Below are 144,179 nucleotides of genomic sequence, written 5' to 3' on the forward strand. Positions count from 1 at the left end.
TTATAATTTTATAATTTGATTTATCCCGTATGTGACACGGGCTCTAAAACTAGTTATTCTAATAAAATAAAATAACTAGGATACATGTCACTTGGAGATTAATTCTTAACAAAATTTTCCACTCAAACTATTTTTTTATTATAAGTGAAACTTATTTATGTGATCAGTGTAATTAAAACATATCAATTCATCATTTAATCAAATAACTAATTTCCTAAATTATAAATATTAAAAATATGCGGGTATTTATGTCAATATAATAAAAATATTTATATCTTTAATAAAATCATATCTTCCTTTTTTATTTATTAAATCAATTTATAAACAATTTTTAGTGTAGGGGATGAATATGATAAAAATTAATGAATGAAATTTATAGGTCTAAGAAGATAAAAACCAGAAAAAATTATGAATTAATAGTGATTAAATTTTCACGTATTCGTTCAACCTTAATGGATCCATGGAGTTCCCATCCATCTTTTTCAAATCTGTAACACAAAAGACAATATGGTTTTTGAATATGTTTTTTGAGATGGCAAAATGATTTATAATTGCAATTCATATTCACACGAAAAGAAGTACTGAAAAACATAAACTTACAAAAAATGAGGCTACATTACTAGTGCTATAAAAATACCAATTTGAATTGGCTCACATCATATGTGGTTCCTTAAAACCCATTCATGCATGTTTAATCAAATGCTTGAGTAGCGGCCAACACATATAAAAGTCACATCTTTTATAACGACCTGAAGTTATAGTAAATGAACATTATAATTCTTTAAAACTAAATTCCCAATTACATATTAAATCCCCTAAATTCCTTCATTTGCATGTATGATTTATGCATGTATGATTTCTTAGAAGGCATACCAATACGTTGGTTGTCGTTATTCAAGTAAAACTAAAAAAACAATGAAAACGTTTGTTGTCATTATTCAAGTAAAACTAAAAAAGCAATTGCATATTGGTCAGCATTTTCGCATTGCGGCGATATATTCTTTTGGTTCCATTTTGCAGATTACACTGAAGAGACGTTACAAAGTAGTTATTTGTAGCATAGCCAGTCATAGCTTGCACCTGGAAAACAGATACATAGTAGTATGATATCACTAGTAAATTTCATATCCGGAAACAAACCTAATAGATCATGATCGAACCTCTGGACATAATCAAAGACGATGTATCTAGAATACCTTTGTTACATTGTGAGAAATCATCTTATTTAGTCCTAATTCCACCTACAAATTAAATGCATCAAAATCAATCAACTAACACACATTCGTGCGCGCGCACACACACACAATTAAACCCATATTTGAAATTTGATCAACTACTGTTAGGAGAAACAGAGAAATCAATGTAGGATGCTCAGATTCGGGTGCAAAATACGTGCAAACTGAACTGTGTGTAAGAGTTGTCATAAATATTACATTTAAGTCAAATAAACAATAAATTGACAACATATATAAACTATAGTATGCTGGAACATGGATGTAAATGGATTTTAAAACATAAACCCATTAACATGTCGCATTCGTTAATTTCCGCACCTGAAACCCGACCCATTTAAGTTTTCGTCTCATATATTATATATATTTATTACGATTTTCGTTGCGTGCCATTCAATTTTATTTTATTCGTTAATAATTTTTCTTAATAACTATCAATTAGGTGCAATTTTAACCCCCATAACTAAATTTCAGCAACTAGTGTGCCCATCTCTTAAGACCAAGGACCAAGTTGTAATTAAACCAAAGTTTTTCCCTCTTTCTCCACCTCCATCGTCATCAACAATGACCCCATCACCATACCATATTTCAATCCGTAAAATCCGGCCTAAATCAACAAAATTGACATTACCAAATCATTCCTTCAGAAAAATCGCATCTTCATTGGCACCTTGCAGATTGAAGTTCTGAGAATACGGGTGAGACGGTTGATATGTGTTGGTGCGTCTTCATCTTCATGGCCATGAAACTGATTGTGTTGGGTGAGAGCGGCCATGATGTATGTAACACCCCGGCTAAAGCGGAAACACCTGAGTGTGACATACAGATTGCTCAAACACACGTGACACTATTAGGTGACCGTAGTAACATTATTTCATTTAAATCTTCATGTAACACAAGTTTATCAAATAATACAAGTTGTAACAAATAAATAAACAAATGATAAGTTATTCTTTGAATATCCTATAGACATGCTATGTGTCTTCTAACTTTCATCCTCGTATCTTTATACCTGTAACATATGTATAAAATAAAGTCAGCTACAAAAATATAGCTGGTGAGCTTCCACAGTTTAAATACGTACGTAAAAACCATACAACTCATGGACAAGTGATAAACGAGCAAGTAAGTCCTTTCCAATTGGCAACAACCAACGTACTCGGGAAATCGCGCAAGTAAGGTCCTTTCCAGTTGATAGCAATCAACGTACTCGGATAATGAGGCCCTTTTCCACTCGATACAAATGGACAGGAGTGCAAAGGGCGTATGATCATACTTAATGAGGCTTCCCAATCGTGCAAGTAATATTCGTGCAAGTAATACAAGTAACACACAAGTCCATATACGAATTGTAGTTTTGTAATAGAAGTGACAATACTTGAATTTTAATATGGATACATATGCTACCCCAAAACAATAAAAAATATTAAAAAGGGGTGGTGAAAAACTCACCTTGAAATTGAAGATAAACGTTGCAATGAAAACCGAAAGCACGATAACGAAACCGAAGCGGTCGAATATGCGTTAAAGAAATCCGAAACGATTGAACTTCTCGAACTATAATTAAAACAAAAGCAAAGTCTAACTATCGGGATTGAAAAGGTTAAAATTATTTTGTTAACGGAGTTAAGCATTATTTAATGTAACTTTTATTATTTTATTGCATTTTTATATTTTAATAATATTGTTTAAGCTTTAACGGGTTTTAACGATTTAAATTAATATTTTATTAACTTAAAGCTAATACGAGAATTATGATATTTGAGAATCACGGATTTTAACTATAGTTTTATCTCAAAAAAAACTGATTATGTTTACAATTTATAAAAGGTAACGAGCTATAGTCAACGAAACGGAAAAATAAAATAATTTTATCGGGTTTAATGAAGGTGAACGTTAGTTTTTAGGTGAAAAATGTTAAACTTAGATTTATACATAATTTATTTATGTTAAAATGATTTTATTTGATTTAAAATAATTTTTAATAATCTATTTGGTTTATTTAATAATAAAGACGACTTAAAAGAATTCGGTTCATTTCCGGTCGGACCCGGACTCAACTTTAGGTTGGGTTCGTTTCCGACATGGTAAAAAGTATTATATTTTAGAGAGTGAGATGAAAAGAATTAGTTTTAGATGTTGGATAAATAAAATAACTAAACCGAACCGAATAAATACATAAGCAAGTCAAGATCGTTTTTGATGAACTACACTAATGTTAAATAAATAATATAACATTAAGTTTTAAACGACACAAACAAGCAGAAACTAAAAACATACCCGGAACAAGAACTTAGATAATAAAAGAAGAAATCTTGAACTTCACGGTTTGACTTCATAAATCAAAGTAGGTGAAAATCAACAAAATGAGAAAATAACAAGAATCTTTTGTAAATTGAGTTGTGAGGAAATGGGAATGAATGGAGCTCTATTTATAAGTGAAGTGAGCTAGAGTTGTTTCAATTGTATTAAATTGGTCAAAATACTTAATGGGTGATGAATGTCATTTAAAACTTGTAATTGGTCATAAAAATTAAATTGTAACCTACAATTTATATTCAAACACATTTATTATCATCATAAGGAATTTTGACCAAGATTTAAATGTAGTAGGAATGTATTTTTCTTCATCTTTTAAAACCAACTAAGTAAAAAAAATGTGACATAATTAAATAATAATAAAAAAATGTACTTTGGTTATACGTAAGTAATGTTATCTATGCGATATTTGAATAAAGTGTATATAAATATATAAATATATATATATATATATTAGTAATGGTTAATATGTTTAAATAACTTTAGGAAAAACTATTACATATGAAATATGTAACATATGATTGTATTTATAACTAAATGGATCACCTCGACTAATAAAACGGATTAGTTTTCAAAATATATTTACTCTTTAGTCCTTGAACTTTGAGGTACAATCTACATGAAATAGAATTTATATAACTTGGATATTTTTATATTTTACCCGCACAGTTTGCAAATTGTTTTATCTTTAAAACATTAACTTTCGTTAATTGCGCAAAATGAATTGAAAGCGACAAATGATAACCGTAAATCCTCGGAATTCAATACGAATAGAAAATGAAGGTATGATAAACGACGAACAAGAGTACATTAAAATGAAAAACCGGGTCGGTTTAACGAACACAATACTAACTCAAAAATGACGAATCACTTGAAGTGAAACTTAAGAATCTTTTAATAATATATATATTTTTATATATTTATAAACAAAAACCAAAAATTTGAAATGGGTCGGGTTTTCAGATTTGAAAAGTAACGAATGTTACAATGTATGAAGGGATCTACCATGAATTAGGGTTATCGATTTCGGGAATAACAATGGGCGAGTGATCTCCGGTGAAATCCTTGAAGGCTTGCTGGTGGACGGTTCGGTTGTTGTTGGCCATTTGATTATCGGGAATGTTTGTGGGACTTGATGGTGGTGAAGTTTCTTGTGATGATTATGTTGATCGATGAACTGGTCTCGGACTGCAACACAGGTGGTCCTTGCGAACGAAGATGTGGCATAAACCTGAAAAACACACAAGACCAAATGAGTAGACTCAATGAAACACTAAAATAAAACTAAAAAATATAAACTAAATAAGCTAAACTTAAAATTAGACTAAAATTAATTAGACTCCTACGACTCAAAATGAAACAAAACAAAACAGTATGCAGCAAGTAAGTCCAATCAAAGCTAATAACACAATCGCCAAGAGTCTCCGGCAACGGCGCCAAAAACTTGATTTGTTAAAATTAGTTATATAATTATTAACTAAAATTACACTAATCTAGATACTAAGTAATAATTCAAAACTCTTAACTTAACTAAAACTACTAACCGATAAGTGAACCGGTCGACTCTAGTAAAGCTAAGTAAGTCTGGATATCGAACCCACGAGACTCTTTAAATTACGTTAACTAGCTAATTAGACTTAACTAAAATGGCACGACATTTTGTTTATTTGTTTAAAGGGGAGTTTTTAATTAAAATATTAAGATCATACTATTTTTTTATAAACAAATTAAGAAAAACAAGTAAATTAAACGAAAGACAATTTTGTTGATTTTAAATCAGATGATAATGAAAAACTACCTATGCTAGAATCACTTAAGTTTCAGTTTTTAGTTAACCGAGAAAATATGTTGTTATGGAACTGGGATCATAAAATGGATACTTAAAAGAAAACCGGAACATGACCTCTGACCCTTCTCAAGAAGACACATATGGGTTTCTAACAAGTTTTAACGCACATCAGTTTTAAAAATCAAGTTAACTAATGGTCACCTAATTAATTATGAACTAGTTCCTTTATACGAAATCCTACCTTACAGCACAGAAATCAAAGGCTGTCTAATATATTTAAGTGACTCGATAGACAAAATTAACCAATCAATCATACAGACTCCTTACGAGAACTAAATCTAGCAAGCTTGATCAACAAAGAACTATCAATAACCTAGCACCTTACAGCTATTTAGGTTAGCAACACAGTTAGGTTTATTGATTAAATAATATTATTCCTATAATCTTATTGCAAATCAATCATAAAATAATCAAAAACACAAAGTAGATGACCTAATAGCAACTTATCGTATGACAAACAATAACCAAGGCAACTATGGAATAATAAAACTCATCAAACAATCCTAAGTATTCATATGTATCAACTCAATATAATTAAACCTTTTACTAGTTCATAAGACCATAACGCCAAATAAATCCCAAGGCAAAATCAAACTTCAACAAAGGTTCATCACATTTAGATTGTCTATGAATTTTAGTCAGACATCATAAATTAAACACAATAATCTCAAAGGAATTCATGGTGAAAATAAATGAAAACAGAAGAAAATAGATGATAAAACCCGTGATTTTCGTCTTAGATCGATATGTACTTCGCCGACTAATTCCTAGCCTTCAAACTCGTCAAAACACGCAATCCTAAGCTCCAAGAAACTCTAAATTCGGTTCTGGTTCACAAGGTCTCTTTAAGGTTAAGTATAGAGGTAGTTATATAGGTTTCTAGGCCCAAAACTGATCAAAAACGAGGAAGGTTCTGGAATCTAGAGGTGTAGGCGCCGCGCGGCCACCACACAGGCATGTGGTCGCGCGGCGCAGCATGTTCAGGGGGAGGAGGCCTGACCGGCCCGGTCCGGTTCAATCCTTATGCGTTCCGGTTCGTTCCTGATCCTTCCGGTTCTCCATTATGGCTTGTTTTAGCTCGTTTTTCGCCCTTTTTAGCCACGATCAAGTCTCGAAACCTACATTATACAAATATGTTAGTAGTATACAAATTCTACATAAAACCGATCAGAAACTAATAAAATATTATATAAAATACACACGGGATTTATATATGTTTAGCATTCTATCAAGGACCTAGGAAGGCTTAAGTACTTTCTTGGAATTGAAGTACTAAGATCTAAAAGGGGTATTTTCATATGTCAAAAAATATATATTCTTGACCTTTTAGCAGAGCAGGAATGATCGACCGCAAACCGGCTGACACACCAATTATGGTTAATCATAAACTCCATATGGAAGAAGGGGGGAAACTGGCAGACAAAGAAAGATACCAACGCTTGGTAGAAAAATTAATATACCTCTCACATACTCGTCCATACATCGCATATGCAGTGGGGATAGTTAGAAAATTTATGCATCAACCTCAAGATACTCACATGGAAGCAATATACAGAATTATCAGATATCTGAAAGGGGCAAGAGGCCACGGGGTTCTCTTCCAACAAAATAATCACCTAAAAGTTCAAGTGTATACTGATGCGAACTGGGTAGGGGACAAAGATGATGGAAGATCAACATCGGGGTACTTCACTCTTGTTGGTGGAATTTAGTCACATGGAAAAGAAAAAACAAAAGGTTGTAGCATTATCGAGTGCCGAAGCAGAATTATGAGGAATTGCACGAGGCGTGATAGAGATCCTATGGATATGTAAACTTATGACAGAAATTTGTTTTCTTCAAACCAAAGCTAGTAAAATCATGAGTGACAACAAGGTCACAATACAAATTTCGAAAAATCTTGTCCAACACAATTATACAAAGCATGTAGAGGTCGATAGGAACATCATCAAAGAAAAACTCGAAGCAGAGATTATAGAACTTCCATTCGTCTGATCAGAAGACCAATTAGCGGATATATTAATAAAGGCCGTCAACGGGAAAACATTCAAAAATTGTATCAGCAAGTTGAGTATCGGAAATCCTACTACTTAACTGGAGGAGAAGTGTTAGAAATAAAAAATAAATATAAATTCAAGGAGTAGCTTTTAACAGCATTTACTTATTACCTTTCTTGAAAGATTTGGCAACCAAATGACAGCACCCTCATATGACCATTTGCTTCATCAATCAAGGGATTCATTTTTATTTTTTTAATGTATTTTCTATGTTTAGAGATAAGGCCCCCTTATGTATATTAGTTTGTTTTCTTTCTCTGTAATTGACACAAGTAACACACAATACAGGAACATTTTCAAGCATTTTCTTTATTCTCAAAATTACAAAACAACACCACTCCATTATTGCTCCTCCTAGCAGCATGCCTACCACCGATGCAGCCCTGGACACCACCTCATAGTCGTCTCCATCATACACTGCAACCACCTCCGTCGTCGCCACTAGCCACAGAAAAAATACAGAGCGTGAACCTATTTTGATACTTTTTTCTAAAACGACTCGTTTCAACCCGATTTTACTTTGACCACAACCAATTTTAACCCTAATCACATTTACTTTTTTCATTATTTTATATTTGAGATATGATTTTTTAATTATTTTTTTGAGGGGTTCTTTATTTTGCCACAATTTTTCTCATCATTCTCATTTTTGTCCCCGTTTGTAGAATAATTTTCCTGAAAAAAAGACCAGATGACAAGTTAGGAAAATTAGTAAAAGAGGATTATAAAATTGTAACGTAGTTTTTTAACATATATATATATACATATAATATTCCAGATAATTAAGTGAAAGCAAATTAAATGGCAAACTAACTAGGTCAAGACGTGGAGACAAAAGATATTTCAAAAAGAATATCCCAATCAAATAATCATTGACATATGAACGCCGAAGAACCTATATGATAATGACAACAAGGAAGAAAAAACAAATCAAGCTTCAGCTTTTTGGGAAGGAAATTGCATTGACACGCCAACCACGTAGTGATCTACTTAATTAATCAAGCCTCAACATTTTCTACACATTCATGCTCTATATATAGACTGCATTTCTAAATTCGAGAGTACCTCAACATCTACCAACTTATTAAGAATCATTATACTCTTCTAAGGAGAAAAAAACATGGGGTTTTCGCACAATGCATTAATCATAGTAGCAGCATTGTTTGTATTTTGTATGTGGGGAGGGCAAGTCACATCTCGAACACTAAACGAAGAGAATATGAGACAAAGGCATGAACAGTGGATGGCTCGTTATGGGCGTGTCTATAAAGATGATTTGGAGAAAGAAACACGTTTCAAGATATTCAAGAACAATGTGGCATACATAGAAGCGGTCAACATTGCTGGCAACCGTGCGTACAAGCTGAGTGTCAATCAATTTGCAGACCAAACAAATCAAGAGTTTAAGGCTACTCGTAACGGGTTCAAGTTTCCATCTACACCAAGATCGGGTCAAACCACCCCGTTCAGATATGGAAACGTGACCGCGGTTCCATCTAGCATTGACTGGAGAAAGAAAGGAGCCGTTACCCCGGTCAAAGATCAAGGTCAATGCGGTAAGCCATTAACAAATTCCAAATTTGAAACATTTTCTTTGTTATACTGTCTTTTTATATATATATATTATTATTATTTGCTTTAAAATTAACAGGTAGTTGTTGGGCATTTTCAACAATCGCCGCTACCGAAGGAATTACAGGAATAACCACGGGTAAACTGATTTCACTATCTGAGCAAGAACTTATGGATTGTGACAGGAGTGGTGAAGACCAAGGGTGTGAAGGCGGATACATGGATGACGGGTTTGATTTTATTGTTAAAAACAATGGGATCAACACGGAGGCTGCGTATCCTTACAAAGCAGTAGATGCCACTTGCAATACAAAGAAAGAAGGGGTTGCTGCTGCCAAGATCACCGGACATGAGGATGTGCCCGTCAACAGTGAGTCGGCACTCCTGAAGGCTGTGGCTATGCAGCCTGTTTCGGTTGCCATTGATGCCGGGGAGTCTGACTTCCAGTTTTACTCAAGTGGTGTTTTTACCGGAAGTTGCGGTACTGAATTGGACCATGGGGTCACAGCTGTTGGGTATGGAACCACTGATGAGGGCATCAAATACTGGCTGGTGAAGAACTCATGGGGTACGGTTTGGGGTGAAGAAGGTTACATTAGGATGCAGAGAGATGTTGAAGCTAAGGAAGGGCTGTGTGGTATTGCTATGATGGCTTCTTATCCAACGGCTTGATACTTGTAAATATAATCACACATGTACACAAGATGTTGAATTCATGTAACTTGTCCATTTTCATCGTCATATACATATGTTTTCAGCTGTGAAATATTGGGTATGTTTGTAAAAAGTGATCATATTGTGCGTTTTTTATGTTTTTAGGTACCTACGATAGCTCATATGGAGTAGTTTCTGCAACATCATTAGTTACAGGTACTAATGATACATTGCATAACTGAAATGGTCTACATTTGAATAAGTGACATCAATACTAAAACCATATTAAAAATGTTGCATATGCAGGTTTATTCTCAAAACATTGACTTATTTGCACATCTCTTAATACCAGACCTTCATATTCCCCTATGGTTCCATTTGAGAGGTCTAAGGGTAAAATGGTATTATAACAATTTGCTTATTATCATAAATGGGATTGCTACATCCGAATTAGACATAACAGTTTCAACCAAAACATTCCAAACTCCAAAATATAGTTTAAAGGGCTTCATGGCAAGAAAAATATAATCTAAAAATTGAACCTGATCACTATTTTTGTTCGTTTGCCCGTCGCTTTATTATAGTTAAACATCATAGGTTCAGGGAAAGAAAAGATGTTAAACTTTTGAATAATAAACTCATTAGTCATTAGTCCTTACATCATGCTTTAATGTTCTCTGATAAACATATTTAGTCAAAATACAATTTACAGATGCAAATTAAATACTTGGAATTGGAGCAACATGAGTAAAACAATTGTACAACAAATTAACAGTTTAACATCACCAATTGTCTAACTCAATTTCAGCATAATCATTCATTCATTCTAGTTTCGACTAATAAACAAACATATTCGATCAGAATATCAAATTTAAATGAAAACTAAGCTTATTGGGTCGGGTTAATGGATTACAGAGTTATAAAGTAGCCAAATAGGCTGTGGCTGGAAACGGAGGAAAGCCACGCAGAGGAGGAAAACGGCAGCCGACGGGGGAGGGAGGCAGCCGGCAGGGGCTGCGTTCGGGCGGTGGGTCAAAGCAGATAGAATTAAAAAGTTTGTTAACATAAAAAAATGGTCCAAATTTACAACACATTCTTAAACTCGGAAAAGCCAACCGTATAGCAACAAGATTTATAACAGCAACCAAAATATAGAAGTCAATGATATAGTAACAACATTTATAACAGCAAGCAAGCATGCAACCAAAACGTAAAAGTCAACGTACTGAATCAGTGATAATCCACAAAACTATAGTAAGGAAAACTTTTGCAGTAAAAGGGACTTCAGTTCATCAATCAATAACAGGCTAACAGCAACATCTCTTCTTAATCAATCAAGCTGATCAACAGAAGGAGCTTCTTCTTTAACATCCTTTTCTCCTTCTGATTCCTCTTTATCTTTAACATCCACCTCATTTTTCTCCTTTTGGTCTTCTGTTTGACCTGAGCCCGACGCGGATCCTGAACCAGAAGTCGAACCAGCTGACAAGAAGCCAACTAGCTCAGTAGTTCGAGATTTCATGCCCTCCATCATCTCAGTGAAACTCAGTTCTTTAAACAACAAATCCATATCCTCTTCTGCTTCAGGAGATTCCCCGGGCTGAAACAATATAACATAACAATAATAATCAACATCTCCAACCAATCGAGTTTTTAAACAGATTAAAGCTATTACCACAAACACTTGCGAGTAAATCAATGAAGCAGCCTTGACAACATGTGTCTTGGGACCATATATGTACATTATTCTCTCATCTTGTGGACCACCAGGAGGAGTTTGATCAGTCATCTAAACATTCACACACGCACATTTTAATAAGCGTTTTTGGACTTGTTTAATTGTAAGTCAATATCTGCAAATAGCATAGCAGACCTGCAACCAAGCACCGGACACTACCTCCAGCGCCAGGGCCTTTTGGCCATTTACCCCAACGAGACGTTCAACCTATATACATAAAAGGAACTCAATTAAATAACAGACCATGTTAATTTCTTGACTGATAAGAGTGTAGATTTGTCACCTGGTCCATGCTGAGTCTAATTTCATGCTTATGGACAGTTGGTGGCATCAGAATAACTGGAAAAATCGGGCCTTGATATGTCTGCATACAACTTTACAACGTGTGAGCATGAGTCCGTGGTCAACAAATACGTAAACTTGACATATAGAATGGTTAACCGGCCTTTAGGATTTTGTCTAGAATGAGTTCTTCAGCCATTTTAACTTGTTCCTCGATACCCATTAAGTCAAGAAACGATTGATAATGACTATTAGATTCAGAATTAGCTACTAGCCCAATTGTGGATTTTGTCGCTTTGTGAATTTGATGCAAAACTGCACAATCTTTTCCAGCAGCTTTGGAAAGCTGTGAACAGATAATATTATCAATAAACAAGGAAAACGGGTATCTTATCAGTAAATTTGTGATCTAACATACTTCTGCGTTACGAATCCGGTATACTCTCCTCTCTAGTTTTGCTCCTGCAGCCATTGCCTCGGCTACATGCTCAACTTTCTTAGTGTCATCTTCTGATCATGGGAAAACAAACTGTTATAATGTGCTCATGTTGCAATTAAACCTTATATGTTTTCATGATCATAACTAGCATTCTTGAGGTTACTACTTGCACTGATCTTATATGAACAACTTTGAGCAGCATATATTACTACTTTTATGGTCAAGATTGAATAAAAGAAGGAACAAAATGAGATTACTGTTGCAAAAAATCTCAGCAACATCCATACAGATTTGAAAGTTAACTTTGAGATTTAATGTATACAAGATAATCTTATTTGTAAATAGGAGAAATATCCGTGAAATCTCACCAGGAAAAAGCATCAATCAAAAACTTACAATAATATATATTCCGTTGACATCCATACATGCAACATCAAAGAGTTGTAGCAAGTTAATAATTAACAATAGATGATGCAAAAGCTAACATGTACTTCAGTATTCCAACAAAAAAGAAAGACAGACTCCTACACGTTAGAAGTCCCTAGGGTTGTTCAAGACACTTTTTGTAACATCAATCACAAGTGTATGTAGAGATGTTATATTACTACTTTTTGGTCAAAAACAAAAGAACAGTGAGATTATTAATGTGTACAACTGAAACTTTGTTTGAAAATATATAGAACGAGTCCCTAGGGTTTGTTCTTCATCAACAATTAACCTATCTGAAACATCACGAGTGTACATAGAACCGTTGATTACAACTTTTTCGGTGACAAATAGCTAACATAAAGCAGATTACTAATACAAATAACCAGCAATATCTGCATATAGCATAAACGTAACATCAATCTCTTAAAATTAAAATTTAATTAAAACTTTATGGTTACAAAATCAATCAATCAGTCAATCGATAGGTATAAGATCTGTACGCAGGATAATTTAAGTAATAAAAACAGAGCACAACAGAAATAAGCAAGCATCGATCAATGTTAACTTTCAGTAAAGCAAAAATGGCGGATGAATTATGTGAAACGTCATACCGAAGATTTTGTAGTAGTAGAGTTGACCAGTGGAGCGATCAATATTAAACTTGAGTATCTCTTTAGGCAATCGCAGATCCTTCGGTCCTTCGATTTTAGCCTTTGCGTATTTGTCAAACGGTGGATTCGGATCCATCTACTTCAGAGAGAGTTGCAGACGAAATGGTTTTCAAAATGGTGAATTGTGTTTCAGGTGTTCAAAAATGGGGGGGAATTGATCTGTTATAACTACCTACCTAACTAACTGACAGCATAATTTACACTTAAGTCCTGCAAGATATAACTTGTTTTAAGTTTAGTCCCTGTGTGCTGTATTGAAAGTAACGGAGGTGCTGACTTGCTGTTAAGTTGTGGAGGTTAAGTTTCAATCTTCCGTTTTCGTAATGGGATGTCATCTTATTAAACCGTTTAAATGCCGGAATATTCTGTTTCATCCTTAACGCCTAAAATGGATGTCCGTTGTGTTAAGTGTTAACCACGTTAACAATTCACTTTGTTTTTTTTTTTCATAAATTATTTTATTTGTGACACTCAAAATAAGAATATAATTCATAAATTATTTTTATAACGCCAAAATTTCTGCATATGTAATCGTAGAAAGATGTTCGGTGAACTTTGTATATTTCACGAACAAATGTAAAAGAGAGGGGACGAGTGGTGGTCAGTGGTGGTGATGTGACGCAGTGTTGCAAGGTTTTGATCGAACGTGATATGTGATAGTTATTAGTTGGGTCCAACCGTCTGCATACTAGGTTAACCTTAGGGTCTGATTAATACTTATATTATTGGGATGGTAACGCGAAACGGCTGGTTTGTATTCTCGAGTATGCATATTATTTTAGTCATGTGGTTTTATAGTGGGTTATGGTTGAAACCAGATGATGAGACACGAAAGTTATTGAATATTCAAATGTCTATAAAAAAATATGTATAATTACGATGTCTAATGGGAATGTTTTGGTTTGAATAAAAACTTAACTATAAACGAAAACCATACGGTTAAGAGAAGTATGTTAGTAAGTGAAAGTAAAATGATTAGCAAAGTCATGGTTACGTGACGTTGAAAGAACGAGAGTTGAGACAAGATAATGAGTGCCGATACTAAGGAAAGGTTAAGGTGAGGGTCTTGAGCTAAAACGCATCTGCATGAAAGTATGTTTGCCCTTAATCGTTATGTTTGCACAAATGAGATATTTTTGTATAAAATGTTATTTAATGGTAAAAAAATATATATTTTGCAAATGAAGGAAAGGTTTTGTTTAAAATGATGTTTTAACGAATAAAGAAAATGTGTTTAAATATTGTAGACAAATTTCTCACGCACTTTTTTTTTTTAGATTGAACATGACAAATAGAAACTGAAAGCTCGTGTGTACTTTGCTGATGTCACTTGACAAAACATTCTAACCGTTATGTGTTTGTGACTTCATTGATAACGCCATCGTCTAAAAGAATTGATCTTTAGCTATAACTAAATCAACTTCACCCGATGCTTTGAAACCTAGCCCAAACCAACTTGTTCGACTGGGACCAGACATAGACCAGTTCGGTTCGATATCATGTTTAAACCATTTTTAGTTAAGACAAGTTGGTTCCTGAAGTCTAATAGATTTAAAACTTTTAAGTCATATATTTAATCTTTATGTAATTTTTGAATATTCTTAAATAAATTATGATGTCACCTGGTTTTTAAATTCGGTCCGACCTATCGAACGTTTTGCATGTGACACGATAATGTGTCTGCTTCACTGTTCGGACCCGGACCGGATGAAAATATAGGCTTCATCTGATCAGTCACAACAACTTGATCTTGTAAGCTACAGTGGCAACTAATCGATTGCAAGATGGTGGTAGTTTCCAGTGTCAACTGTCAACAACTATGATTAGTGACAACATTTTTATATTCTTCAGTGGCAACTTATCAACTGATAAGATCAATTAGTTCCTGTTTTTCTAATAGCCTAAAGTAAATAATTTAACTACTATTGAGGACGTTCGAGACATCTTCTAGTAAAGAATATTTATTTAATCATCGTAGTGGACGGGGCAACTTCTAAGTAATAAAGAATAAGTGTCATATTGTGTTAGCCCATCAAATTTTGGTTCAGATTCGAGTCTCATAAAGAGGACAAGACGGATTTTAGTAGTGGATTTTTGAAGGAGTATGTATTTATAACCATTAAAAAAAGGACATAATAAGTTTAGTTACTTTTTAGGACCTTCGGGAGATGCTTTGAGTTAAAAGTAGAGGACGGACATGTACGTTGTACCAATGAATGCGTCGAAGCATTAGAAAGTGAGGCCATTGCGAGGACTTGGCGCGCAGTAGCAGACATTCTATAGATAGTTGTCATGATATTGAAAAAGAAAGAAAGTGTTTTAACAAACTTATTTATGAGAGAATGAATGTTGTTGACTTGTTGTGGGTGAATAAACAGCATAACTAATGTTGTAAAAGAAATGTTTTTTAAAGAACTCAATAACGTAAGCTAACTTGTTTTAGCACGTATTTCAGTTGTTTTAGCACGTATTTCAGAAAATAACGTAATCTAACTTGTTTTAGCAGCATTTCAGAAAATAACATAGCGTCTTATCATAAGGAAAAAGTTTGAGTAGATGCCGTACTCTGGACTTTTGACAAGGATGAAGACTAGCCATAAATGGAATTCTAGCGTTAAAACATTTAGTATGTGAACAAATGTAAACACAAGACTTGATGTAAGATTCGTTGTTTTAACTTTATTACATGATTTAGAAAATTATGTGTAAACCGAACTCACGTCACATTTTGAGGTGACAAATCATGACATTATTAAATAATAATATAGCTTTTTTATTAAGTGATTTAAAGAGAGAATGCAATGGAGACATAAACCACATTTGACACATTTTATTTAACTAGATTTATTTAGTTAAATAACAGCATGATGCATGGCGTTTTTTAAGGGTTTCACCGCTTTAGGGTATTCCTATGTGGTCGGCCTTATTACTAGTCTGTCTTGATGAAATTTCTCAATACCTAAATCACCAGAATCATAAACTCCAGATTCTTTGGCTGTTAGGCTATCCGCTATGATGGGGGCATCGAAGCCCCTCCACCGTGCCACGTCAACACTACGTCATCGCCTCATAGAAAAAGGGGCATCGAAGCTCGCCTCGCTATGGTTAATGCCCCTTGGACGCCCCCAATATATATATATATGTGTGTGTGTGAGAGAGAGAGAGGAGAGAGAGAGAGCCCACCGCGCCCATCATCACCTCCATCGCTCCCCCTTCCGCGCCCCCTCCAACGGCGCCCCGCAGTGGTGTTCCGCGCCCTCGGCCCCCCGTTTCTCCCCGTTCCGCGCCCCATAGCGAGGAGCCTTATAGGAGCTGCAGAAAGGGATGCTGAGGAGCAAGGCTCGTTTGCTACATTAACTATGAAGAAGGGAATAGTTGAAATTGAGCGCAAGTGAATTCTTTGCTTTTTTATCATTTAATGATCAAACTTTATTAAATAACTAGCTTGAGCCTCCGTGTTACGGTGGCTTATTTAGGTTTTTATTTTAATTATTTTGTTATTTTATATTTTGTAATGATTTATTTAATTTTAAAGTAGTTTCGTTATGATTTAATACGTAAATATTAGTTTGTTACGTTTACTATATTTGTTTACGTTTGGGATAATTCAACTAAGATGCGTAGGTTTTTTTTAGATTTTTAACGAACGAGCACAAACATATTGATTTTTTTAAACAAAAAAATATGAAGACAAATATGTGTGTTATGCAAAATGGGCGATTGATGCAGGTGACAATGGTGATTGATGTATGAGAGGGAAGCGAGGTTGACGATGATGGGTGGTAATCGAAAGTTAACCGGTGATGGAAAGGATAAACCAACGATAGAGAATATGTATAGAAGATAAATTAAATTAGGATTTGATGATTAAAGAGTTTTAAACATAATTTTTTTTTTAATTTCGTATGATTTAGTGGTTAGATGGAAAGGAGAAGGCCAATTTGACTTTTCATTGGAAAGATTAAAATTCCATTGCATGTAGAAAAGGAATGCTAAATTCCTATAAGTGAAGTAATTTGGTAGAATATTTTCCACTTTCAATTTCTCGAAAAACCAACAAAAAAAACTGACATTTGAAAGAAAGTTTGTCAATTCCGATTCCATTTGAGTTCCACAAGCCAAACATGTATATTCCGATGAAATGATTTTAAATTCGTAATACAAGTTGCTTATCATATATTAGTTACAAGATCATATACTCCGTTGATCTCAAAACCGCATGGTGACAAAACTGAAATTTTTTTCAATTCAGTTTTCGACCTGATTAACCGATTCATTCCTGTTGATTGCAAATCTAAATCAATTCACTTTTATGAATCGCCAACCAAATTCAGATATCAATTCCAAAATTGCCGACCAAGTAATTAAAATCAAAGTAAAAATGAAAATCGTGAATCAATTTAGAGATTGAACCTGTTAAACCATGATGAGGATGAAGAAGAATAATAATTTTGTTTTGAACCTTTAAGTGATTTTGTTTTGAGCATTTAATTGATTTTGTTTTGAACTCGTAATTGATTTTGTTATGAATGTTCAATTGATTTTGTTTTGAACGTAATTGATTTTGTTTAGCACGTTCAAGTTCAACACCCAAATTTTGTTCTAGTTTGTCACACCCCCCCCCCCCCCGGCCGAAGGCGGAAACGCCGGGGCGTGCGTAGATTGAAATCATGCACATGGCATTAAACGTAAAACTCCTATTAAAAGAAACCAACGAATTATTCAAATATAATCCAAATAGAAAATATGACATAGCACTTTATTCATTCAACTTCTAAGTCTGACTCATGCCCTATATGAAACTTCAAGAATCTTCATAACTTAATTTCCATCACTTGAAAAACATGCGAGAGTGTCAACTAAAAATAGTTGGTGAGAACATAGGTTTTGAAAAAAATAAGTTTTATGTTGAAAATATTCCATATGTGTTAAGTTACTTTGTATACTTTAGTGATTACAACCAAACCTCTGACACGTTTAGCGAGTCTTCTAATCCACGATTAGACTATTATGTTTAATGTTTAACGATCGTCGGATTCTGAACACACAGGCCTCTACCCGAGGCCTGAGTGGGCGGGTCGGACCAATAGATCTATCATCATACTACCACGGGCTTAACAAGTTAATAGTTGTACATGCGATTAAGTATACACTTGTAATGATTACACATAACGAATATAATGAAATAAATCTTGAATCAAATAGCATGTATAAAACATAGAGTAAATAAGTTGCATGTTTCCACCCCGAAGTATAAAACGTTTAAAAGCATGAAAAGGGGCTATGAACTCACCTTGCTTGACGGATGAACACGAACACGAGCAAGAGTTTGTTGAACCGGTTACGGGATGCCCTAGATTAAGTTTGATTTTTAAATTAGTTAGAGTGTCGCATACTAGAATGTTCTAAACCAAGAGCATGACCTCCAGCAAGTTGATTCCCAGGTAAGAGCCAAGGGTCCAATGGGATTATTTACGCCACTCTTGCCTTAGACAGAACCGTTTGCTTGTCAGATACATACATAACCGGTTTATACTCTATTTGTATACTAACTCAAAATGTTTTTGAATGGTTTTCATAAATAATAAAGTACGAGGTTAAAAGTGTAATATCATATAGTTTGGGTGTTTATTGGCATTTAAGAAAGTGTAGGATTCAAAGTGTAAATATTATAGTTTAGGATATTTATTAACATTTATGAAAGTATAAGGACCAATTATGTAAATATAATTTTAAGTTATGATAACTTTATGAGTTTTTTGGAAGATCATAAGAATATTCATAGTTGTTCATGGAAAAATTATAATTTGATCCAAGATTATGAGAAAACAATTATGATTTCTTGGAATAACATGATCATCATAATCTTTTAGAGCAAAAAGTAAGGGTTTTATTAACAATTTATGATGATCATGGTGAGAGTATATGAACAATTATGAAGATTCAAAAGAAAACTCAAGAACATAGGAACAAACTAAAAGAAATTCAAAAGAACAAGATCAAAATCAAAAATATATAAAGAACAACTAAGAAAACATGTAAAACTTACTTGATTATGCTTAGAGAGAATGAGATTTGGTGAAAAAAAATATGAGAATGAGGGGAACGTTGAGGTTTGAATATGATTTAGATAGAGATAAAACTGATTAATTTAAATGCTTAGGATAAAATTAATAATAACAAAACATTTTGTTACATGTTATAAAATATTAATCTAGGCATTCCGGTTCAATGTGTTATATTAATGATTAAACACGGTTATGATGAAATGAACATAAGATCATATAATTACGCATATAAAGATAATGTTATTCAATAAATGACACATAATTCAATACTAATAAATGTAGACGATAAAATTAATACGAGAACTTTAGTAAATACGAGCACAAAAAAAAAGCGTTTTTGCAAGAAAAATCCATAGATGTTACATAGTTGTTCAAGTTCAACACCCAAATTTTGTTTTGAACGTTTAATTGATTATGTTTTGAACCCGTAATTGATTTCGATTTGAACATTCAAGCTGATCAACAACCAAATTTTGTTTTGTGCGTAACTGATTTTGTTTTGAACGTTTAATTGATTTTGTTTTTTTTAACATAGTATGAATTCCAATTGTTCAAGTTCAACACCCAAAATAACATCTACTCAAATCAAGCGCCTGACTTCTGTCGGCATCTACTTCAACAATTGATTAAAACGAGTAAAATTAGAGCCTAAGATTAACATGATAAGGCGAATTAAAGAACAAACTGAAATTGTGTGTTTAATTGTAAAATTTTTGACCGATTGTGTTTGATGTTAGTTTGCAGGTGAACATTTTAGGGATAGATTTCGAAACATTTTGCTTAATACTCATATCTCATATTTGTTCTTTCGATTGCTTGATTGTAATTGACGAGTTAGATTGGAAATTAGATTTAAGTTATTGACGTTTATGCAACCATGTGATTGATTTAAATAGAAGTCAACGCTCTAAAAACTTGTGTATCTATCATTCGATAAAGTATTATTATACAATGGCTCACCCCATAAAAATATGTATATTTTTTTAACAATAAAATTTCCCACAAGAGTAATAGATCACGGCTAAAAAAAGTAAATTAAAATACTCTAGTTATAATATAGTATATTTAATTGTAATAAATAAAAACACTAACTTAATACCTTAAAATAATTTAATATATGCATGTCCTAACAAAAAATTGTATTCTTTATCATTCAAATCACTTCATATCTTTATAGCATTCAGTAGATTCTTTCTCTCTATATTTATATAATCATATTAAAAATTACTATTTCTCCTTTTTTTAATAAAATAATATTTTTTACACATTTGATTTTCTTTTTTCTCTCACTCATTTACAACTACTTTAAAAAAAGTATTAAATAACTATAAAATATAAAAGTGTTTCTCCAATCTACATATTCTAATAAAGTAAAATAACTGTGAACACGTGTCAGTTTGTGGTTAAGCCTCATAATTTTTTTCCCTCCAAACTAATAATTATGTCATAAATCAATAATTATTCACTTTCCTTTTGCACTCCATTTATTTTATATATATATATATATAACATTATTAAATTATTTACTTTCCTTTGACTCTATTTTATTATATATAATATACATTTATATAAAAATAAATATTCTTATAATTTATAAACATATGCTTTAAATCTATCTATTTATTTTTTAGTTAATTTTACTAAACTATATATATGTTAAAATATAATAATATATACCATTTACTTTCATATATAATAAAGTTTATCATAGTCGGTTTCTCAGTCTTTTTTATCAATGATTGTTCAGGTTTTTTGTGAGACTTAAATTTGATTGTTACGGGTCAAAAGTTGGTAAATAAATTGTGTGGTACAAGTTAATTACATTTAACTCAAAATTTGTTGCAGGTCAAAAATGGGTCATATGAATATTTTTAAAAGTCGAGAATGCAAGTAGATTTATCATCAAATTTGTTACGGGTTCAAAGTTTTGACTTGAAAATGTCAAAAAAATGAAAGTTAGAATTTTTAAACGTGATTTAGGTTTCGAATTTTTTTAAATGATATTTTTCGAAATAATGAAAAGATTCGAGATTTGGCTGATTGACTATTTTTCCCACAACTATTAAAATTTAAGAAAAGACGGAGAACACTTGCGACATGCTACCTCCAGATCTATCAATGCTTCTAACTTTTATCAAATTTGAAACATTTGCGTCAACATTGACTTTTCCTTTAATGGTAATTAAAATGTACTGTGTGAAACATGTTATACAAAATTATGCTCAAGTGAAACACAACATTCACAAAATTGAACAAGTTAACAAGTTATTTTTATGTGTTATCATTATGGCAAAGTCGAGAAGCCCCCTCAAAATTATAAAAATCATTTTCATGTTGTAGCTTAGAACTATTATTGTATGAAAAGTCTTTTTTTAAATTGGTTCATAATCAAAATTCTCTCAATTATATATATATATATATATGATACTGAGAATCAAATTTTCAATAGATGGACCGTTCTCAGGTATGTTTTTGCACCTGCTTTATTATTATTATTATTATTAAGTTTATTTAAAAAAAATTTCTAATATAAATAAAATCAATTTTTGTACACATAATATAGATATAAGTATAGATGTAATCATTTTTTCATATACAATATGTGCTTATTTGTTTTATTTATAACTTTATTATTTGGATGATCTCGTGTGTTACACGGGATCTAAAACTAGTTTTTCCCAAAAACAGTAATTTTTTCCCTCTCATCTGCTCAATAGTCAATAAAATATAGAGAAAACACTAATTTATTTATAAAAGAGCTATTGGGAATGCTCTATTTTATTGCCAAAAAAAAAAGAAGGTGATTTCATATATATTAAGTTAAGTGTAAAACAAATTAAATGAAAATTGTAGCTATAAATCAGGATGTAAAGACAAAAGATACTTCAAAAACAATATAACAATCAAATAATTATCGTCATAAGAACATTGAGAAAACTATATGATAATGACAACAAAAAGGAAGAAAAAACAAATCAGGCTTCAGCTTTTTTGAAAGAAATTGTCTTGCCATGCCAACCACGTAGTGATCTACTTAATTAATCAAGCCTCAACATTTTCTACATATTCATTCTCTATAAATAGAACACATTCCTAATTTGGAGAGTACCTCCACATATACCAAGTTATTAAGAATCACTGTACTCTTCTCAGCGGGAAAAAAACATGGGTTTGTCGTACAATACATTAATCATAGTAGCAGCACTGTTTGTTTTTAGTATGTGGGGAGGGCAGGTCACATCTCGAACACTAAACGATGAGAATATGATACAAAGGCATGAACAATGGATGGCTCATTCTGGGCGTGTCTATAAAGATGATTTGGAGAAAGAAACACGTTTCAAGATATTCAAGAACAATGTAGCGTACATTGAAGCGTTCAACATTGCTGGCAACCGTGCGTACAAGCTGAGTGTTAATGAATTTGCAGACCAAACAAGTCAGGAGTTTAAGGCTACTCGTAACGGGTTCAAGTTTCCATCTACACCAAGATCGGGTCAAACCACCCCGTTCAGATATGGAAACGTGACCGCGGTTCCATCTAGCATTGACTGGAGAAAGAAAGGAGCCGTTACCCCGGTCAAAGATCAAGGTCAATGCGGTAAGCCATTAACAAATTCCAAATTTGAAGCATTTTCTTTGTTATACTGTCTTTTTATATATATATTATTATTATTTGCTTTAAAATTAACAGGTAGTTGTTGGGCATTTTCAACAATCGCCGCTACCGAAGGAATTACAGGAATAACCACGGGTAAACTGATTTCACTATCTGAGCAAGAACTTATGGATTGTGACAGGAGTGGTGAAGACCAAGGGTGTGAAGGCGGATACATGGATGACGGGTTTGATTTTATTGTTAAAAACAATGGGATCAACACGGAGGCTGCGTATCCTTACAAAGCACTAGATGCCACTTGCAATACAAAGAAAGAAGGGGTTGCTGCTGCCAAGATCACCGGACATGAGGATGTGCCCGTCAACAGTGAGTCGGCACTCCTGAAGGCTGTGGCTATGCAGCCTGTTTCGGTTGCCATTGATGCCGGGGAGTCTGACTTCCAGTTTTACTCAAGTGGTGTTTTTACCGGAAGTTGCGGTACTGAATTGGACCATGGGGTCACAGCTGTTGGGTATGGAACCACTGATGAGGGCATCAAATACTGGCTGGTGAAGAACTCATGGGGTACGGTTTGGGGTGAAGAAGGTTACATTAGGATGCAGAGAGATGTTGAAGCTAAGGAAGGGCTGTGTGGTATTGCTATGATGGCTTCTTATCCAACGGCTTGATACTTGTAAATATAATCACACATGTACACAAGATGTTGAATTCATGTAACTTGTCCATTTTCATCATCATATACATATGTTTTCAGTTGTGAAATATTATCAACTGTGGTATTACTATGATGGCTTTTTATCCAACTGTGTCATGAATTATACGATCAAAACTAGGACATATATATTATTTGATATTTAATATATGTAAATTGTTTCTTTTTATCATCATGTTTATGTTTCCAATTATGTCAGAGTATTTAGATTGTTATTAAAACTTGGTGTACTTGTATGTAAATCATATTAAGGATAAGTCGCCTCTATAGTTAATATTCAAATCTCATTTATAGGTAAGTTCAGGGGTTTGTGGTAATTATTCATGTATTCTCTCATTTCTATGTACTTTGAAGTGGCTTCATAAAGGGTTACAAACTTACAATTCATCGAAGATAATCAATTAGACTATTTACTTTATCCCATTATATAGTATCAGAGCTCGTTGCTCCACAAGCCCGATCCTTCCGGTTACACTTGGACAAAAACGTTGCCCATCTCCAACATGGCAACCTCAAATACCATTATCCAAATCGTGGCCGATACTCCCCATTAAACTCACCGTGTCCCATTACAAGCTACATGACTGGTGCTTATATGTCACGGTTCGTTTTCCTCAAATCCAAACTCACTAAACAGTCTAGGTTGGTTGATGATTTTCCCTATTTTGTGGCCATAAAACCAAAAATCACCTTATCACGTGATTAAATAAATGAAAAAATATAAATTTTGAAAAATACGTGAGAACTTCTATGGTCTGCCTTCAACGCATAATAATGTAATGTTGATCATACCAAAAATATTTGATGCCATATGTTTTCAACTGGGCTCATGTTCCGGTCCAATGAGCCTAGTTCAACGCATATTTATTTCGGTGAAAATGACTAAAATGGTCCGTTTGACCAAATGAATTCCTCGACGAGCCCCAAACTAAAAAAAATGACTCAAAATGGTCATTTTCTAAATGCTAACATCCATCATAATAGACCAGTTACCCACAGATATATCTGACACCTTTTAACCAATCACATCTTGACACGTATACACTTAAACACGGGGTCCAATTATTTTAAAAAAAATCGATCGTTTAGTTTTGGCGCCGATCATTTATTAAGCAGTCGGTCTGACTATTTAAAAACCTTTAAACGGCCGGCCAATGGATCTATTCCGTCGCCCCTTCATATCTATTTCGCCGGGCCTCTATTTTAGATTTCTAATTTCCACCCTTTTAGAATTGTCGGCCAACAGATCTACTCCGTCGGCAAACAAATCTATTTCGTCAGCCTCATATTTAATCCGCCGGCTACAGCTAATATGAGTGATCTCCTAATTTACCTTTACCTAGTCACTATAAGTGGAGTATCTTGTTATACAAAAAAAAATCCTTACCTTTCAATCTACTTGTTATACAAAGACATGGTTAAGCCACATATTTTCATGATTCATACACGATTTTTTGAAGGAAGGCCTCCTGATTTGGCAACGAGAATAGGTAAACTCGGAATGGGGGTTTAATCACCCCCCCCCCCCCCCGCGGCGGTTTACAAGGAGCAAGATTGCCCTCAATGTGGAGAGGGGTCAGACGAGATGGGATCCTTGTGCATTCTCACTTCTACCACCCACTTCAACCATCGATTACCCTACTTTTTTCAGTTAGATTAGAAATAGATTTGATGTAAGGTTGTTTGTAACATTGTTATGTAATATTATTTCAATTTACGTTAATGTTGACATTTTATAATATGTGAATTACGTGGCTTAATATAAGTTTGAAAATATTCGTCACAACTATTTCAATTTATGTTAATAATAAAGGTTTACAACAACCACCAACAACGACAATTAATTGTTTAATAATCAATAACGTTTGGGACTAGGTTACCTCTCGGTTTCATTTGCTTCTTCAACAGCATGGTGTCAACTTTCCTCGAAGTAGCGTGAATTAGGAACAAAAACGTAGACATATTTAGGTATTTACAACAACATTCTCACAAACGTCTACACGATATGGAATGAAGCAGAAATCAAGACAATGGCGGAAAACAAATACTGTCAAACAATAGGCGTGAATGTACCCATGTTGAGGTTTTGCGTATAGTTACAAACCACCCAAATATATACCTTTTTTAATTTTACGATCCACCAAATTTATGGGTTATTACTTATTACCCTTAACCATTAAAATTTTCACTAAACATAAATTAATGTTTCGATTATTTGGATTCTTTGTTTTTATATTATTAATTATATAACAAATTTAAACATAAAGATATGAATACCCCGAATAAATAGAAATCAAGGCCTGTTGGTTGACTGAATAGATATGAAGGTCCGTCAGAATAGATATGAATGCCCGACGGAATAGATGTGAAGGCCGTCAAAATAGAAATGTTGGTCGACGGAGTAGATATGAAGGCCCGACATAATAGATATGAAGGGCCGACGAAATAATCCGTTGGCCGACCGCCTATTAAACCGTCGGATGGACTATTTAATAAAGGGTCGTTTTTTAAATATGGTCGGGCCGACTATTTAAGTGTGTACGTGTCAAGATGTGATTGGTTCAAAAACGAAAGGGTGTTAGATAGATTTGTCTGGTGTTAGTTCTATTGTGATGGACCCTATTGTTTAGATTTTAGAAAAGGGCTATTCTGTGTATTTTTAGTTTGGGGGGTAGTCAATGAATTGGTTTTGTCAAATGGGCCATTTTAATCATTTTATACATTATACCACTAGGTTTGAAACCTGTGTATTATACGAACTGATTTCATAAAAATATAACATTGATAGTTTTATAGCCATTCGTAGGTCGGGTAGTTTCATATTATTATGTCATAACTATCTTTTATTATTATTATTATAAACAAAAACAGTAGTTGTTTATATAGGAAGAGAATAATTTTCTACATTCATTTTATTGTTATTTCCATATTATTGTAATTTCTGTTTTTGTCATTTTCATTATTCTCCTAGATCATGATTTCATATAAAAACATAAATGTATTGTATCTTCAGAATATCATTATTAAAAGTTCTGTTCAAAACTTTTATGGTATCAGAGTGGTCTCGAACCGCTTGACCAAAAACCACAAAACCCTAATCTGCCTACAGTTGTTTTACCTTGGCTGGTGACAAGAACAACTCTTTATCTAAAACCAGTAACGAAACCTCCGACCTCACATCTCCATACCCAGGTCCTATCCATGAAACCGACTCCTGTCTCGGTTGAGGCGTATCACCTTATGGCAAAAGATGAGCAACAAAGGGGTGTGTTTACAGGAAAGAATAATACAAAAACCGCTGCGTTTCAAGCCTTCATAAGGCATGATGGAACTATTGGTGCACAGTATAAGACCATCCCAAAGAAAAGCCTAACGACCAGCAAGCATATTGAAAGCGAGCAAAGCCCGTTGAATAACCAATACAATCAGTTCCTAAACATGTTTACTGTGAATAACTCACCAAATTTAGAAGTTACTCAACCAATGGCAAACATGGCATTTAGATTTGATGAAGGTAATCAATGGGTTGTAGACTCGGGTTGCACCGAACATATAACGCACAATGTCAATTTATTTCATGGCAACATCGAATCATCACAAGAGTTACAGGTGACGATACCAAACGGTGACTCTATACCGGTCAAGGGAAATGGAGCGTGCACCTTGCCTGATGGAACCAAAATCCGAGACGTTTTATATGTTCCTGATTTTACTTCTAATATCTTGTCTGTTGGTCGATTAACGAACGACCTTCAATGTGCCGTAACATTCTTCCCGGATTTTTTTGTTATGCATGACTTGAATTCGAGGAATTTGATTGGGACGGGTAAACGCCAACAAGGTCTATATCGGATGAAGACGGTGATGGGAAAAAGAACGGCTATGGCAGTTACGGGTGAAGTATGGCACAAGCGTTTGGGGCACGCCTCACATAGTAAGCTTTCAAGTTTTGACTTCTTTTCTTTTAAGACCAACGGTGATACTTGTGATTCTTGTGTGAAAGCAAAATTTACCAGGTTGTCTTTTCTTGATAGTCACATTAAAACAACAGAATGCTTTGAACTTTTACATTGTGACATATGGGGGAGATATCGAACACCTTCGCTAACACGAGCAAACTATTTTTTGACTATAGTTGATGATTTTAGTCGATCGGTTTGGGTTTTTCTCTTAAAACATAAATCAGAGGCGAGTGATCGTTTAATTGGCTTTCACAAAATGATCGAAACTTAGTTTGATAAAAATATAAAAAGGGTCCGATGTGACAATGGAGGGGAGTTCACCTCGAATCGAATGATGGATTTCTACACCGAACAGGGAATATTGCTTGAAACCACATGTCCACACACTCCGCAACAAAACGGAGTGGTTGAGCAAAAACATCGACATTTGCTCGAAACAGCAAGGGCAATTGAAGAAACACTAAGTGAACCCACAGGCAGATTATAGATAATCTGGGGGTTAAGTAATGTTTCCCACAAATGAGGTCCAGCAGAGAAGGTTGTTCTTCAGGGGACCTGCAAAACAGACACCGTAAGCTCGTCACTGAGAAGGGGGGGGGTTCCTCCTTGTGACCACCCTCCGGCGTGAGAATCAGACTAGATTGCTCTGAATATAAGTGTATATTAAGAGATTGCTAGATAAGATTGAGATAACAGATGATGTCCTTACCATTCCAAGGTGTTGGAGTATTTATAGCCGAAGGTAGGTTTCCAAGCAGGTACAGCCGGCTGAATAGTATTCCTGTTCTACCAACAGTGGATTACGCACAGGCCATGCTGGTTGGTGGATAGGTTACGGCCAATAGTAATAAGGTCGGCTGTATACTGTTCCTTTTACTGCCGGCTACGCACTGTTCCACCAACTGTAGGCTGCGTACGTCCCATCGTAAGGGTTGGTGAGTAGGCAGCGGCTAATAGTGACAAACAGTACTAGAGGGTGCTCCTCCTCGTATTGTTGTCGGTGAGCTGTCACCCTGTGATTAGTTCATGGGCTGCTCTGGTCAAACTGTCTGTTCCGCCCATACCTTAGTAGGTATAGTACGAAAGACCTTCCAGAAGCATACGGACTGGCTCATTTAGGCGGGAGTGTTCCCGCCTTGCTCATTCCTTCATGTGACTACTGAAGTAACGAATGCCTTGTGCGTGTAACCTTGCTGTTAGTGCGGGTAGCCTTCCCTGATGGCTTGTATCCGCAGCTGCGGGAACAGGCGGGGTACTTCACCATTGGGAGGCTTTCCCTGCGGGTACAGCTGGCGTACTGCGCGTAAGGTTCTTTGAGCATGGTGTGTCCTCCTGGAGCAGTTGGTCATTGCGCAGACGTCCCTGTTCAAGGTGAGTCTTGCGGGTCCAACTGGGCTCTGCTGGGACCTACCTATTCAAGTCCCCCCAGTCCAATGTTCTTCTCATGAATGTTTAATAAAGTGAGGTGAACTTTTGGACTTAGCAAGGGGTTTTGAAAAGGGTATAGTTTTTCGGTTTTCCGTGGTGATTAATCCCGCGGTTTTCCTGATGTCACGCAGAAATTCCCGACTTTTCTGCTTGATCTTTGGGTGTGAAGCGGGTAGGTTTGTAACCTCCTCGCGCGTCGGGAGCGTTGAGTCTCAATTGTGTGGATTCTCCATGGGGTTTTGGTGGTTTTCGACATAGTGATCATTTATGCTAAAACCACCAATTCCATCTTGGAGTTTCAAACAATATAGTTCTCGACGTTCCCGTCGTGTGGGAATGTTATTCACGTTTCCGCAAGCATGGCCCAGAAGATCCTTCTTGGTTTGAATTCCCTGCAGAGTGCTAAGTACGTGAAGGGTTTTGCCTTGACACTGTACCCGCACTCGTCTTACGGTTACTTTACTTCCAAGGTATTCTTGGCTTCAATTCCCTGCGGGTGCTCGGTATGTGAAGGGTTTTGCCTTGACACTGTACCCGCATCCGTCTGACGGTTACTTGGTTGCCAAGTTTATTCTTGGCTTCAATTCCCTGCGGGTGCTAGGTATGTGAAGGGTTTTGCCTTAACACTGTACCCGCGTCCGTCTTACGGTTACTTGGTTGCCAAGGTAAGGGGTATTTTCTCGCTCACTTGAATCTTTTTGAATTTTGAATTTTGAAATTCGAAGAGTTGGTGGAAAGATAGGAACAGTCCAAACATCTGAAACGTCGTGCGACGGTTTCTTCTGACTGTGTCAGGACGTGCAGGAAGTTATGGTGACGTGACAGTACATGGTCATTCCAGACGCTTTTTCAGGCGCGTGGGCGCGATTTTTCGGGCGCGTGGCCGCGAAATTAATGGTATGCGTCCTGTCAACAGCTGTTGCCAGCTTGCTTTTTGCCACGTGTCGTGGTTTCATTGCACCTTCGTTTTCTCTCTCTTCCGCATTAATTTCATCGCATTAATTGCGATTAGTATATAAAGGGGGAGAGGGTTATTTGTAATCCACACTTTCACTCTTCTCTTCATCTTCTTTGCGATTTCCGGCGAATACTTATCCTTTTCAGGCAAGCATTCTCCTGAAATCGTTTTCTTCTTTTACAAGATGTCTCGTGATATCGATTCTACAGCTGACGACAAGAGTACTGCTGGCGAGTGCCAGTGTGCTCTGCCTGGCGATCTGTACCGGTATGTTGTCAGGAAGTTCATGCTCGAGTCTCTCGAGCCTGAGTTTCCTGAACCCCATCAGACCGTGTACGATGCCCCCCGAGGCAAGATCGGGGTTTATGCAGCATTCTTTGTCTATGGGAATCTTAGGTTCCCATTGACAAAGTTTGTTTACCGTGTCCTTGAGAGGCATGGTGTTCATTTGACCGAGTTGCACCCCATGGCGATCGCCAAGATTCGCCATTTTGAGTGGGTGTGCCGGATACTGGGCGTTGAGCCCTATGTTGACCGCCTGATGACCTTCTACACTTGGAGGTGCATCCAGGGGTGGTACACGTTGACAACCCGGATTAAGGGTTTAAAGATCTGTGCGACCGAGCGCAGTCTTCGCGCGTGGAAGAGGGAGTTTTTCTTCATATCCGCCCGCGCCATCCCCATTGCCATGAAATTCAAGAACGGGCAGGCACTTCCCAGCCTTCACGCCTCCAGCTACCAGGAGGCGGAATGGTTTGCCAAGATATCTCGGGTCCAATCTCCGGTTTACCGGTTTGCGGAGTCCGGGATGGTGATGCTGGGGATGAGCCGGGTGTGGAAGGAGGCTGATGCGCGCAAGATTCCGATCGTCCTCGAATACGGTTCGAACTCTGTTCCTTACGGTATGTCTTTTTCCCTTTTGTTGATTTTGAATTTCGTCTAACTTTTTCTTGTTTATTTCAGAGGGGAACGACTTGTAGTCGCTCCTGAACCCGCGGGAGGCTGATGGTCCCGCACGGATGGGTACTCGCGCTCTAGATGAGAACGAGTTGCCCATCCTAGATCAAACGGCGGATCGGTTCGTGGAGGTCTATCCGCTAGGCCATGAGATCCTTAGCGCCCGTCGGCCAGGTAAGGCGCTCTTCGCCCCTCGACCCCTCAATGCTGAAACCTCTGCTGGAATTCCTCTAATCGTATGTTCTGATGAGGAATCCGCAGATGGTCCTCCGTTGGTGCGGAAGAAGAAGGCTGCCGGCGGGAAGGGGAAGGAGAAGGCCTCCACTGCCGATCCAGCGCCTCGGTCTGAGTCGGAGACCGAGAGCGAAGAGGTGGCGGGGAATCCCGGTGGTGGTAAGACCACAGCTCCGGAGGTTGCGACTGTCACCTCCGGAGAGCCAAAGAAGACGACGGTGACCGGCGCAAAGAGGCCGGCTCCATCGGGTCCGTCCCCGCCTCTCCGTACCTTTAGGCTCAAGAAAACCCGTAAGTACAACTTTCTTTTAGCTTTTATCTTCATAGCTTAATCCTTAGTCTTTTAACACTTTTCTTCTTTACGCAGGCGTGGATGTTGGCGCATTCCAGGGTGAAGGGCCGAGTAGTACCTCTCCGCCAATGACGGTAGGCTTGGTCAGCCTACCTGAGGCGTCGACCCAGGCGCCTGCGCCTGCTTCCGCTGGATCAGTTGCTCACTCCTTTGAGCCGACTGTTCCAGCCGAGATGACGTCACCGCCGGCTGTGAGTGCGATTTTTACAGCATCATTCACCGAGCCGGCGGTTACCATTGCTGCGGATTCCGCGGCAGCGACCACGGCGGCTGCTACCATGCCCTCGCCATCGGCAACGACGGCCGGTCCCTCAGGTACGCATGGGGCTTTCCGCCAATCTTTGCCACCTTCCAATCTGCCTGACCTCTTGGATGGATTTCCTTTGGGTTCAGGTGATGGGTTCGGCGGCTATCGGCCTGTTATTGACCCTACAGGTGCGTAGGGTTCTTCTGGCCCATTTTATACATATATATTTTATCATCTTTTCCTAACTGCTTTGTGTTTTTTGCAGTGTCGGATTCCAATGAAGTGTATGTTCCACGATGGAACATTCGCCGAGGAACAACCCTTCGCACCCCTGTGGAGTGCGTGGAATGGGCTCGTCACGCTGCTCCCAGTGGTGCGTTGGGGGAAGCCATGGCTAGCTTCCAGGAGGGTAGACTAACCAATGAGCTTCGGGTTCTCCTGGCCCGGATGCAGCCGCGCGTCGAGCTGCTTTGTCGTGAAAACGACAAGTTAAAAGCAGCTCGCCTCAAGGAAGTAGCTCAGGCGCGGGCTGTCCGGGAGGAGAACCAAAAACTTGCCGCAGTGGCTGCGGAGAAGGAGAAGGCCTTCAAGGCCCTCGAGGTTGAAGTTCAGGCTCGACTCGAGGCCCGTTCCAAGGCTGCCCAAGCTGTTAATGAACAGCTTCGGGTGGCTAAGGAAACTGCGAGGAACGCAACCGAGAGGGCCACCAAGGCTGAAGCTGTTGCTGAGCCTCTGCGCGTGGAGAATGAAGAACTTAAAGCCAAATTAGAGGCTCTCCAGCAGGCTCATGATGCCTTGGCGATGGAAGACGCCAAAAAGCTCCAGGAGATCTTGGACCAGAGGGGGGTGCTTGACCATACTGAGCGGAAGCTAAAGGGCGTCGAAGAGGCTGCGGCTAAAGAAGTGTTGCTTGCCAACCTTAACAAGAGTGAAGCCGAACGCGCCCGTAACGAAGCTCAAGCTGCCCTCCAAGAAGCTCTGGCTGCCAAGGAATGGCTTCTTCGAGAAGCGTTGTCTCAGGTAAACTTTCCTGTCTTTACGCTCTTCTTTGTAAATAGAAGGGGTGTTGACACTTGTATATTTTCTTATGTAGGTTGTGCATCGGGTCTTCTCAGAGACATCTTACAACGATGCTATGAGCGCAGCCCTCAACGCTTCTCACGAGGATGGGGAACGGGCCGGCTTCCTGCTTGGTCTAGGGTTCGTTGAGAAAGGCGTCCCGCCTTCCAACTTCCCTTTGTATAATGTGGATACTGAAGCTGCTTATGACCAAGCAGTGAACCAGTATGCTGCCTTCCCGCATCCGGTGGTGGAGAAGGTGAATGAAGTTGCTGTGACATCTGCCCCGATCCGACCCGACCCAGGTACCCGTTTCTCTGACCCGATCTCTCTTTTATTATTTAATATTTATACTTATATTTTACTTTTAATAATAATATATATTTTCCTTCCCGCCTCTTTCTCTCTCTTTCTTTCCGCCGTCCCGTCCCTCTTCCTTCTCTCTTTCCGCCTTCTTTTCCCTCTTGTCGCCGTCCCACCCTTACGCCTTGTTTCCCTCCTCTTTGCTTGTCCTTTGGTTCTTCCCGCCTAAGGATGTCTGCAGCTCCACGCGCCAGACTCCTTACATGGAAGCCTGCGTGAAGACATCTTGTTCCTGCGATGCGTGAAGAGAACTCTTCTCGCAGCGCGCTAAGAATGCATGTTCTTCCCGCAATGCGCTAAGAATGTATGTTCTTCCCGCGATGCGCTTAGAATTCTTGTTCTTCACGCAGCACGCTAAGGATTTGTGATTCTTCCCGCAGTGCGCTAAGGAATGTTGTGCCAGCCTTCGCGCTCGCGCACTCAGCCTTCCCGCGCTTAACCCTTGTATCTTCTGTTTATTCCAGCCTGTATGCTTTGTGTTGTCTTATCCTCTGTGCTGTTGACCTAACCTATCTAATGTCTGAATAGTTACTTTCGGCGCAGCATGCGTACCAACCCCCATTGGTTGGTAGAAAAAGTGACTGACATTATCTTTTGAGATCTGCTTTTTCCATGCTTGACCAGTACCTTTATCTGAACCGCCCATGCCTGTTACTGTTCCCTGTCAGCTTTATCTTGCCCCCTGCAGCTGCCATATCTTTTGATATCTTTTGCTTTTGGATTCTTATGCTTTTTGATATCTTTTGCTTTTTGAGATCTTTTCCCCTTTTCTAGGGATTATGTCTCCTAGGGTTTCTCTATAAATAATAGTATTATTTTTCCTAACACATCACACACAAAACACTTAATCTCTCCTGTTCTCTTGCCCCTTGCTCTCTCTGCCGTCTTCCTCTCTGCCTCCGTCTTCCTCCTTGTTCTTCCTGCTTTTCCGGTAATATATATTATAATTTACTTATTAATTATGCTAACTTATAATCAAGACTTAAAACAAATCATTAAAACAATAATCTTTAATTATAGGTTAACCTTGCTTGTTTAAAAGTTGGTTCTTGCTTTATCTATCACCGCATCGTTTATCATGTGAGTTATCTCGTATCTAATCCCTTTTTATTTTAAATGCTTTGGGATGTTCATGTGTTCATACAAAACTTGAGTCTTAAACTTGTTTATGAACTTTAGTCGCGCAGTATCCCATGTGTTGAGGACGTTTACTTGGCTGTTTATTTGTATGTGTGTATCATTAACCGCTTTGTTCGGCCTATTCCGCAGTTCCGTTGGTACCATTATGTAACATCCTAAAATTTTTATAATGATAAATAAAAGAAAGTTATGTTTAGTGATTTCACGTTTTAGTTATTTAATGTCGAGTAAGGAACGGGTCATGGGCTTAGATTACGTAAGATGGGTTAAATGAGAATGGGCCTTGGGTCCGTGGGCTTGAGAGATATAAATACCCATCCCAAGCCCAAAATATCATTTTATTTCCATCTTTCTCTTTTACACACTCAAGAACACACACATAACCGACCGAGATCCGAAGTCGAGACCCGAGATTTTGCTGGTAGATCTGAGTTGGAAAGGTAAGAACTAATCCCGCAAAGCTAATATTACTGAAAATGGTTAGGATTTGACGGGTTAATCGGACCCGAAACCCAACTGCCCAAATCGGACCCCTAAAACGTCGATTTTAGGCCGATTTGATGGTTGGGATTCGTAGGCGCCGATCATACGATTCCGTGGGTACCAAAATCGAGTTATTTGGCTAAGAAACGAAGGAGTTATGGGCAAACAGATCTGCAGCGCGACAACTTCGCCTTCATCTGGGCAACTTCGCCTTCAAGCGATGAACTTCGCCTGCAAGCTAAGTTCGCCTGATGAACTTCGCCTGCAAGCCAAGTTCGCCTGATGATAAGTTCGCCAGATGGCAACTTCGCTGAAAAGCTAAGTTCGCCTAATGGTAACTTCGCTGAAAAGCTAAGTTCGCCTAATGGTAACTTCGCTGAAAAGCTAAGTTCGCCTGATGGCAACTTCGCTGAAAAGCTAAGTTCGCCTAAATGGTAACTTCGCCTAAAAGCCAAGTTCGCCTGAGGTTTAACTTCGCCTAAAAGCCAAGTTCGCCTGAGGTTTAACTTCGCCTAAAAGCCAAGTTCGCCTAAGGTTTAACTTCGCCTAAAAGCCAAGTTCGCCTAAGGTTTAACTTCGCCTGAAGCCAAGTTCGCCTAAGGTTTAACTTCGCCTAAAGTGAAGTTCGCTTAGAAAATAAATTAAAAACCTAATGGAAAATGTGTTAAGGCAGTTATCGAAAATAAAATTTTTCCAAGCTGACCTGGCAGCTTAACCCCAGCCAGGGGCTCTGCCCCTTGGACCCCGCTAGGGGCTGCCGCCCCTAGAACCCCGCTGCCAGGGGCGCTGCCCCCGGACCCCCGTTCGTTGTGGGTCATATAAAGATAGAAATACAAAACGAGTAGTAGTAGTTAATTGATATGTGTAAATATTATACAGTTAGCCGAGCCCAGTTAAAGAAAGGAATTACGATCAACGGCGAGCGTAACAGGATCCAGGTGAGTTTCTAGCCCCATTTATGTGTTACGTTTTCGGGGCTGTGTGCATACTCAATATGTTTGTTAATACGCTTATCCTAAGAGATAAGTGTATGCCTTATGTGAATAATGTGAAATGTATGAATGATGGCTTGACGGTACGTGAACGATCTTCGGATATTGCACGTACTGTCAGGTTGTAACGCTAAGTTAAGGTAAGTATGATATGTATGCTTATGTGTATGAACGTGATAAAGTTAATAAAAGAAGGAAATGATGGTTGTATGGTTACGAAAAGGGTACCGAGCCCTAATAATACTCGAGGTATGATGTATGGTTGTATGGTAACGAAGAGGGAATCGAACCCTACTAATATTCGAGAACTAGGGAACCGAACCCTACTAATATTCGAGGAAAGAGGGAAACCGAGCCCTAATAATACTCGTGGAAAGAGGGCACCGAGCCCTAATAATACTCGAGGAAGGAGGGTACCGAGCCCTAATAATACTCGAGGAAGGAGGGTACCGAGCCCTAATAATACTCGAGGAATGTAGGGCGTAATGCTCTTTATAACGTAAGATATGAAAGTAAGTTAATACAAAAGAAAGTAAGAAAGTAAGAAAGTATGTAAGTAAGAAAGAAAGTATGTAGTAAGAATGAAGGTATGAGTACTTATGTGTGTATGAAAGAAAGTTATGAGGTTAAGTACGTATGTAGGTAATAAGGTATTGCATGGTGTTGTATGATTAACTAGAACTCACTCAGCGTAGCTGACTTTTAGTATGCACGCAGGTGAGTAGGATGAGACAGCTGGCTTGAGTGGAGGACACATGGCAGAAGACTAAAGCCTGGCATCTGAAGATCTGATATGTTTTATAAGTTATGTTTTGATTTTGAAAGACAAGAGGAATGTTTTAAGACATGATTATGAATTGATATGTAATGTTTTATGAAAGTTTTATATTCCGCGTAAAGTTTTTAATTAACTCTGATATTTAGAACTGTGTTCATGAGTAAATCCAACACGAAAGTAGGGTTACCGGTAACGGGGCCTTACAAGTTGGTATCAGAGCAAAGTTCGAGAGATTTAAGCATCCTACATGCTTAGACTCGAACAGAGAATGAGATTTAAGTAAGAAAGGAAAGAAGATGCCAGTCCAAGAATGCCATGTGTCGCTCAAGCAAGATCAGTAAAGGTAAATTGTATGATTAAATGATATATGTTAATGAGAAAGGAAAGATATGTGAACGGCAGGGATAGGAATAATTGATTGTTTAATTTGACAAACTGCTTAAGTAGAACCAGCACAAATAGACTCATAAAGGGAAGTGTATAGGACACGGAAAGTAACGTGATCAGCTAATCACAACTGGCCACTGTTATTACCTGTTAGCCTTACTATCCTTGTACTAGATAGTTCCTTGAGTGATGATGTTTGTGTTTTCCCCTTTAGAATACTGATGGCTGGAGCTGGAGAATTTGTTGAAGCTGGGGGTCGCACTGGACGTCGTGGCAGGCCTCGTCTTGTCCGGCAACCCTCGGTAGAAGAAGCTTCCCACACCGAAGATGAAGGAAGCGCAGCTGGAGGAGACCAGAACAACAACGAGGAAGTTCAACTTAGCCCTGCAGTTCAAGCAGCCATTGTTCAGGCTGTGGTTGCTGCTGTGAAGAACCTGAATCCCGAAGGATCTGCTGGAAGCCGTGAACGAACTGCTGAAGGGGCGGGTGGTGATGGTAGGAAGGATGGGGAAGGTGAAAGAGGGGCCTCGAGTGGGGATAAGTCTGTGAAAGTCGATGATAGGAGAAGGGGACAAGGTGGGTGCAGCTATAAGTCCTTCAAAGGGTGCGACCCGCCAAAGCTGACCGGGTTGGGAGACGCAATCGCTACTCTCCAATGGATAACCGCTATGGACAAGGTTATCCGCATTAGCGAATGCCGTCCCGACCAAGCTGTGGGTTATGCTACTCAGTCATTCGTAGATGAGGCTATGTATTGGTGGGAGAGTGTGGAGCAGAGGAAGACCCGTGAAGAGATCAAAGAGATGAAGTGGGATGATCTGAAGGAGTTAGTGATGATGAAGTTCTGTGCTGACGCCGAGGTTGAAAGGGCGGAGATGAAATTCTTAAACTTGAAAGCTGGGACAATGACACATCGTGAGTACACCACCGAGTTCAATCGAATGTCTAGGTTGGTGCCCGATATGGTCAACACTGAGGCAAAAAGGATCAAGTGTTATGTGAGGGGATTACCACAGAGAGTTCGCATGTTAGTCAGAACAAGTAAACCTACTACCTTCGATTCTGCTGTCGAACTCGCAGAAATGGTTTATGCAGACTTGGTTGCGGATGATGTGGTGGTGGGAGATGAGAAGAAAGAGAAGAAATGGGTCGCTCCTGCTAAACGACCCGGTACCCAGCTGTGGAACCCTAAGAACAAGCAGCCGAGAGTTTGGGAGAACAGGTCATGCAAGACCTGTGGCAAGGCACACAATGGTGAGTGTAGGTGGGGAAAGGGTTCGGATACATGTCATAAGTGTGGAAAGATTCATGCCGGAGAATGTAGATTTGGGTCGAATGTTTGCTACAAGTGTGGGAAGGCAGGTCATTATGCTCATGAGTGCAGTTCTAAGCCTGCATGCTACAAGTGTGGTAAGACAGGTCACTTTTCTAGGGAGTGTACCGAGATTGAAGCTGGAGGTAGTGGAAGGAAAAATGCCGATCAAGCTAGGCCAAGAACTAGGGCCTACATGCTGACCCAAGAACAAGCCAAGCAGATTCCGGATGTTGTCACAGGTACGTTCCTAGTAAACGGCATTTCTGCTTTAGTATTATTTGATTCTGGTGCGAATAGAAGTTTTGTAGCTACGACATTTAGTAAACTCGCTAAAATGAAAGGCTGCCGAGTGTCTGAAACTTTTGTAGTAGAAACCGCTAGTGACACTTCGGTTAAAATAACAAAGATGGTTAAGAACTGTAAGATAGAATTGGAAGGACGTGAGTTCCCGGTTACCTTGTACGTTATGACCTTGGGAGGGTTCGATGTGGTTTTGGGTATGGATTGGTTGTCCGAGTTTGAGGCTCAGATAGTATGTAAGAGTAGGATGATAAGGTTAAAGTCGTTAGATGGTAGTGCGGTGACAGTTTATGGTGATAAGGAAAGTTCTGGGCTTAATGTCATTTCGATGATTAAAGCTGAGGGTTTGCTAGGGCGAGGGTGTGGTGCCTACCTGGCGTATGTTGTCAACGCTACGGCCAAGACGAAAGAAATGAAAGATGTCCCTATTGTGCGCGACTACCCAGAAGTATTCCCTGAGGATCTTCCGGGGTTGCCACCGGAGCGAGAGATAGAATTTCAGATAGATTTAATACCGGGAGCCCAACCTGTCGCGAAAGCGCCTTACCGTCTAGCACCGTCTGAGATGAGAGAATTGATGTCCCAACTGCAAGAACTCCTAGACAAGGGTTTTATCAGACCGAGTGTTTCTCCGTGGGGCGCACCGGTTTTGTTTGTCAAAAAGAAGGATGGAAGTATGAGGATGTGCATAGACTATCGTGAGTTGAATAAGCTTACGGTAAAGAATAGATATCCTTTGCCAAGGATCGATGATCTATTTGACCAACTGCAAGGTTCAAGCTGGTTCTCACGAATAGATCTCAGATCAGGCTACCATCAGCTGAAGGTGAAGGAGGCAGACATCCCTAAGACAGCGTTCCGAACGCGGTATGGACACTACGAGTTCCTCGTAATGTCATTCGGTCTAACAAATGCTCCTGCAGCATTTATGGACATGATGAATAGGGTGTGTCGGCCGATGTTGGATAAGTCGGTTATCGTCTTCATTGACGATATATTGATTTATTCAAAGAACGAGTCTGACCATGCTGAGCATCTGAGAGAGGTATTGGAGACTCTGAAGAAAGAGAAGTTGTACGCCAAGTTTACGAAGTGCGCGTTTTGGTTAAGAGAAGTGCAATTTTTAGGTCACGTGATTAATCCGGAAGGGATAACCGTGGACCCAGCTAAGATTGAAGCAATAACGAATTGGAAGACTCCGCAGAATCCGACTGATATACGAAGCTTCCTAGGGTTAGCTGGCTACTATAGGAGATTCATCGAAGGTTTCTCTAAGATAGCCGCACCGCTGACCGGTATGACCCGAAAGTCGATAGTATTCAGTTGGGGAAAGTTTCAAGAAGAAGCCTTTGAAGAATTAAAGAAGAGACTCACGCAAGCTCCAATCCTTGCTCTACCCGATGGTGACGAGGATTTCGTCGTTTGTGCTGATGCCTCGCATCAAGGGTTAGGTTGCGTGTTGATGCAACGAGGAAAGGTGATAGCTTACGCGTCTAGACAGTTGAAAGTCCATGAGAATACTTATCCGACGCATGATTTGGAGTTAGCAGCTGTAGTGCATGCTCTTAAGATATGGAGGCATTATCTGTACGGTACTAAGTGTACTATCTATACAGATCATAAGAGTTTAAAGTACTTCTTCGAGCAGAAAGAATTGAACATGAGGCAGAGGAGATGGTTAGAACTGATAAAGGATTACGACTGTGAGATTAAGTATTACCCCGGTAAAGCTAACGTGGTCGCTGATGCACTAAGTCGTAAGAATGAGGAAGTCCTTGCAACAGTGAAGTCGTACAAGTTGATCATGAACCCGAGTCTCTTTGAAGAAATCATCAAGGTACAGTCAGAGGTGTTAGTAGATGAAAGGTTAGTAAAGAAAGAAAGGATTTATGGCCAGCAAGACGAGTTGATGGAAAACACTCATGGAGTTAAAACTAGGTTCGACCGTATGTGGATCCCACGCCATGGTGATCTTAGAAGTCGAATCTTAGATGAAGCTCATAAGTCAAGGTACTCAATCCATCCTGGAGCTACAAAGATGTACCAAGACTTGAAAAGAGATTACTGGTGGCCGGGAATGAAGAACGATGTAGTGGATTATGTTGGTAAGTGCTTAACTTGCTTACAAGTCAAAGCCGAACACCAAAAGCCTTATGGGAAGATGCAACCGCTAGAGATACCTGAGTGGAAATGGGAACACATCACCATGGATTTCATAACTAAGCTACCTCGTACAGCTAAGCAACATGATACCATTTGGGTGATTGTGGACCGTTTGACCAAGAGTGCTCACTTTCTGCCCATACGAGAGGCCATCTCGTCAGAAACGTTAGCAAGCTTGTTCATCAAGGAAGTTGTAACCAAGCATGGAGTACCGTTATCGATCGTGTCCGATAGAGATACACGGTTTACTTCGAGGTTTTGGAAGAAATTCCATGAAGCTATGGGGACGAGGTTGAACATCGGTACGGCGTATCATCCTCAAACTGATGGACAGTCTGAAAGGACGATCCAAACCCTTGAGGATATGCTACGTGCTTGTGTTTTAGATTTTGGTGGAAGTTGGGGTGATCATCTGCACCTGGCAGAGTTCTCCTATAACAACAGTTACCATTCAAGTATTGGTATGCCACCGTTTGAGATGCTTTATGGTAGACGATGTAGAACCCCGGTGTGTTGGGGTGAGATTGGTCAGAAAGAAATGGGAAGCCTAGAAGTGGTTCAAGAAACGTCTTCAAAGTTCGATCAGATCAAAGCAAGAATGAAAGCCGCTCAAGACAGACAAAAGTCTTATGCAGATAAGCGGCGACGACCAATTGAGTTTAACGTTGGTGACAATGTGATGCTTAAGGTCTCGCCTTGGAAGGGGATTATCCGTTTTAGGAAAAGAGGAAAGTTGAGTCCGAGGTACATTGGACCGTTCAAGATTGTAAAACGTGTGGGTGAAGTAGCTTACAAACTGGATTTACCCGATGAGTTAGAAGGAATTCATTCAACCTTCCATGTTTCTCATCTGAGGAAGTGTCTAGCTGATGACACGTCTCACGTGCCATTAATGGACATCGAGGTTGATGAACAATTGAACTACATCGAGCAACCGATAAAGATCGTTGATCGCAAAGAGAAGCAGCTTCGTCACAAGATTATACCCTTGGTAAAAGTGATATGGAAACACCGCAAGGGATCAGATGCTACTTGGGAAGTCGAGGATGAGATGCGCAAGTTTTACCCTAGTTTGTTTATGTAATAGTTAGGTTTCGGGGACGAAACCTCTTTAAGGGAGGAAGACTTGTAACATCCTAAAATTTTTATAATGATAAATAAAAGAAAGTTATGTTTAGTGATTTCACGTTTTAGTTATTTAATGTCGAGTAAGGAACGGGTCATGGGCTTAGATTACGTAAGATGGGTTAAATGAGAATGGGCCTTGGGTCCGTGGGCTTGAGAGATATAAATACCCATCCCAAGCCCAAAATATCATTTTATTTCCATCTTTCTCTTTTACACACTCAAGAACACACACATAACCGACCGAGATCCGAAGTCGAGACCCGAGATTTTGCTGGTAGATCTGAGTTGGAAAGGTAAGAACTAATCCCGCAAAGCTAATATTACTGAAAATGGTTAGGATTTGACGGGTTAATCGGACCCGAAACCCAACTGCCCAAATCGGACCCCTAAAACGTCGATTTTAGGCCGATTTGATGGTTGGGATTCGTAGGCGCCGATCATACGATTCCGTGGGTACCAAAATCGAGTTATTTGGCTAAGAAACGAAGGAGTTATGGGCAAACAGATCTGCAGCGCGACAACTTCGCCTTCATCTGGGCAACTTCGCCTTCAAGCGATGAACTTCGCCTGCAAGCTAAGTTCGCCTGATGAACTTCGCCTGCAAGCCAAGTTCGCCTGATGATAAGTTCGCCAGATGGCAACTTCGCTGAAAAGCTAAGTTCGCCTAATGGTAACTTCGCTGAAAAGCTAAGTTCGCCTAATGGTAACTTCGCTGAAAAGCTAAGTTCGCCTGATGGCAACTTCGCTGAAAAGCTAAGTTCGCCTAAATGGTAACTTCGCCTAAAAGCCAAGTTCGCCTGAGGTTTAACTTCGCCTAAAAGCCAAGTTCGCCTGAGGTTTAACTTCGCCTAAAAGCCAAGTTCGCCTAAGGTTTAACTTCGCCTAAAAGCCAAGTTCGCCTAAGGTTTAACTTCGCCTGAAGCCAAGTTCGCCTAAGGTTTAACTTCGCCTAAAGTGAAGTTCGCTTAGAAAATAAATTAAAAACCTAATGGAAAATGTGTTAAGGCAGTTATCGAAAATAAAATTTTTCCAAGCTGACCTGGCAGCTTAACCCCAGCCAGGGGCTCTGCCCCTTGGACCCCGCTAGGGGCTGCCGCCCCTAGAACCCCGCTGCCAGGGGCGCTGCCCCCGGACCCCCGTTCGTTGTGGGTCATATAAAGATAGAAATACAAAACGAGTAGTAGTAGTTAATTGATATGTGTAAATATTATACAGTTAGCCGAGCCCAGTTAAAGAAAGGAATTACGATCAACGGCGAGCGTAACAGGATCCAGGTGAGTTTCTAGCCCCATTTATGTGTTACGTTTTCGGGGCTGTGTGCATACTCAATATGTTTGTTAATACGCTTATCCTAAGAGATAAGTGTATGCCTTATGTGAATAATGTGAAATGTATGAATGATGGCTTGACGGTACGTGAACGATCTTCGGATATTGCACGTACTGTCAGGTTGTAACGCTAAGTTAAGGTAAGTATGATATGTATGCTTATGTGTATGAACGTGATAAAGTTAATAAAAGAAGGAAATGATGGTTGTATGGTTACGAAAAGGGTACCGAGCCCTAATAATACTCGAGGTATGATGTATGGTTGTATGGTAACGAAGAGGGAATCGAACCCTACTAATATTCGAGAACTAGGGAACCGAACCCTACTAATATTCGAGGAAAGAGGGAAACCGAGCCCTAATAATACTCGTGGAAAGAGGGCACCGAGCCCTAATAATACTCGAGGAAGGAGGGTACCGAGCCCTAATAATACTCGAGGAAGGAGGGTACCGAGCCCTAATAATACTCGAGGAATGTAGGGCGTAATGCTCTTTATAACGTAAGATATGAAAGTAAGTTAATACAAAAGAAAGTAAGAAAGTAAGAAAGTATGTAAGTAAGAAAGAAAGTATGTAGTAAGAATGAAGGTATGAGTACTTATGTGTGTATGAAAGAAAGTTATGAGGTTAAGTACGTATGTAGGTAATAAGGTATTGCATGGTGTTGTATGATTAACTAGAACTCACTCAGCGTAGCTGACTTTTAGTATGCACGCAGGTGAGTAGGATGAGACAGCTGGCTTGAGTGGAGGACACATGGCAGAAGACTAAAGCCTGGCATCTGAAGATCTGATATGTTTTATAAGTTATGTTTTGATTTTGAAAGACAAGAGGAATGTTTTAAGACATGATTATGAATTGATATGTAATGTTTTATGAAAGTTTTATATTCCGCGTAAAGTTTTTAATTAACTCTGATATTTAGAACTGTGTTCATGAGTAAATCCAACACGAAAGTAGGGTTACCGGTAACGGGGCCTTACACATTAGTTGAACACGGGAGACCTATCGTTTACGGTTTTCTTTGTTTACACTTGCACAGATGTTTTCTCGTTTTTATGCTCAATTGGGAGCATGGATTGAACTATGATCTATGAACTATCTTAGGCTTGATCACAATCTGATTACACCCTTGTTAAACTCTAGACATACACGTGTTGCGCGCAGATTTATGATTATCTATGTATTGTATTAAACTTGATTTCTCACCAACACGCAAGTGTTTGACGTTTATTTTAACACATGTTCAGGTTTGCAGTAGCTGTTTTGGAGCTTGTGGACACGTAGGACGTTTTTACTTTTGGACCTAGAATTAAAATGTATCAAGACAAGTTAATGTTGTTTGAATGTTATAATTTATAATATATTGATTTATGTTTGATTTATGTTCTTTATTTTCCCCGCTGCGCGTGCGCGATAAAATGTGTATTAATAAATATTGACACCAATAGTGTCGCGAGTAATGAAGCAATATGTGGCGCCCCGATGTATAATCCGCCTTTGGTCGGGGTGTTACAGATTGGTATCAGAGCTCGTTGACTTAGGATAGGTGGTTAGACGTAACGGCCTAGAATACCTAAGAGTCCCTTCTCGCGCATGAGAGAAATCTCATATTTGCGCGCTTATTGTTAATTACTCGTTATTTATGAATATGCTCGCACTTGCGCAGTATATGATTTTATGTTTTATTTCGCGATGTTTCGATTTTTGTTGAATTTCGATTTTATTGATTTTTCTTACATATTCGTTTGTTGGGTTTGAAAATCCGAAAAGTCATGGTGATACATGAATAGTTGATTTTCAATTTCCATTTACGATTATGTTCTGAGGTTGGAGACTTGAAAAGTCATGGTGATACATGAATTGTCAACCTCCAATACTCATTTTCTTGTATGTTTTATATTGAAGATTGAAAAGTCATGGTGATACATGAATCGTCAATCTCCAATACTCGTTTACTAGTCATTTTAAATTGGGAATTCGGAAAGTCATGGTGATACATGAATTGCCGATTCTTGATTTGAATTTGTTACCTTTATTAAAGTCTGCATTTAGGATCATTTATTTTACTTTAACTTTTGATAGTATCTAACTCTGCGAAACCAAGCTTTATAAGATTAAAACTTTGCGCTAAAACCAAGATATTAACTAAAATTAAAATTTTTATAGAATGCCTCCGCTATCTCGCCGATTTCAGAGAAGAGAAGCCTCGCGCATGCGTAGACAGCAACGTTCCCAGGAAATGGCCGCCGCAATAGCCCAAGCTTTGAGCCAAAACAATGCTAATACCTCCAGTTATAACATTAAGTCCTTTAATGCGGGTAACCCTCCGAAGTTCACAGGTCTTGAAGGAGCCACCGTGATGCTCCAATGGCTTGAGAAGATTGAAAACACTTTCCTCCATACCCAATGCCCCTCAGAAAGACGAACCCTATATGCTTCCAGTGTCCTGGAATCCAGAGCGCTTACATGGTGGAATGGAGTAGCTCATGCGCGTGGCGCAGAGGCTGCTTCTAGCATGACATGGGAGGAATTCAAGGAAACTCTTACGCGAGAATTCTGCCCTCCCAACGAAGTTAAGCGCCTGGAGGAAGAATTCTGGAACTTGAAGCAATACAGCGGTGAAGCGCGCGAGTACGCGACGCGCTTCCACGAGCTAAGCTTACTGGTCCCTCACCTTGTTACCCCTTCACGCCGAGCAATCGAGAAATTCCTTGGGGGTCTCCCCATGGAAATTCAAGATTCTGTATGGGCCAGAAACCCAGTTACCCTCTCTGACGCCATCGAGTTGGCCGCTGTGCTTAGCGACAACCATGTCAGAGCAGGAACCCTGTTCCTGCGGGGAACTGAGAAGACCAAAACCACCAAGACTGTCCCTGAACCAACAGAAACCAAACCAGAACCCTCAAACCATAACCAGAAACGTAGGCGCAGACAAGCCTATGCGCTTACCAACCCGCCCATTGTCCAGCAACCCGCTTACCAACCTCCAGTTTACGCGCCTAACCCACTGTCAACCTACCCAGCACCTCCTGTAGTCCACAACTATGCCTTAACCAATCCAGCACTTCCTGCCCCGCCAACTAAGAAGCCTTACACAGGAAACCAACCCTTTTGCCCAACCTGTAGACTTCATCACCCCCCTCAAGTCCCGTGTCGACAATGTAACCGATGTGGCCGCGTAGGTCACTCCGTTGAGTACTGTAGAACCCCTCCCTCCAATCCGATTGCGCCAACACCACCAGCCTACCCGCAGAACCCACAGCCAACTTACCAAAACCCACGACCCAGATCATGCTTTAACTGCGGTGATCCAAGTCATTTCCGGAACGCGTGCCCGAGACTACAAGTGCAGATCACACAAGCGAATCCGGTGAACCAGATTTCAAACCAAGTAACGCGTGGACGAGCTTTTAACATAACCGCGCACCAAGCGCAAGCGAATAATGACGTAGTTAATGGTACATTTTTACTTAACGGATTTTATGCTTCTGTACTTTTTGATACTGGCGCCGATCGAAGCTTTATCTCTCGCGCCTTCGAGCAGAAACTTGCGCGACCGCGCAACGATTTAAAAGAAGATTTTTCAGTTGAATTGGCTAATGGTGAAATTATTTTAATTAACTCAGTGATTAAAGATTGTACGCTTAATCTTAACGAAAACGATTTTCTGATCGACCTCATCCCTATGCCTCTTGGAAGCTTTGATGTTATTATTGGTATGGACTGGCTCTCGCATAATCGCGCCGAAGTTATTTGCGCCAAGAAGTTGATTCGCATTCCTCGAGAAAATGGTGATCTTCACATCTACGGCGAAAAACCCTCCAGTGGTCTTAAGCTTATGTCTTGCGCCGAAGCCCAAAGACTCATGCGGAAGAAGTGTGTTGCATTTCTAGCCCATGTGGTTAAACCCGATGAAGGAAAGAAGCTTCGCGATATCCCTGTTGTGCGTGATTTTCCTGAAGTTTTTCCTGATGATCTTCCTGGTATCCCTCCCGCTCGTGAAGTCGAGTTTCGTGTTGATCTTGTCCCTGGTGCTTCCCCCGTTGCTAAATCTCCTTACCGTCTTGCACCCGCTGAGATGCAAGAATTGGCCAGCCAACTCCAAGAGTTGACTGCTAAAGGATTCATTCGCCCTAGCTCTTCGCCCTGGGGTGCTCCGGTGTTGTTCGTTAAAAAGAAAGATGGATCGTTTCGCATGTGTATTGATTACCGCGAGTTGAACAAACTCACCATTAAAAACCGGTATCCCTTACCGCGTATTGACGACCTCTTTGATCAACTCCAAGGTGCCTCCTGTTTCTCGAAGATCGATCTCCGTTCTGGTTATCATCAGTTGCGTATCCGCGATGAAGATGTTCCGAAGACTGCTTTTCGTACTCGTTATGGCCATTTTGAATTCTTGGTCATGTCCTTCGGTTTAACCAACGCACCCGCCGTTTTCATGGATCTTATGAATCGGGTGTGTAGGCCTTTCTTGGATAAATTCGTGATCGTGTTTATCGATGATGTTCTGGTGTATTCTAAGACCAAGGCCGAGCATGAGCAACATCTCCGATTGGTATTGCAGAAGCTTCAAACCGAGCAACTCTATGCTAAGCTTTCCAAGTGTGAATTTTGGTCTGATGAAGTACAGTTTCTTGGTCATGTTGTAAACAAGATGGGTATTCATGTCGACCCATCCAAGATTGAAGCAATCAAGAACTGGATTACGCCATCCTCTCCTTCTGAGATCCGTTCCTTTCTGGGCTTAGCTGGTTATTACCGGCGTTTCATTTCGAACTTCTCAAAGATCGCTTTGCCTTTAACAGCTCTTACGCACAAAGGTAAACCATATATTTGGGGCTCGAAGCAAGAAGAAGCCTTTCTAACGCTCAAGCGTTTGTTGTGTGAAGCTCCTGTTCTTGCGCTACCTGAGGGTAATGATGATTTTGTCGTGTATTGCGATGCATCCAACCAAGGTCTCGGTTGTGTTCTTATGCAACGAGGCAAGGTTATCGCTTACGCATCAAGGCAACTTAAGGTTCATGAAAAGAATTATACAACTCACGACCTCGAGCTTGGTGCAGTTGTTTTTGCCTTGAAGATCTGGAGACACTACCTTTATGGTACTAAGTGTATCCTCTACACTGACCATAAAAGCCTTCAGCATATCTTTGATCAAAAGGAACTTAACATGAGGCAACGCCGATGGAACGAACTCATCAGCGATTACGATTGTGAGATCCGGTATCATCCTGGTAAGGCTAATGTGGTAGCCGACGCGCTCAGCCGAAAACCCTGCCAACTTAACTGTATCTTGCCGCGCACCCAGCTTCACTTCGCGCCGATTCAAAGCAACCTTGAATCGCGTATTCGTGACGCGCAGCGCGCATCCATCAGTAATGGTAACCTTCGCGCCGAGTTAGCGTGTGGCGCGGAAGCACTCTTTGTCCCTAATCTGAGTGGAATTCTCTGCTATCTCAATCGCATCTGGATCCCTTGTGATGAGAATCTTCGCGCTGATATCCTGAGTGAAGCGCACAAATCTCGGTATTCTATTCATCCCGGCGCTGATAAGATGTACAAGGATTTGCGCATAACTTATTGGTGGCCCGGTATGAAAAAGGATATTGCTGTGTTCGTAGCTAAGTGCCTGACTTGTTCTAAAGTTAAAGCTGAACACCAACGCCCATCTGGTTTGCTCGAACAACCAGAAATTCCTACGTGGAAATGGGAAGGTATAGCGATGGACTTCATTACCAAGTTACCTTTGACAGCAAGCAAACATGATAGCATTTGGGTAATAGTGGATCGATTGACTAAATCTGCTCACTTTCTGCCCATTCGTGAAAACTACCGTGTTGAGCATCTCGCGCAGCTTTATGTCAAGGAAATCGTCTGTCGCCATGGTACTCCTTTGAGCATCATATCCGATCGCGATGGCCGTTTTATATCTCGCTTTTGGAAATCTCTCCAATCTGCGCTAGGAACTCGCTTGGACATGAGTACGGCATATCATCCTCAGACTGACGGTCAGTCTGAGCGAACTATTCAAACTCTTGAGGATATGCTCCGATCTTGTGATCTTGATTTTGGAGGTAATTGGGATTCACACCTGCCTTTGATCGAGTTTTCTTATAACAACAGCTATCATTCCAGTATCGGTATGGCCCCATTTGAAGCACTTTACGGTCGTAAATGCCGCTCCCCAATTTGTTGGAGCGAAGTGGGTGAAACTCAAATCACAGGACCCGAACTTGTTCAAGAGACAACCGATAAAATCGCCAAGATCCGTGATCATTTGCTGACTGCCAGAAGCCGACAGAAGAGTTACGCAGATCGTAGGCGAAAGCCTCTCGAATTTCAAGTTGGTGATCTTGTTCTCCTCAAAGTGTCGCCTTGGAAAGGTGTTGTCCGCTTTGGGAAGAAGGGTAAGCTTGCTCCTCGTTATGTTGGTCCATTCAAGATTCTCGCGCGTGTGGGAAAAGTTGCCTACAGACTTGACCTGCCGCCCGCGCTCAGTAATGTGCATCCAACGTTCCATGTTTCCAATCTCAAGAAGTGTTTAGCTGACGAGAACCTTCACATTCCACTTGATGAAGTTCAAGTTGATGAATCCATGCATTTCATTGAGAAGCCTGTTGAGATTATGGATCGCGAGGTTAAGCAAACCAAGCGCAGTCGTATCCCTATCGTGAAAGTTCGCTGGGAGTCCAAGCGCGGAGCCGAGTTTACATGGGAAAGGGAAGATCAAATGAAGATCAAGTACCCGCACCTGTTCTCTGCGCAACCTACTTCGAGATAAATTTCGGGACGAAATTTCTTAAAGTAGGGGAGACTGTGACATCTGCCCCGATCCGACCCGACCCAGGTACCCGTTTCTCTGACCCGATCTCTCTTTTATTATTTAATATTTATACTTATATTTTACTTTTAATAATAATATATATTTTCCTTCCCGCCTCTTTCTCTCTCTTTCTTTCCGCCGTCCCGTCCCTCTTCCTTCTCTCTTTCCGCCTTCTTTTCCCTCTTGTCGCCGTCCCACCCTTACGCCTTGTTTCCCTCCTCTTTGCTTGTCCTTTGGTTCTTCCCGCCTAAGGATGTCTGCAGCTCCACGCGCCAGACTCCTTACATGGAAGCCTGCGTGAAGACATCTTGTTCCTGCGATGCGTGAAGAGAACTCTTCTCGCAGCGCGCTAAGAATGCATGTTCTTCCCGCAATGCGCTAAGAATGTATGTTCTTCCCGCGATGCGCTTAGAATTCTTGTTCTTCACGCAGCACGCTAAGGATTTGTGATTCTTCCCGCAGTGCGCTAAGGAATGTTGTGCCAGCCTTCGCGCTCGCGCACTCAGCCTTCCCGCGCTTAACCCTTGTATCTTCTGTTTATTCCAGCCTGTATGCTTTGTGTTGTCTTATCCTCTGTGCTGTTGACCTAACCTATCTAATGTCTGAATAGTTACTTTCGGCGCAGCATGCGTACCAACCCCCATTGGTTGGTAGAAAAAGTGACTGACATTATCTTTTGAGATCTGCTTTTTCCATGCTTGACCAGTACCTTTATCTGAACCGCCCATGCCTGTTACTGTTCCCTGTCAGCTTTATCTTGCCCCCTGCAGCTGCCATATCTTTTGATATCTTTTGCTTTTGGATTCTTATGCTTTTTGATATCTTTTGCTTTTTGAGATCTTTTCCCCTTTTCTAGGGATTATGTCTCCTAGGGTTTCTCTATAAATAATAGTATTATTTTTCCTAACACATCACACACAAAACACTTAATCTCTCCTGTTCTCTTGCCCCTTGCTCTCTCTGCCGTCTTCCTCTCTGCCTCCGTCTTCCTCCTTGTTCTTCCTGCTTTTCCGGTAATATATATTATAATTTACTTATTAATTATGCTAACTTATAATCAAGACTTAAAACAAATCATTAAAACAATAATCTTTAATTATAGGTTAACCTTGCTTGTTTAAAAGTTGGTTCTTGCTTTATCTATCACCGCATCGTTTATCATGTGAGTTATCTCGTATCTAATCCCTTTTTATTTTAAATGCTTTGGGATGTTCATGTGTTCATACAAAACTTGAGTCTTAAACTTGTTTATGAACTTTAGTCGCGCAGTATCCCATGTGTTGAGGACGTTTACTTGGCTGTTTATTTGTATGTGTGTATCATTAACCGCTTTGTTCGGCCTATTCCGCAGTTCCGTTGGTACCATTAGTTGAACACGGGAGACCTATCGTTTACGGTTTTCTTTGTTTACACTTGCACAGATGTTTTCTCGTTTTTATGCTCAATTGGGAGCATGGATTGAACTATGATCTATGAACTATCTTAGGCTTGATCACAATCTGATTACACCCTTGTTAAACTCTAGACATACACGTGTTGCGCGCAGATTTATGATTATCTATGTATTGTATTAAACTTGATTTCTCACCAACACGCAAGTGTTTGACGTTTATTTTAACACATGTTCAGGTTTGCAGTAGCTGTTTTGGAGCTTGTGGACACGTAGGACGTTTTTACTTTTGGACCTAGAATTAAAATGTATCAAGACAAGTTAATGTTGTTTGAATGTTATAATTTATAATATATTGATTTATGTTTGATTTATGTTCTTTATTTTCCCCGCTGCGCGTGCGCGATAAAATGTGTATTAATAAATATTGACACCAATAGTGTCGCGAGTAATGAAGCAATATGTGGCGCCCCGATGTATAATCCGCCTTTGGTCGGGGTGTTACAGTTGCTGCTGCTGATGATGGGCTAGCTATCCTTAAGGCTTTCCTTGAACAACCACGCTCTACTGACGGCGCTGGTCCAAGTGGAAGTGGCCCTGAAGCCTGATCTTGAAGATCCCTTCCCGCTGCTAGGATAGATTTAGTTTGTATAGATTTACTTTCTTGTAGGCGGGTAGTTACCCGGCCATTCTTGTAACGAATATTTATGAAATACAAATCTTTGTGCGGCTAAGACCGCTTCTTTCATTGGATTCCTTGCTTTATAAACGTTATGACTTGCATACTTTAGTTTAAATTAGCAATTTTCCAAGTGTTTAGAATAAGTTAACCTTTGAACGTGGTAGATAGGTGTGAAGTTTTGCTTCCTCTTCCGTGATTGTGCGGGTAGGACCGTCACTTGCACGTAGTAGGATGGCTAAACTTTACCATCTGAGCTGCGTGTAGGTTTTCCTCATCTTTTGAGGATAAGTTAACCTTTGAACGTGGTAGATAATAGGTGTGAAGTTTTGCTTCCTCTTTCGTGATTGTGCGGGTATGACCGTCACTTGCACTTAGTAGGATGGCTAAACTTTACCCATATGTGACCTGCGTGTAGGTTTTCCTTATCCTTTTTAGGATAACCTTTGAACGTGGTAGATGATAGGTTGAAGTTTTGCTTCCTTGTTCGTGATTGTGCGGGTAAGACCGTCACTTGCACTTACAAGGATGGCTAAACTTTACTTACATCTGACCTGCGTGTAGGTTTTCCTCATCTTTTGAGGATAAGTTAACCTTTGAACGTGGTAGATAATAGGTGTGAAGTTTTGCTTCCTCTTTCGTGATTGTGCGGGTATGACCGTCACTTGCACTTAGTAGGATGGCTAAACTTTACCCATATCTGACCTGCACTTAGTAGGATGGCTAAAGTTTGAGGCAAAGTTGCCATCCACCTTTTAGGGTGAATGCGTTCCAATCGTAGCCCACATTATAAATAGACTCCCATCAAAAATGATTGGTAACAAAGTGGTTTACAATCAGAAACCGGATTATAGTCATATGAAGGTTTTGGATGTCTCGCATACTATCGTAGTATTGAAACGGGAGGCGACAAGTTTGAAGAAAGGGGGAGACTGGGAATATTTTTGGGTTATCCCCAAGGGACAAAGGGGTATAAAATTTTTGACGCCAAAAATAATAAGATAGTTGTGTCGAGAGATGTAAGATTTGTTGAAAGCATCTTCCCATATGACAACACAAAAATTCCTATCGATGAGGAGGAGCCAGAGATTTTTGAGCTACCACCATAGTACCATGAAGACCATGAAATCCAAGTTAACATAGAATCAATCGCCACTGAAGGAAACAACCAAAAAGAAACAACTACTGTTGAACCTAGCAATGTAAATGTAAACATGTATGTGGATGAAATGCACATGCAAGGTGGTGAAAATAGTAAGGATGGAGAAATAAATGAAATGCCTGCACATGAAGAAGAAGAAGAAGAAGAAACAGAAGGTGTGATCGTTGAAAACCAAGAACCGGTTAGAGAAAAGAGAAACCGGTCCCGTCCAGCCCACTTTAACGATTACATCGTCAATCTCCCACCATCTATAGACCAAGCAATACCTGTCACCAACCAAGATTCCTCGACGGTACACCCGATAGCTAATTTTCTATCTTGGCCTAACCCCGTTCTAACCCGTGACCCTAACCAGCCCAACCCACCAAGTTTACAACATATTCTTAAACACAGAAAAATCAACCACATAGCAACAAGATTTATAACAGCAAGCATGCAACAAAAACATAAAAGTCAACGTACTGAATCAGTGATATTCCACAAAACTATAGTAAGCAAAACTATTGCAGTCAAAGGGTGTTCAACTCATCAATCAGTAATGGAAGAGTAACAGCAACATCTCCTTGTTCTTAATCAATCAAGCTGATCAACAGAAGGAGCTTCTTCTTTAACATCCTTTTCTCCTTTTGATTCCTCTTTAACTTCAGCATCCTCCTCATTTTTCTCCTTTTGCTCTTCTGTTTGACCCGACCCCGATGCGGATCCTGAACCAGAAGCCGAACCAGCTGACAAGAAGTCAACTATTTCAGTAGTGCGAGATCTCATGCCCTCCATCACCTCAGTAAAAGTCAATTCTTTGAACAACTTTTCCAGTTCCTCTTCGGCTTCAAGATCTCCAGTCTGTAACAACAGAAAATAATAATCAGCTAAACGAGCCAACCAATCGAAACAAGTTAAACTAAAACATCACCTCGAAGACTTGTGAGTGAATTAACGAAACAGCCCTGACAACATTTGTCCTGGGACCATATATGTACACTATTCTCTCATTATTTGGGCCACCAGGAGGAGGTTGATCAGTCATCTTAACAGTCACACATGCATGTAATAACCAATTTTGGACTTTAATTGTTATAAGTCAATAAGTTCAAATAACTTAACAGACCTGCAACCAAGCACCAGATACTACCTCCAGTGCCAGGGCATTTTGTCCATTTACCCCAACAAGACGCGCAACCTATGTACATAAAAGCAACTTAATTAAATAACAGACCATGTTGAATTTCTTGCCTAATAGAGTGTAGATTTGTCACCTGGCCCACGGTGAGTCTAATTGTATGCCCATAGACAGTTGGTGGCATCAGAATAACTGGAAAAACTGGGCCTTGATATGTCTGCATACAAGTTTACAATGTGTGAGCGTGAGTCATTGGTCAACAAATATGTAAACTTCACATATAGAATGGTTAACTGGCCTTTAGGACTATGTCTAGAATGAGTTCCTCAGCCATTTTAACTTGTTCCTCGGTACCCAATATGTCAACAAACGAATGAAAATTACGCTCAGATTCAGGATCAGCTATTAGCCCAATTGTGGCTTTTGAGGCTTTGTGGATTTGCTGCATATCTGCACATTCAACTCCAGCAGCTTTGGCAAGCTGTGAATAGATGATATTATCAGTAAAACAAGGAAAACAGGGTATCTTATTAAGAAACTTTTGTTATAACATACTTCCGAATTACGAATGCGGTATACTTTCCTATCTACTTTTGCTCCTGCAGCCACTGCCTCAGCTATATGCTTAGCTTTCTTAGTATCATCTTCTGATCATTTAGAAAAGACAATTGTTATAATATGCTCATATTGTGATTAAACGTTATATGTTTTCAATTTCACAACCAACATATAAAGCCATCATTACAACGAACATTCTTCATGTTACTGCTTGCAATGATCTTATATGAGTAACTTTGAGCACCAAATATTACTACATTTTAGGTAAAAACTAAAAGAAACAGTTGACAACAATGGCATTATTGATGCAAAAATCTCAGCAACATATACCTCAGAAAGATAATTGGGAGACATATCTGAGAAACCTCACTATGAAAAAGTATCAATCAAGAACTTACAATAATATATTTCTTTGGCATCTATACACACGACATCAAAGAAGTGTAGCAATTTAGAAGATGCAAAAGCTAACATGTACTTGAAACACAAAAGATACACAAACTTCTACTTCTACACATTAGAATCACCTAGGGTTTGTCTGAAACTTCACGACTACGAGTGTATATAGAACCGTTGATTACAACCTTTTCTGTGAGAAAATCATTCAAGTAGATCTAATCAATCAAATTACTGATAAGAAACGATAATTACAACATTTCGGTGACAAACTAAATCAATCATTCAGATACAAATACGGCCTAAGATCTATACGCAGTATAATTTCAGGTAAAACAGACAGCAATATCTCTTGAAGGGAAACGTTATAGTACAACTTTTTAGTGACTTAATCAATCACGTAGCTCTAATCAATCAATATTAATTTACAGTAAATCCGTGTGCAGGATGAGTGTATGCAGAACCGTTGCTTACAACTATTAACGTAAAAAATATATAAATCAGATCACTGAACCTAAACGTAACAGAAATCTCATGAAATGAAACGTTAATAATCAATCAGATAGATAGTTACAAATAAGGTATATGCATAACGCAACAGAAATAAGCAAGCATCGATCGTCAACTTCCAGTAAGCACAAAAAAAACAGAGCACAATATCTATCTGCATATAACCTAAACGTAACAGCAATTATCACTTGAAACAAACCGTTAATTACAGCTTTTTGGTGACGTAATCAATCACGTAGATCTAATCAGTTAGATACAAATAAGGAATAAGATCTATACTACACGCAGGATAAATTCAATAAACATGCATCGATCAATGTTAAGTTTCAGTAAAGCTTTAAGAAGCAAAAATGGCGGATGAGTGTTAAATTCGTACGAAATTGAAACTTATTACCAAAGATTTTGTAGTAGTAGAGTTCTCCAGTGGAGCGATCGGTATTAATCCTGAGTATAGGTTTAGGCAATTGCTGATTCTTCGGTCCTTCGATTCTAGCTTTCGCGTATCTGAGAGTTGGTTCCATCTTCTATTCTTCTTCAGAAAGAATTGTGAAATGTGAATTAGGTGTTTGGTGTTCGTAATCAAAAATGGGGGGAAACTGATCTGTTATTATAACTACCTAACTACATAATTTACACTTAAGTCCATCAAGATATAGTTTGTTTTAAGTTTAGTCCCTGTGTTCTGTATTGAAAGTAACGGAGGTGCTGACTTTCAAACTTCCGTTTTTCTTAATAGGGTTTCGTCTTATTAAATCGTTTAAAATGCCGGAATATTCCATTTCCTTGGTGGACATGCAACATTCTTAGTAATTCATCAAAGTATTTTAACACAGGTCGTTCCGGTTGTGTTAAACACGTTAACAAAACGACTTGTTATTTTTTTCATAAATTATTTTATTTGTGACGCTCAAAATAAGAATATAATCAGGTATAACACCAAAATTTAAGCATATATAATCATAGACAAATTTTTGATGATTTTTGTATATTTCATAAACGAAAAATGAATAAAAGTAAAAGACAGGGGCGAGTGGTGGTGGTGGTGGTTGTGTGATAGTGTTGCACGGTTTTGATTGAACGTGGTATGTGGCATTTATCAGTTGCGTCCGGCTTTTCGCATACTAGGTTTACCTATAAACAGGAGGTATGGGAAGGGCTTCAACATATTACTAGGCAGCAAAGGAGGAGCTTCAACACATAGTGGGGCCCAAAATGCTAAAGGGGTAGGACTTTAATATGATAACAATGCTTTAAACCACAACACGGTGTTAAAGAGGTGGGGCTTTAACATGATGTGTTGCTTTAACTTGGGCTTTAAAGTCCCTTCACAACAACTAGCCTAATGGTTGAAACCCGAGAGAAACAAAAGTTACTGAATATTTAAATGTTTATAAAAATTATGAATAGTTATAATGTTTAACAGGAATGGTTTGGTTTGAACAAGAAAACTTGACTATAAACGAAGTTAGAAAGGTTATCGTCAAAACTTAACCATAGGATTAAGAGAAGTATGTTACTACATCATGGTTGCATAAGATTAAAAGAACGAGAGTACGTTAGTAGTCGGTATTAAGGAAAGATTAAGATGAGTTTGTAGGACTTTTGCTCTTATTAAATGTTTTGAGCGTAAATGCATCTGCATGAAAGAATATTAACCATTAAGCATTTTTGTACAAATAAGATGCTTTTTTTATATATAAATATTATTAATGTTAAAATGTTTTGCCAAAGGAAAGCTTTGGCAATGTGGTGGTGTAGAAGAAATGTTTTGTTCGAGGCATCCCAAGTAATAAAACCAAGTATCGAATTGCTAGTAATCAATTGATTTGACATATCATTCTAACGTTGTCTGATTGTGACTTTAGTGGTAAGAACGGTGATCGTTTAAAAGAATCTTTAGTTGTAACTAGATCAACTTTATCTTATGTTTTCAAATCTGGACTACACCGACCGGTTTAACTGAAAGCAAGGCATAAGGCCGGTTTGATTTGATATTTTAGACTTTAGTTACGTAGGTTTCGGCAGTTTAGCAGTCGGACCGTTGACTTGGTTTGACGATTAGACCGCTTTTGATCTAAACATTCTATAATGTAATTTGCGAGATTCGAACTCTAGACCTTTTATACATTTAAGAAATGCTTGCCAGCTCTTCTAGAAAGTTATTGAGTTATACCTTATGAATTTATGATATTTTAACTAAACATACTTATGACTCAATTTTAATTAAAAAAATGGACAATTTCATAGAATAGTAACCAACTTTCAAAAGTGTTCCAATTAGGTCACTCAAATTTAAAAAGTGTTCCAATTAGGTCACTCAACTTTCATTTTTGATTAAATTAAAGGTTTTAACATGTTTTTTTAGCTTTTTTCTTTTTTATTTCACATAGAAAATGTTTTTATCTTTTTTATGAAGTTGACCCTGAGTGGCGACGTGAATTTTATTTTTTTTTAAATTTTAATATAATTAACGTTTTTTAATTTTTTTTAAAATTTAACTACATATATTGCAAATTCCGACTCCTATATCTTATCCTCCATTTCTTAGTAAGACTAACAGGTAATAACAGTGGCCAGTTGTGATTAGCTGATCACGTTACTCTCCATATCCTTTACACTTCCCTTTGTGAGTCCACTTGTGCTAGATTCTACTTATAACAATTAGACAATCGTACATTTTACATCGTCACATATAACAAGCATTTCTATATCTAGTTATTAAGTTAACTTTCTTACTCATTCTTTACCATACACAGGATCAACTTACACAAGGTGATTGCTTTCTAAGCTTGCTTGAGAGACACATGGCGTTCTTGGACTGGCATCTTCTTTCTTTTCTTCCTTAAGTCTCGTTCTCTGTTCGAGTCTAAGCATGTAGGATGTTTATTTCTCTCGAACTTATGCTCTGATACCAACTTGTAAGGCCCCGTTCCCGGTAACCCTACTTTGGTGTTGGATTTACTCATAAACACAGTTCTAAAATCAGAGTTAATTTAAACTTTCGCGGAATAATTTAAAACTTCAAACATCACATTACAAACATTCATTTTTGTCTTAACATACAAATTGTCTTTTCATAACATAACATAAAATAGTCATGACACTTCTTCATAGATGCCAGTTTCTTTAGCTCGTGTCATGTGTCCCTCCTCAAGCTAGCTGCCTCAACTTATCTGCCTGCGTGCATACTAAAAGTTAGCTACGCTGAGTGAATTTTTAGTTAATCAATTAACATACAATTCATTCCTATTCTTACTCTTACGCGTCCGAAGATACGTATTCATACCTTACTTTGCTATCACTTCTTTCACACATACTTTATATACATGCATACGTACTTACATACTTTCTTTCATAAAACCATATGGTATACTATAAGCTATTATATCTTAAACATCTCAGATATTATAAGGATCTGGTCCTTAACATCTCAGATATTATAAGAGTCTGGTCCTTAACATCTCAGATATTATAAGGGTCTGGTCCCTATCATCTCAGTTATTATGAGGGCCTGGTTCCTATCATCTCAGATATTGTGAGGGTCTGGTCTCTATCATCTCAGATATTATAAAGATCTGGTCCCTATCATCTCAGATATTATGAGGGTCTGGTCCCTATCATAAGCGCATACTTTACTTGTCTTACGCGTATAATATTTACATAGACATTCATTCACATAACCATTATATAGTAATAACATTCATTGCACGATCATACACGTATCATATACCTATCACTTAAGTAAGCATTTTAACTGCCACATGGGAGTATGCACACAGCCCCGAAAACATAACCAGGAAATGGGGCTATAACTCACCTGGAGTCGGTTTCTCTCGCCGTTAATGGTAATGCCCTTCCTTAGTTGTGCACGACTAACTGTACAATACATTACGTGTGTCAATTATTCATTACTACTACTTCCTACATCTAAGTTAATGAAACTCTCAACTAACGGGGGGTCTGGGGGCAGCGCTCCTGGTAGCGGGGTCTAGGGGCGGCAGCCCCTAGCAGGGTTCAAGGGGCAGAGCCCCTGGCTGGGGTTGTGCTGCCAGGTTAGCTCGGAAAAATTTTATTTTTGTTAATAGGTCCTTTAACAAAAACGCATCAGAAAATGAATCGGGTCACATTTTAATAACAACTTAAACAATTTCGCACGGGAGGAATTTCACATAGAATTTCGCTTCGCATAACTTTTTCGCTTCTCACGGCTGAGGGAAGCGATATACCCGTTTCGCTTCTCATGGCTGAGCGAAGCGAAATACCCGTTTCGCTTCTCATGGCTGAGCGAAGCGAAATACCTTCCTTTCTTCGTTTTTACATTTTAAAGCCATTTTACTTCTTGACTCTTCCTCAGGACCTGATTTTTACTCTTTTTCAACTTTCAACACATTCTGACCCCATGCATCTGATCCTGAACCCACATCTCTCATATTCCAAACACCACCTTTTTATCTTAAAGTGCACCCGAGAGGTTATAACTTACCAAGTTTATAATTTTCTTACATTTCACAACCCGATCTATCATTATATCTGTTTGCATGCCGATTCTAACCATAAAACTTAACCATTTAAACCGAAACCTACCTTTTGCTTTGGGTTCGAGTTCAGATCCGGACAATACGTAGATCTGGACGTGATTCTTGTTATTTGATGATGTCTACACACGAGATTCTTCCTCTTTTTATACGGATTTGGATCCGGAATGTAGAGAGAAAATGTGTGTGTTCTTGAGATCCTTTTATTTATAAATAAAACCATCTGTTGACCTGAGAGAATTTAAGATGCAAACCAGATAGTTTTTAAAAGTTTCATTTATATATATTTAAGATTTAAAATAAAAATATGAGATAAACTTATCTTTCGGAGTGAATTTACAATGTTAACACATAATAATATGAATAAAGAATAAGCAAATGAGTAATTACATGCATCATCGTACATGTGTCATGCTTACATTTACAACTAATCTAAAACACACATGCTTACATTAACAACAAATTTAAACAAAATATAAAGTTGCTTTCTCTTTATGTGAATTCTAATAACAATATATTATGAAGTTTAAAATACACAAAAGAATAATTTACGTACTTCGTTCATGAGACGCAAAGTTTAACCTTCCATCTACGTTCAAGAAATTACGCATACTGACCAAACTATTCAGTCAACTTAAGAACGCAATATGAAATTTTTTGCATAGTAGAGGTTAGGGGTGTTCAGCGATCAGTTTAAAACCGTGAAACCGCCCAAGTCGGTCATCGGTTTGGCTTTGCGGTTGGTTTTTTTTTTACATTCGGTCGGTGGGCTTCAAAAATTTCAAACCGTAATGAATAGTTTGGCTTGCGGTTTTTATTGAAAACCGGCCGTAAAAAACCGGACCGGACTGTAGGATTTATTTATATATAAATTTTATTTTTTTATATTAGATTTATATAATTATTTATAATATATCATATGTTTTAAAAATTAGGCTTCTTGTCATAGCCCACTATAAAAGCTAGTGTGTGATTTAGCCAAAGTTTACTAAAAGTCTAGTATCTCGTCATGTTCTAGGCTTAAATTCTGGACAATATGATTAATTATGGGGAACTTGCAATTTGGTTATTTTATTTTTGGACAACTTGAAATCTGAAGTTGTGAATTAGAGTTTAAGTTTTTGACAACGGCATATTAAAGCCTAAACCGTGAAACCGGCCGGAGCCAAACCGTTAGTAACGGTTAGGTTCGGTTCGGTTTGGTTTTTATTTTAAACGGTTTGGCTTCGGTTTTTGATTAGCAAAAACCGTACTATCGGTTTGGCTTATGGTTTAACCCAAAAACCGTCAAAACCGGACCGTGAACACCCATAGTAGAGGTATAATCCATAACAAAATATCAAGTTTTAAGTAGTAAACAAAGCAATGATATCCGATCAAACCTAGTGGTTTAACTAGGGATGGCAACGGGGCGGTTTCGGGGCGGGGAATGCCAATCCCATACCCGCCCCGGTTTATAAAACCCATTACCAAAACCGTCTAAAAACCCGCGGGGACTAAACGGGGAATCCCCATCGGGGATTCGGGGAAAACCGCGGGTATTCGGGGAACCCGTCTAGCATAAATGGTTTTTAAACGGGCTAAATTCCCCGTGGGGATCCCCATTTAACCGTCGGGTTCACCGTTTAAAACCCGATTGTAAGAAAATGATACAAAATTACAATACAATATTAATACACAAAAAGTTCAATATCCAAACACATTACACATACAAAAGACATTATTAATACATAAAAATGTTTATTTCTCCCATCACAACGGAAATTAACTTCATGATTGATCCTTCTTACACGTCCATACCGCACCCATTCAACCATTCAAACACTTGTCACGCCGGATTGCTATGATAATCAAACATTAACATATTAATTGGAAACTATATAAGAATCAATGTTAAACCATATTAAAATGTAAACGATAAACCATATATATATGTATTACCTCAATACCATCGTCACAATCATATTCAATAGTTTGGCAATATGCCTCGGATTCTTCTGAACAAGTTGCTATATTCATCTCACAAAAGTCAAAAGTTTATATAGTAGCTAAGTTAAAAATAAAAAATAAAATGTTTATTTACCTTTGATTTCATTCAACAACCAACTTTGGGCGCACATTAACGCTTCCAATGTTTTTGGATGAAGACGGCTACGATGTGGACTTACCAATCTACCACTTGTACTAAAAGCGGACTCGGAAGCAACGGTAGATATTGGAATCGCCAATATATCTCGAGCAATCTTTTGCAACCTTGGGTACTTGACACCATTTGTTTTCCACCAAGCTAAAAGGTCAATCTCAGTTTCTTTTATCCAAACTTTCTCTTGTAGATACAAATCAAGCTCCATTGTGACACCTAATATATAAATAAAGTTAATACAATTAATGAATAAAGTTAAATTAATGTAAATAATAAGTCATACCCGAATGATTATCCTCTTCAACGAATGTGAAGTATTCGTTGAAAAATCTTCCACCCCCCGCATTGTTTTGACTTGATCTCACACCATCATCCCGTGAAGTTCCTTGACTGTAACTTTCATAATCTTGAAACAACCTATATACAAGCTCCTTAAGTTTTATTATCGCACTCTCCGACTTTTCATAACCATATATCTTTGGAAAAGCAAACTCCATTGCTTTCAATTTGTAACGAGGATCCAAAACTGCTGCTACTCCCATTACCCCATGAATAACCGACCAATATTTATCAAACTTAACAATCATCTTCTCTGCCATCATCTTGATCATAGGGTCTCGATCTTCTTTCCATATACCCAAAGAAGATTTAATTTCACATATTGATGGAAAAAAGACATTCGCTGTCGGATATTTAGTACCCGAGAACATCAAAGTCAGCTCATAAAACAAACTCAACTTATCACAAATGCTTGAACCTAATTCCCAATCTCTTTCAGTTGGCAAAGTTTTATATTGGGTTTCTCTTTGCTTTAAACGTTTGAAAACTTCCTTGTAAAGAATAGCGACTTTCAACATTAGATATGTCGAATTCCAACGTGTTTTGCAATCAAGAGGTAACTTTTTTGAACAATCTATTGCTAAATGACGAGCAGCTTCCTCAAACTTTTCTACTCTTTTTTGTGTTCCCGTCCAAAAAACAACACTCTCTCTAATTCTTTCGATTCCTTCACCAATGACAGATAAACCATCTTGAACTATTAAGTTCAATATGTGCGCACAACATCGCATATGAAACAACTCCCCACCTAGAATCAAAGAGCTTAAAGACAACTTATCCAATAAATAGTGAATCATTAAATCATTAGTGCTGCAATTATCAACTGTTACTGTTGATATCTTTCTATCAATATTCCAATCACACATTGATTGATATAACACCTCAGCAAGAACTTCAGCAGTATGTGGAGAAGGTACATAAATAAACCTAGTAAAAGTACATTTGATAAAACATTCAACATATTAAAGTGGCAATTAATAAAACAAATTTTGAAGTATACCTCATTATTCGGCTTTGCATTTCCCATTTCTCGTCAATTAGATGTGCGGTAATTGACATGAAACCTTTCTTTTGATTACCTGATGTCCACATATCTGTGGTAATTGCAATCCGGCTTTGATTTTTCTCCAAGATCCTTTAATAAATCAAAGATATAAATTAAAAGGCAATTAAGTAATAACTAATTATATTAAAACCAAATAATTAATGAAACATACCCCATTGTCTTTTCTTTTTGAAAGTCATAAATCTTCAAAATATCACTCTTTAAGGTATTTCGTGATGGAACCTTAAATAAAGGTTGTAGTCCGGTCACAAACTTTCTAAATTTATGATGTTCAACAATCACAAGAGGATATTCATGAACAATAACCATCTCGGCTAGATCTTTCCTTGACTTGTCGGGATCAAAGTTTAAACAAGTTAGATTTGTTTGTCCGTCGGTTGTTTTTTGTCCCATCCCCAATACTTGTTGACGTATATCTCTTTGGTTTCGTTTTGGACAAAATTTGTTATAATGATCAAGTAAGTGGCGTGTTCCATTCTCACTCTTAGCTCCTAATTTTCTCTTGCAATAGTGGCACTCCGCCTTGTCTTCACCATTGATCGTCATCTTCTCGAAGTGGTTCCATACAATTGACGTAAGTTTTCGCTTCCTAGAACCCATGTTGCTATCATCATTTTGGGTTGGGGTTTGGGTTTGCTCTCCTGTGGTTGTGTGTGATGGACCTTCATTGCTTGTATTTGGTGAAGATTGGTTCATACAGTTATTGCTATCGGCTTGTGAGTTATCACCCGGAGATGTTTGTGGTTGTTGTGTGTGTCCTTCCATAAATCCTACGAATAATTATGAAAATGAAAATGTTCTTAGCATCGCAATCAAAACACAAAGCATGCTTCACAACAGTCAATGCACTTAATACATTACACTTATACACAAGCATGCTTCACAACAGTCAATGCACTTAATACAATACACAAGCATGCTTCACAACAGTCAATGCACTTAATACAATACACAAAGCATAACTTACAACCGTCAATGATCTAATAGAATGAACAATGAGTTAGTGAGTGTTGACCTAACTGCAGAATGGGGAACGGGCGAGATGCGCGGCGGCGACTGCAGAATGGGGAACGGGCTGTGCCTACTCACTGCAGAATGGCGAGTCCGGCGACTGCAGAATGGGGAACGGCGACTGCAGAATGGCGAGTCGGGCTGTGAGATCAGAGATGCGCGGCGGCGTGCGGGCGGGAGGTTGTTCTAGGGTTAGGGTAAATGGCCAAATGGGAAAGTAGGAAACTGGTTTTAAACGGGTATACGGGAAAATGGGTTAGGCAGCCTTATTGGGAAAATAAATAATAAATAATATATTATATATAAATATAAAAATTATATTTAATTAAACGGGTTTTAAACGGGTATACGGGGCGGGTATACGGGGCGGGTACAGTCTATACCATACCCGCCCCGAACCCGATTAACTTAAACGGGGAAACCCCGAACCCGGACCCGTCCCCGATTAAGTGTCCCCGAACCCGCCCCGTTCGGGGCGGGTTTCGGTTTTCCCCATCGGGTTTGGTTTTTTTTGCCATCCCTAGGTTTAACTGGGCCAATTGGACTCAATTATATAGTTGGTTTTCTGGTCCAGTTATCATAAGAATAGTCAATAAATTATTATATATTAATGATTTTAAATATAAAAACATAGTTTTCATTGGAACTTATTTATCATGGCTAAATATCTATCTTTGATTAGTAATAATAATAATATTGTTTAAAATAATGGTAGGCAAAGACCAAGATAAAAGCCTATTTTCCACTTCCCTACGTTCCTCGTTTCCATTCCATTAAACGGACTCACTGACCCCATCATCCATCACGCTTCAAAGCTTGCACACTTCCCTGCCCATGGAAAACTACTACAACTCCTACCCGGAGTCCGGCGGATCCTCACCCAGATCCCGTGAAATCGACTTCGAAAACCCCACGCCATGGGAAGACCAGCCTAACACCACCACCACCAACTACAAAGTCAAGCTCATGTGCAGTTACGGAGGTAAAATCCACCCTAGACCTCACGATAATCAACTTTCTTATGTCGGCGGCGAGACTAAAATCCTCGCCGTTGATCGCTCCATTAAATTCTCTGTTCTCGTTAACAAGCTAGCCTCCGTGTGTGATGCTGACGTCTGCTTTAAGTACCAGTTACCTGGTGAGGATCTGGATGCGTTAATTTCCGTTACGAATGATGACGATCTGGATCACATGATGAATGAGTACGATCGGTTAAACAGAGCCTCGCCTAAACCGGCCAGGTTGAGACTGTTTCTGTTTCCGGTTCAGACTCAAAGTCCGGTTATAACTCCGACGCAGAGTTTCGGTTCGACTGAAGGACGATCTGAACGTGAACGGTTCGTGGAAGCCTTGAACTCCGGTCCGGTTCACTCGTCTAATCCTTCACCGGCGTTACCGGTTCACGGAAATGCGGATTTTCTATTCGGTTCGGAGAAAGGACCTGTTCCGGTGGCCGGACCGGTACCGGTACCGGTGCCGAAGGTTCGAGATCTTCCGGCGATGGATCCGGTGACACGTCATCAGGAGCCGGACGCTGAGGATCGGATACAGAAGCATATTCAGGATCTAAGGAGGTTACGAATTGCTGAAGATCAGCTTCAGCAACAGCAACAGCAACAGCAACAGAATATGTACCGGCAAAGTGAGGATAACCTAAGCGGCGGTTACTCCGGAGAGTATTACGTCCAGAGACCGTCGGAAAAAGTAGTTACGACGGCGCTTCCGGCAAGTGTACCGTCTCCGGCGCAAGGTTATCAAATCTCCGGCGGATATGCTCAAGCCACTATCTCAGCCGATCAACAACCGGTGTACATGGTGCCTGCTCCGTCGAGTGTGTACCACGCGCCTATGGCTCGACCGGTAACCGGTCCAATCGGTCAAACTCAAGCTCAAGTTCAACCTCCAGCTCCGAGCCAGGGTTACTACGCACTTCAACGGATGCCGGCTGAGGTTTACCGTGAGCAGCCGGTTTACAACCCCATGCAACCGGTGGCACAAGTCTCACAGCCTATATTCCCGCCACAACAACCGGCTGCACAGAAGGTACCGACGCATGCTGAACAAATACGAATGAACATGATCCAATCAACGGCTGGGATGACAGATCCAGGATACGCTCAATTGGCGTATGATAACAGCCTTGGGAGGCACGTTTACTATACTGCGCAGGGGGCGTTGGTTACAACACCACTACAACAACAACCACCGCAACCGCATCAGGTTCAGTTGCAACAAACCACACACCAGTATCAACCCGTGGCCGGCACGTCAGCAACGGCAAATCAAATTCAAGATGGGAAGGTCATTGCTCCAACGAAGATATCACAAGGTTCTATCTGATTATCTAGTAAGTTTTTGAATTAATTAATATACTATATAATAAATAAGTGATGAAGTTGTGTGCATTTATTTGTTTCTGCATTATATGGCCATTTATGGTGGTGTTACTGTTATGTGTATATCATAATATTATTACTATTATTATTATTATCTTCTGGTTGAACCTTGAAATTTGAAATTTGGAAGTCAATATAAATATATGTGATGTGATGTGATGTGATGATATTATTGAGTGGAGTGATGTTTGGAAATTGTGTAGGGTGTAATTAAGATATGAAAGGGACATGTATATGTAGGATTGAATAAAAAAAGGGTAGATGAGGATTTATGGGACAAGTGTAGCTTCGGTTCATATGCATGAATTGCGACTTGTGATGAGGTGCCGTGACTCTAATAGCGATTGATGTCTTGATGTTTACAAATTAAAAATGGTTGCGTTTCAAATTTAAACTCCTCATCCTTCAAATAAACAACTCTATATGAATCACTTTGAATAGATAAATTCGCTTGGTTTATTGTAAAACAATTAATGTTGACTTAATGAATGTCAACTGTCAAGGCTATCGTTGTGTTGAAACTCGATCGAACCCGAGCCCAAAATTTTCTAGAGTATGAATATTGGAATGATACAGGGTGCGCCAGTCTGTCTTTTTGGGTTGGATCGGTCTCAGGTCGGTTCGGGTTTGAATATGAAATTTTAGGCTAAGATGTCTCGATACTTCCATGGTTGGATCGAATCTTGACTGAACCGAACTTGAAATTACACCAATATTAAAACATAGGATCGAAACGAATATGCATTACAGGTGTGGTCTCAGGTGGATCCCGAATATACTGATAAAACAATATTCCAAGGACACATTAAGTCGAACAACTTTTTTGTGTTTGATAAAAGAAAAGTGAGTATGATTCTCGTTTTAGATTGTCAAGGTGAATAAGCCAGAGAAGTGGTCTAAGAAATTTGATTGTTGGCATAAATATAGAAGTGGAACCTTTTTTATATTGTATAACAGGATTTGCGTCTAGTACACCGGTTACAATTATGACATCCAATAACTACTCTGTCTTGGTTTCAATGTAAAGAAATAACCCATTACATAAAAAAAGACAAATGCAAAACTGTAAGCAAGGTATTCTGCTTGGGTTCTAAGGGATATACATGAAATACGTGTTGGGTTATCATACTTGCCACCATCGATATTAGAGGTGGCAAATGGGTTGGGTTGGGTCAAAACGGGTCATGGGTCGGAACGGGTTAGGGTTGGAACGGGTTAGGGTCAAAACGGGTCACTTAAAAAAAGGGTTGTTTTGGTTCGGGTCGGAACGGGTTAGGGTCAAAAGGTTCGGGTTATAACGGGTCAAGGTTGGAACGGGTCAAAACGGGTTTGGGTCAAAACTCTTTTAAGCGATTTTTCGGTTCGTTTCAGCGCGTAACAGCTCGTTTAAGCGATTTTTCGGTTCGTTTCAGCGCGTAACAGCTCGCTTAAGCGATTTTTCGGTTCGTTTCAGCGCGTAACAGCTCGTTTAAGCGATTTTTCGGTTCGTTTCAGCGCCTAACAGCTCGTTTAAACGATTTTTTCGGTTCGTTTCAGCGCGTAACAGCTCGTTTAAACGATTTTTCGGTTCGTTTCAGCGCGTAACAGCTCGTTTAAGCGATTTTTTCGGTTCGTTTCAGCATCAAATAGCTCGTTTAAGCGATTTTTTTGGTTCGTTTCAGCATCAAATAGCTCGTTTAAGCGATTTTTCGGTTCGTTTAAGCATCAAATAGCTCGTTTAAGCGATTTTTCAGCTCGTTTCAGCACTTAACAGCTTGCTTTAGCGATTTTTCAGTTCCTTTCATCACTTAACAGCTTGTTTCAGCATGTTTTTGTTTCGTTGTTGTCGACATTTCAGTTTCGGTTAATTTGTCGATTTTTTTTTGAACGAGGACAACGGACGAAACGTTTTAGTTGTTTTACATTTTTTGTTTTTGTTTTATTTTTTGAGTTATGATTTTTTTATTAATTTTTTTTAATATTTTTTGATGATTTCTATTAAGATCAAAATCCCTCAACAAAAAATTCAAAAAAAACAAATAAAAAATCATAACTCAAAATATAAACAAATAACGAAAAAAGTAAAAATATCAAAATATTTTCACCGTTAACCTCGTTCATCAAAAAAAAAAAAAAAAAAAAAAAAAACCCGACAAATTAACCGAAACCGAAATATCGACGAAAACGAATCAAAAACCTTAATCGACCCGTCTAGTGCGAAAACTCGAAAGAAACCGAAACCCAACCCGTCCGGTGCTAAAACTCGTGTCGGCACGAAAGCTGATCCGAGCCGAAACCTAAACCGATATCGTTTCAATCTAAAACCCATTTCAACCCAAACATGTCACTTTTCCTTAATACACTAACCCACATCGACCCATGTAGTTAAATTTGTCAACCCATTTTGACCCAAAAATAAGAATGTGGAATTTCAATTGACCCATTTTGACCCATTTAATTAAAACCTATGACCCAATTCAACCCATTTGAATTTTAAAACAACCCAAATTGACCCATTTGGAATGGTTTGGGTCAAGGTTGCCACCCCTAATCGATATACAACCAAAATTAGCTTCAATCATTATGTGTTGAACATTTGGATGGTAGTTAAAGGTCATAACAAATTTTTAGCCGTTTGAACTTAAAAACAAACGTAATCTCCCTATAGACAATACGCTTACATGAGGAGAAATATAACACCTGAATCACAAGAAATTCTTCAAAAGATTGAGAAACATTTTGAGATAGGTGCTTGTAGAAAATAAGGAATATAAATACAAAAGCATATAAAACCTATACACAGGGGCGGATTAGTTATATTTAGGGCTAGCTCGAGTTATCCCTCAACTTTGTTGACGAAGTATAAATATTTAAGGTTTTAAACATTTTTATGAAACTAATATGTATTATATTTAGCATCTTAAAACCGTCAAATGGACTTGCTAGAGTGATTATTGGGTATACGAAGTTATGTGGGTTGTGCTTGCACAAGTTTAAATCGTGTTCTCCACATCTACTTTCAAAATTGATACATTAGCTATTTTCAATTCCAACCTTTAAGAACCAGATTTATCCATTAACTATAAATTGTTAACAAAATCAGAATACCATTAGATCCAAAAAAAATTTGGGGTTATCCCTAGAATTTTTTTAGATCTGCCGCCTACATGGAAGGTTACTATACATAAGGTCTGATAACAAGATTAGGAGGAAATTATGCAATAAATATATCGTTTAAAATAACGTACATAGTTATTACAACAGTAAACACATATATCATAGTATCATACAAAGTCAAAGAGTTTGATAGAAAAATGTTCGTAACTTAAAAAAAGGAAGTATAAATTCAGAAAATAGCATATTCACACCTAGATGCGGAATCTTACAATTTATAATAGGGTTGTTATATACAAACACCATCCCCATGGTGTGTGAATAAGGCTATACGGCTCGTATAGGGCCTATACGAGTCGTATAGGCCTAACTTATTAACATGCATACGGAGGTGACAGTATGGCAGCTTTTTGCAGTCTATACGAGCCATATAGGGTCTATACGACTCATATAGACAGCATATCAGCTGTACTTTGGCCAGATATTTTTATAATTATTTTATGGTCTATACGAGCCATATAGATGGTATACGACCCGTACAGGCCAGGTATCAGTTTTTCTTACTCCAAACGTAATTATTTTTATGGCAGTTATATTTCAAAAGCTTAGATAACTCACATGAGCGTCAACCAAAATGGATCGCATGACCACATATAAGAAGTCGTTATCAAAAACACTTATGTTGTTCGTATGTTTTTATGTATATATCAAAATATTTACTTTTAAATTACGTGTTTTTATTTTGTAAACAACTCGGATGTTATTTTTAATATTTTGTAATTTTAAAAAAAATCTAAAAGAAAAAAATACTATACGAGTCAAACAGACCCTATATGAGTCGTATAGCCCTATACGACTCGTATAGGGGCTATACGATGCAAATAAATGAAAACTGACACTACTGACCCGAAAATGACTTGACACTACACCTATACGAGTCGTATAGGCCCAATACGACTCATATAGGCCCTCCTGGTGTGTGAATAACTTCTTTGGTGTATGAATAACCTAAACCTTTATAATATCATAGGTTACTTTAGTTTTTGTTAAATTTAGTTGACTCAAAACGAAAATTTTAGTTTTAAATTTTAAAGATTAGGTACCACACTATGTTCATCTATGGCACGATTGTCCACTCTTTGTTTTGTAATCGACTAAATTTCATCACTTAAGCTTATGACATTAATCTGGACAGCTAAACCATATAATATATCAAAATTCAGTAATCAATATGCTATATTTAACCGCTATAGTGAATTAAACTAGCATAAGATAAACTCCAGAGTCCAGAGTTTGAAATTTGAATGGAAATTAAAGGATTCCGAAAACGACAATAAGCTTAATTAACAATAGGCAAATCTTGAAATAATCTTGGACTCTTGAAAAGAGGTGTAACCACTTGTACTAAAATAAAAATATATTTAATTTAAAAATGTAGGAATGCATTATGCGTATTAGAAGTGTATTAAAAGTCATGGAAGAACGCTTGGTGGATGATGCTCAAAAACAATTGTTGGAAAACATTCATGAAGCAAACCCAAGTTAAGTTGTTTTAACCTTTCAAAGCTTACCAAGTTGAAAACCAATAACGGAAAGTGTTATTTGAACGTAACATAAGTGGAGGTTCTTATTTTAAATGTGAAAATTTTATTAAATAAGCCCGACAAGTAAGATTGCAAGAAACTAGGCTAGACGAAACAAAATTACAAAATTTTGTCAAAATATATTTATTAAAACAAATTCGGCAAGTAAGAAACTGACGTTGTGAAAGATCCTCATGAAACGACGGAGGGTATGGGTTTGTCTTTCTCTACTCCTCCAACACGAGAAGAGTTAAAAAATCAGAATACTGATTTTATATCTTTTGCTTCAGATCTAGAGGTTAATGCCACCATCGAGTGTGATAGTGGTTCTTCATCGGTTATGATTCCTAAAGGTGTTGCACACGTTTTTTATTCTAGTTTTTCATGACTAGACTACGTTGCGTAGATTGATCAAATTTAAGACATTTTTTTTAAGAAACACTTTGTTTTAGAAACAAAGAATAAATGGCTATACAAGGACCCAACAAAGAAATAACTCAATTGTGTCGATTGATCGAATTCTTCTATGTGGATTTAAAGATATTCAGAACAATTGAAAACGAAAAAAAAATATTATTCTTTTAACTGATGCTCTAAAAGGGTGAGTTACGGTTATGATTGATGGTTTTGTTATTGGCAAATTATGCATTAGTTTGAAGTTGTTGGATGAAGGCTAGGTCTCTTTATATTAGTGGTTTATTGTAGCGGATTTTCAAATCGATTAATAAGAGTTTGTTATCGTCTCGCACTACGCGGAAGTAGTTGATACTGCTAGTATATATTATTGGATTCAAGACTATAAAGTCTCGAAAATGTAGATGCCAAAGTATTTTCCCCAATCCAATCATCAAGCCAAAAAAGAGTATTGTCACCCTTCCTAAACTTTTTTTTCCCTCATGGCAATGGATATCAAGTTAGCATCATTTAGATAGTGAGTAGTTTTCACAATCCGGTTCCAAGTACCATTTTCTTTAGCCACCTTTTTTTTTAATAAAAAACATTCCAATCATGATTGTGAATGGAATCAATCGCTTTTACCCATTAAGAATTTGGACAATTATATGTATCGTCACTTCCATTTGAGAATAAGAACCAAGTTAATACCTTTCGGACTTCCAAGACTTAACGCATCCTTTGATTTGGCAAAACTAGATCCCATTTAACCCACGACATTTTTCTAAACATTATCTTCTCCACCCTAAAAGAAAGTGGACAGCAAACCTTCAAGATGACAACTAGCCTTATTTTGGCATTAGGGTCAAAGATAAATAGTAACTAGCAAGAAAGCCGAGAACCCAATAGGCTAAAACGGCTCTTCCTCTAATAGGGGGAAGCCTAGCCTTTCGCTTATCAACCGTAGGATCCCACTTTTTTTTTGAAGCCACCTTATCGCCCGTTGTAATTATGAGCTAGTAAGAAGGAATGGATCTCGATTTCTATCCCAATGTATCGGACATATTTTTAATCAGGGTTTTTAAATTTTTGAGTTAAGTGCCATTTTAGTATTCGTGATTTGTCTAATTACGCAACTTTAGTACCGTTTTTGAATTCATTGCAAACGACTGCATCACTTTTCTATAACTTGCCATTTTAGTATATTTTTTTTCTAACCCCTTCTATTTTTTCCGTTAAGTTAGAGGTAAATTGGTAATTTCATTTATTTTATTTATTTTCTCTTTTGAGCTAAGTTTCATTTTCATACTTGTGGTTTGTTCAATTACGCAACTTTGGTACATTTTTGGAATTTATTGCAACTGAATACTTAGATTACTTTTGGATACATAGACAAACCAAAAGAGACATTACATATTATATATTACATATTACGATTAAAAGGTAACTAAAATAAATGATAGAAGATAATAACAACCATGAAATGTATAACATATTTTTTAGCTTTCGTTCTTGATTGCCAATTTACTTCCAGTAGCTCATGATTTGAGTTCAACTTGGCCGTTTTTCATACATTTTCTTCATATGCATTGATTTTATTTTTCAAAAGTTCGGGTATGACAACAGTTGCTCTTTGACACATCGGAGGATCAAGCTAAATAACAATCCCACAGCTTCGCACCTCTCATTATAACATCAATTGAACATGTAGATGAACAACGGTTGACGAACCACATGTGTAACATCCCGAAATTTCCAAAATGATATTAATTATATTACTTAATAATAGAGGGAAAGTTTACTCGGGTTATCGGGAAATAAATAAATAGAGTAGGAGTTGGTATGGGTCGGGCTAGTGTTGGGTAATGGATAGGGGTTATGGACTTGGGTTATGAAAGAAGGAAGGAGAGTCCATGGGCTTAAGCCCATGATCCCTAAATATAAATACCATTAACCACCATTTAATCCTCATTCTCACATATTCCACACACACACCCAAAACACACACGACCCGAACCAAGATCCGAAGGCAAAAACTCGAGCTTGTTGGTGCTGGAACGTTGTGACGGACCAAAACAACATCAAGGCTTAACCGTGTTCGTAGTTCGACTCGTTCAAGGTACGTTTATAGTTAGAAATCGTTCGTGTAGGTTCGGGTTGATTTGAGAAATGATAGATCTGAGTTTGTATGGTAAAAACGAATCCAACAAAGCTAATCTTACTGAAAATGGTTATGATTTGATGGGTTAATCGATTGATAAAAAGAACCCGTAACCTATATGCCTAAATCGCACCCTTTAAACATCGATGTTAGGTCGATTTGATGGTTGGGGTTTGTAGGCGCTGGTCAGACGATCCCGTGGGTACCTAAATCGAGTTATTTGGTTAAGAAACGAAGGTGATTAAGGGATTTAAGAACGAACAGTAGCTGCAGACGACAACTTCGCCTGCAAGCTAAGTTCGCCTGATGAACTTCGCCTGCAAGCTAAGTTCGCCTGATGACAACTTCGCCTAAAGCCAAGTTCGCCTGATGAAAACTTCGCCTAAAGCCAAGTTCGGCTGATGACAACTTCGCCTAAAGCCAAATTCGCCTGATGACAACTTCGCCTAAAGCTAAGTTCGCCTAAGGTTTAACTTCGCCTAAAGCTAAGTTCGCCTAAGGTTTAACTTCGCCTAAAGTCAAGTTCGATTGGAGAATAGATTAAAACGATAAGTAAAAGTAAGCTAATACTAGGCCACCAGATTAGATCAGGCGAGTATTGATACGTGTAACTTATACAGTCAGCCGAGCACAGTTAAAGAAGGGATTTACAACTATCAGAGGAAGAAGCAGAGTTCAGGTGAGTTTCTAGCCCCATTCCTTGTTATGTTTTCGGGGCTGTGTGCATACTCGATGTGTTGTTAATACATTTATCCTAAGTGATAAGTGTATGCCATATGTGATATATGTGATGGATATGAATGATTGCTTGTCGGTACGCGAACGATCTTCGGATATTGCGCGTACTGTCAGGTTAAAAATAAAGGTACGAATATTATATATCGAAGATGTATGAATATTACAAATGAATACTTGTCGGGGCGTGAACGATCTTCGGATATTGCACGTAACGACAAGGGGTATGGTTGTTAAATGAAGGATGTAAAGAACGCCTAGAGTGTTCTTATGCTATAATGTAATTATTGTATATGTGAAGTATGTGTATACAGGTACACGAATGGTATGTGAGTTCTACGTTCGACATAGTAAGTTACGATGGCAAATCCCTCTAACTTCTGTCGGACATAGACTTGGCAGGTGATGGCGTAGTTAAGGACTGCGAGTCTTATACGTGATGTAGATGATAGATGTAAACGTAGATAGGGACGGTGGGCCTTATACGTGTTATAGGAGATAGACGCCAACGTAGATAAGGACTGCGGACCTTATACGTAACGTAGATAAGGACTGCGGACCTTATACGTAATATAGATAGGCGTCAGCACAGGAAATGACTGTGGACCTTATACGTGCTTTAGCATAGGGGAGGACTGCGGACCTCGTACGTGCTATGAATTAGGTTGCAACATAGGGAAGGACTGTGGACCTTGTACGTGTTGTGGAAGTGGGATGGTATAGGGAAGGACCGCGGACCTTGCACGTACCATGAATGGTGAACATAGGTAAGGACTGCGGACCTTTTACGTGTTCACGACCTTGAGTACAGGTATAGACGGCGGACTATGAACGTACTCTCGGTAGACTGAGGTTAGTGATTGTAGATATGTATGTATGTATGGTAGCAAGTATGTATGAAGAACAGAAGGGTAACTAGTTAAGTATGGATATGTATCTTCGGATATGTATGTATGTGTATGTATTGTGTGGCGTCCGATTAACTAGAACTCACTCAGCGTAGCTGACTTTTAGTATGCACGCAGGTGAGTAGGATGAGGCAGCTCGCTTGAGGAGACACGTGGCACTGAATAAGAGGCTGGCATCGGAAGACTCAAGACGTTTAAGTTAAATGTTTCGATTATTTTGAAAGACAAAATGATGTTTTAAGACAAGACGTGTTTTGTTATGAAATGTTTTATGAAAGTTTTTTTTATATTCCGCGAAAGTTTTAATGAACTCTGATTTGTACGAACTGTGTTTATGAGTAAATCCGACGCTAAAGTAGGGCTACCGGGTTCGGGGCCTTACAACATGGGCAAAACACTATATCGTAATTCATTGAACTTGAAGATGAACAACAGTTAGGGTTTGAAGGATCGATGAGAGTGCGTGCGCCGGGGGGGGGGGGGGGATATGTTCATTTAGGGTTAAAGATTATCTTTTAATTGTAATGTTTAATGTCTCTCTTGGTTTGTCTATGTATCCAAAACTAATCCAAGTATCCAGTTGCAATAAATTCAAAAAGGTACTAAAGTTGCGTGATTGAGCAAACCATAGGTATGAAAATGTCACTTAACTCAAAAGAGAAAATAAATAAAATAAACATAATTACCAATTTACCCCTGACTTAACGGACAAAATAGACAGGGTTAATAAAAAGTACTAAAATGGCAAGTTTTAGAAAAATGAGGTAGCCATTTGCAATAAATTCAAAAACGGTAATAAAGTTGCGTAATTGGACAAAACACATGTACTAAAATGACACTTAACTCTAATGTTTTTACCATATTTTGAATTTTCTCTACACTACTTATAAAAGATTTACCATATTACTCATCTACTTCACTTGATTAATCAATATAGATCAATGGGGTGAGTGTTTCCGACCGGATATGCCTTTCGGTCAAGAAGATGACGCCCGGTTTGGCGTCGAGATTGAGCTTAACATGGGCCAAATGCCACTCCCGTCTCCCGAGATTATTATTTCTGAGACGCAAGAGCCTCTTATGGACGCCGCCAAGGGCAAACGAGCTTATAAAAAAAAGCTAAGGAGGAGCGGGAAGTTCGAGCCGAGTGGCACAGGAGGTCGTTCCAAAAAGAAAAACGACTCCTTGGACAAAAGATGAGAAAAGGACTTTTGTGTCGTGATTGGATTGAGACATCCCAATATCGACATGCCGGTATTTTATTTAACCTTTTTTTGTTTCGTATAAATTGTAAAAATATATTTTAAACATTTTTTAATCTTTATTTAACTGTAGCTGGCCATCAAAAGCACAAAGTATTTTGGAGAAAAGTGCGAGAGTTGTTCTACACGTTGGTGGAAATAGAGACCGCACCGACAATATGATATCGGGTAGATGGTTCGAAACTCGCAAATGTGTTGGACTGTTTACGAATTTACATAACATAAACAGTCGTTGAATGCAAACGAGCGGGAGTGATGATCTTCAAGTCTACAAATTCACATGCGAGGAATGGAAAGTCGAAGTGTTGAACAAGTACGGGATGATAAAAATGTGGGACGAGGACTACTTGTGGCAAATGCTCAAGTCGTGCTAGAAATATGTCACACCCCAAACTAAGGCGGAAATTCCAGGGCGTGATCTGATTGTTCACAACTCAAAGATACTATCATGAATATAAGTGAAAATCTAATTAATTATTTTATTCAAAGTATACACACACTATTCAATTACAACAAACAATTTAAATACATGAATATAAGCTCAAATAATGATTATCTTGATTATATCCTAAGGTCTTGTCTACGTGCCCAAACTTCAATCTTCAATACAAGCAACCTGCATATGCGTATAAAATGGAGTTTGTCAACATAAAGTTGAGTGGATGATCACCAATTTTGACACAACAAATAGTTATATAATAAATAAATAATAAATGGTAAATATTAAATACGCAAACAAACTCATGTCTTAGTAATCAGTCAAATTATAACAAACATATATCAACCATAAACACAACCAAAGATTAACCCAAAACTTGCTAGTGTGCAAAAGAATCGTTGCCAAGCGAATCAGGCATTGATTACAATGAGTAAGTTATCGTTTTACCTTCGCCAAGCGAATCGGGCTCCGGTTACTAAGACGTTCGTATGATCACACTAATGAGAACCCTATACAAGGGGATATGTTGGACCTCTCCGAATGTTGTCATGTAAACAATTAAACATGTAGCAATTAGCAAATAGCATTCAACTGATATTCACAAAATGATTATGTTTGCGATTTTGTGTATATATATATATGATAGAAAATATGATTAAGTATGCATATGTCCCCAAAACGTTTGAAAATAGTTTATAAAAAGGGGAACGATCAAACTCACCTTAAGCGATTACTAAATGCGATTAAACGAGCTAACGAATAAGCGAGTCGTCCACTACACGTAAAATGTTGTAAACAATCAGAGTATGAATCTATGAGATATGATAATACAATTAAAAATGAACTCGTGGCCGCTGGAATCAATCCAAACAGACATTTAGAACTCTAGATATGCTATATTTAAGATTTAACTGAGCTGGTACTGACTAGAATCCGAACAGCGAATCGGAAGTTGGGTTTTGGTCAGTAGCCTTAAAATTATGTTACGAGAATAAAAGTCTTCTGGAATGAACGTTGAATCCGATCAGAAGTATGAGAAAATGTTAAGTCAAACTTGTTGACTATTTTGCCCTTTAACGAGTTTTAAACGATTTAACCAACCAACACCCTTCAACCACCAAAATCGATTGAAGGTTATTGACTAGGGAATGTATATGAACGATTTATATGTTTACAACTTACCCGGAAAGTGAAAGGATCAAGAGATATAACGAGTAAAAAATCCACACGCATGCAAAGTCAAACGAACAAACTTGAATATTCAATCAATAAGCAATAACTGAGAGAATACAAGCTGGCCAGAAGTTGTGACGGCTGGAGGAGGCTCTTAGGGTTTATGGTAATGTGTTGTGGCAGATGAATGAGGCTGTTTATTTAGGAATAGCAAGAACGAACTATATTTGGACATATAACTCATTTAAGCAAAAAGAGATTGTTTTAATGACAAAATCAACGAAATAAGCTAAAAGATATGATCTTGATCAGTAAGAAACGAATTTAGACTTATATTTTAGATATGATATGATTTCTTGGCCCTTAATTCACTCAAAAATGCTCAAAATACACGATTATATACCAAAAAACGGACTAGGAAACGATTTTTAACAAAACGAACTGATCAGATATACTAAGGAGGCGCGCAGCGGTGAGGGTGATGCCCACCGCTCGACGCTCCGGTGAAAACAAGGTGGATTTTATGTTTTGGCAATAATGGTCCCTATACTTTCATAAATGCCTAAGTTTTTATTATCTTAAAGTTTAAATCAAGAAATGTCAATTTAATGAACTTTAAGGGATACAAATTGAAAATATATTAAAGAATTCTTACAAAAGTTTTATTTGATTAATAATAAAGATCCGAAATATTCCTGGGTCGGGTTATGTGTAAACAAATATGGGTTTTGAAAATCCAAAATGTTACAGTCTCCCATACTTTAGGGAATTTCATCCCATAATTAAGGAAAACCAAAACATTATCATTTTGAAAATAATTAAATTTTTAGGGAAAATATCATAACATAGAACTTATAATAACCGAAGCAACGCTTCAAATGACAATCCGATAAGGGCACTTATATATAGGATGTACCAGCAGCTATCCACCATGTCCTTATCATTTCGTCATTCGTACCGTTGCCCAAGCTTATCTTAGGTTCTAAATCATGACACATAATTGTATGTATTATGATTTTCATGCGAGGACTTGGATAATTATGTTCCAGACCATAATTACTCTTATCTTCGGATGGTCCGCATAACTCGTTTCATCATGTGGGTTATAAAACATTTAAAACCATCATTTTGAAAGGAACAAACGTTTTGTTAATTTTAAATATAGATTCAAGAGATAATAAATTTTCGAGTTTGATTAATAAAACCAGGTGATTTCTATTATATCTTTTGATTAGGAGAGATTGAAATGGATTTCTTGAAGCAGACATTTGAAATGAATTATGATGATAGAGGATAAACTAAGAGTAGGATATTACATGAAGTTAACCTTGATAGATAAAGGAATTTGATTCATGAGATGAAATGCGCAAAAGTTTAATTTATGACAAATCTTTAAAATAGTTATTAACATGTGGAATATTTAATGATCGTATTTATTAAGACGAAATTCTTAAGATCGAGAGTATAAGTTTAAACATAATTAATGAAAATTTTGATAAGTCGAGTTTAGTGGAGAAGCTTATGAAATTTAAAGAGAAATTGATATTAAGTTATAGCTTATGATTTTGAGATAAGATTAATTCGATTAAGATATAAGTTAAGTTATAGCTTGTGATTTTGAGATAAGATTAATTTGATAAGATATTCTAAAATATTATAATAGTTAGTAATTAATAATTTAAATATCAATGATAATGCGAAACTGTACGTATTCAAATAAATCATTAATAGATTAAATAGGAAACAAATATTCCTAAATCACCGAGATTGTCCTATTCCAATTAAAATATTAAAATCAAATAAAATATAAAGTGAGTAATTGAAGATATTAAATTAGATTAAATTGGAAATTCGTGGATTTTTCCCTTTTTTTTCACAAAATCGTTATAAATATTAGGAAATATATAAGTTGAATTATTGATAATGGAAATTCAAGTAAATAACAAATAAGATAAATGTGAAGCTAGAAATGCATAAACCACCATGCCTATTCTAACACTACGAATTTATCATTTAAAACGTTCAAAATTTTTAAGATGTATCAAAAGTCAAAGTAGGGAGTTGAAATATTTATGAACCAAAGTTTAGTTTCAAATAACGAACTTAATCAATACATAAAGTGAGTGATGTGTTTTTAATGGACATTTATCAAAAAGTCATTTTTAATGGTAAAAATTTATTTAATGAAAAATTTAATTTAATAATGAGAATTAAATTTAGATGATGAAAATTTTAGTTTAATATCGACAAAATTTGCAATATTTGAATTTTAATAATAAAGACTTATGGAAAGTAAGTTGTGAAAAGTAACATGAGAAAAAACAAGAGATAATAAAATATTTATAGTTTAAAGTTGAGGATAAAATGCACTTAGAAATTTATAGTTTAAGGAACTAAATGAGAGTAGATAATTTAATTAACATTATAATAGATATAAGTTATTATAAGATTTATTGTTTGAGCTATTTTAGTTTTGTCGAGGTTGGCGGTTGTTTGGTTAACGGAATACAACAGCAAACTCCTTGGCGATTCTAGTAGTCGTATGGTGATCGTGAGAAGCAGATGAACGACATTGATTTATGATGATGGATTCTTAGGGAAAACATTCTATGATGACCAAAGATGAAACTTTACGAGATGATGGGTAAGTTGTGTGGATAAGTTGATGTGAAATAATGGAGAAGTGTACCTAAATGTAATTGTGCAAGTGATGACTCGAGGACGAGTCAGGATTTAAAATATTGATTTTTTGAGATATTTAATTGAATAAACAATGTTTATAAATTTTTCCAAAAGTAAAAATGTTTTGGGTTGGGTTTCCATGGTAGCTCGAGATCCCAAATAAAATAACAAAACATATCCAACGAGTTGACCTCCCATGAGATTTCCATGGCAATTTGAATGGCCCAACTAAATAAAGCAACATAAAGTTTGTGAATTGGACCTCCCATGAGCGTTCCATGGTAATTTATTGGCCCAATTAAAATAACGATTAACAAACAATTGAGTTGGTCCGCCCATGAGCGTGTACATGGCATTTAACTGACCGAACTAATTAACGAATTATCAAATAAATGGAGTTGGTCGGACCATGAGCGTTACATGGCATTTAACTGACCCAACTAAATATCAAATCAACGAATCAAATATAAGTAGTTGGTGTATCTCGGGAACCACCCCGGACGACATGTTCCAACCAAAAAAATCAAATTGAAAACGGGTTGAGAAATGGATAGTTGGAGTGCCTGTGGATTTCCATGAATTTTTCACCCAACAAAGCATTTAAAATAATTTAAAAACACAAATTGGAAGTATAACCGTTTAGCCGGTTATGTTTACCACGCAACCGTTTAACCGATTCCGGGTACCATTTAAAGTTATGGTTGTACGAAATTTGTCATACCCCCATGCTTCAAGGTGAAGGAGCAAAACAAAACACGGGAATTCTTAAGAAATTTCCCACAACAAAATATAATCTACCAAAATAAAAGATTTAGAAAAATATTTTCAATGTGAGGCATAGCCTCGGAATTTGTGTGTGTGTGCAATAAATAAATAAAATACAATAGAATAAAATAATTAATCTAATGACGCTGTAAACAATTAAATAGCACATAAGGCAGTTTAGATAAGCACGTATAGGGTTCCTAATCATATGTCTAGGACCATTTTTAACAACCTATCTTATAACCTTCGGCTCTGATACCAATCTGTCACACCCCAACCTAAGGCAGAAATGTCGGGACGTGATCCGATTGTTCACAGCTCAAAGATACTATCATGAATATAAGTGACAATATCTAATTAATTATATTATTCAAAGTATACACACATTATTCAATTACAACAAACAATTTAAATACATGAATATAAGCTTAAATAATGACTATCCTGATTATATCCTAAGGTCTTGTCTACGTGTCCAAACTTCAATCTTCAATACAAGCAACCTGCATATGCATATAAAATGGAGTTTGTCAACATAAAATTGAGTGAGATGATCACCAATTTTAACATAACAAATAGTTATATAATAAATAAATAATTAATGGTAAATATTAAATACGCAAACAAACTCATGTCTTATTAATCAATCAAATCATAACAAACATATATCAACCATAAACACAACCAAAGATTAACCCAAGACTTGCTAGTGTGCCAAAGAATCGTTGCCAAGCGAATCGGGCTCCGGTTACTAAGACGTTCGTATGATCATACTAATGAGAACCCTATACAAGGGGATATGTTGGACCTCTTCGAATGTTGTCATGTAAACAATTAAACATGTAGCAATTAGCAAATAGCATTCAACTGATATTCACAAAATGATTATGTTTGCGAGTTTGTGTATATATATATGATAGAAAATATGATTAAGTACGCATATGTCCCCAAAACGTTTGAAAATAGTTTATAAAAAGGGGAACGATCAAACTCACCTTAAGCGATTACTAAATGCGATTAAACGAGCTAACGAATAAGCGAGTCGTCCACTACACCTAAAATGTTGTAAACAATCAGAGTATGAATCTGTGAGATATGATTTAAGATTTAACCGAGCTGGTACTGACCAAAATCAGAACAGTGAGTCGAAAGTCGGGTTTTGGTCAATAGCCTTAAAATTACGTTACGAGAATAAAAGTCTTCTGGACCGAACGTTGAATCCGATCAGAAGTATGAGAAAACGTTAAGTCAAACTTGTTGACAATTTTGCCCTTTAACGAGTTTTAAACGATTTAACCAGTCAACACCCTTCAACCACCGAAATCGATTGAAGTTTATTGACTAGGGAATGTATATGAACGATTTATATGTTTACAACTTACCCGGAAAGTGAAAGGATCAAGAGATATAACGAGTAAAAAATCCACACGCATGCAAAGTCAAACGAACAAACTTGAATATTCAATCAATAAGCAATAATCGAGAGAATACAAGCTGGCCAGAAGTTGTGACGGCTGGAGGAGGCTCTTAGGGTTTATGGTAATGTGTTGTGGCAGATGAATGAGGCTGTTTATTTAGGAATAGCAAGAACGAACTATATTTGGACATATAACTCGTTTAAGCAAAAAGAGATTGTTTTAATGACAAAATCAACAAAATAAGCTAAAAGATATGATCTTGATCAGTAAGAAACGAATTTAGACTTATATTTTAGATATGATATGATTTCTTGGCCCTTAATTCACTCAAAAATGCTCAAAATACACGATTTTATACCAAAAAACGGACAAGGAAACGATTTTTAACAAAACGAACTGATCAGATATACTAAGGAGGCGCGCAGCGGTGAGGGTGATGCCCACCGCTCGACGCTCCGGTGAAAACAAGGTGGATTTTATGTTTTGGCAATAATGGTCCCTATACTTTCATAAATGCCTAATTTTTTATTATCTTAAAGTTTAAATCAAGAAATGTCAATTTAAAGAACTTTAAGGGAAATTGAAAATATATTAAAGAATAGTTAAAAAAGTTTTATTTGATTAATAATAAAGATCCGAAATATTCCCGGGTCGGGTTATGTGTAAACAAATACTGGTTTAGAAAATCCGAAATGTTACAAAATAGGTCGAGTTATTTCAACTGGATGAGGGTGGCTCAATGTCAAAGCGTACGAAAACTACTTCGTCCGATGCATATGTCTCATCTAGCAGGTCGGATGCTCATGTAGGGATTGACCTAAACGTGGTCGGGCAAGAAGATCAACCACAAGTCCTACGTCGTCCAATGGGAAGGGACCTGGGAAAAAGAACAACCACCGAGGTCGATCCAGAATTTGTCGAAGACGTCCACAAAATATTTAGTAGTATCGAGTTGGCGGCCGGGGTGAAAGTTTCAAAACAAAGGTTCAGGAAGTTAGACTTTCTTGTTAAGGACTTTAGCAACCTCGATCCGATGCGCTGAGAGGTTTTTGAACAAGAACAGACGCTTGTTTTAGAGGAAATCAAAGAAGATCAAAGACAAAAGCGAAGAGGTAGAGGCGGAGCCAGGTAATAAATTTGTATATGTTAACTTTTTTTTTTATAAAAATTATTTTTTAGTTTGCATTATTGTGTTATATTTAAAAAATAAAAAATTAGAAAATTCGCTGAAGGCACAGTTCGCCTGAACCACAACTGAGCAGTGGGTTCAACAAGTGTCCAGTCAGCATCCTGTCAGCACTATATGACACAATATTATTGAATGAATTCAGAGACCACACACAGTCTAACTTTTTTTGTTTTGAATGGTTCAGACTTTGTGTTTAGACGTATTCTGTTTTCATGTAGTTACCTTACTTTGATATCCTTGGATGAGGCGTTTTGGTGTGCTTCATAGTGTAATTTGTCTACTTGAATTCCTCAAGTGTAATCATAGATACAAGATTAGAGGATAACTCATAGATACCCTTTTCAATAGTAAAATTTACAATAAATATGTTACTAATATTATTACTTTACAACACCAAAAAAAACAATTGAGATGACTCTATGGCTAGAAATGGCACACCTAACTGGAGACGAAACGGTACCTAGAGATATTTGGGGATTACATCAACAATGACTACTGAGTGCAATGGTATGTATAGCTACCACCTTCACTTAAAACACTCACATATACAATCTGTTATTCTAAATAGCCAGTTAGATCAAATCATAACTGTTTAAAACTCACATAATTTGTCCATTGCTTAAGGTTTCCAAAAAAGCTATGCCAAGAACATGTCTATAACTTCATTGCTGGATGCACAATTACATGTGAAATGAAGTGTTTATTGATAAATTGATGGGCCCATCGGTTATTTATGCATTTGAGGTTGTTATGAGGTCTTTGTGAAGTGTGTTTCTTTCAAAAATGTTGTTTATTGTTTACATAATCATACACACATGTTAATGAACTGCTAATGGACCAGTTTGTTCAGCATGCTATAATTTAGATTCAGGATGATTTAAATATGGTTTTGTGATGCAATTTTAGGAAATCTATGATACATATTGCTAATTACTTCATGTGCATATAATTTGCTAATAATAATTGGAATTCCATGACTTTATGGAGTTAACATCTTTTAAATCTGTCTTTGAGATAAGGTTATTAATTTCATTCTTTGTGTTCCATTAATCTTTGATCAGATGGACATGAAGAGGTAGGTCCCAGCAGAACCCAGTTGGACCCGCAAGACTCACCTTGAACAGGGACGTCTGCGCAATGACCAACTGCTCCAGCAGGACACACCATGCTCAAAGAACCTTACGCGCAGTACGCCAGCTGTACCCGCAGGGAAAGCCTCCCAATGGTGAAGTACCCCGCCTGTTCCCGCAGCTGCGGATACAAGCCATCAGGGAAGGCTACCCGCACTAACAGCAAGGCTACACGCACAAGGCATTCGTTCAGTAGTCACATGAAGGAATGAGCAAGGCGGGAACACTCCCGCCTAAATGAGCCAGTCCGTATGCTTCTGGAAGGTCTTTCGTACTATACCTACTAAGGTATGGGCGGAACAGACAGTTTGACCAGAGCAGCCCATGAACTAATCACAGGGTGACAGCTCACCGACAACAATACGAGGAGGAGCACCCTCTAGTACTGTTTGTCACTATTAGCCGCTGCCTACTCACCAACCCTTACGATGGGACGTGCACAGCCTACAGTTGGTGGAACAGTGCGTAGCCGGCAGTAAAAGGAACAGTATACAGCCGACCTTATTACTGTTGGCCGTAACCTATCCACCAACCAGCATGGCCTGTGCGTAATCCACTGTTGGTAGAACAGGAATACTATTCAGCCGGCTGTACCTTCTTGGAAACCTACCTTCGGCTATAAATACTCCAACACCTTGGAATGGTAAGGACATCATCTGATATCTCAATCTTATCTAGCAATCTCTTAATATACATTTATATTCAGAGCAATCTAGTCTGATTCTCACACCGGAGGGTGGTCACAAGGAGGAACCCCCCCTTCTCAGTGACGAGCTTACGGTGTCTGTTTTGCAGGTCTCCAGAAGAACAACCTTCTCTGCTAGACCTCATCCGTGGGAAACATTACTTAACCCCCAGATTATCTATAATCTGCCTGTGGTTTCACTTAGTGTTTCTTCATTGGCGCCATCCGTGCATAAAAGCTAGAACTAATTTAGTTTTTTCAAATTTTCTAAAGAAATGGTTAACGTTACTCCGGTCCCAAGGCCAGTAATCGACCAAGAAACCCCGGTAACCACAACCCCAGCAACTGGGGGTAACACCGGCGGTTATACAAATCTTACGAACACTACCCCGACTACCCAAGCCGGAGCAAGTGCAGTAAATATTCCACTGGGGTTCACTGATGCCCAGTTGGAAAAACGAACGAGGGTCCCTCGCCAAACACTAGATCAAGTGAAGGCGTGGGCCGAAGCACGTCAAAGAGAGTTCCAAGCTGAATTGGATGAACGCTTGCGTTCAGTTCAACAAGCTGACGAATTCGGCAGTACTCGCCAGCACCTCAATATGAACAGTGAGTGCGAGTACTCAGACAACGAGAGGGAAGAATCCGATACCGACGCAAACCCACGCCATAAGGCGAAAGGGAAGCGTAACGAAACGGACTTCCAACCAAAGAGGAATTTTGGGGAAGCTTTTAAACCAACAAATGCGGAGAGAAACCCGCGTGACTTCTCCAAAACCTTTAGACCAACTGCTACAAATGCAGGAAAGTCAAAATTCGCAAGGGACATTGCGGAAGCAATCGCCCCGAGAAGTGCCAAACAAATGTCCAACATTGGCACTTATGATGGTCTATCCGACCCAGACGACCATTTGAACAGGTTCATTGCGGGGGCTACCGTCAGCAACTGGACGGAACCCACGTGGTGTTACATGTTCCAGATGACTCTGGTCGGAGCGGCCAGGGCATGGTTCGACCGTTTACCGGTCCACCACATATATGACTGGGCGGACTTTCAGAACAAGTTCAGCCAGCACTTCAGCCAACAGAGGAAATACACTGAAGAACAGTGGACGATCCTCAACTGCGTTAGAGAGGAGGATGAATCTTTACTAGACTTCATCACCCGCTTCAACTCCAAAAAGCTAAGTCTCGGCAACATAAGTGAAGATCTGGTTCGCGCCGCTTTCATCCAAGGCGCCGAATACCCAGAGCTTATCCGCACATTGACGGGTAAGGATGGCATGCCATCAACATGGGATGCCATCATGACGGCGGCAAAGCGCTTTGCTGAGACAGAAAAGCAACTGGGAAGGGATCTTCCCTAGAGTACACACCTCTACACGCAGAGGACAAGAGAGAACAATGTTCGGATCGCCCGGCAGAACAAAAAGAGGAAGCTAGGTATCTGGCAGTCAAGGGTAAACTTTGACACCTCATCCAGCTCTCAGCCTCTTGTTGGCGGAAGAAACCACACACACCCTTCAAGCCAAAAGCACCGGTGGACGCCACTCACCAAAAGCGTCACGGAGATATTTTCCACTGAAAAGCTACCGTGGCCAAAAGCTCCAGTGATCCGGCACCGACCTAATGCGGATCAGAGCAAATCCTGTGACTTCCACGGGACAAAAGGTCATGGTACGGAAGAGTGTACATCCTTGAAGGATATTGTTGAAGCATTCGTCAAGGATGGAAGACTGGCACACCTGGTGGCATCAATCAAGAAGGGAGGACGGAACGACAACCGGTACCGAGGCAACGGACGAAAGCCCGTTGACATCAGCATCAACATGGTTCATGGTAACATCAGAGGAAGAAAAAGGCGAACGCCAGAACCATGTGCGTGGAAGGAAGCTGAGGTGCGCTTCCCGCGAGTGCCAGGAGGACCCAGCAAAGAAGGCCCTATCGTCATCAAAAGCCAGCTGGGGCACTACATCACCTCCCGCACTCTTGCTGACAACGGCGCATCGTCAACGGTGATGTACAGGCAGTTCTTCGACAAGCTAGATGACGAAGACAAGGAACGCCTGGAAACGATATGCGCATCGATGGAAGGGTTTGATGGCAGCACAAACACCCCCCTGGGTATCCTATCTTTCCCTGTCACTCTTACGGATGGGAAACACTCCCGCACAGAAGATGTGGACTTTGTCGTGATGAGGAAGCCACACCACACATACGACATTCTCTTCGGGAGAGACGGGATGGCAAGATTCAACGCCGTGGTATCCTCAGTCCACGGCATGATGGGATGGCCAACAGCTGAGGGTGTAGCGATGATCACCGGCATTCCCCAGGTATGCATCGCATCTGTCTCATCTAAACCCAAACCAAAGATGGCTAAACCAACCATCACCGAACCAGAAAGATGGGCCTTCAACGGCAAGTACCCGGACCAGGCCGTCACCATTGGCCCAACAATTGTTGATCCCACACGCACCTTACTTAAGCGCTTATTACAAAGGAACGCCGACATCTTCGCGTGGACACCAGCTGACATGACTGGTGTACCCCGGAGTAAGGCAGAGCATAAGCTCAAATGCGATCCGGCTTTCACGCCGATCGTACAAAAGCGCAGAGTAATGGGGCCAGAACAAACTAACGCGTGTAGAACCCAAGTCAAGGAACTCCTTGACGCAGGCATCGTACGCGTTAGTAGATATCAAACTTGGGTTGCAAATCCCGTTATGGTACCGAAGAATGACAAACAATGGCGCATGTGCATAGATTTCAAAGATTTGAACAAAGCATGCCCCAAAGATTGTTATCCGTTACCTGAAATTGATCTTAAGGTGGATTCGTTGGCACCATTCCGCCTTAAATGCTTCCTGGACGCGTATAAGGGGTACCATCAAATCCACATGGCCGTTGATGATCAGGACAAAACCGCTTTTCGGACGCCCGATGGCACATTTTGTTATCAGATGATGCCATTCGGACTTAAGAATGCCGGGTCCACATACCAACGTCTGATGGACAAAGAGTTTCATTCCCAAATTGGGAGGAACTTGGAAGTCTACATGGATGACTTGGTCATCAAAAGCCCTGACCCAGAAACGATGTTGAAAGACATCGAAGAAACTTTCAACACGCTCAGGAAGATAAACATGAAGCTCAACCCGAGCAAGTGTGCCTTTGGAATGGAAGAAGGGAAGTTCTTGGGGGTCATCGTCACTAAAGATGGCTTCAGAGCGAACCCTGAAAAGGTCGAAGCCATTATCAAAATGGAATCACCTACTACCATCAAACAGGCTCAGACACTTAATGGACGACTAGTGGCACTTAATCGCTTTTTGGCAAACCACGCAGATAAGTCGTTTCCATTCGTGTCAACATTGAGAAACTGTTTAAAGAAAACGCACTTCCGCTGGACACCTGAAGCGGAAGCAGCTTTTCAGGAGATTCGGTCACGCTTGATCGAACTCCCAACGCTGACAGCACCAAAAGCGGGAGAGGAATTAATCCTATACCTTTCCGCAACTGATAGAGCAACCGGGGCAGTCCTGCTAGTAGAACGAAAAGGCATCCAGATGCCAATCTACTATGTTAGCCGTGTCCTAACAGACGTAGAAACCCGGTACTCTACCCTAGAAAAATTAGTCTTAGCACTAATACACGCTTCACGCAGGCTAAGACGATATTTCCAGGGTCACCCAATCACCATTCTCTCAAACTTCAAACTTGCAAACGTTCTAGGCAAACCCGAGTTATCGGGACGCCTAGCCAAATGGGCAATTGAGTTGGGGGAATACGCGATAAAGTATAAGCCAAGACCAGCCATAAAAGGCCAGGTTCTGGCCGACTTTATCGCAGAAGTGCCTGCATCGCGGGAAATAGAGTGCCAGGAAGAGGCTCAACCCTCTCCAGCACAAGACATCAATGATGTCTGGCGACTCTACACTGATGGAGCAGCCAGTAACGAGGGTTCAGGCGCAGGGCTAAAGCTAACCAACCCAGCAGGCCAAGAATACACTTACGCTATTCGACTGGATTTTCCAAGTACGAATAACGAAGCCGAATATGAAGCATTCCTGGCTGGGCTGAGAATTGCGCGAAAGATGGGAGTGAAAAACTTGGAAGCCCATGTGGATTCCATGTTAGTAGCCAATCAAATCAACGGGACGTACACGGCCGTGAACGACACAATGGCCCTGTACCTCGCACAAGCAAAATCCCTCATGCGCGATTTCAATGACTGCAAAGTCATACACGTCAAGCGAAGTGAAAACAAATCTGCGGATGCGTTAAGCAAGCTTGCATCATTAGCCTTCACCCACTTAGGAAAGGATATCCGCATTGAACTCCTCGAGACACCATCGGTCCCGCACAAGGAAATTTGTGTCATCCAAACAGGCACGGAAACGTGGATGACACCAATAATAAAATACCTTGCGACAGGTACATTACCGGAGTCCAAAACACAGGCAAGAAAACTACTCTGTAAGGCACTGAATTATCAACTCGTCAATGACATCCTTTACAGACGTAACTTTCTTGGCCCACTCTTAAGATGCGTGGACAACCAAGATGCTGACTACCTCCTAAGGGAAGTACACAAAGGCATCTGTGGAGTACACGCAGGTCCCCGCACTGTTGTAGCCAAGCTAAACAACGCGGGATACTTTTGGCCGGGGATGCATACGGATGCACTGGCATACATCAGAAAATGCAGGTCTTGCCAGCTTTACGCACCCAACACGCACCGCCCGAAGAATGAACTTGTTCCAGTCACTTCTTCATGGCCATTTCAGAAGTGGGCCATCGATGTGACAGGCCCATTTCCTACAGCAGCAGGAAATGTTCAGTTCCTAGTGGTAGCCATCGACTACTTCACCAAGTGGATAGAAGCAAAACCTTTAGCCCAAACAACCGCGAAGCATATCAAAAAATTTATTTGGGAATTTATTATTTGTCGTTTTGGACTTCCACAGAATTTGGTGAGCGATAACGGCACCAACTTTGCTGACAAGAAGCTACAACAGTGGCTGAAAGAACTTCAAATCACCCACACCTTTACCTCAGTGGCACACCCGCAAGGTAATGGTGAGGTGGAAAGAGCAAATAAGAGCATCGTCGAAGGCATCAAGAAAAGACTATTGGAACACAGATCCGGCTGGGTGGACGAGCTTCCGCACGTCCTTTGGGCAAACAGAACGCTGAAGAAGGCCAGTACGGGAGAAACCCCGTTCAGCCTCACTTATGGCACTGAAGCCATGGTCCCGGTCGAAATTGGTCTACCCTCACCAAGGGTCTTGATTCAGCCAGAAGACAATGATGCGGAAAGACGGTTGGATCTTATGCTAACCGAGGAACGCAGAGACTTAGCCGCAGTGCGTGAAGAGAACTACAAGCGACAAATGCAAAAGTACTACAACACGCGGGTAAAACTCTGCAACTTCAATATAGGAGACTACATACTGCGTAACAACGAGGCTTTGAACCAAGAGCGCCCGGGAAAGCTGGCCCCGGTCTGGGAAGGGCCATACATTATCAAAGAAGTCCTGGGAAAGGGCGCATACCGGCTCGAAAGGCTCGATGGCACTCCCATCCCAAGAACATGGAATGGAGCTCAATTACGCAAATGTTATATGTAGATCAATTCCAAAACTTGTAAAGAAAAGGCCTAGAGCCACTTCTAATGGAAATGATTCTCCTTTCATAATATGTTTACCTTTATACTTATGAACTTCCCACTGGTGCCGGTATTCACCGCATAAACGGGAAGAAGTAAGTCGTTACGTGTGGAAGGCGGCAAAACCCGCATAAACACAACGTTGAAAATAAGGGAAACCTACACGCAGGTCAGATGTAAGTAAAGTTTAGCCATCCTTGTAAGTGCAAGTGACGGTCTTACCCGCACAATCACGAACAAGGAAGCAAAACTTCAACCTATCATCTACCACGTTCAAAGGTTATCCTAAAAAAAAAAAAAAAAAAAAAAAAAAAAAAAAAAGATAAGGAAAACCTACACGCAGGTCAGATATGGGTAAAGTTTAGCCATCCTACTAAGTGCAAGTGACGGTCATACCCGCACAATCACGAAAGAGGAAGCAAAACTTCACACCTATTATCTACCACGTTCAAAGGTTAACTTATCCTCAAAAGATGAGGAAAACCTACACGCAGGTCAGATGGTAAAGTTTAGCCATCCTACCACGTGCAAGTGACGGTCCTACCCGCACAATCACGGAAGAGGAAGCAAAACTTCACACCTATCTACCACGTTCAAAGGTTAACTTATTATAAACACTTGGAAAATTGCTAATTTAAACTAAAGTAAGTCATATAACGTTTATAAAGCAAGGAATCCAATGAAAGAAGCGGTCTTAGCCGCACAAAGATTTACATTTCATAATATTCATTACAAGAATGGCCGGGTAACTACCCGCCTACAAGAAAGTAATTCTATACAAACTAAATCTATCCTAGCAGCGAGAAGGGATCTTCAGGATCAGGCTTCAGGGCCACTTCCACTTGGACCAGCGCCGTCAGTAGAGCGTGGCTGTTCAAGGAAAGCCTTAAGGATAGCTAGCCCATCATCAGCAGCAGCAACTTCATTCACCTTTTCCACCACCGGATGCGGGAAGGCAGCATACTAATTCACTGCTTGGTCGTAAATAGCTTCAGTATCCACATTATACAAAGGGAAGTTGGAAGGCGGGACGCCTTTCTCAACGAACCCTAGACCAAGCAGGAAGCCGACCCGTTCCCCATCCTCATGAGAAGCGTTGAGGGCTGCGCTCATAGCATCGTCGTAAGATGTCTCTGAGAAGACCCGATGCACAACCTACATAAGAAAATAAAGTGTCAACACCCTATTTACAAAGAAGAGCGTAAAGACATGAAAGTTTACCTGAGACAACGCTTCTCGAAGAAGCCATTCCTTGGCAACCAGAGCTTCTTGGAGGGCAGCTTGAGCCTCGTTACGGGCGCGTTCGGCTTCACTCTTGTTAAGGTTGGCAAGCAACACTTCTTTAGCCGCAGCCTCTTCGACGCCCTTTAGCTTCCGCTCAGTATGGTCAAGCACCCCCCTCTGGTCCAAGATCTCCTGGAGCTTTTTGGCGTCTTCCATCGCCAAGGCATCATGAGCCTGCTGGAGAGCCTCTAATTTGGCTTTAAGTTCTTCATTTTCCACGCGCAGAGGCTCAGCAACAGCTTCAGCCTTGGTGGCCCTCTCGGTTGCGTTCCTCGCAGTTTCCTTAGCCAGCCGAAGCTGTTCATTAACAGCTTGGGCAGCCTTGGAACGGGCCTCGAGTCAAGCCTGAACTTCAACCTCGAGGGCCTTGAAGGCCTTCTCCTTCTCCGCAGCCACTGCGGTAAGTTTTTGGTTCTCCTCCCGGACAGCCCGCGCCTGAGCTACTTCCTTGAGGCGAGCTGCTTTTAACTTGTCGTTTTCACGACAAAGCAGCTCGACGCGCGGCTGCATCCGGGCCAGGAGAACCCGAAGCTCATTGGTTAGCCTACCCTCCTGGTAGCTAGCCATGGCTTCCCCCAACGCACCACTAGGAGCAGCGTGACGAGCCCATTCCACGCACTCCACAGGGGTGCGAAGGGTTGTTCCTCGGCGAATGTTCCATCGTGGAACATACACTTCATTGGAATCCGACACTGCAAAAAACACAAAGCAGTTAGGAAAAGATGATAAAATATGTATATAAAATGGGCCAGAAGAACCCTACGCACCTGTAGGGTCAATAACAGGCCGATAGCCGCCGAACCCATCACCTGAACCCAAAGGAAATCCATCCAAGAGGTCAGGCAGATGGGAAGGTAGCAAAGATTGGCGGGAAGCCCCATGCGTACCTGATGGACCGGCCGTTGTTGCCGATGGCGGGGGCATGGTAGCAGCCGCCGTGGTCGCCGCCGCGGTCGCTGCCGCAGAATCCGCAGCAATAGTAACCGCCGGCTCTGTGAAGGATGCTGTAAAAATCGCACTCACAGCCGGCGGTGACGTCATCTCGGCTGGAACAGTCGGCTCAGAGTGAGCAACTGAACCAGCGGAAGCAGGCGCAGGCGCCTGGGTCGACGCCTCAGGTAGGCTGACAAAGCCTACCGTCATTGGCGGAGAGGTACTACTCGGCGCCTCACCCTGGAATGCGTCAACATCCACGCCTGCGTAAAGAAGAAAAGTGTTAAAAGATCAAGCTATGAAGATAAAAGCTAAAGGAAAATTGTACTTACGGGTTTTCTTGAGCCTAAAGGTACGGAGAGGCGGGGACGGACCCGATGGAGCCGGCCTCTTCGCGCCGGTCACCGTCGTCTTCTTTGGCTCTCCGGAGGTGACAGTCGCAACCTCCGGAGCGGTGGTCTTATCACCACCGGGATTCCCCGCCACCTCTTCGCTCCCGGTCTCCGAATCAGACCGAGGCGCTGGATCGGCAGTGGAGGCCTTCTCTTTCCCCTTCCCGCCGGCAGCCTTTTTCTTCCGCACCAACGGAGGACCATCTGCGGATTCCTCATCAGAACATACGATTAGAGGAATTCCAGCAGAGGTTTCAACATTGAGGGGTCGAGGGTCGAATAACGCCTTACCTGGCCGACGGGCACTGAGGATCTCATGGCCTAGCGGATAGACCTCCACGAACCGATCCGCCGTTTGTTCTAGGATGGGCAACTCGTTCTCGTCTAGAGCGCGAGTACCCATCCGGGCGGGACCGTCAGCCTCCCGTCGCACGACGTTTCAGATGTTTGGACTGTTCCTATCTTTCCACCAACTCTTCGAATTTCAAAATTCAAAATTCAAAAAGATTCAAAAGTGAGCGGGAAAGTACCCCTTACCTTGGCAACCAAGTAACCGTAAGACGGATGCGGGTACAGTGTTAAGGCAAAACCCTTCACATACCTAGCACCCGCAGGGAATTGAAGCCAAGAATAACTTGGCAACCAAGTAACCGTCAGACGGATGCGGGTACAGTGTCAAGGCAAAACCCTTCACATACTTAGCACCCGCAGGGAATTGACGCCAGGAAAACCTTGGAAGTAAAGTAACCGTAAGACGAGTGCGGGAACAGTGTCAAGGCAAAACCCTTCACGTACTTAGCACTCTGCAGGGAATTCAAACCAAGAAGGATCTTCTGGGCCATGCTTGCGCAAACGTGAATAACATTCCCGCACGACGGGAACGTCGAGAACTATATTGTTTGAAACTCCAAGATGGAATTGGTGGTTTTAGCATAAATGATCACTATGTCGAAAACCACCAAGACCCCATGGAGAATCCACACAAGTGGGACTCAACGCTCCTGACGTGCGAGGAGGTTACAAACCTACCCGCTTCACACCCAAAGATCAAGCAGAAAAGTCGGGAATTTCTGCGTGACATCAGGAAAACCACGGGATGAATCACCGCGGAAAACCGAAAAACTATACCCTTTTCAAAACCCCTTGCTAAGTCCAAAAGTTCACCTCACTTTATTAAACATTCATGAGAAGAACATTGGACTGGGGGGACTTGAAGAGGTAGGTCCCAGCAGAACCCAGTTGGACCCGCAAGACTCACCTTGAACAGGGACGTCTGCGCAATGACCAACTGCTCCAGCAGGACACACCATGCTCAAAGAACCTTACGCGCAGTACGCCAGCTGTACCCGCAGGGAAAGCCTCCCAATGGTGAAGTACCCCGCCTGTTCCCGCAGCTGCGGATACAAGCCATCAGGGAAGGCTACCCGCACTAACAGCAAGGCTACACGCACAAGGCATTCGTTCAGTAGTCACATGAAGGAATGAGTAAGGCGGGAACACTCCCGCCTAAATGAGCCAGTCCGTATGCTTCTGGAAGGTCTTTCGTACTATACCTACTAAGGTATGGGCGGAACAGACAGTTTGACCAGAGCAGCCCATGAACTAATCACAGGGTGACAGCTCACCGACAACAATACGAGGAGGAGCACCCTCTAGTACTGTTTGTCACTATTAGCCGCTGCCTACTCACCAACCCTTACGATGGGACGTGCACAGCCTACAGTTGGTGGAACAGTGCGTAGCCGGCAGTAAAAGGAACAGTATACAGCCGACCTTATTACTGTTGGCCGTAACCTATCCACCAACCAGCATGGCCTGTGCGTAATCCACTGTTGGTAGAACAGGAATACTATTCAGCCGGCTGTACCTGCTTGGAAACCTACCTTCGGCTATAAATACTCCAACACCTTGGAATGGTAAGGACATCATCTGATATCTCAATCTTATCTAGCAATCTCTTAATATACATTTATATTCAGAGCAATCTAGTCTGATTCTCACGCCGGAGGGTGGTCACAAGGAGGAACCTCCCCCCCTTCTCAGTGACGAGCTTACGGTGTCTGTTTTGCAGGTCTCCAGAAGAACAACCTTCTCTGCTAGACCTCATCCGTGGGAAACATTACTTAACCCCCAGATTATCTATAATCTGCCTGTGGGTTCACTTAGTGTTTCTTCACTTTGTGTTCCATTAATCTTTGATCAGATGGACATTTCAGTTAAATATTTTTTAGCATCTACATTTTTCGGAGGTCAAAAAGTTATATGACACCGGTGGCGTGTGACAGGATAAATGTGATAGAAGAAAAGGGAATGCTTAAATTGATTTCGACATGTTGCATTTGGATTGATCAGGTTTATTTTCCTTTTTCTATTTGTTAACTGTAGTTGTTTGGTGAGAACTGACTTTCAATTGGTCAACCATGCCTGGTAGGTTGGATATGAACATAAAGTGGCTGCAGATTGGTAGTACAAGAACGCAAAAAGTTTCGGTTTAATCACTAGATTCTGTATATTTTTAATGCTTTTAATTGGCTTGAACGAAAGATCATAATTAAGTTAAACGCATTATTTCTTTTAACGGTTTCACGCCCCCCCCCCCCCCGGGGTAACGCGGGGGGTCTAAATACTAGTTTCATATTAATTTGAGATAGAGACTTATAATTTAGAGCTAAAAAGATGCATGGATGGTTCGACTACTTCTGTTTTGATTATTTAGATAATTAATTTTCTCTATAGTATGCCACAGGTTATTTTGTGACTAGACACGGCCCAACCTTAAACTTTTCAAAATGAAGCTAATAAACGGGTTTACTTCATAAAATAGTAACCAAGTTTTAAAGTTGTTCCAATTAGGTCACTAAAAAAAATCTTTTGTTCCAATCAGGTCATTGAAGTTTCTGTTTTGTTCCAATTCTAGATATTTTACCTGAATAGCAGGTAATCTAGGTTAATTTTTTAATATTTTGATTTTTCATAATAACTTTTAAATGTTGGGAAAATTAGGAGTTTTTTTATCAAAATTGGTGATAGTGAAAAACTATTTACCAATATAGGTGATTTTAAAAATATTTACCAAAATAGATTTTTTTTTCTTTTCGGTTGTGTATGTACGTATATTATATTTATATATGAATCTTATCTATATTTTAATTATTTTTAGCAAAACCTAATTATCAACATCTGTAGTTCCATTTTCGTCACCATCTGGTCGGCCGCCATCATCATCGTGCATCACTTCCATCGCCATCACTCGTGAGATGGTGATGGTTCAGATCGCCGCAAAGTCAGAGAGAGAGAGATGATGTAGGTCGATTTACAGGTTTAGATATCGTTTTCAGGGTGTTTTTGGCCTGTGATGGGTTTTACGATTTCTGGCGAACAAAGAGGGGCGGCGGCGGCGGTTTGGTTGTTGTGAAGCTCGCCTTCGAACAGAGAGGGAGAAAGGGTTTGGTGGTAGAGCTAGATCTTGTCTTCATCTTCGATTCCGTTCTTGCCATCGGAAATGGTGGCCGGCGAGGGGAGGTAGCCAGACATGTTTGCCTGCGTGAGGTTATGGTTAGAGATGGTGGGGGAGAAAAAATGTAAACCAGAAAATGATATATTTTTTTATTTTTATAATTAAAATCAAATAAATAATAAAATAACCCATTTTGGTAAATACTTTTAAAATCACATATATTGGTAAATAATTTTTCACCATCACCCATTTTGGTAAAAAAAAAAGTCGGAAAATTAGTAAAAAATGCGAAATATAATTTAAAATTCCGAAAAATTTCAAAAAAAGAAAATCAAAAATTTACAATAATTTACGAAAATTAAAAAAAAATTACAAAAATATTAAAAAGAGACAAGGGAATTGCTATATTTTATCCTTTTGTTATCTTGTTTTGAATTTTAATAGACTTTTAGAGTTATAAATTTTGCAAGACCTGGTGTTATAATTTAATAGAATTTTGGAGTTATAATTTTTGAAACAAAAATTGCACGACCTAATGTTATAACTTTTGCAATTTTTGTAAATTTTCGCAATTTATTGCAATCTTTTGATTTTTTTTTTTTTGCAATTTTTCAGAATTTTAAAATTATATTTCGCATTTTTTACTAATTTTCCCAACCTTGAAAAGTTATTATGCCAAGTCAAAATATTAAAAAAAGACAAAAAAAAACTAGATTACCTGCTATTTAGGTGAAATATCTAGGATTGGAACAAAAAGAAATTTCAATGACCTGATTGGAACAAAAGATTTTTTCAGTGACCTGATTGGAACAACTTTAAAATTTGGTTACTATTCTATGGAGTAAACCCCTAATAATATGGACAAATTTCTCGCAATTTTTCCAACAATTTTCTTTTTTGGAGTCGGTTTGAGGTAGCGGTTGCTGGGGATTCCAATAACAAAATTTTAATGGAATTGAAAGCCCCACAATACGATATTATTAAAAGATTTTATCCATGTCAAAGTGAAATGATTTAATAACTTATTTGTTTATTATTGTGTCATAAAAAGTGAAGATAATAATTTAAAAGTCTAAACAACTATTGCGAAAAAAGTAATATTGGAAGAAGCGTGTGTAGAGAAATCCAACAGATGCAAATATCATATACTAAATTTGTCATCTTTATTTATTATTATATATATGGTTTACAAACCAGTTATTTAAACTTTCACGTTCTCCTTTCACCACCCAATCCTTGGGACCTTAATCACAACACCAGCACCATTAGGTTCACTAGCACATACCCAAACCTTGTTAACACAAACGTCCATCATACGGATCCAATTAGGTGACAACGGTACAGCTTTGAGATTCGGATTCCAATTTTCAATCACCGCACATGCTTCTTTTACAGGGACTCCGACCAACTCCGGCCACTCTTTACTTTCGTGCGATACATGGGTTGTGGAAGAACATATTTTAGTGATGCCAATATTTACATATAAATAAATAGGCTGCAAATAAACATGAGCAGGTAGAAACACACTATCGTATAGCTAAACTAACTTAATAAATTAAAGCTATACTTAACTTGCAAATATTAAATTTATAATTTACAAATCTATAACTAAACATACAATTTATAAAATATTTGTGTATATGTTTATCTTATTGTTTTTTATAATGTTTAAAGCTTCTTATTTCAATTTCAAGTATAAACTCCTAATTAATATCATGTTTCTTCATAAAATTAAAAACGTAACACTCAATTGATTTTAACATAACTTCTCGATTGGTGTTTTATAAAATATAGTAACTTTTAGAAGTATTATAATCTTTATACTGAAAGTAAATATAAAAAAAGCACAAGATGTTATGTAAGTCTAAAAGCTGATACTTACACAAAATCTAAAGAGTCAAATCATCAGAGCAACCAAATCCAAAGAGTCAAATAAGAAAACAACCAAATCCAAGTAGTCTAACTTGCAACAAAAGTAAAATACCAAACTGAAAACATAGATAAGTCTTTCAAATGTGCGAAAATATGATCATTTTTCTTCCTTTGAATAAAAATCTTGGAGTGCCAATAGCCTTTTGAGCTTCATTAGATCTGATTCAATGCTTGGTTGCATATTCACTTGGAGTTTCTTGCACATCATAAACCTCAATTAAATTGCGCTTCAAATCTGAATGGCCACTTGATTTTCCAAGCTCTTCTTCATGCAACAAACCCTTCCCGTTAATTGAAAAAGTTTATAAAATAAGCACACTTGTTATTAAAATAACATAATATATGAATCATTTATGGCTATAATATATAACATAATACCTTAAAATTCACAGTATCTTGAGGGTCCCTTGCAACGAATATGTTATTAAAGGACTGTGCGGGATCAACCTACATAGTAAATTAAATGGATATGTTAAATACTTAAGATATAATATAAATTAATTAGTTCTCCTTTATTTTTTATTGATAACATGAATATTGAAAATGTAAAGTTATTACATGATCAACATCAAACTTGGCTTCAAGTTTTGAGATAATGGAAGTATCTTGATTCAACTTGTTAATTGTGAACCACATGTAATTTGAAAGCAAACTTTTTTTCCAACCAACTCATCCACACCATCAGTTCCATAATATGTGTCACTTACAATCAACTTTCTTGTAACCTTTTTGTTACAACTGCTACAAGCATTGTAGTAGCAGTCAAGAGCAGATAAGCTACTTATCATAGAGTACCCATCCACTAAGAGTTGTTGGAAAAGTCGTCGAGAATTTAGAATTAGTGAGAACATGCCCGTAGCTTTCGAACCTTCATTTGTTTTGTTGCAATGTTTGTTGCAGATTGACTTGGAGTTTCATCTAAATCATAAACCTCATTTAAGTTATGCTTCAAATTGAAATTGATGCTTGTCATTCCAACCACTTCTTCATGCATCAAACCCTTCCCCTTGATTGAACCCATAAGTGACAATATAGCTGAGTGGCAGTACCAATTTTAAGAAATTTGATATCACACTTAAAATAAAGGAGAAGAAATACTAAGTATATTTACTTGATAAAGCAATGGTCTAGTAGAGCACAATGAGGAGTATAACACAATGAAGAAGGTAATATTTATAATTTATTTTGTAACTTTAAGAGAAGGCTTTTCAGGTTTGAAACTCAAATTTAGAATTAAAAGTGGTTTGAATGAGGGAGTTTCGAGTCTATTAAACTACATATATTAACTCAATTAACGTGGTTAAAAATTATATTTAAAAGTTACCCCTAATTCCCTGGCTTGATAAACCAAATAGTTAAAACAATCATTCCAAATAATAAAAATGATGATACTTATACTAAAAATATGTGGATTAAATTGCACAAAAACATAAATAAAAAAGGAGAGAAGTTTTGGCCGTTTTTCATAAAAGTTTGGAAACTCTGGTAACATTAGTTTATTAGATGCAAAACACTTATATGAAGTTTTGGCCGTTTTTCATATTTTTGAAAATTTATATGACAGCAATAACAAAAAAATGCGTTTGGTACAAATATTCTGAAACAAACAAATACCTTTAGTACAAATATTTTGAAACAAACACCAGTCGACACTGCCTCTGTCCATGCGACCGTTGTCGGCAAATTCCCTCAGAATAGGGATGGCAATGAAACCCGAACCCGATGGGAAAACCCGAAACCCGACATAAATGGGACGGGTAATACCCTACCCATTAGGGTTTGGGACGGGTTTCAAAATTTTTCGCAAGTTTAGGATTTCTAATATACCCGATTACCCGATAACATAGACCCATTTACCCGATTATATACCCGATGTACCCGATATAGCTTATTATATTATACATATACTATATTCCAAATATATTATTTGTCGAAACTTGTTTATGTCAATTATTTGAGATATCTTACCTTTATGTTAACCATCTTTATAATCGATTAGTTATATTTTGTCAAAATCTCGGTAGAAACCCGACGGGTTTTGAACCGGGTATACCCGACGAGTATTTTGTTAAAACCCGATAGGAAACCCGAAACCCGATGGGAAAACCCGAAACCCGACGGGTAATTACCCGATTAAAACCCGACGGGTTTGGGATGGATTTTTATAACCGGGTATGGGTTTGGGAATACCTAAACCCTACCCAAACCCGACCAATTGCCATCCCTACCTCAGAAATCAAATTACATAGAAGGATTAGCAAATGACATCAGAAATCAAATTACATAGAACGACTAGAACACAATACATTATCTACAATTATAATGAGCATCTAATTTAAAAATAAAAGGTCACCATTGTGGGCAAAAACAAACACCAGTCGGCACCAGTAAATAAAAAATAAAAATTATACAATCCAAATGAATCAATCGCCCAAGCCATGATCGAGAACCAAATTCTCCAATCAGAAATCAATTTAGAGAATTGCAACAAATAATTAAGAGAGTAAGAAGTTTTACCAAACTGAGAATACAATGTCTGCTTTCAGTTTGTGACTTTTGCGTTGAGAAGCTAATGATAGAATGAAATTTCAAACTTTGATTTGACGTATTTGAAATTTCACCTTCTAATTCGTTTTTAGGTTAGTCGATTCATTTGTAAAATTAAGCAGCTCCATGGATGAAACCATACACGCTTCTATGATACAGATATTGATCAGTTTTCATCAAGAATAATAACAAGATTTATTCCCTAATTGGTAATTAAATCCCACCTTAATGTCGCTAGTTTCTTGAATAGCGGGCTCCTGAACTTGCCCACCCTCTTCGCCGTATTGCCGGCACAAAGGGAAGTGTAACATCCTAGAAAATACCATAAATAATTGGATTAAAAATGTCAACTTTGAAAGTTGAAGTATTAAAAATATTCTTATAATAAGTAAAGAGAAAGAAAAGAGATAAGAAAAAATAAAGCATCTTATGTTAAGTAAATAGGAAATTCCATCCCACATGGAAAGATGAAAGAAAATGGAAGCATTCTACATGGGTATCAATAAGGAAGATAACTTTCATCCTACATGGAAACAAGAAGAGAAATAGAAGCTCTTTATAAGGAAGGAAGTTTCCATAGAAATGTTTAATGTGGCGTTTTGATGGCGCACTTTGCACTTCGCACGCTCGCATTGCCGCGAGCCGCATAAGGGCCGCTTTAGTATTTTTGGAAAATGGAAGTATGATCAAGAAGTGGCAAGTTATCAAAGACGAGGGACTAAAAATAAAGTTATGAATTCTGGAACCCATCGCGCTACGCAATGGTGTATGATGACGCATTAGACACGTGTCGCGACTGGGGGACACGTGGTAGACGCTAGGGCTGAGTCAGCATAGCACGTGCCATTCTCTGACATCGTGCTACGCGATGCCCTACGTAAAAGGACCATCGCGCTACGCGATGGTTCCCAAATTCAGCTATAAAAGGGGAGGGGTTCGGCACTTCTGTTTCACACACCAAACACACTACTTTTACACACACAACCTGTAACGCCCGTTAATTCTGGTTTCAAGAATTTAAGATTGTAGTATATGTATAACTTTTGGGACTTAACCGACGTTTCTCGGGAGCCTTTACGTCATCCTTGCTACGTTTAAAACACTTAACCTTCTTTACAAGTCACCAAATCTGGAAAATTCGAGGGACTTGGATGAAACATGTTTGTAATATATCATAAACAAAAAAGAAAAGAAAGAACCCTAGCTGCTGTTGCGATCGGCCAGGTCCAGCCACCCCCTCCCTTCCTTGCTTCGAATTTTTGATCGATTCCAAGCTCCTAGAAGTATTTCAAGGTATGTACTAAAAACCCCAACACTCTTTTTGTTCACTCCTAATCGTTTTGATGCTCAATTTTGCCGAAACTTTTCGTTGGACAGATTTTCGGCCAAGGTGTAATTGACTCACTTCCCGTGGATAAAAATTAGAGTTTTTGGTGTAGAAAGATCCCCAGGTATGGCATTTACATCATATTAAAATTTCGTGGTCATTGGAGGTGTTTAGGTTGGTCAATCGATTTTAGTTCGAAAACTAGGGTTTATCGGGTGTAGAATTGCAAATTGTTGAGTTTGATGCGTTAATTGATCGGGTGACCGACCGAATCAGTTTGTACAGCCCTAGGTAGGTTTAAGGGTTGTGGAAAAATTATTTTTTCGATGCTTGGGGCTGTTGTGGTTAGTGCTTCGTCAATCGAGTCGGCGGTGCGCGAATTTTCGTTTAAACGTTAAAGTAAGAGTTGTAAAAAGGAACCGTCAACTCTATCAACACGGGTGAAATAATCTTGATGAATGAAAAGATTTAAAATGGAATTTGGTCCATTCGGGGCTGATTCGTTAAGTAATGGTTTTAAGGTTTATTACACGCGCATTCGACCCGATTTGATTGTCCTTGGGCCTTGGGCCAAGTGTTGGGCCTTGGGCCAAGTTGTTGGGCCTCGGGCCGAGTGTTGGGCCTTGGGCCAAGTTGTTGGGCTTTGGGCCAAAGTGTTGGGCTTGAACGGTCCATTAGGCAAGAGTGTTCTTTCGGTCTAGTCTAGTAACGTGTTGTGCATAACTTACAGGCCCTTGCTTGTGATCGTGCACTTAGGAATTTCCTAGCTCGTTGCAGGTGTTCGTTTGATTTCAGGTGAGTTCATGATACCCCTTTTTAACTCTTTTAACTTTTGGGCTAGCATGCACACCTAAGTGTTTTCCTACTGGATTAAATGTTTTAAACGATTTATATAGGCTTGCTAGCATATGGTAGGCCTTGGGATGTTAAATATATATATGTATATACATTATTGCTTGGCCTATATCTGGCGATGTTGTAGTCATTTCGACTACTGATGTTGTGTATGCCTACTTTGTGTTTGCATGCACTGATGTTACGTGTTTGGGTTGTACGTTTGCTCGACCCTGATGTTATACGTGGATGTTATATATATACTGTGATATATATAGAGATGTAATGGAAAGGATGTTTACATATACATTTTGTATATGTATGTATGAGGATGTTTAGTTCTCGGTAATGAGGATTTGATGGATGTACCCTTTTACTTTTTAAAACTTTTGGTTTGACTATCTTAACTATTACTACTGATGTTATTTACTTAAAACTTGAACTCACTTAACTCAAGCTGACTTTGTGTGCATGTTAGTGTGAGTTTCAGGTTAGGAAGAGGATGCCTTATCGCTTGGACGTGCATGAAGCTACTTGGACGGTGAATGGCATACGGGAACTGAAGTTTTACTATTAAACATTTATTATTAAAAGTTTTTATTTAAAGATAACTATGTTCATTTTGGGCAAAATTCCCGGGTTTTGGGAACTTATTTTATTATTTATGGTTTCCGCTGAATTATACTCTGAGATGTTGGTTTTAATGAAAAGAATTGTTTTTAAGCTTAATTATTTTACAAGCGTTCTGAATGATTACCAGCTGTGGGGTTCCCGGGGTTCGGGGCCTTACACAACCTCGTTTTGTGTGTCGACCTCAAAGTACATTCCAAGCCCCGGAGATCTGACGGTTTGAGCCTTGATACGCGATAGAAAGTAAGAGTGCTGTCCGTATAAGCTTAGGCATATAAACTCGAAATACCCGCATAAGGTAGGGGTTCTGCCTAAATATTATTTTATTATTATATTATATGGCATTGATCATAGTCATGGGTATAGCCCAAAACTTTGATCATAATTATGTTTACAATAGCTTTATACATGCAAAGGTTATAGTTAAAATAATGTTTCTTCATGATTAAGAAACATAAGATTTTACATATAAGAAGATATAGTAGTTTCTTCACAACTAAGAAACGTAGGATTTTACATACCAGGGTTATAGTCAATTCAATGTTTCTTCTTAAAGAAGAAACCTATTAATAGATGATTTTTCATGAAGAAGAAACTCAACACATGATTTTGTAAACAATTGAAAAGATTATGGGTCTAAATACAGACTAAAGGTCTGTAGCTGGATCAAGAGACGATCCGGGTATTTACAAACATATTTTATTATAGATCAATCATCATTCATTCACAAAGGTTTCCAAACGAGATCACCACATCATTCTGAAAAGACAATCACAGGTGAATACGTTAAACTTTTTTTTTCAGTCAGATAAACGGGTTGTTTATCTAAACAGTCAGTCAAATGTTTATACGAGATTACGTGATCTCTAAATTTTAAAGGGATTACGTGATCCCTAAGTCACAAGGTAGATAATAAAAGCAACTCAGTCCGAGTACACATGTGTCTGGATCCAAACATAACTATCTAAGTCTTTCAATCAAGGCTACGTGGCCGCAGGCTAAACCGTCATAACGAAAGTTCTCCAACGGGCATTAGTTCTTGGAGAACCATAATTGTGTTTGTATGGCAGTGGCACAAGTTCCCAGAAATAAGAGACGTTTCTGCTGAGTTTGTTCCAAAACTCCTTGTCAATCAAATGTTTTCAGAGTCAACAATTCACCAGCATATCGCTGACATATTTTCCCCCTAATTACAGGAAAGCAAGCATAGTACAGATAGCAAGGCATAAGAGTCCTTCATAGAGTTAGATGCTCGAGATGGAGATGACTTAGTTTTAAATAAATAAAATATTGTAAACAATAATAAACAAAGGTTTGTAAACCAAAAATACTTGGATATTTATTATCCAAGAAATTCCAAAATAAATTAATCTTTTATAATCAAAGACTTTCGCTAATAACCCGCAACTCTGATATATTTTCAAAATAGGTACCAACTACGGGTGTCATGCCTAGGCCGTAAGTCAGGGTGTGGAAGGGGAGTACGACAGGGGTTATCCAAGGAGTTACGATGCTAGCAGAATGGATATTTAGGAGGGAAATTGGTGGTGGCTGTCCGGTGAGTTAGGAGATAAATGGCAGCGGTGGTGAAACAAAAGAGACTGCAAACAAATGGATTCTAGGGTTTGGTAGGCCGGGTTAACATGTGTATTATATCATATCCAGATTAATATACGGGTCAAGTTGTTTAAAACAGGTAGAAAATGACACATGGCAATTTTGGGCTTTAAAAATACGACACATAAGATAGAATGAAGTAGAGAATGCCATGTGGCATTAGGCATTTTTATTTATTATATAGGTTAGATATATCTTAAATATATATATAAACAAAACCTTTAAAAACTCTCTAGTTACTCCTTATATTTTCTCAAGCCACCAGATTGCTAGAGGCTTCTTATGCCATTTAACCCGAATTCATGGGTATGGGTCTTACCAAACCCAAATAACTTTTAAACGAGTTATATCATCTCACTAAATTAAAAATTAATCTCACCAAATATTTGAGATTGAAATCCTAAAAAGTAGGGATATACTAAAAATTAATATCCGATTTTAAAAAAAGATACTATTTATAATTAGAAATCAATTTTATAGTAAAAAAATAAACCGGTCATGGGTCTCACCAAACTCAGATAACTTTTAATTCGGGTCATAACATCTCATTTATTTGTGACCCCCTTTCATCATCAAATCTTAAGTGTATTGTTAACTTTCTTATAATATATAAAATTAAAATTCAAAAAAATATATAAATATTATAAACGAATAATGTATAACAACCCTGTAGTATATATAGGATTTTTATACCAAATACTTGGTGAGATTAATTTTTAATTTAATGAGATGTTATAACCCGTTTAAGGGCTATTTGGGTTTGGTGAGACCCATACCGGTGAATTCGGGTCAAATGCATGAGAAGCCTCCATTTACAAATAAAGCAATATGATAAATTGAGAGAATGTAGGGAGGTTTCATTTATATAACGAAACCGTTAAAAGTTCTCTGGTTGCTTCTTGCTTCTTCTCAAGCCACCAGATTGATTTGTTTGTAAATGGAGGCTTCTTATTCATTTTACCTAAATTCACGGGTACGGATCTCACCAAACCCATATAGCCCTTAAACGGGTCATATCTTCTCATTAAATTAAAAGTTAATCTCACAAAATATTTGATATAAAAATCCTATAAAATAGTGATATATTAAAAAGTAATATCTTATTTTTTTAAAAAGATATTATTTATAATTAAAAACAATTGTGTTGTAAAACAAATAAGCGGGTCATGGTCTTACCAAACCCAAATATTTTTTAAACCGAGTTATAACATCTCATTTATTTGTGAAACTCTTTCATCATCAAGTCCTAAGTATATTAATAACTTTTTTTACAATAAATAAAATTAAAATAAAAAAAATGTACAATTATTATAAACGAATAATGTAAAACAACCCGCGTAATACGGGGGGGATAAAATCCAGTATATATAGGGTTAGGATAAATAAAAATCCTCTTTAGTTAAGAAAACTTTAGAAAACTCTGTCTCAACCACATATTTTTAATTAGGAGAAACGAATTAACCAAGTCGCTCTACTTCCAAACAAAACCAAATTGAAGTTTGAATCTAAGAATCTTACAATACTATAAAAGAAAATGCTAAAGTTTAGGTGTCAAGTCTACATTTTTCCTAATTTCTAATCTCTCATTTCATTCATTCTAGCTATCCATGGATCATGGGTCAAATCATTTTGTCAAGCGGGTTATAACATAGTGTGGATTTTATCTTACAATACTAATAAAAGAAAATGCTAAAGCTTAGGTGTCAAGCCTACATTTCTTCTAATTTCTGATCTCTCATTTTATTCATTCTAGCTATCCATAGGTCATGGGTCAAATCATTTTGTCAAGCGGGTTATAACATAGTGTAATTTTCATACCTGAAGTTTAACCAACAACGCAGCTTTAACACATTTTTGTAAATTTCTTGAAAGTCCACACCCGACATTTCCAAAACCATGCTATTTTAGTAATTTTTGTTAACCTGTTTGTTTTTCCTTTAAATATACATTAAATTAATTCATAAGTATTTTGAAAATCACAATTGAAATAAAGGACTTTTTCTTTATTTTTATCGTTTGATAAATCCCGTGTAATACACGGGTTCAAAAGCTAGCGAAAGATAAAACACATAATTAGATACAAATTAAGATACCTTAAACACTAAGGTGCTGTTTGTTTTTCAGAGGTAAAATGTCAGAAGACTGCGAAACCACATCTGCCAACATCTGTAGCAGAAGAGGTGGACCAAAACTCTGCACTCTGCAACAAGAAGACTGTTTGTTTTTTAACATCTGCAGGCTGCTAAAATAAGCTGAAATTTAAATAATTAAAGAAAAATAAGTAGTATAAACGATGATGGTTCGGGTGAAATATATGACTCAAAAATCTTCAAATACCATCATCTATAAATATCAAAAGAAACTAAAACTTGAAATTCATCAATGATTTAATAATCACTACAAAGAGGCTCAGACCTATCGAAACATTGGTGCAAAAGGTTCAAAGTGCCATGGCTGCAAGGGTACCTGCCATCCTGCATTTTTGCCACGCCAGGCACATATCCTGAGCTGATGTTAACTCGAACAACATTAGATCATCACAGCCACAAACCTGATTTCATATTTCAAACAACCATCCAAAAAACCCAAATCAAATGTCAATCGACATCGACAGAGGCGGCAACCGGCGTCAGAAACCGTGGATTTAAAAGCCATCACTTCCCCACACCGGAGTACAGCCACCACACCGAATCCGGTAACAATCAGAGGTCATAAACCCTAGATTTAACAACCGTAATTTCCCAACATCGGAGAGCTGCCACCACCACACGATCGCTGCCTAGGGTTCGTAAATCAAACCCGGTAACAATCGGCGATGATGGCGGCAATCGATAGAAAAACACAGCCATAAACAAAGATTATGGTGACAACAAATGAAAAGAATAAAATGAAGAGTGAAGAATTGCTAGTGGAGTCATCAGTAGCAACTTGGCTCATCACTTCTGGGAGAAGAGGTTAAAGAAGTAATAATACCAACACTTCTGGGAGAAGAGGGCGCGCAGACGTTTTTTAATGAAACGTCTTCGAAAAAACAAACACACTGCAGAGCCCAACGTCTGCGCGCCCTCTTCTCAGTGCAGACAAAAGAGGTGGAGAAGTCCTTCTGAGGAAAAACAAACAGCACCTAAAGCGCCATTCCACTGTTGAAGACTAAGTGAAGTATAAATCCCCTAGAATGATCAATCTTAAAAAATTAAGGTTCAGTAAGGCAAGAAAAATTAGGGATTTAACAATGAATACGTTGGTTGTAGAAGAATCATACAAACATTAGACATGGAGACAGGGGAAGATGGGCGGACAGAGATTCGAAATCGGAAGCCTTATTTGGTACCTACGAAGGCGAAAGAGATGAGAAAATAGGATGGCTTATAACCTGAAGTAATCGTTTAGCTCCGATGGACCATCGTCGCCTAGGGTTTCGAAATGAAACTCGGAAACATCCAAGTCGCCATCGCCACTGTATCTCACTGTTTCGCTCTCTCGTGGGCCCCTCTCTACTCTCTGTATCTCTTTCTAGATAGATAGTTGCAGACCCGCCGTTGCCTAGGGTTCTAATATGGAACCCGACAACAGTCAAATTCGAGTGCATAGAGAAGAAATGAACATCTACGGTCGTCGTCCGCCGCCGCCATAGACGGCCGGAAAGCCGCCGGAAACGACATGCAACAACTTTTTTTCTCTCACTCTCTCTACAAAAGATTAAACGGTCGTGGTTCTACCGCCGATCATCGGCAGAAATATATTATTTGCATCTAATCTTTGAAGAGAGAGAGTTGTGAATGTGATGTAAGGTTCTGGTAGTCTTTAGATGACCAAAAGTACAAAGAGGTGGTACAAATCAAACAACACAATGAATTATCGTGCATTGTGCTCGCAATTCATTGTATCCATCAGAGATATCGATAATGGGTCGACAAGAAAGGGACATACGCTCTTAATATGCACTTGACAGTCAATACAAATTTTAAAGTTTTATAAAGTATCAAGTGTTTTTAATAAAGTTTTATAATGGTAAACCGTTACAAAACTAAGGCTTACATATGCTTATGAAATCTGTTTTAAGACTTTTGTACATTATATGACAAGAAATTAAAATTTTGAATTTTTAATCTACTATTATAATAAATAAAAATGTTGTGCCACTTAGCACCTAGACCATCTTGTGCCACTAGGCACCCTAAAGTTGAAAGAAATTTGTATTATTTCATCCCACATTTCTCAAAGAAAACATCAATAAAGAAGCCAACTACTATAAAATGCATTTGTTATCAAACTTGTCATTAACTAATTCACGAATTATTGTGTATGGTTGCTTAGTTTTAAAAATATTTAATTTTATTCGGATTGGTTTTTTCTGCTTCGAAACAGGTCTTTTGGGTTTGCGAATAACCGTTTTTATTTTTCAGTTTTTTTCTCCGTTGGTCCAGTCAGTCCGGTTCACTTTCAAAAACACTGCTTTTATCTCAAATCTGTCAAATATGTTGAATTTGTATAATATAATTTGATTAACTATTTATTTATAAATGAAATAACTATAAAAAAAGTGAATACAAGTCAACTCGACTCATCAATTTTTAGATATAGTATACTAAAGTTGATATTTTCTCAATGAATAAACCTCTTTGGAGATTGTGACTTTTTTTAACACACTTTGAGGTTGGGTTATCCGAATTTTAATTTTTATTGTAATTACATAGAAGATTTGTTCAAACCTTCATTTAAAAAGACGTAAGTATCTAAAACAAAAAACTTTTTTCTAATAATTTGATTAAATGTAGCCGAATTAATTCATTTAAAAAGTAAATGGGTCAAAATTGTCACAATATAGAATGAATTATTTTAAGTTGTCAACCAATAAATCAATAAGGAAGCCAACTACTATAACATGTATTTGTGATCAAACTTGTCATTAGTCGGTGCATGAATTATTGTGTATGATTACTTAGTTTTAAAAATATTTATTATTGTCAAGATTGGTTTTTTCCGCTTTGAAGCATGTCTTTCGGGTTCGCGAATAACCGGTCAGTTTTTTATTTTGCAGTTTTTTTGTCCGGTTGGTCCGGTATGTCCAGTTCAATTTCAAAAACACCGCTTTTACCTCAAATCTGTCAAATATGTTGAATTTTGTTTGTATAAAAAAGTTTGATGCACTATTTATTTATAAACGAGATAACTAGAAAAGGTGATTGCAATTCAACACGACTCACCAATTTTGAAACTTACTAAAAAAAACGCGTGCTTTAATTTACATATGGTATACTAAAGTTGATAATATAAAATCCCTCTTAAATTTTTTTTCTCATTGAATAATCCTCTTTGGAGATTGTGACTTTTTTTTAACTCACTTTGGCGTCTGGTTCTTCAAATTTAATTTTTAATGTAATTTTTATAGAAGATTTGTCTAAACCTTCATTAAATGTAACTCGAATCAACCCATTCAAAAGTAAACAGGTCAAAAGTGAGCACTATATAAATTGAATTGTTTTAAGTTGCCAACCAAGTATATGTATAGCATAGCTCTATGTTTTTTTAATCAACTCTAAACTTCAAACTAATGCAATGCGTATTTGTATTTTGTTTTTTTTATTTAAGTTTGGATTTATTTTAATATTATTTATTAATTTTGTGCAACTAGAATGAATATATTTTAATGTGGATGTTATATCTTTCAATAAGCATATTAGGTTTGCTGCTAAACAACTAAATGATTTTTAAATTATTATCCCACCGCGCACTTAAAAAATAATATTTAACTTCTTACTTGATTCATTCTAATTCTTGCTCGAATCAACCGGTAACATAAGCGGTCGAAAAGTAGAATGAATCATATATGTTGATTTTGGTTACATTATGTGCTACCTTTTACTTGATTTTGGTTGTTTAATGTGTTATTTTTATAATATGCTCAGAACACGAATAACTTAAAATAAAAGCTCAGAGCCATTCTTCGAAAACTAAAATAATGCAAAAAAAGGAAATCAAAAGATACAAAATGAATATTTGCATGTATTTTGTACAGTTTGATATAATATATCCGTTGGGGAAACAAAGATAAAAATGATGACATGAAATATATATATAGAGATAGAAACGGTAAAGCTACATATAAAACTATAAATGCTTTATAAAAAAATATTTAGAGATTCAGGAATTTATATATATATATATATATATATATATATGCTTAAGTTCAGACGAAAAGTGATATTAATGCGAGAAATGAAAATGACCACTAGTTTTATTTTAGGTTTTAAATGTTTAACAATAAATGAAAAAGATGTAAATGTAACAATAAATGCACTTTCTCGATTCAATTAATACAATTAATATAACCATAGTAAATCTCTCTCTAATATATATCTAACTAATTTAACTATAATAATAAAAAGATAAAAACACTATTTAGTTTTATAATTCATTTACCATATCTTCATTTTATCCAACAAATATACAATTTATTCATATAATACTATTCATTTATATTAAAAAAACAATTTCTTTTCACTCATTTATTAGCATGTATCAGCGCGCAATTTTTAACAATAAATATCAAAACATAATATTTTTTTTTCAGTTGATATACCTAAATAAATTATTGTGATAAATAAGAGTAAAATGTCAAAAACGTCTGGAGATTTTGGGATGTGTTCGTTTGGGAGGCTCCCTTTTGGGATAAATAAGAGTAAAGTGTCAAAAATATTTTTTCTTCAGTTAAATAAACACTAATATATTTTCTTCAGCTGCTGGGTTGGAGGCTCCCTTTTGGGATGTGGTCGTTTGGGAGAAGATCGTGGCGGAGAGAATGTGAAAGAGCCGGGTCCGGGCATGGCGGATAAGGTGGCCGATGAGGTGGTGAAGGATCAACAGGGCAATAATGGCGATAAAGACAAGGCCTGAGCCCGGTTTTTATGAATGTTTGTTTGTGATTTGATGTTGGTTTGTAATGGCTGTCTTGAACAATTTCTATTTTCTCTCTGGAACAAGTATGCTTAGGGTAACAGGATGCACGGGTGGAGGGATCTTGGTTTTTCAAGACGAAGCCCATGCTATCCTTGCTTTTGGACATCTGGCACTACTTGGGTGGAGGGATCTTGACTTTTCAAGACGGAGCCCATGTTTTGCCTTTTATTTTCCTGCACTTAATGTTAGTAAGGATATAATCTTGTGGCCTTAGTATTGTGTTTTGTATGTCATTTTAGATAATCTATCCGAATATGTTTTAATTATAACATGTCTTGTGAAATATTTTTAAGTTTTTGAAATAGACTTTCTTGAGGATAATATATCCTAAACATAATCCTTAAACTCTTTATACTTTAGAGTAAAATATTCTAAGAATTATATCTAAAAAATACGTTTTTAAGTTCAATCATGCATTGAGATAAAATATTTTAAAGACAATAGATTCTTGAATCTAAAGTGTTGACAAATATTTTTAAGAAAAATCAATTTGATATGTTTTTAACATAACACATCTAAAAATGGTTTTAATCTTCCTAAAGTAAGATATGTTAAGTATAATATATCTATGAAATAAATTCCCAAAACTTATCATATTAAAAAATACAATATTTGAGGTTGGTGTATTGTAGACAACATGTCCTTAATATATTTAGAAAAATACTTTAAGGATAACACATCCAGAAAATATATGTTTAAAACCTCTATAACTGAGATTTGACACAATTGAGCCGAAAGATCATATTTCAAATAAAATGCAAAGGGAAGATTAGGTATAAAAGTGTTTTATCAAGGATAAAACATCTTAAGGATAATGTATCCTGATCATAAAATATTTTAGGGATTATATATATTTTTAGAAAATATATCTTTAAGACTTATTATGTATTGAAATAAAACATTTTAAGAATAATATATCCTTATGCCTTGTGTGAGTTGTCACAATCAAACCAAAAGATCATGCCTTGAAATATAAATTATGTGATAATACTAAGTGTAAAGAATACCTTCGTGGAGATCATTTTATAAATCTAGTTAACTTACATATGATGTCCTCAACCGTTGATCTTTTTAAACCTTAGAAGATATCAAGGATATCATATTCGTGCGCTCCAGGCGTTCGTTAGAAAGGTGAAGACCTTTAAACCTTAGAAGATGTCAAGGATATCATATTCGTGCGCTCCAGGCGTTCGTTAGAAAGGTGAAGACCTTTAAACCTTAGAAGATATCAAGGATATCTTGTTTGTGTGGGAGGTGATTAGCCTCTAACTGTTGTCAAGATAACGTATCCTTAGGATAACTGCAAAACACTAAATTCTTGATGAGGGGTGAGTGTTAGCCTAGCTTGATAATAAAAAGTTTAAATATGTAATAATATAAAATTATATAAAGGAACATACCTTTATCCTGAATTGTTGAGGATACGAACATACCAGTCAAGGATACTAGCAAAAATATGCCTTAAGATGGATAGCATTCCAAGCTCTTGGTATAGGAACGCCTTCCATAGTGATTAACCTGTAGGCCCCTTTTCCTGCTTCTGAATCAATCAAGTAAGGACCTTCCCACTTGGGAGCTAGCTTTCCATCTACTGGGTTAGTGGTATTCTGAAATGCCTTTCTTAACACCATATCTCCTACTTGGAATCTTCGAATCCTGATATTCTTATTGTAGGACTTGGTTATTCTTTGTTGGTATGCTGCCATTCTGATCCTGGCGAGATCTTTGAGTTCATCAAAGGTATCCAAGTATTCAGTAAGGCTTTGGTTGTTAGACTCAGTATCTTGGATGCTGGTTCTTGCTGTGGGGATCACCATCTATGTAGGGATAACAGCTTCGGCCCCAAACACCAAAGAGAAATGTGTTTGTCCCGTTGCATTTTTTGAAGTGGTTCTATCAGCCCAAAGAACAAATGGTAGTTCTTCAGTCCATTTTCCCTTATTGGATCCCAATTTCTTTTCAAATTGTTGATGATGATCTTGTTACTTGACTCTGCTTGACCATAGGCTTGAGGATGTACTGGAGTTGAAGTCACCATCTTGATTCCCTAACTTTCACAAAAGTTGGTTGTTCTACTACCGATGAACTGTGATCCATTGTCACAAACAATCTCTGCTAGGATACCAAATCTTGTCAGGATATTGCGTTTGATGAATGAGATCACATCCTTTTCTTCGATCCACTTGGAGAAGTAATCTGTCATGGGCAGCATAAAGACCTTTCCACCAGGAGCCTTGGGCAGCTTTCCCACGATATCCATTCCCCATTTCATAAATGACCACGGGGATATGATAGGATATAATGGTTCAGCTGGTTGATGCAAGATGTTGCTATGTCTTTGACAAGCATCACATTTTCTGGAGAAGTTCATTGCGTCCTTCTTCATTGTTGGCCATAAGTAACCTGTCCTCAGTATCTTGGATACTAAGGCTCTGCCCCTAGTGTGGTTTCCACAATCACCTTCATGTATATCCTTGAGAACTTCTTGTGCTTCTTGATATTTCAACCATCTCAAGTATGGACCTGCAAGTGATTTTCTATACAAAACATCATTTAGGATAATATACTGGGTTACCTTCATTAGGAAAGCTCTTGGATTTTCTCCTTCTGGGATATTGTTGTCATGAAGATACCGTATTATAGGATGGGTCCAGGATACTAGATCATCCTTAGTTTTTGAAATTTCCATGACTTCGTGGTTCTCCTTTGTTGCTGGAGTCAAGATATGTATGATGGGTATCTTGATGTCATCTGGTATCTTGAGAGCTGATGCTAAATTTGTCAAGGCATCTGCTTCAGTGCTTTCTTCTCTTGGTACCTGTACTATATCAAATGTTTCGAAACACACAGCTAATTGCTTAACTATTTCTAAATATTTTGCTAACTTTTCTGCATTTACTGCATAAGAGCCATTAAAATGGTTAGTTAATAACAAATAATCAACATAAACTTGAAGATACTTGACCTTCATGTCCTTAGTTAGTTGTAAACCAGCTATTAAGGTTTCATATTCAGCCTCATTATTAGTAGTCTGAAATTCACAAGATATAGATAGAGGTATTATGTCCCCCTGTGGTGATTTTAGCAGGATGCCTAGACCTGTTCCTCTTATGTTGGAGGCACCATCGGTATGCAAGGTCCAATTCTCTTTAACCTCCAATTGTTGAACTTCTTTCTCTACTTCCTTAAAATTGTTGAACTTCTTTCTCTACGTCCTTAAGTATATCATGGCTAAAATCAGCCACAAAGTCGGCAAGTGCCTGTGATTTGATGGCTGTCCTTGGTTCATACAGGATATCGTATGCACTAAGTTTCACAGCCCACTTTGCCATCCTTCCTGACATTTCTGGTTTTCTCAAAACAGCCTTAATAGGATAGTTAGTTTTTCCATGAATAACATGAGTTTCAAAATAATGTCTTAATTTAGTAGAAGCCATTATAAGTGCCAAAATTAACTTTTCAAGATAAGAATACCTGGATTCAGCATCTAGTAGACTTTTACTTACATAATATATCAGATGTTGTTGACCTTCATGATCTTTGACTAAGACAACACTTATTACACTTCTGGAAATAGCTAAGTACAAGGATAATGGTTCACCATCAACTGGCTTCATCAGGAGTGGTGCTGAGGATAAGTATTCCTTCAAGGATACCAATGCCCTTTCTTTCTTTTCTCCCCATTCAAATTTTTGATTCTTCCTCGGGATATCATAGAAGTCTTTACACTTCTTTGAAGATCTTGAGATGAATCTGTTGAGAGCTGCTATTCTTCTGGTCAATCTTTGGACATCTTTAACATTTCTTAGTGATTTGATGTCCAGGATGGCCTTGATCTGTTCAGGGTGATGTGCTAGAAGTAGTTATATAAAAGCACGCTAATCTAGACACTAAGTAATAAATTCTAGACTCTTAAACTTAACTAAACTACTAACCGACAAGTGAACCAGTCGACTCTAGTACAGCTAAGTAAGTCCGGATATCGAACCAACGAGACTCTTTAAATTACGTTTACTAGCTAATTAGACTCGACTACAAAACACGACTTATTATTTATATTTGTTTAAGGGGGTTTTTATTTAAAATACTAAATTAATACTATAATTAAAACTATTTAAGAAAACAAATATATTAAACGAAAACAAAGTTTGTTATGAAAATAAGATGATGATGAGAAAACTACCTAGGCTAGACTCCCCTAAATTTTGGTAATGAATTGACTCAGGAAAATATTTAGTTATGGACTGGGATCGTCAAATAGACACTTAAAAGAAAAACCAAATAGGACCCCTGACCCTTCTCAAGAGAAAGCCTATGGATTTCTAACAAGTTTTAACGCACACCAGTATTAAAAATCAAGTTCGCTTACGGTCACCCAATTGTTTACAATTTAGTTCCTTTATACGAAATCCTACCTTACAGCGCGGAAATCAAAGGCAGTTTAATATATCGAATTGATTCAATAGACAATAATTAAATAATCAAACCTAGACGGACTCCTTACGAAGAACTAAATCTAGCAAGATCAAATAATAAAGATCTATCAATAACCTAGCACCTTACAGATTTAGGTTAGCAGCACACTTAGGTTTAATTAATTAATAATTATTATTCCTATGATCTTAATGCATATCAATCATAAAATAGTCAAAAACACAATGTAGATGACCTAATAGTAAGCTATCATAATGACAAATAATAATCTAGGCAACTATGGAATAATAACAATTAATCAAACAATCCTAAATATCCATATGCATCAATTTAATATGATCAAAACTTTTACTAAATCATAAAAATCATAACGATAAATAAATCCCAAATCAAAACACAACGTCAAAATAGGTTCATCATAAGCCTAGGCAGTCTATAATTTTTAGCCTAACATCATAAAATAAAACAAAACAATAATAAAGGAATTCATGGTGGAAAACAAAAGAAACGAAAGATTAAAGGCGATAAAACCCGTGGTCTTCGTTCTTGGATGATAAGCACGCCACCGTATGATTCCAAGCCTTCAAAACCTCTAAAAGATCACCCCTTGAGCTCCAAATTTTGTTTATGGCTTTCAGGTTATGATTAGGGTTAAGTTTATGGGTGTTTATATAGACTTTTAAGGCCCATAAACTTAAAATTAGTAGAAGATTCTGTAAATCTAAGCCCATAAACTTAATATTTGTAGAATATTCTAGAAAACTGAGCCCAAAGTGCCGCGCGACGGGCCTTCTCCCATTTTGCTTGTTTTCGCCCTCTTTTTGACATGGTTGAAACCCGGAACCTAAAATATTCAAATAAATTAGTAATATACAAATTCTAATAAAAACCGAACGAAAACTAATAAAATATTATATTAAATATACAAGGGATTTATATATATTTAGCCTTATATCAAATATCCCCACACTTATCTTTTTTTCGTCCCTGAAAAACTCTAATTGCAATGGGATCAGAATCGGAGAAATATAGTCTAACAAACATATAGATTATCTTAATTAATTACAAAGAACACAAAAACCGCGATTGCCGATATTGTTGTCCACTTAAACCCAACAGCCGACAGATCAGACCTCTAATCATGTTTAGCATTAAGTTTAAGTTAACACTCAGTCTAAAGGTCTCACATTTAGAATCACAAATCCACCTAATTTGTTTCAGGCATGTCAAAGCAAAGAGAAAACCATAAAGATTTTATTCTACCAGTGCACCCTAAAAACTTGTAACTATTAAAATTTTAACTTCATAAATAATACTTGAATTATTTTGAACAATTTTTATATTTCAACATAATTTAGACCTCACCCATGGATGTTCTCACCGCGGTTGCTAGCCCAATGAGAAGCATGTAAGCTGTTGGTCATTACTTATGAACATTCTTTTAATCCTCACCCAGAGGCCTATCAGTCAAGCTGCCAACTCGAAAGAAAACACATAGGTTGTTGGATATTATTTATTTTCATCGATCCTCATCCATAGATGTCATCTCCAAGTCACTAACCCAGAGGGAGACACATTAAATTATTGGATCTTTTCAATTTTATTTTTATATGCTCATTACTTATGTAGATGAAATCAAATTTTAAGATTTACAAGGTTTTAACCTACACTGGTGCTTATTCATTACCTTAGACATTTCAGTTTTTCTATTTTCCTAAGTTGAGAACCCACAAGACTTAATGATTTAATTATAGGTATATTTATTACATTCTCAAAAGCCTTTCACTATCAGCTGGGCCTACCGACACATCCCAAATTAAGTATGCTCCTGTAATTTATTATATCTTATTATTAGTAGTTTGAAAACCGATTCCCGATAAGTATCCTCATCTCCCATTTATACGCAAAAAGAACAAAATCAAGGGACATTTTTCAAACTTTTTTTTTATAGATAAAAAAAACAAGTTAAAAACATGTGTTCCTATCCTCACACTTAAAATTTGCATTGTCCTCAATGCAGAGACGAAAACACGACTCAAAAATTTAAAAACAAAACAAAACCTAAAAATACAAAAATAAATAAAAACAAAACAAAGCTAAAAATTAAAGACTAAAAACGAAGTAAAAATGAAAAGACTTAGCTGGTAATATGCAAGTGAAATATGATGCTAAAGTCTTCATCCATCTATGCCCTCCAACTCCGAACGTGCTCCATAACCGGTATCTCCTTTCTCTCGTACACGAATGGAAACGGCAACAATACAAACAATATCTAAAAATTTATCTTATCAATTTGATAGATATAATCATTCAAAGTATGTAACCAGACCAACCAACCAAACCAATAAACATGAATAAAAGCAGCAAATAAATAATTATAAAAGTATACGGCTCCTGCTGCTCCATCCCCATACTTGAATTTTTCATTAGACTTCACGAGTATCTTCTCTCTATCTTCCTTCAAAACTTACAAAAACTTAAAAAAAAAATAAAAAAAAATAAATAAATAAAAATAACAAAAAACTACAAAAAACTACGTTAGTGACTCAAAAAAAAAATAAAATAGAATTAAAATAGGAAAAAATGTACAAACTCTACACTTGAGTATTCACTCAAGAACCTTGTGTGACAATTCAGTGCGATGGATCAAGAGGAGTTTCCTCCATCTCGATAGACTCTTTCGGTCATCTAAGATAATGCTTTAATCGATGACCATTCACTTTCCATGAGGTTCCATTATCCGGATTCTCCAACTCCACTACTCCATACGGGAAAACTTCTTTCACCAAGTACGGTCCCGTCCACTTCGAACTCAACTTTCCTTTCAAACGTCGATCATGTAACGCTTTCGTCTTTTCTTTAATGTTTAACGATCGAGAATATGCTGCATCCTTAAGCTCCTCCAGCTCATGAATCTGAAAGTATCTTTTCCTCGCGGCCTCGGTAAGATCGACATTCATCGTCTTCAACGCCCAATAAGCACGATGCTCCAGCTCCACTGGGAGATGACAAGACTTACCATAAACAAGCATAAATGGTGTAGTACCCAACGGAGTCTTGTATGCGGTTCGGAATGCCCACAACGCATCATCTAACTTATCCGACCAATCCTTTGGACTAGCCCCAACCGTCTTCTCCAAAATCCTCTTCACCCCTCGATTTGCATTCTCGACTTGACCATTCGTTTGAGGGTGATAGGCAGTAGAGGTACGATGCGTAACCCCATAACGAGCTAACACTTTCTCCATGACGGTATTACAAAAATGGGTGCCTCGATCACTAATAATAGCTCTCGGGGTACCAAAACGAGTGAACAACTTCTTAAGAAACTTCACAACAACTTGTGCATCATTTGTAGCCAATGCTTGGGCTTCCACCCACTTAGACACATAATCAATTGCCACCAAAATATACTTATTACCATTCGACGTGGGAAACGGTCCCATGAAGTCGATGCCCCAAACATCAAAGATTTCAAGAATTTGAATGAGGTTTTGAGGCATCTCATTCTTGGATGAGATATTACCTGTTCTTAGGCACGCATCACAAAGCTTCACAAACTCTTCAGCATCTTTAACAACCGTCGGCCAATAGAACCCACTATCAAACACCTTCTGCGCGGTAGCATGCGCACCATGATGACCTCCAGTCAACCCTTCATGAACATGCTTAAGAATATCCCAACCTTCTTCCTTTGTCACACATCTCCTCAGAATCCGATCACCACCAATCTTGAACAAGAACGGGTCATCCCACACATACCGATTCACATCCCGAAAGAACTTCCTCTTTTGTTGCGTAGTCATGCCCTCTAACACAAAACCATTAGCCAAATAATTTGCAAAATCTGTGAACCATGGCATACCTTGCTTCTTAGCCGCAATAAAATCGATCGACTCGTGAGGGAATGTATCTCCAATCTCCTCCTCACGCAACTCTTCTCTCCTTGGGTCCTCTAGATGGGATAAATGGTCGGCCGCTACGTTCTCCGCACCCCTCTTATCTTTAATCTCGATGTCAAACTCGGAAATTAAAAGAATCCATCGTATGAGATGAGGCTTCGCGTCTTTCTTCTGGAAGAGAAAATGCAAGGCTGTATGATCGGTAAAAACTGTGGTCTTTGAAAGTACGAGATACGAGCGGAACTTGTCAAATGCGAAAACAACGGCTAAAAGCTCCTTCTCGGTGGTGGTGTAATTCTCTTGAGCATCATTCAACGTCTTGCTAGCATAATAAATGGGGTGAAAATGTTTATCTCGCCTTTGCCCCAAAACCGCTCCAACCGCATAATCGCTAGCATCACACATGAGCTCGAATGGCAAACTCCAATCGGGAGAACAAAGAATGGGAGCACTTACGAGCTTCTCTTTCAAAAACATGAACGCCTTCACACACTCATCATCAAACACAAACGGTACATCTTTCTCGAGGAGTCGGGTCATCGGGCGGGTAATTTTGGAAAAGTCTTTAATAAATCGCCGATAAAAACCCGCATAGCCCAAGAAACTCCTAATCGCCTTCACATTTGTCGGTGGAGGAAGTCTACTTATAGTATCAATCTTTGCCCGATCCACCTCAATACCATCTCTCGAGATCTTATGACCCAGCACAGTCCCTTCAGTCACCATAAAATGACACTTTTCCCAATTCAACATTAACTTCGTTTCAATGCATCTTTTCAACATCTTCTCAAGATTAGCCAAACACTGATCGAAAGAATTACCGTAAACCAAAAAATCGTCCATAAACACCTTCATGGACGTCTCTATCATATCCTGAAAGATGGCCACCATACAACGCTGAAAGGTAGCCAGAGCGTTACATAGTCCAAATGGCATGCGACGATATGCAAATGTGCCATACGGACATGTAAAAGTCGTCTTCTCCTGGTCTTCCGGTGCAATGGGAATTTGAAAATAACCTGAAAAACCGTCAACAAAACAATAAAATTGCTGACTTGCCAAACGCTCCAACATCTGATCAATAAACGGCAACGGGAAGTGGTCTTTTCGGGTGGCATCATTCAACTGCCGATAGTCAATACACATTCGCCAACCGGTAACCGTACGCGAACGGATAAGCTCATTCTTCTCATTCATCACAACGGTCATACCTCCTTACTTTAAAACAACTTGGGTCGGGCTCACCCATGGGGAATTTGGAAATCGGGTAAATCATCCCAGCATCCATCAACTTTAATACCTCCTTCTTCACCACCTCTTGCATATTCGGATTGAGACGCCTTTTTGGTTGCACCACCGGTTTGTACTCATCCTCCATTAAAATCCGATGTGTGCAATAAGCAGGGCTAATGCCCTGAATATCGGAAAGTCGCCATGCAATCGCCCCTTTATGTAGCTTCAACACGTCTATCAACTTCGTCTTTTGTTCTTCTGTCAGCTTGGATGACACAATAACGGGCAAGTTCGAGCCCTCATCAAGATACGCATACTCCAAGTGTGACGGGAGTACTTTTAACTCCAACGGAGCGGGTTTCTCCTCAGAACCCGCCTCACTCTCACAACTAATCTCATTTACCTCAATCATCTCGGGCAACCCCGAAATTTCAGCCAACTCATCACAAATCGAATCGTCCTCACACAACTCAACCTCAACCAAATCATCGCAATCGACTAAACCGTTGCCACCCATGAGATCTGTACCACAAATGTAATCAAAGCATTTATCCATACCTGAAATGAACTAGTTAATAAAATAAACTGCATGGCAAGGACCACTGAAATCATCTTGATCACTCGGGTGCTTCATCGACCTCGCGACATCATAAGTAACATTCTCATCACCAACCCGAAGCGTGATCTTCCCATCATACACATCGATAAGTGCCTTTGCGGTTCGTAAAAACGGACGACCAAGAATAATAGGAACCTTCTCGTCGGCCTCAATATCGAGCACCACAAAATCAACCGGGAATACGAACTTATCCACCTTCACTAGCAAATTCTCGATAATACCTCGTGGATATTTAACCAAACGATCGGCCAATGATAAAGACATGCGAGTCGGTGTAAGCTCGCCTAACTCCAACTTCTCGTACAAAGAATACGACATCAAATTAATACTTGCACCCAAATCCACCAATGCTTGGCTCATTGCATCACTACCAAACAAAACTGGAATTGTAAACACACCCGGATCCGACAACTTCTCGGGTACGCGGTTCAACACTACCGCCGAACAATCTCCCATGAGTGGAATCGATGATACCTCCCCCAACCTATCTTTCCTCTTCAACAAGTCCTTTAAGAACTTTGCGTACTTCGGCATGTGTTGGAGGGCTTCAATGAATGGGAGATTGATCTTCAACTGTCAAAACATATCAAGAAAGTGCCCATACTCCCGCGTATATTTCTGGTGTTTCGCACGAGCGGGAAACGGGATACGAGAGTGATCAATCAAAAGTGATGGCCGGACTTCAACTGGCTTCTTCCCTACTGGCGGTGCAACTGGTGCGGTGTTCTGCACTTTACCCGGTACTTCCATCTCGATTTCTTCATCCGTTACCTCTTCATCTTCCACTTCAACTTCATTCTGACGCACCTCGGGACCCAAAATCCTACCGCTACGAGTAGTAATCGCCTTAATTTGAGCAGTCGGATTCTGCTGAGTAGATTTTGAAAACTGTTCCGGAGGTCTTTCATTCAACTGTCGGGCAATATCGTTAATGGTTCGTTGCATGTCGAGCATAGCTGATTGTTGATTCTTCAAAAGCAAATCATGGTCGGCAAGGGTCTTTTGAGTGACTTGATCTCTATTAAGGATTTGCTGCATCATTTCTTCTAATCTTCCCATACCACCACTCAAATCTTTCCCATTACCCGAACTTTGCTCATTAGAACTTCCACTGTTATACTGACCTTGATTTCGGTCATAGGGGGCTTGAAAACCTGGTGGCCCACCGGCCGGACGCCAATTGGAGTTACCTTGCCCTTGATTCTGATTCTGATTCTTGTAGCTATTCCAGTTCTGATTGTTGCTGTTGTACGCATTAGGGAACCTGTTCTGACCAGCCACAAAATCAACATCATGATTGTTCATCAACGGGCACTCCAGTGTACCATGACCACCTCTACACATCTCACACTTATCCACCTTAGTCTTTAACTCTTTTATCTCTCGGGTGAGATTCTCCAAAGCAGCAGCCATACCAGTATCCAGATTAACCTGGTGCACACCTCGAGCAGATGAGGGTGTACTGGTGACGGGATTGGAATTCCCGCCTCGTGGCTTCTTCGCGTATTCAGATTGCGCGAAACTTTCAAACATCTCGTTACACTCGGTTACGTTCTTCCTGTCCATCAGATTGCCCCCAGCGGCTGTGTCAAACCTCACTTGAGCCTCATAAGTAAGCCCATTGTAAAACTTCTCAACGAGGGCCCAAGGTGTGAGCCCATGTTGTGAACAAAGGGAAAGCAGATTCTGAAAACGCTCCCAAGCTTGGTAATACGCCTCATCCGATTCCATGTGGAAGGAGTGGATTTGATCACGGAGACGAGAGGCCTTAGCAGGTGGAAAATACTTCTTGAGAAATGCATCGCGAAGCACCTCCCATGTGGTGAACATTCCAGCAGGTTGCGAATCGAGCCAAGTGGCGGCACGATCGAAAGTGTAAACGGGAACAGGTGAAGGAAGATCGCATCTCGGGTAGCACCTTGCAGGTTGAACGTTTTGAACACACGGGTCAGACGGTAGATGTGTGCCGGTGCATCTTCATCTTCACGGCCATGGAACTGGTGGTGATTGGTGATGTTGTTCATGACATAGGATGGGATCTGCCACGAGTTAGGGTTGTTAATGTCGGGGGTGACAATGGGTGAGTGGTCTCCATGGAACCCTTCAAAAGCTTGCTGGTACACGGTGTGGTTATTTTCGGCCATTGGAACAGGTCTAGGACTTGGTGGTGGTGAATTGGCGGGTGATGATTTCGGTGAAGTATCTATGGTGATCGGTTGCTTTTCAGACGAACTTGCCTCGGACTTCAACGGAGTAGGTCCAAAACAATCGAACGGCGGTCCTTGCGAACGCAGATGTGGCATGTACTTGAAAAACAAACAAAAAAAAATTCGTAGACTCTAGTAAAAGACTCGAAAAAAAAACAGATTAAAATAACTAACACTTAAAATTTGACTCCTACGACTCAAAAGCAATAAATAAAGCAAATAGCACGTATAAAGCAAGAAAGTCTAATCAAAGCTAATAACGTAATTGCCAAAAGTCCCCGGCAACGGCGCCAAAAACTTGATGTGCTAAAAGTAGTTATATAAAAACACGCTAATCTAGACACTAAGTAATAAATTCTAGACTCTTAAACTTAACTAAACTACTAACCGGCAAGTGAACCAGTCGACTCTAGTACAGCTAAGTAAGTCCGGATATCGAACCCACGAGACTCTTTAAATTACGTTTACTAGCTAATTAGACTCGACTACAAAATACGACTTATTATTTATATTTGTATAAGGGGGTTTTTATTTAAAATACTAAATTAATACAATAATTAAAACTATTTAAGAAAACAAATAAATTAAACGAAAAGAAAGTTTGTTATGAAAATAAGATGATGATGAGAAAACTACCTAGGCTAGACTCCCCTAAATTTTGGTAATGAATTGACTCGGGAAAATATTTAGTTATGGATTGGGATCGTCAAATAGACACTTAAAAAAAAACCAAATAGGACCCCTGACCCTTCTCAAGAGAAAGCCTATGGATTTCTAACAAGTTTTAACGCACACCAGTATTAAAAATCAAGTTCGCTTACGGTCACCCAATTGTTTACAATTTAGTTCCTTTATACGAAATCCTACCTTACAGCGCGGAAATCAAAGGCAGTTTAATATATCGAATTGATTCAATAGACAATAATTAAATAATCAAACCTAGACGGACTCCTTACGAAGAACTAAATTTAGCAAGATCAAATAATAAAAATCTATCAATAACCTAGCACCTTACAGATTTAGGTTAGCAGCACACTTAGGTTTAATTAATTAATAATTATTATTCCTATGATCTTAATTCATATCAATCATAAAATAGTCAAAAACACAAAGTAGATGACCTAATAGTAACCTATCATAATGACAAACAATAATCTAGGCAACTATGGAATAATAACAATTAATCAAACAATCCTAAATATCCATATGCATCAATTTAATATGATCAAACCTTTTACTAAATCATAAAAATCATAACGATAAATAAATCCCAAATCAAAACACAACGTCAAAATAGGTTCATCATAAGCCTAGGCAGTCTATAATTTTTAGCCTAACATCATAAAATAAAACAAAACAATAATAAAGGAATTCATGGTGGAAAACAAAAGAAACGAAAGATTAAAGGCGATAAAACCCGTGGTCTTCGTTCTTGGATGATAAGCACGCCACCGTATGATTCCAAGCCTTCAAAACCTCCAAAAGATCACCTCTTGAGCTCCAAATTTTGTTTATGGCTTTCAGGTTATGATTAGGGTTAAGTTTATGGGTGTTTATATAGACTTTTAAGGCACATAAACTTAAAATTAGTAGAAGATTCTGTAAATCTAAGCCCATAAACTTAATATTTGTAGAATATTCTAGAAAACTGAGCCCAAAGTGCCGCGCGACGGGCCTTCTCCCATTTTGCTTGTTTTCGCCCTCTTTTTGACATGGTTGAAACCCGGAACCTAAAATATTCAAATAAATTAGTAATATACAAATTCTAATAAAAACCGAACGAAAACTAATAAAATATTATACTAAATATACAAGGGATTTATATATATTTAGCCTTGTATCACAGGGCTTGCCTCTATTCCTCTCTTGGTGACCATGTATCCAAGAAAATTTCCTGCTTTGACACCAAAATGACACTTGGCTGGATTCAGCTTCATGTTATACTCATCCATGATGTCAAATGCTGTTGCCAAGTCTTTGAGATGATCCTCAGCCCTCCTTGACTTTACCACCATGTCATCTATGTAGACTTCCATCGTGTCTCCCAGTTGGTCTTTGAACATCATATTGACCAGCCTCTGGTATGTTGCACCTGCATTTTTTAGTCCAAAAGGCATTGCAATATAACAGTATATACCTGTGAGAGTCATGAAGGCTGTGTCTTCTTGATCTGAAGGCTCCATTTGAATTTGTTGAAATCCTGAGGATGCATCCATGAAGGTTAGCAGTTCATGGCCAGCAGTTGCATCTACCATTGAGTCAATATATGGGATTGGAAATGGGTCTTTTGGATAGGTCTTGTTTAGGTCTGTGAAGTCCACACACACTCTCCACTTTCCATTCTTTTTCTGGACCACAACTAGATTGGCTAACCATCTAGGATATTGGACCTCTCTTATCATCTTGGTTTTGAGTAGCTTCTACACTCTTCTTGTATGATAATGTTTCTCTCGGGAGCAAATTTCCTTCGCTTTTGATGTACCGGCCTGAAAGATTTATATATACCAAGTTTATAAGTAATTATCGATTTAGAGATACCTGTCATATCTTCATGTTTTCTAGGCGAAGGTAGAAGCTCTTTTCCTTAGGAAATATATTAATTCCGTCTCAATATCTTTAGGAATACATGATCCTAAAAATATATTCACATCCTGCTCTCTGGCTTGCAGGACCTCCCCTGGTTGTTTCTTTAATTGCTATTCTTGAGTAGGCTTTGCAGCCGGCTTCATTGATGATGCATAACAATCTTTGGTGTCTTGTTGGTCACTTTCTATCTTGATAACTCCCCAAGGACTTGGAAGTTTTACACACTAATGGTATGTTGAGGGTACTGCCTTCATTTCATGAATCCATGGCCTGCCTAAGATCACATTACAACAAGATAATGAGTCAATAACACAAAATTTTTGTAGAGAGTTTACTCCCTCAATGTATACTGGAAGTTTGATATGTCCCAGGGTATTCTTGGTCTCCCCACTAAATCCCACGAGAACCGAGGATCTCGGGATAATCTCAGTATTAGGAATATCCATTTTCTTCAAGGCATCATGTTGGATGATGTTCACGGAGCTGCCTCCGTCAACGAGTATCCTGCGCACAAAACAGTTATCTATACATAAAGTAATTACCAAATGTTATGATTGGGATCCACAAGATCACATCTATCCCCGTCATCGAAAGATATAATTCTTTGAGTTGTAAACGTGGAGGTACGGAGAGGTCTTTCTCCGTTGTCCCCCATCTTCATTACTTTGGAACGTTTCTTAGTTGCAGAATATGAGGTTCCACAGATGTCCGATCCTCCCGAGATAAAGGATACAACCTTAGCCCCGAGTGGAGGTGAAGGTGCCCTTTCAGGTATCTTGACAGGTTCCTGACTTTTGTTTTCATTTCTTCCAAACAGTTCCTTCAGGTATCCTTTGCTGAGAAGGTATCCTATTTCTTTCCGAAGTGCTATGCAATCTTCAGTGCGATGGCCAAAGTCTTCATGGAATGCACACCATTTGGACTTGTCTTTGCTGGATCCGGGTTTTTCGTTTGTCTTGGGCCACCTAGCCTTATCACCTAAATCCTGCATGGCACATATCACACCACCAATATCAATGTAAAAACAATATTCGGATATTTTAGGATACTCTTCGTCATCTTCATCTTCTTCCACAACATTTATCCTGGGATTATCCTGCTTGGAATAAGGCTTGGGCCTAGAGAACTTCTGTGGAGTGTCTGACTTTCTGTTGGTAGACTCATACTTTGAGATAACCAAGCTTCCATGAGCCTTCTTGTTATCCTCTAGAAGAATGTATCTCAATGCCCTGTTTCTGACTTCATCAAGATTCCTACATGGAGTCATGACAAGGTCATCATAGAAAGGAGAATCATTCCTTAGTCCCATCTTGAAGGCTTCGACAACAGCTGCCATGTTAAGGTTGGGGATTTCCAAAGCTTCCCTGCTAAATCTAGTTGTGTAATCCCTTAAGGATTCATTGTTATGCTGAAGAATTCTATATAAATCATCTGTCATTTTCTCACAAGACCTACTATAAGAAAATTGATTATTGAACAAGTAAATCAGATGAGCAAATGAAGTAATAGTGTTGGAAGGAATACTTAATAACCATTTGAGGGCCGGTCCCGAACCGAATCCCTTGCATAGGCAAGCTTCTTTGATGTCAATGGGGATGGTGTTGATCTCCATCCTTTCTCTATATTGAGCTACGTGTTCCTCAGGATCCGTAGTGCCATCGTATAACTTCATGCTGGGAGTTTGGAACTTCTTGGGGATTTCTACGTCGCAAATAGGCCAAGTGAACCTAGATAATTTGTGGCTTCCTGCGGGAACTTCAGCTATGGGACGTATTATCCCTAGGATATTGGAAATCATATCCTTCATTTTCCGCAATTCCCAGGCTATCTCAGGAAATATTCCCTTATCCTGCACAGATCCATGATTAGCGTATAAATTCCCATTAAATGAATTGTTACTGAGATTTTGACTAGGCCTCTGGTATCCTAAGCCTTGACGACTGGCATTTTCATTGAGGGTAACCTCAGGATAAGGTAACGCTTGCATTGGGATACCGTCCTCGACATGCACTTCAGAGAATACCATGGGAGATCCTGATGAGAATATGTCAGCTGGCATGGTTGTACGAGGCTTCATGTTGATGGATTCTGGCCTCGTTGAGTTGGGTAACTTCGAGGATACCTGAGGGTAAATTCCCAAGTATCTTGATTGCTGCTGAGACGGAGTCCTTATTGATTGTGTCCTCAAGGATCTAGGATTCTAAAGGATAGATGATCCTGGAGAACCAAAATCAAGAACCCTGGGCATGATTGGAGTAGCCTCCTGCCCTGGCTTCTTTTTTATTCCTTCAATTTCCTTAAATAGCTTTGAGTTGGTTTTTCTTGCTACTCCATGTGTGTTTTGACCTGTTTCATCAAAGCAAAAATGTCATTGTTAGAAATAACCGGGTCTACCCGTGTAGAGGATCCTGCGAATGGTGGAAGTTCTCCTCTAGGCTGAGTGTTCTTCTTCGGCACTGGTGGAGGTCCTAGGTTGACATTTGAAGCAACGGTGACCACCGGAGCAAAGACTGAACTAGTTTTTGGTTGTGAGGCCATTGTAAAGGGAACGAAAGTGATTGAAAATGAAATAAACAGATTGCAAGAATTGAAGCACCGATTGCCCCACGGGGGGCGCCAAATTGTTTTGGTCAAAAATTGACAAAGGTAATTTCGTAACCAAATTAGTAAAATGGGACTAGGTGCTTGTAAAATTGGCATGAACACAGAGATTTGTTGCGAGGAAAAACTCGTTATCCTGAGGATAACAAGAAAAAACCCCGGGTGGTAAAAACTATCACCACCGATTTATTAATAACAAAAATGTGGTTACAAGTGTGGATCTAAAACTCGATCGTGATTACAGAGAATGTGAGTACTAGTAAGTCTCATGTTTCTATAGTGTTATGATCTGAGTTTATTGCTCTATTTATAACAAGAAGAGACTAACAATATTGCCTATTATTTAGAAAACTATAGACTAAATCAAATTAGCCATTAATTACCCCATTAAGCGTATTTTCCTTTTTGGCCACGTCCTATTAACAGCAAGTCCGGATCTTTAGGCAATTATGGCGACATCTTTTGACCTTGTAAACAAGGAAAGGCTGCGTACAAGTTGTTAGTTATACAACATATTAGGGATACCTGTTACCTTGAAGGATACCGTATCTGGAGTTATCCTGAACATACTGCTTGCCCAGGATACTGAAAATCCGAGCCCTAACATTGAGTATGATGAAGATCTAAACTACATACACGTCCAAGACTTACAAGACATAATCAATGCAAACTTTCCTTTTGACTCTCTTGATGCAGTAGAGCTTGACATGTTCAAACAAAAGGTTGTCTTTGTTAAATTCAAGAAAGAAAAATATATTGAAAGGAGCCAAAGGAGAAGATTGAAGAATTGAGCTTAATGATGATAACCTTATTTATGTTTTCTCTTATTTTGTTTGATGAATTTGATGTGTAAAAATTTGATATGTAATGCCCAAGTGGCAGAATTCCCTTATGCAATGAAATGATATTTATGCATAAACTGATTATCTTTAGAAGGCTGATACATGCGTAACTATATGCAGGTGTGTTTTGGTGTATCTGAGCTTTTTCCAATCTAGGGGGAGATTGTTGAGTCGGAAATTTACTAAGGATGATTGGAATCTTCTCAACCTCCTCTGGAAATCGGCTAAGTATAGACTTCGAGCAAGCTTTGACTATCGAGCATGATTTACTACCTCGAGCATGGTCTTCAGAACCATTTCTGGTTAATTCTTCTAAGTGTTGAACGCTTCGAGCAAGCTACACTTCAACGAGCAAGAGTGTTCTTCTATCGAGTATGGATTGCCAATCGAGTAAAACAACTTGATCGTTCAAGTTTTAACCAAGTGCTCCGAGCACAGGATGTCCGAGCACATGGTGACAAGCATGGATGCAATAAGAAGATGTCATATACTCTAAGCATGGACTTCGAGCATGGTTCAGTCCCCCGAGCAAGATTTACATCCGAGCATGCTAAAGATTGTTCAGTAAGTCTCAAGACAGGATTGAACGCATCAAGAAGAATGGGCTTGCTCGATGGACTAGTTCTAGCAAAGAAAGGATTGGTCAAGAAGAATGAAGCTTGCTAGAGGAGAATATTTTCACTGAAAATATTCGAAGTAAAGTATACTCGAAGACACTCATCGAGCATACCTTGCATAGTGAGTCTGCTCGAGCAAGATACTTATCATACTCGAAGACTCTTACACTTGTATTTCTATTTGTCTTTCATTATGTAATATCTAAGAGATTCTAGAAGGAATGTCAGGTTCTATATATAGCGTACTAGGTTTCCATTTTAGAAACGACGCTGGAAACGCACGCATTACGAGAAAACATTCCAAAAGAATATTCCTTTTGTTTTCCTCGTACCGCCGTCGCCGTCACGAAACCCTAGACATTTCTTCACTGTTTCATTAAATGATATATTAAATACAGTGAATCTTTGTATTTGAATATGTTCTTACTGAATATTATTTTCTCGTTTTGTTTGTCTTTGTATCACACCTTCGTTCCCATCCGTTAAATATTCTGATTCCGCCGGGATATTTGACAGACCTTTGGGTATTGGATCTGTGTGCTCTTTTCGACCTACCTAAGGTTGCACCCGATCCTCGGTTCTGACACGGGACTTGTTCATGGTTAAAAAGGGCGAAAAACAAGCTTAAATGAGCTAAACCGGCGAACTGGAGCATCAGGAAACGAACCAGACCGAACTAGGAGTGACCTGGACCAGACCAGGCCACTCCCCCCTAGCCGAAGCGTGGCACGACCAGAGGGGAGAAGGCTCGTCGCGGGGCGCGACCACCCATTTTTTCCAGAATCTTCGATTTTTGGTTATTTTGAGCCTTAGAAACCTATTTAAACACATCTAAACTTAACCTTAAACATAACCTACAAACCCCATCCATTTGGGACGAATTTCGGAGCTCAAGAGGAAGTCTTTTGGAGGTTTTGAAGGCTTGGAATCATACGGTGACGTGCCAATCGATCAAGAACAAAGATCACGGGTTTTATCACCTTTAATCTTTCGTTTCTCTTGTTTTTCACCATGATTTCCTTTATCATTGTTTTGTTTGACTTTATGATGCCAGGCTAAACATTATAGACTGCCTAGGCTTATATGAACCTATTTTAACGTTGTGATTTGACTTGGAATTTATTTATCGTTATGGTTTTATGATTTAGTAAAATATTAAATTGATGCATATGGATACTTAGGATTGTTTGATTTATTGTTATTATTCCATAATTGCCTTGATTATTGTTTGTCATTATGATAGGTTGCTATTAGGTCATCTACTTTGTGTTTTTGACTATTTTATTATTAATATGCATTAAGATCATAGGAATAATAATTATTAATTAATTAAACCTAAGTATGCTGCTAACCTAAATAGCTGTAAGGTGCTAGGTTATTGATAGATATTTATTATTTAATCTTGCTAGATTTAGTTTTTCATAAGGAGTCCGTCTAGGTTTGATTATTTATTATTGTCTATAGAATCTATTAAATATATTAAATTGCCTTTGATTTCCGTGCCGTAAGGTAGGATTTCGTATAAAAGAACTAAGTCATAATTAAGTAGGTGACCATAGGGAAACTTGATTTTTAATACTGGTGTGCGTTAAAACTTACTAGAAACCCATAGGTGTCTTCTTGAGAAGGGTCAGGGGTCCTGTTCAGGTTTTCTTTTAAATGTCTATTTTATGATCACAGTCCATAACTAAATATTTTTCCGGTTAATTAACAACTGAAATTCAGGAGATTCTAGCCTAGGTAGTTTTCTCATCATCATCTGATTAAATCAACAAACTTGTGCTTTCGTTTAATTTACTTGGTTTTATAATAGTTTAAAATTAGTATTTTAATAAAAACCCCCTAAACAATAATAATAAATAGTCATATCTGTAGTTGAGTCTAATTAGCTAGTCAAACGTAATTTAAAGAGTCTCATGGGTTCAATATCCGGACTTACTTAGCTGTATTAGAGTCAACCAGTTCACTTTCCGATTAGTAGTTTTTGTTAAGTTAAGAGTCTAGAATTATTATTTAGTGTCTAGATTAGCGTAATTTTAGTTAATAAATTTATAATTGCTTTTAGCACATCAGTCACATTCATGCCATGAATCTATCGTACGATCTTGATGCTTTTTTAACGTCTCATTCTCTGTCATCTATTAAAAATGATATATTTCTGACACTTTGGTCCAGTGTTTTGACAACCAAGAGAAACTAAATTTTCTCAAGTGGTCTTGTTTTTAAGTATCTCATCAATTTGCAAGACATTTGAGAAGACTTAAGAGAATGAGTTTGTGATTTCTGCCATGAGTTTATGTTTGTAAGTATTATTAAAAGTGATTATTTTTCAAATATATTGAAGAATTGGGCCAACACATGTCGGGGTTGGAGTATCGGGCTATCCTTAAATACCGGCTAATGATCCTTATGTTTCCGACTGATGAGCCTTACCCAGTTTGTCACAAGGTTGATATAATGTTAAATATATATAAATCCTGTGGATATTTTATTTAATATTTTATTAGTTTTGATTGGTTTTATGTAATATTTGTACACTACTAACATATTTGTATATTATAGGATCCGGGATTCGATCGTAGCGAAAAAGGGCGAAAAACAAGCCAAATTGGAGAACCAGAGGATCAGGAACCGAACCAGAACGCATCAAGATTGAACCAGACCAGACCGGTCTAGCTCTCACCCCCTAGAATTCCACGTCACTCGGCCAGAGAGGCAAGAGCTGGTCGTGCGGCGCTATGGGCCCATGATCTGGAATTTTCCACGAAAATTAGGTTTTTAGGCCTAGAAAACTATATAAACACACCTAAACTTAACCTTAAGCGTCTATTTTACGATTTTGGAGAGTTCTCGAGCTTAGGATTGCTACTTTTGACGTCTTTGAAGGTTAAGAATCATCCGGTGAAGTTCTTATGGTTTGAAGACGAAGATCACGGGTTTTATCTTTTATGGTTTTATGAACTAGTTAAAATATTTAATTATATTGAGTTGATGCATCTGGATACTTAGGATTGTTTGATGAGTTTTATTATTCCATAGTTGCCTTGATTATGGTTTGTCATATGATAGTTCGCTATTAGGTTATTTACTTTGAGTTTTTGACTATTTTATGATTGATTTGCAATAAGATCATAGGAATAATATTATCAAATAAATCTAAGTGTACTGCTAACATAAATTGCTGTAAGGTTCTAGGTTATTGATACGTCTTTGTTAATCAAGCTTGCTAGATTTAGTTGTTCGTAAGGAATTCGTCTAGGCTTGATTGGTTAATTTCGTCTATCGAGTCAATTAAATATATTAAATTGCCTATGATTTTCACGCTGTAAGGCATGATTTCGTATAAAAGAACTAGTTCATAATTAATTAGGTGACCGTAAGGAAACTTGATTTTAAAACTGGTGAGCGTTTAAACTTATTAGAAACCCATAGGTGACTTCTTAAGAAGAGTCAAGGGTCCTGTTCTGGTTTTCTTTAAGCGTCTATTTTACGATCCCATTTCCATAATTAAATATTTTCCCAATTATTAATAACTGAAATTTAGGGGATTCTAGTCTAGGTAGTTTCTCATTATCATTGAATTAAAATCAACAAACTTGTGATTCATTTAAATTACTTGTCTTTCTTAATCAGTTTTTAATAATAGTTTAAATTTAGTATTTTTAATTAAAAACCCCCTTAAACAAATATAAACAAATAAGTTGTGTCTGTAGTTGAGTCTAATTAGCTAGTAAATGTAATTAAAAGAGTCTCGTAGGTTCAATATCTGGACTTACTTCGCTTTAGTAGAGTCGATCGGTTCACTTGCCGGTTAGTAGTTTAGTCGAGTTTTAGAAAGTCTATAGTATTACTTAGTGTCTAATTTAAGTTAAATTAGTAAATAATTATTAAACTACTTTTAGCACATCAAAGGTGTATTTGGATTCCCTTATAGACCATGCGGTGCATTGCAAAGAATTACCTGGTTTTAAATACATACATGATTTGGTTAGGGATGTTCTGTGCGATGTTCTTAAACGGGCAGGGATTTCTGCTAAAAAGGAGGCCCCGTTAACTTTTTTACAGATCCGCTTAAAGGGAAGTCCACGTTACGGCCGACTGATATTCTTGTGATTGGGTGGGCAGGGTGGAAACACGCTTGTATGGACCTTATAGGAGTGTCTCCTCTTGTTGGTCTCAAGGACCGTGGATTTGTTGTGGGTCAGGCTGCGTTGAATGCCGAACCGAGCAAAGTTGTCAAACACGAGAAAGCCTGTTTAGAGAATCAACATGCGTTTCTCCCTTTTGATTTTCTAAGTAGGGTTCATCGTGTCATACATGGTACTTTTCGGCTCCTGAGTCCCAAAACTTCGTTTTTAGTAAGATTGGCTTTGCATTCAAAAGGGGGTTGCGACGCAGCTTGTTGTCATTTTGCCTTCCACTTTATTATAATCGTTTTGAGTTTAATGAGAAATAGCAAAGAATTAAAGGTAAAAAAAAGAGTAAACTTCGGTTTTCATCCCTATGGCTTGTCCAAATCTATGGTTTTAGTCCAATAGTTTCAAATTTTTGATTTTCGTCCTTGTGGTTTCATTTCTCTTGCAATTAAACCCGAATTTACTAATCTCGTTAAGTCTGGTCGTTAAACCCATCAGTGTGTCCTTCACGTGAGGGAAATTGTCCTATTTCCACTCAAAATACACCCCAGCCCCTCACGTGAGGGGGCTTGAGAATTAGGACTAGAGTTTATTCGGGGAGAAAAATGACAAAACCGCCACTCACGTGAAGGAGAGGCTGATGGGTTTAACGATCAAACTTAACAGGATTAGTGAATTCGGATTTAATTGCAAGTAAAATGAAACCACATGGATGAAAATCGCAAATTTGAAAATATTGAACTAAAACCGCAGATTTGAACAAACCATAGGGACGAAAACCGTAAGTTACGAAAAAAAATTGGATTTTTTTATGTTTTGCAAGTTAATAGCTCTAGCTGCTGCCCAATAACATATATAACGACAGATTTTACAATTGTTATTTACAACGTTTATTTTACAACTATTCCGAACATTCATTCCCTTTGGTTTTGCAGAATTCTATAAGAAATTATGTGAAAAAAAAATGAAAACACCTTTAGGCGTAAAGGGAATTGCAGGTATAGAGATTCAAAAAAGAGTCAACCTAATCCAAATCATAATCTATATGGGATTACTAAAAAATTAATTAAATGCCAACCCTGAGGAATAGAAGATTTTACTGATAACTTTATAAAAAGAATTTAATTCTATAAATTTAAAACTTATTACTATCACACAAATTGAAATTTTTACCAATATATATATATATATATATTTATATATTGGTAAAAATATATCAATATATATATATATATATTGATAAAAATATATCAATATATAAGAATTTAATTCTATAAATTTAAAACTTATTACTATCACACAAATTGAAATTTTTACCAATATATATATATATATATATAATTCTATATATTTTTACCAATATATATATATATATTGGTAAAAATTTCAATTTGTGTGATAGTAATAAGTTTTAAATTTATAGAAGTAAATTCTTTTTATAAAGTTATCATATATATATTTACAAGGTGACTTATGTGATAATTTTTAGTTTATGTTTATGGTTAACTAGTATTGTACTTGGCACGTTGTGCCGGGCAGTTGGTAGAATCTCAATGTTGAAACCGGCTTCCTGGTAAACCCGAGCGTTACGTCGGTGAGTCGACGGGAATTAAGTCTGTATCGTTTATGTTCGTTATGGTATAGACACAATTGGTAAAACCAGAGAATTAAACCCAAAAAATATCGTCAAATTAGCATATAAAAAATAAATCATTTTAAATGATGTTTGTATTGTCGGTAAACCCGGGTGGTGGTAAAATCCAAGTGTTGTCAGTCCCATGCATTGAGACGGTAATTGAACACGAATTCGGCCAGTTTTGGCTATGTTTGTTTTGGTACCGGAGCTACAAAAGGGAAAATATAAAAATTTACTGGAACAAAGGGTGGTGTCGGTCGGTAAACCCGGGTGCTGTCGGTCCCAGGAGATGAGGCAGTAAGTCTATACGAATTGGTAGGTTTTTGTCACGTCTGTTACTTTATCAGAATTAAAACAAACAAAAAAAATTGCCATTTGGTCAGTACCGAAACGAAAAAAAACAAATTGCTATAGACAGGTAAGGTGCCGTCGTTCAGTCGACTTCTGTTATGCTCGTTACGGTACCAAAACGAAAAAGAAAACAAATTACTATGGACAAATAAGATGCCGCCAGGTAGCCCGACGTCGACTTAGCGTCACCGAACTTTACTTTTATATATATTAGATTGATAATAGATAATAGATAATTACTATTTTTCTCGATGTATTTTATAGCCCAAATGCTTGTTATCATGATCTCAGATAGAAAGGCCCAAAAAATGAAAGTAGCATTTTAAGCTGGTTTAAAAGAAAAGCATATCAAGCTTCAGAAAACAAATAATATCCGTGTGGACCAGGGATCAATTCTAAGACCAATCGGTATACTTCATTCCCACTCTTTCACTGGTCCTACGTGGACAATCCTTTCTTCAAGGATGGGTAAGGAACAACACATTGTTGCCCAAATGACCACACATTACGGGGTTCAAATGACGACGGCCATGTAGGTCATTCCCAATTACCCTATCAAAAGTTGTTTTTCTTTTTCCTTTCCTTTTTTTTATTTTTTATTTAATAATATAATGGTGGAGAATGATATATAACATGAGCAGGGATGAGCGTTTTGGCATTGTACTGATTGGTACTGTCGGTACCAAGTTTAGAGTTTTCAGTATCGATACGATACTTGTATTTCCCGAATTTTGTACGACATACCGATACCGAACAGAATATTTCGATATTGATACCGGTACCATATATTTCAAATTTCGTTGTCGTGTTTTGGGATCGGCACCGGTCGGTACCGATACCATCCCGAGCTCATCCTTAAACATGAGTTCAATGGTAAGGTTGAATGATGAAGGAAAAACTAAGTTTGCATTAAGATGGTGCAAACGTAACGAATGATGAAAAATGAGAAGAATGAACCTTAACACACTTTTTTTATCAATGTGGAGCCCACTTGTAGAGACTTGTGCTTCTTAGATGAAAGGTCTCATGTTCAAATCTGGTCATATAAGGTATATTAGTTTGGAGTAGTGTAGAACTTCTATTAAAAAAAAAGTTCCAAGTAACGTATAAGTTTCAAACATAAATATAAACAAACTAGTTTTTAACCTGACACGTTGCGCCAGGCAGGTTGGTAAATCCGAACGTTGGTAAGACACAAGCATTACCGGTCCTAAGTGTTGAGGCAGTAAGTTAACGTGAATTCGGTCAGTTTCTGTTACATGTGTTATTGTACAGAAACTAAAACAAAAAAAAGTTATAAAAATTGAGATGGAACATTGGGATAGCGTTGGTCGGTGAAACTTGAGTGTTGGTAAAACCCGAGCGTTGTTGGGAGCGTTGTTGGTCCTAGCGGTGAGTCTATGCAAATTTGGTTGGGTTTTTCTCGTTCGTTATAAAACCGGACTAAAAAAAAAGAATTGTCATTCGGTCAGTTTCGTTACGGTACTATAACTAAAACAAAATGCGCTAAGTCTACGCAAATTATGTCAGTTTTTATCACATCCGTTACGGTATATTGGTATCGGAACTAAACTAATAAAAAACGAACATAGCAAAGATAATTAGAAATATAATTATCAAAGTTTAAAACAAAAAACAAACAAAAAAAACAAAACAAAACAAAACTTGGTCCAATAGAATTTTGCCAAATGGACCAATCATAGTCCAGCGTCGCCAAACTTCTCTTTTATATATATTAGTAATAGTTTGGAGTATGGTAGAACTTCCATTAAAAAAAAGTTCCAAATAACGTATAAGTTTCAAACATAAATATAAACAAAAACGAATCAACTTCCAAAATCCTTTTTCTTGCACCCCAGTCACATTCATGTCCCACTTTCCATGTCCAATCCTTAAATAAAACAAGGTAAACAAAATTAAATGAATTTTTTAAATGGGCTACCGACTAAACTCACCACATAGGGATACACTTTCATGGGAAAAATCTCGCATAAGGGCCAAATCCCGTGAACACTCGTCCGAAGGCTTGACACTACGGTGAGATAAACCTCGTTCAGTTCAAGGATCCAACTAGTGAACATCACTTACTCGCCTAGTCTCCCATCATCACCCTAGTGCCACTGAAACTAAATACTGGGGGTAGGAATCGAACCTGGATCACATGGAATACCAAGTCGATCTCTTCCTTGCCGCTCCACCACAAGCTCATTGACAACAAACTTAGATATTGAACAAACACGGATCTGATCTAGTAAAGACCAGATCTATATTTCCACGGGGTAATGGTTATGAAATGAATCTGACGTAAGACTGAATCAAATATTCAACTAGATATTGATTCTCCTGCAAAACAGACCACCGTGAGTCTCGTTACGAGAAGGACATGATGGGGGGTCCTCCCTTAACCACCCTCAGTCGTGAGAATAAGTACAATTCTGTAGAGAGAGAAAGTACTTAAGTGATTGATGTAGTATGTGGAGTGTGAATGAGTATCTTATGATGATGATGAAGGTATTTATAGACGAGGGATCGAGGGAATGTGATTAGTGTGGTTGTCTTTATCCAAGATATTTTTTTCCTACCTGAATGGACACGTGTTACACTTTGATTGGAGGCGACAGCTGGCCATGTGCATGGTTGTTACCAGGTGTCCAGCTGTCTCTCTCTCATTGGCTATATCGTCTCGTGTTCTTCGTGAAGGAGGTAAACGTCCTTGTCAGGAAATATTTTAGCGATCTTCTATAAGGTTATTGTTACAACCGTTCTCTCTTCCTAAGTAAGAACTCTTATTGTTTCTTTCTTGTGTAGAGTATTCTGCGATCTGCGGATGTCTTCCGTAGGTACTGTTGATGACTCGCGGGTGCTATTGTTGACCCACGGATATCTTTCTTGAGCTTGCGGGTCGTTTTACTACCCTACCTCTCTCTCTCTCTCTATATATATATATATAAGATGTACAAATATTAAATATGCATCGATAAACAAATGCATTTATCAATTTTCTTGTACTCTTTGCCAATCTTCTTCACACTCGGGTATGGTTGTTGTACTCCAAATCCAATCATGTGTGAAAATTATACTTTCAAAAATCATGTAGTCAAAGAACTCCTAAACAAGCCCAAAACGCCCCATTTGTGCTAAAAACCAATTCCGAAACCACCATTAACATGAGAATGATGTCAAATTTCTGGCCTTTAAGGAAGAATCAGAAATCTAAGACTATTCATATTCCACCATTCTAAAATATTAAATATTGACGAATACTCTTTTAACACTCTCATCCACAATTATACTTTTCTAACTCATTGTTGGGATTGAATTGCTAAAAATCTACATCCAATACAATATGTAAAGAACAATCAAATCAATGTTAACTTATTATATAACCTCAGAGATTCAATGTAATTTATTACAATATGTTGTAATAAGAAATCTTCCCCCTCAAACTGATATCATTCTTCCACGCTTGCTATATTCTTACTCACACACATATGGAATCAGCATTGCATACGAATAGAATAGAAAGCTCATACGAACTTTGTTGGCGTCGTCACTGATAGTAATATAAAATTCTAGTTGTTTTGTGATAGTAAGAATGAGGATGAAGACCCAAAAGGATCTCTAGTTGTATATGGATCAGCTTCACTTGATTAGATTAGTTATAGACTCGTAGCTTCATTGGTAACTAATCAATATCAGTGTTTGGTAAAAGATCGTGTAATATCTTGTTGCAACCATCCAACAACTATGATCAGTTGCAAGGGTTATATTTGTAGTTAAACTAATAAGTCCGGTTCGTTAAGATAATAAAGTTAGGATTCGTCAACCCGTGAGTTCAGATCATTAATCAATAAAGTTTGGTTTCAATAACTTAAGAAAGTATTTAAAGATAGAAAATTAATGCGTATAATTATTAAAACAATTAGTCGAGCACAGCTAAGAAAAGAATTACTATTAACTCGGAAAGGAATCGTCTGCAGGTGAGTTCTAACCCCTTTTTTGTTATGTTTTCGGGGCTGTGTGCATACTACTATTTGTTAGATTAATACACTTACCTTAAATGGTAAGTGTATATTAGATGTATGTTTGTGTATGTATGTGAACGATATAGAATGTTCGAATAGTATGCGCGTAGTTATATATATTTAAATGCTTATGTGTAACAAAGATATGCAACGAACGCATGTATGGTTGTATGGTATGAGAAAGGGCACCGGACCCTTGTAATTTCTGAGGTATGTAGGGTGTCGGACCCTTATAATATCCGAGGTATGTAGGGTGCCAGACCCTTATAATATTCGAGGTATGTAGGTTCCTGGACCCTTATAATATCCGAGGTATGTATGATGTCGGGCCCCTATAATATCCGAGGTATGTAGGGTGCTGGACCCCTATAATATCCGAGGTATGTAGGGCGCCGGACACTTATAATTTCCGAGGTATGTAGGGTGCCAGACCCTTATAATTCCC

The 144,179-nt window shown here is 38.2% G+C and overlaps 5 protein-coding genes and 1 long non-coding RNA gene across 6 annotated transcripts; 4 read left to right on the forward strand and 2 right to left on the reverse strand.

Moving 5' to 3' along the window:
• Positions 1-8,523: 8,523 nt before the first annotated feature.
• On the forward strand, positions 8,524-9,711 carry LOC143624623 (senescence-specific cysteine protease SAG39-like). The gene is made up of 2 exons (XM_077095206.1): positions 8,524-9,013; positions 9,109-9,711. Exons 1-2 carry the CDS (start codon positions 8,578-8,580, stop codon positions 9,699-9,701), a joined length of 1,029 nt encoding a protein of 342 aa, XP_076951321.1. The 5' UTR covers positions 8,524-8,577; the 3' UTR covers positions 9,702-9,711.
• A 1,301-nt stretch (positions 9,712-11,012) lies between these two features.
• Positions 11,013-64,538, reverse strand: LOC143624665 (zinc finger BED domain-containing protein RICESLEEPER 2-like). Its single transcript, XM_077095237.1, has 10 exons — positions 64,090-64,538; positions 63,873-64,007; positions 62,817-63,799; positions 62,474-62,749; positions 54,947-55,038; positions 54,690-54,872; positions 54,528-54,608; positions 54,380-54,451; positions 54,185-54,298; positions 11,013-11,283 (listed from the first exon to the last, which is right to left on the reverse strand). Exons 1-10 carry the CDS (start codon positions 64,536-64,538, stop codon positions 11,014-11,016), a joined length of 2,655 nt encoding a protein of 884 aa, XP_076951352.1. The 3' UTR covers position 11,013.
• LOC143624598 (senescence-specific cysteine protease SAG39-like) lies at positions 22,426-23,607 on the forward strand. Its single transcript, XM_077095189.1, has 2 exons — positions 22,426-22,911; positions 23,005-23,607. The coding sequence occupies exons 1-2, from the start codon at positions 22,476-22,478 to the stop codon at positions 23,595-23,597; spliced, it is 1,029 nt and encodes a 342-aa protein (XP_076951304.1). The 5' UTR covers positions 22,426-22,475; the 3' UTR covers positions 23,598-23,607.
• Positions 64,539-65,783: 1,245 nt separating the features above from the next.
• Positions 65,784-67,313, forward strand: LOC143624618 (uncharacterized). The gene has a single exon (XM_077095203.1). The coding sequence runs from the start codon at positions 65,784-65,786 to the stop codon at positions 67,287-67,289; it is 1,506 nt and encodes a 501-aa protein (XP_076951318.1). The 3' UTR covers positions 67,290-67,313.
• An 18,004-nt stretch (positions 67,314-85,317) lies between these two features.
• On the forward strand, positions 85,318-97,734 carry LOC143624599 (uncharacterized). Its single transcript, XR_013152145.1, has 3 exons — positions 85,318-85,653; positions 97,527-97,593; positions 97,673-97,734. It is a non-coding gene; the product is annotated as an uncharacterized LOC143624599 (long non-coding RNA).
• A 23,929-nt stretch (positions 97,735-121,663) lies between these two features.
• On the reverse strand, positions 121,664-125,267 carry LOC143624666 (uncharacterized). Its single transcript, XM_077095238.1, has 5 exons — positions 124,850-125,267; positions 124,127-124,636; positions 123,338-123,594; positions 122,506-123,052; positions 121,664-121,977 (listed from the first exon to the last, which is right to left on the reverse strand). Exons 1-5 carry the CDS (start codon positions 125,265-125,267, stop codon positions 121,664-121,666), a joined length of 2,046 nt encoding a protein of 681 aa, XP_076951353.1.
• Positions 125,268-144,179: the final 18,912 nt, after the last annotated feature.

The sequence above is a fragment of the Bidens hawaiensis genome, unplaced genomic scaffold (assembly GCF_021521415.1).
Source record: "Bidens hawaiensis isolate Kalapana, Puna unplaced genomic scaffold, B.hawaiensis_p1.1 tig00003902_1, whole genome shotgun sequence".
Classification (NCBI taxonomy): Eukaryota; Viridiplantae; Streptophyta; class Magnoliopsida; order Asterales; family Asteraceae; genus Bidens; species Bidens hawaiensis.

Excerpts from the sequence above, each read along its gene's own strand:
- LOC143624623 (XM_077095206.1), top strand. The coding sequence starts at position 8,578 with ATGGGGTTTTCGCACAATGCATTAATCATAGTAGCAGCATTGTTTGTA. Across the intron at positions 9,014-9,108 it reads CAAAGATCAAGGTCAATGCG|GTAGTTGTTGGGCATTTTCA; the intron begins GTAAGCCATTAA and ends TAAAATTAACAG.
- LOC143624598 (XM_077095189.1), top strand. The coding sequence starts at position 22,476 with ATGGGTTTGTCGTACAATACATTAATCATAGTAGCAGCACTGTTTGTT. Across the intron at positions 22,912-23,004 it reads CAAAGATCAAGGTCAATGCG|GTAGTTGTTGGGCATTTTCA; the intron begins GTAAGCCATTAA and ends TAAAATTAACAG.
- LOC143624665 (XM_077095237.1), bottom strand. The coding sequence starts at position 64,538 with ATGGGTTCTAGGAAGCGAAAACTTACGTCAATTGTATGGAACCACTTC. Across the intron at positions 62,750-62,816 it reads TGAAGAGGATAATCATTCGG|GTGTCACAATGGAGCTTGAT; the intron begins GTATGACTTATT and ends TTTATATATTAG. Across the intron at positions 55,039-62,473 it reads GTTGTTGAATGAAATCAAAG|AAGATGATACTAAGAAAGCT; the intron begins GTAAATAAACAT and ends CTAAATGATCAG.
- LOC143624618 (XM_077095203.1), top strand. The coding sequence starts at position 65,784 with ATGGAAAACTACTACAACTCCTACCCGGAGTCCGGCGGATCCTCACCC.
- LOC143624666 (XM_077095238.1), bottom strand. The coding sequence starts at position 125,267 with ATGCCGAAGTACGCAAAGTTCTTAAAGGACTTGTTGAAGAGGAAAGAT. Across the intron at positions 124,637-124,849 it reads GGTTCCTATTATTCTTGGTC|ATCTCATGGGTGGCAACGGT; the intron begins GTCCGTTTTTAC and ends TTTGTGGTACAG. Across the intron at positions 123,053-123,337 it reads TGTTTTTGAAAGAGAAGCTC|AAGAAAGACGCGAAGCCTCA; the intron begins GTAAGTGCTCCC and ends TTTCTCTTCCAG.